Source organism: Emydura macquarii, unplaced genomic scaffold, assembly GCF_026122565.2.
Source record: "Emydura macquarii macquarii isolate MOO-44397 ecotype Brisbane River unplaced genomic scaffold, CSIRO-AGI_Emac_v2 contig_561, whole genome shotgun sequence".
Classification (NCBI taxonomy): Eukaryota; Metazoa; Chordata; order Testudines; family Chelidae; genus Emydura; species Emydura macquarii.
Window position 1 is genome coordinate 56,653 of NW_027130698.1, and position 144,179 is coordinate 200,831.

The window sequence follows — 144,179 nt, forward strand, 5'->3', positions numbered from 1 at the left end:
TTAATCTTACAAGTGTAATCAAGACAATACTTTCATTATCTGAAGAAATATTAGTGGGAAATTTATTGTATATGTAGTAGTCTGTAGATAAGCAGCTGTAAAACACATTGCTCACAGAGTTTTTGAAGTGGTTGAGCAATTAGTAAATGAACATAAGCAAGGTATGACATTTCAATATTTATGCCTTCTCATAATAGACAGTCCTAGTAAACAAATACTAAATTAAAACTGAGCAATTATTTGTGAACTGCCTGTGAGCTGGATTTAAATAATACCTGGCCAAGGCTGAGATATGTTAGCAAGCTGGGATGAGAACCAGAAGAAATGGCAGGAAGGCTGTCTGCTCTTGAGCGGAAATAGTTTTGTCACAGATGCACCACCTGGAGGATCTTACTAGACAGATGTTCAGACAGCAGCAGTGACCAAGAGTGGGTTTTTACCCCTCACCGAAGATTGGCTTGAAGGTTGTAACTTTTTTTTGTCTTTAAAGGCAGATGTTGCCACAGGTCGTGAGTCTGGAGGACTGCAGTGTGCTCTTCTAGTGAAGGTTGCTACCAAAGGCCATTGGGAAATATCAGCCGGTGCAGGACACAATAACCTGCTTGTTCAGTGATGGGTCTCACAGGGAGTACATTACCTATGCTTCATGATCTACATTCTGTATCTCCCCACTAGTGTTCAGGTGCCGTGCAAGGGCTTTAATTTTGATCTGACAACCCCATGGTTTAAATTAGAGTGGTAGGTGGTTGGACATTTTTAGATGTTTATCTAATAGAATGATGGAAGTGACTCCTGGATGGTGGTGATGGCAGCAGCTCCTGGAATGTAATTAAAGGAATGGGTCTTGTATTCTCAAACTTTTTAAAAAGCAATATTTAACTAGCTGAAGTAAATGGGCTCCCAAGCCTTTTTATGGCTTTTGCTTTCTTGTGTTTTGTATGGGAGCTATTACAAATGCATGACCTTCTGCCTAATACTTCAATTTTTCCTACTGTAATATGCCACTCTGCAGTCTGCATTGAGTGGAAGATACCAAAAGATACAGCTCCCTGCAAAGTTTCTATACCTAATGCATTTTTAAACCAGAACTACTTTAAATCCCCATCCCCATTGCAGTGGATTTTGTTGCTTTAGTCTCAATTCAGGCTTGGCACCACTTTTCCTATAAAAAACACACTATTAATACTGCAAATAGTGTTGTGCACCTATGATCCAGCTGATCATGAAGATTCTGCTCATTCCCCATACAGATTAATTCTACATGTGGAATAATCTAGATGGCAAATGCTGAGGCAGGAAATGAATATGGTAAAACATTCTCCCCGTGCCTTTGGACAGCAGTCTCCAATCTGTAATGTCTTCTCCATTGTACTCATTGCATGGGACCTGCAAAATGAATGAACCCGGAAATCCTGAGTAATGTTACTTTATTCAATGTCCTGCTGGGGCTCTGAGACAAAATCCAGCCACCCCTCCCCCCCCTCCACCTCCCCAGAGGTATGGCATAAAGCCTTTCCTTTGCTGTACATTGAATTGTAGGTTGGGATAGAAGCTGCTTTTCCTTTCTCACAAGTTCTGTGCAAGAGAATATCATCCATTGAACACTATTCCCACCCCACCCTCACCCCCTGTATGGAGTCAGTGCAGAGGATGGGCATTCTGCAATGGGTTCTCAGATAGGCTGTGGCTTCTGTAATGCTGTGTTAAGGGCCTACTCTAGTCCCACTGCAAAGGGGTGAATTTTGACCCACTGAACTCTGTGGATTTTGGAGAGCAGAACACAGCACTTTATCCCTGCTGCTGTCCTCCTGGATGTCTCTCTTCTATATATACACTCATATTCAGAGAAGAGGCAGCCTGGGTTTCCTCCCTTTGCTTTTAATGCTGTCTGTCCCTCAGGAACCATTAGCTTTTCTAGTGAAGATCTCAGGCGTGTTGTATGTTATCTTCCCTCACTAGTTAAATATATGCTATTTTTACTTACAGTGCAGATGTTTCAGGAGCAAAGGGCCACATTTTCTAAAGTCTTTCATGATCAAACTGCTTTCTTCAACATATGCCTACATTTCTTACTCTAATAATAAGGGCTTTTCAGCGGTACATCTCTGGAATGACACTCCTATCCAGTTGCTAATTAGATAAGTGACAGATGTTTGTTCTCTTTCCATCTTCTATAAAATCTACATCTCGCTACTTTTTTCTCTGCATAGAAACATCATTGGAATTTATATGGAGAGAGAATTATATAAAAACTTCAAGCATTTTCACTGACCTATATGCTGCTTGCTCTATACCAACGTGTCTCTTTCATCTTGTGAGGAAGGCAGAGTTATCTTCTTTTTAAATAGGCTCTGTAGGATGAGCTACAAGGATAGTGCTAAATACTATCCCCTGCTGATGACCTAGATCAAGGCTAGGTCTCAATAGTGTAGCTAAGCATTTAGGGCTGGATCGTTCTTAGCTCTAACATAGACATGAATGGGGATAAGGGAGACAGATGGTCACATTAGAACTCCCTGGATCTTGGCTCTGGGCAAAATGTAAGGGCTGCACACCCTCTGCTGGTCCACTTAGCAGGGTGGCAAGTAGGTGGAGGTATCATGCCACTCTATGTGCCAATTAGCAGAGCTGGCTGGATGCAGGAGAGGGAGAAGAAGTAAGCTGCACTAAGACCACTGATTTCCCTCATGTTATCTGCTCAACATTTTAGATGTCTGTATGCAAATGCAAGGAACAGTGGGAATAAACAGGAAAAACAGGAATAAACAGGAATTCTTAATATACAAGCTAAATTATGATTTAATTAGCATTCCGAGACTAGTTGGGATAAATCTCATGACTGGATTATTGGGTGTGGGGGGAGGGGTATAGTTTCTTCAGGAAGCCCAGGCAGGGAAAAAAGAGATGTTAAGCTATATAATAAGAATATATAACTTGTTATGAGGTCCAGAGGGAGGTGAGAGGCAAACCAATCAAAAGTTTCTGGGTAAAAATAAAAGGGGGGAAAATAGGGCTAACCAAATGGAAGGAGTCTACTGTAGACAACCAACTCAGGAGCAAGAGGTTGCTGAGGCATTCCTAGAACAGAAACAGAAATACTTAAAACACAAGACCTGGTAGTGATGGGAGACTTTAACTATCATGACATTGGTTGGAACAATAGTAAGGGAAAACAAATTTCCAGTAAATTTCTGGGAATGCATTGGGGACAACTTTTTATTTCAAAAAGTGGAGGAAGAAATCAGAGGCACAACCATTTTAGACTTGTTTCTGACCAAGAGGGAGGACTTGGTCGTCAATGTGAAAGTGGAAGGCAATTTGGGTGAAAGTGATCATGAATGACAGATTTAATGATTGTAAGGAAAGGAAAGAGTGAGAGCACCAGAATAAGGACAACTGACTTGAAAAAAGCAGACTTTCTCAAACTCAGAGAATGAGAAACTAAGGTCCTATGGATAAAGGAGTTTATCTCAAGGAAACATTAAAGGCATATCTGCAAACTAACGTGATGCGAAGGGAAGACAGGAAGAATAGTAAAAGGCCAATAACTCTTTAATTACCTGAAAATCAAAAAGTGGAAACGTGGATAAATTGCTGAGTAGTATAAAAGAATAGCACACGCATGTAGGGACAAAACTAGAAAGGCTAAGGCACAAAATGAGTCTCATCTATCAAGGGATATAAAAGGCAATAAGAAGAGGTTCTTTAAATATATTAGGACCAAGAGAAAGATGAAGGAAAGTGTAGGTCCTCTTCTTAGCAGGGAAGGAGAGTTAATAACTGACCTCAAGAAAGCTCAGGTGTTTAATGCCTCTTTTGCTTCAGCCTTCACTAACAAGGTGAATGATGACCAGATCTCAACACAACTTATACTAATAACAAGGGAGAAAGGGAAAGAAAATATTAAAGAATCCTTTCATAAGTTAGAGATATTCATACCAGTAGGACCATATAAAATTCAACTTAGGATACTTAAGGAACTAGCTGAAGCAATCTTGGACTGTTTGCAGTTATGTTTGAGATATCCTGGTGGATGTGAGGTTCCAGAAGATTGGAGAAGGGCAAACATAGTACCTATTTTCAAAATAAGGAACAAAGAGGACCCAGGGAGTACATAAGTTCAATATCTGGAAAGACACTAGAACAAATTATTAAATCAGTTTGTAAGCACCTAGATAATAGGGTTAAAAGGAGGAGCCAGCATGAATGTATTCAGAAAAAATTATGCCACACCAACCTAAGTTTCTTTTTTGATAGAATTACTGGCCTAGTGGATAGAGGGAAAGCTATAGATGTACCTTGATTTTTAGTAAGGCTTTTGACAAAGCCCCACATGACATTCTCCTAGACAAACTAAGAAAATGTGGTTGGTCTAGAATAAATTACTATAAGGAGAGTGCACAGTTGGTTGAAAGACCATACTCAAAGTGTAGTTATCAATGATTTGCTGTCAAACTGGGGGGGGGGGGCGGGTGTAGTGAGGTCTCAGTCCTGAGGTCAGACCTGTCTGGTACTAGTCAATATTTTCATTAAGACTTGGATAATGGAGTGGACAGTGCACTTACAAAATTTGTGGATGACACGAAGATGGGAGGGGTTGAAAGGATGTAGGACAGCATTAGAATTCAGAACAACCTTGACAAATTGGAGAATTGGTCTGAAATCTACAAGATGGAAATTCAAAAAAGACAAGTTTCAAAGTACTACACTTAAGAAGGAAAAATCAAATGTACAGCTACAAAATGGGGAATAACTGGCTAAGTGATAGTACTGCTGAAAAAGGTTGGGGGGGGAGTTAGTGGATCACAAATTGAATGAGTTAATGTGATGCAGTTGTGACAAAACTAATATTCTGAGGTGTATTAATAGGAGTGACATTTGTAAGACATGGGAGGTAATTGTTCCACTCTATCCGGCACTGGTGAGAGTACTGTGTCCAATTCTTGATGCCACACTTTAGGAAAGATGTGGACAAATTGGAGAAAGTCCAGAGGAGAGCAACAAAAATGATAAGTTTAGAAAATCTGACCTATGAGAAAAGGTTAGAAAAAAATGGACATGTTTAATCTTGAGAAAAGAAGACTCTGGGGAACCCAATAAGTCTTCAAGTATGTTAAGGGCTGTTATAAAGAGGATCGTGATAAATTGTTCTCCATGTCTACGCAAGGTAGGACAACAAGTATGAACTTAATCTGCAGCGGTGAGATATTAGGAAAAGCTTTCTAACTATGAGGGTCGTTAACTTCTGGAATAGGCTTCAGAAGGAGATTGTGGAATCCGCATCACTGGAGGATTTTAAAAACCAGTTGGGCTAACATTTGTCAGGGATGTTCTAGATTTACTTGGTCCTGTCTCAGTCTGTGGGGCTGGAATTGATAACATCTCAAGGTCCCTTCCAACTCTGCATTTCTATAATTCTGAGAGTCTGTTCCCTTATATCTGAGCACGTGAAACTCCCTGAATCATTCTGACAGTTACAGCTATCTGATCTCATTGATTTGTTTCTTTGAGAAACTAGTTTAGTTGGGCGGGAAGTCACTTCTACAGCCTGTTCGCAATACTGAAAATGAAGACACACAGGGCCCTATGATCCTGTGATTTGTGCACCAAGAAGTTTTGTAACTGCTGCAAAAGTGGCCTCATGGTTGACATTCATGTCAAAGCCATCTAACTGATATGCTACTATATTAGCATGTCACACTAAAATAGTCCCCTGTTGAAGATCCAAGAAAGATCTGCAAACTTGAAGAGTTATAGGCTATGTCTACACTGAAGGTGGAAAAGTCGCCGCCGTCAGATCAACTTATCAGTGAAGACCCGCTCAGTCGATTCAGAAGTCGATGCTATTAATCCACCCCCACAAATGGCGTAGCGCTGCGTCGATGGGAACGCGGTTCCTGTCAGCGAAGTGCAGTGAAAATGGCGTGCAGAAGAGAAGCACAGCAGTCGACGGGAGTTATGCAAGTTTTCTGTGTAGTTTGCATAACTCCCATCGACTGCCACCAAATTGCCGAGGTAAGTGTAGACCAAGCCATAGTCTGACATGTAAGGCTGGATTCTTTACTCAAATCTGGACCTTTTGCACAAATTGGGAGGTGCCAAAGAGCCAAACACTGGCCACAAATGGCCTACAAAGAATTGCTCCATGACAGGAGAATCTTCCCACTGGACAGATGTACCAGCTTCAGGTGCTGTGCCTGCCCCAGCCAACCCATCTATTAGCATAGGAGACGGTGAGTGGACATAGCGGAGCTCTGCCATGCCATCCTTATACTCCGCTGCCGGAGAGTCCATGAAGAACCTTGCATCAGAGGCACAAATTAGAGCTGACTAAAAGCAGCACTGATTCTTATCAGAGCCAGGGTTTATCCGCATCTTTCCCAAAACGTAGTGCCCAAAACTGGACACAATACTTCTGTTAAGGCCTTCTCAGTGCTGAGTAGAATGGAAGAATTACAGTCCTGCTAATTGATCCCAGAATGTTTTGCTTTTTTTGCAACTGTTACATTGTTGACTCATACTTAGTTTGTGATCTACTATAACCCCAGATCCTTTTCCAAAGTACTCCTTCCTAGGCAGTTATTTCTCATTTTGTATTTGTGCAGCTGATCATTTCTTCCTTAGTGTAGTGCTTTGCATTTGTCCTTAATGAGTTTCATCCCATTTATTTCAGACCACTTCTCCAATTTGTCAGTCATTTTTAATTTAATCTCGTTCTCCAAATCGCTTGCCCCCCTTCCCAGCTTGGTATCATCCACAAACTTTATAAGTGTACTCTCTTTCATTATCCAAATCATTTATGAAGATATTGAATAGAATCAGACCCAGGACAGATCCCTGCAGGACCCACTTGACATGGCCTTCCAGCTTGACTGTGAACCATAGATAACTACTCTCTGAGTATGGTTTTCCAACCAGTTGTGCACCTACCTTTAGTAGCTTTGTCTATGCTATATTTCCCTAGTTTGCTTATGAGAATGTCATCTGAGATAGTATCAAGTTTTTAAATCGAGATGTATTACATCTACTGCTTTCCCTCCATCCACTTGTTATGCTGGCAAAGAATACTAGATTGGTTTAACATGATTTGTTCTTTACAAATCCGTATTGATGGTTATTTATCACCTTATTATCTTCTAAGTGCTTAAAAATTGATTTTGCTCCATTATTTTTCTGGGTACTGACGTTAAGATGACTGGTATATAATTCCCTAGGATATCCTTTCCCCTTTTTATAAATAGGTATTGTATTTGCCCTTTTCCAGCCCTCTGGGATCTCTCCCATCCTCCACATGTTCTCAAAGATAAATGCTAATGGCTCAGAGGTTGCTTCAGTCAGTTCCTTATGTATTTTTAGGATGCATTTTGTCAGGACTTGCCAAATTGAAGACCTCTAACCTGGCTAAGTATTTCTTAACTTAGAGAGAGAACTATTTTAGCCTCAGATCCTACCCCCATTGCACTGATGTTCACTATTTTCATCATCTTATCACAGCTAACCTTTTTTGGTGAAAACTGAAACAAAAAAGTCATTTAACACTACAGCCATTGTGTTTTCTTTCTTTTGTCTTTCCCTTCTCATTAAGTAATGGGCCTACTGTGTCCTTGGTCTTCCTCTTCCTTCTAATGTATTTGTAAAATGTTTTCTTGCTACCCATTATGTTCCTAGCTAATTTACTCATTTTGTACCTTGTCCTTTCTAATTTTGTCCCTATATTCTTGTATTGCTCTTTTATATTCATCCTTTGTAACTTGACTACTTTTTATATGACCTTTTTTGGAGTTTCAGGCCATTGTAGATGTCCTCATTAAGCCAGAGTGTGGTCATTTGCCATACTTCCTATCTTTCCTACACAGGGGGATAGTTTGTTCTTGTGCCCTTAATAATGTCTCTTTAAAAAACTCAACTCTCCTCGTTTTTTCCCCTTAGACTTGCTTCCCATGAGATCTTGCCTACCAATTCTCTGAGGTCGCTAAAGTTGGCTTTCTTGAAGTCCTTTGTCCTTATTCTGCTGTTTTCCCTCCTATCCATCCTTAGAATCATGAATTCTGTCATTTCATGATCACTTTCATCCAAGCTGCCTGCCATCTTCAAATTATCCACCTCATTCTCAGTTTTCATGGGGTGTAATGTAGTGATGAAACAGGCAGCTGAAAGCTCCAGTCTGCAGCCAGGGACCTCTGGGAAAGGAAGACTAGATCACATACTCTTAACTCCTCTTGAAGTTTAGTTTTACTGTATAGACTGTGAATTCTTTGAGGGTTGGAAAGTGCCTAATGCCAAGTGCATATTACCCTTATCTTATTAGAAATAAAAATAATCATTACAGTTATTCTCACAATGATCATTTGAGTTCAGTTACTCAGTTTCCATTTGTGCTGTGTGGGTGTCTTCTTTCACTTGTGTTGTGTGGGAGGGCGCTTTTCTATTGTAACTTGAAAATGTACTTTCTATGTTTTCACATGGAGGGGAAAAAATGTCATTTATTTAGAGGTTGACTTGGATGCAGGAAAATAATTTAGCAGTATTCTGGTACTGATTAGAGCCCGTTAAACTTGATTGACTTACTTTGGCAATCAAAGGGACCTGGGTAATTTTAAAATGCCTAGCAAAACTTGTGTCCTCACAAGGTGGAGATTTTGCTTATAGGTGCACATTTGATTTGGGGTTTACTCCTTTATGGATCTGGTCATGAATTGTATGCAACAATCACCAGGAGCTTGCCCAAATTAATCCTTTTACTGAATTATACTCTGTCGGACACTCACTTGTGTTAAAGGGAATATTTAACTCCTCCATGCAGTAGACCAAGGGAATTTGTAGTAGGAATACATACATACATATCCCATGCCTGTTGTGTTGTCCTTAAGTGGTTCAGTTAACCAATGACACACATGCATAGTCTGCATATTTATCCAGGGGAGAAGAACTTGTGCACATCGAGGGGGAGGGAGATCGACCCCCTAATGCATGACTTAAGGAAAGCTCTGCTCTTATTGAGCATATAGTATTAGATGCCTGAGCTTATTTCACTCAAGAGAAGTACTTGGATATGTCTTGCTTGTCATAGTCTAGGTGCTCATTTAATGTGCAAATTGTTGAAAGGAAATGTGGAAACATATATGGGTGGGGGGGGGGGAGAGGAGGAAGGCTACCATATCTACATAAATTTGCACTGCCCTCACCAGCAACTTATAGGGCATTACAGACAATGAACAGCTCTCAGAGCTATTGTCCCTACTCTATTAGAGAGAGTAAGGTCAACTGAATTGCTCCAGGTCATATGGCTGCTGCAGCAGCAGAAATAGAACCCAGTTCTCTTGCTTCACCATCTTGTGCTTGAACCATATGCCCACTGTATGAGTCAATAGATTACTAAACATGATACGAAAAAAATCATTGTGCACAGAGGTGGCAATATTCCCTTACTCTGCTTCAGAACATGTGCTCATACAGTATTACAATATTTCACATTTCTGTAATGCCTGATTATGCCTCACCATTGCCTATGGGAGGGATAAGCAGGAATCATTCCTCCTACTGCTGAAATGCAGTGAATTCTGGGGTGAAATGCAGAGTTGCTCATCGACACATCCACTCCCCTAACAAAACACTTTAGTAGAGAAAGTGAAGAATACAGTATCCAATTGAAATGGTAGAGGGGAATTAAGATAGGCCGGATGTAATTATCCATGATAGAATTTGGTCAGGGTACAGTAACTCTCTATAAAATGTGCTATGGGATCTTGAATGAGACGTGCCTAGAGTTCAGTTTACACCCAAAAGATGTCCAGCAACAGAATACATCAGGCTGAAATATTTGATTCAGACAGAACTCTTCTGAAGAAAAGGGTCTGTAAATGGCAATCTTGTAGGATGAATGCACTCCAGTAAATAAAAAAGGACATGGTCATAGTGCTCACCCTTAACTCTGACATTTAAAAAAAAAAAATTACTTTTAGGGTTCAAAATTTAGATCTTAACAATTCATATAACTTGAACTTAACAACACTCCCAACACCATCCATATTCAGATACTGAACTGACCTCATCCTATTTAGCTTGTCAGGCCTGAACTGATCAGAGCACAGGGTAAAATGTCTTCAGGCCAGAGCCAGGCTTTAGTTCTTGCACTATATTACATTTAAGTTCAAAATCTTGTTCTGACCCCAAACGCAATGGTTAAAAAGGTCAGAGTTAAGGCAGAATATCATGAATGTGTCCTACAATATCACTCTGTGGGAGACTCTTCTATTATACCGAGTTGGCATAATGTCTTAGACTAAAGGTTGAGTATATGCAATCTCAAGGCTGACTAAAGCATTGAACAATATTGATGATTAAGAAAATATATCATTCCACTTCACACTCAGCTGAAGCAACACTTTCAGAATTTGCTTTCAGCAGCAGAAGAGTATAACTACAGTTGTGTATACCAACTGTCTGGCATAGCCTTCTATGCATATGAACAATTCCCCTCTTTACAGGAAAAACGATGATGGGGAAAAATAACAGCAAGTCAATAAGCTATGTTGAAATGTGATGAGTAGTAATTTTCATTTACTACATCTAAAAAATACTGGTGGATGAATGGATTTAGGCTTTCTAAACATTAACCAATCTCTCCTCCTCCTGCAGATGCTGATTATATTGTGCATCAGTAGCACACTCAAAGCCTTTCCCTACTGGTTTAGTCTCTCTGGAAGTCCCTTGTTTTAAGGCTTGTTTTTAAAGGGTCAGTATTTTGGCATATAGGCAGAAAATAACATGAACTCCTGCAAAATCAGAGACCAATAGTTTTCTGCCTTTGTGCATACATTCACTACCCAAAAGTATACTTCAGTTAGGAAATCCATTTTCAGTTCTCCTTTTACATAACAGTTATAATGCCCTTTAAAAGCCCTCAATTTTTGCCATATTTGCTACACCAGTTGAACTCTAGCTGCAATAAAAAGCATGTTTACTGAGAACAAATGCTGTTCTGTGAAGTACTTCTAGGCAAACATTACAGGTCAAGAGTGTGTGTTTCAACAGCCTTGGCAGTATTCTCAAATAATAATATGATGGTTCCTGAATGTTTCATTACAATAGTTCTTTACCTAAAGTGCAGATACCTTTTTAATATCAAGCTCGCTGTGCAGATATCTAAAGAATGAGGAGGAAGGGTGGGTTGTTCTTCCCATTAACCCTGATTCTCCACTTCCCTGCCCCTTGTATAGTCGGGTAGACAAGTGCAGATGCCCTCACTGCTGAGCTAGTGAAGAATTCTGACTTAGTAGATCTTTACATACACTACTTCAGCTGTGAGAGACTGTCAGGCCCTTTTATGCCATCTGGCTTATCTTGTAATATCAGTGAACTCACCTGTCAGGAATGATATGCTCGTCCCTTCACTCTCTCCTCTCCTTTTGACTCCTTTTTCTCCAACCCTGGCTTATAGCTAACTTTCAGTTTCTTCTGTTTCAAATCCCATGATCATCTGGGCTCTCCTCACAGTTTCCTCTCTCAGCTGTGTCATTTACCTTATCAAACACCACCACCCTTTCTCTCTCACTGGATCCATGCACACTATCCCTATTGAAGAGTTCCAGAGGGGTAGCCGTGTTAGTCTGTATACAGCAAAAACAACGAGAGTTCTGTAGCACTTTAAAGACTAACCAATTTAATTTCAGCAGGCATAAGCTTTCGTGGGCTTCAGCCCACTTCCTCAGATGCAGTTGGTAGAACTAATACAGCAAATATTGGCAACATATATAGGAGGCCTCGAGGTTAATGGTAATTGGGACAAAATACAACATGACTTTACAAAAGGTTGGCCTCCTATATATATTGCCAATATTTGCTATATTATTTCTACCAACTGCATCTGAGGAAGTGGGCTGAAGCCCACGAAAGCTTATGCCTACTGAAATTAAATTGGTTAGTCTTTAAAGTGCTACAGAACTCTCGTTGTTTTTACTATCCCTATTGTTCAGCTGCAACAATTGACTCCCTGAGCTCCTCCATTTACAATTCTTTCTCCACTTCAAATACAAGCTCCGATAAGGCCCTGTATATTTTAGCCTGCTCTTATATCTTATCATATCACCCTGACTCACCTCTCCTTTTCTCCCACAGCACTGTAACACTTTCTTCTATGCAGTGCCTTATTAATGGAACACTCATAGACTATAAGGTCAGAAGGGACCATTATGATCATGTAGTCTGATCTCTTGCACGACGCAGGCCGCAGAACTTCACCTACCTACTCCTGTAATAGACCCCTAATCCAAGACTGAGTTATTGAAGACCTCAAATAATGATTTAAAGACTTCAAGGTGCAGAAAAACCACCAGCAAGTAAGCCATGCCCCATGCCACAGAGGAAGGTGAAAAAATCCCCAAGCCTTTGCCAATCTGCCCTGGGGGAAAATTCCTCCTGAACCCAAATATAGCGATCAGTTAAACTCTCAGCATGTGGGCAAGACTCACCAGCCAGACACCCAGAAAGAAGTCCCTGTAATACCTCAGAACCCACCCCATGTAACATCCCTTCACAAGCCATTGGGCATATTTATTGCTAGCAATCTAAGATCATCAGTCAATTGCCAAATTAGGCTGTCCCATCATACCATCCCTTCCATAAACTTATCAAACTCAGTCCTGAAGCCAGGTAGGTTTCTTGCCCCCACTTCTCACTTGGAAGGCTGCTCTAGAACTTCACTCCCCTGCTGGTTAGAAACCTTCGTCTAATTTCAAGTCTAAACTTCCTGATGCCCAGTTTATATCCATTTGTTCTGGTGTCCACCTGGGTGCTCAACTTAAATTACTCCTCTCCCTCCCTGATATTTATCCCTCTGATGTATTTATATAGAGGAATCATATCTCCCCTCAACCTTCTTTTGGTTAGGCTAAACAAGCCAAGCTCTTTGAGTCTCCTCTCATAAGGCAGGTTTTCCATTCCTCATATCATCCTAGTAGCCCTTCTCTGCACCTGTTCCAGTTTGAATTCATCTTTCTTAAATATAGGAGACCAGAACTGCACACAGTATTCCAGATGTGGTCTGACCAACGCCTTGTATAATGGTACTAACACCTCCCTATCTCTACCGAAAATACTTTGCCTGATGCATCCTAGGATCACATTAGCTTTTTTTCACGGCCACATCACATTGGCAGCTCATAGTCGTCCTGTGATCCACCAATATGCCCAGGTCCTTCACTTCCTCTGTCACTTCCAACTGATGCGTTCCCAGCTTATAGCAAAAGTTCTTGTTGTTAGTCCCCAAGGGAATGACTTTGCACTTTCCACTATTAAATTTCATCCTATTTCTATTACTCCAGTTTACAAGGTCATTGAGATCTTGTTGTATGATATCCCAATCCTTCTCTGTATTAGCAATACATCCCAACTTTGTATCATCCACAAACTTTATTAGCACACTCCCACTTTTTGTGCCAAGGTCAATAATAAAAAGGTTAAATAAGATTGGTCCCAAGGCTGATCCCTGAGGAACTCCACTAGTAACCTCCATCCAGCCTGACAGTTCACTTTTCAGTAGGACTCATTGTGGTCTCCCCTTTAACCAGTTTCTTATCTGCCTTCCAATTTTCATATTAATCCCCATCTTTTCCAATTTAACTAAATAATTCCCCGTGTGGAACCGTGTCAAATGCCTTACTGAAATCTAGGTAAATTAGATCTACTGCATTCCCTTTGTCTGAAAAATCTGTTAGCTTCTCCAAAAAGGAGATCAGTTTGGTCTGGCACGATCTACCTTTTGTAAAGCCATGTTGTATTTTGTCCCAATTACCGTTAACCTCAATGTCCTTATCTATTGTCTCTTTCAAAAGTTTTTCCAACACTGTGCATACTACTGAGGTCAAACTAACAGGCCTGTAATTACCCGGATCACTTCTTTTCCCTTTCTTAAAAAGAGGAACTATGTTAGCAATTCTCCAGTCATACAGTACAACCCCTGAGTTTACAGATTCATTAAAAATCCTTGTAAATGGGCTTGCAATTACATGTGCCAGTTCCTTTAATGTCCTTGGATGGAGGTTATCCGGGCCCCCCCAGTTTAGTCCCATTAAGCAGTTGGAATTTGGCTTCTACCTCCATATCCTCAAACCCATTAGCCCCCTGCCATTTCCTAAGCTCTTCGTTAGCCTCATTGAAAACAGAGGCAAAGTATTTGTTTAGATATTAGGCCATGCCTAGATTATCCTTAACCTCCATCCCATCCTCAGTGCTTAGTGGTCCCACTTCTTTCTTTGTTTTCTTCCTGTTTATATGGCTATAGAACCTTTTTTACTATTGGTTTTAAATCCCTTTGCAAGTTCCAACTCTACTTGGTTTTGGCCTTTCTCACTTTGTCTCTATACATTCTGACTTCCCATCTTCCACTCCTTGCAGGCTTTCTGCTTTCTCTTAATCACCTGTCTGAAATGCTTGCTCATCCAGCATGGTTACAGCCCTTGCCTATGAACACCTTGTGCTGTTCTCTTTAAGATTCATTTCCATTTCTGTAAACTGACAACTAACACTGACTAGGCAAGTGGCCAATAGAGATTACTGATCATTAATAGATCTTTTTGTTTATAGCCTTTAGAAAAATGTTCAACCTGCAAATTGTGCCTATAATTAATCTGTGTAACCACATGTTCCTGTCATTGTTACCCTCATGCTCCCTCGCCCATTCCCAAGAGAGCGCTGATCTGCTTGAGGGCTCTAGGCACTACTGAAATATAAATAAATAATTCTTTCCCTCCACCTTCATCCAGTCCTCCATGCACAAGTGAAACTATGTATATCAAAATCCTGATCTGACTCGGTCCTGCTGTTCAATAATACATACAAATTCATAAGTAGATTAGTGCACTCTTGAGAGTAAATAAAACATCATTACGTATTGTTTTTTGATATAGCAGCTTTTCAAATAGATAAACTTGTGCATCAGATCTGGATATTTTAATGTTTATTATTTCCAAGTCAGTAAACAAGAATGGGTAGATATTACATTTCAAGTAACAGGTGCCACAGTTGTGCAGAGGTCAGCAGAATAATGGAGTGCCTTGTAAATTAGCATTGTCAGCTGATTTTTTGTGAATTTTTTAGATTGTTTGAAAAAATGCTAACTTAAATTGACGATACACATTTTTTGGTAAAGTGATTTCTTAATTTAAATCCACCCCAATTTGTCTATATCCAATAATTATACAAAAAAAAAACCTTCAAAATTCCAAAACATAATTTTCTTTTCTTATAGATTGCTTTTAAATTGATATTAGAACCCATGATAACTTAAGTGTCTTAAATTAACTGAAATTACTTTATTAACTGCCAAAGAAACAAATGGTCATCTGATGGAAAGCTCACCTATATTTGTAATATATATTTCCATAGAGTAGATACATTTAAAAAGCTTATTCCAGTTCTAAGATGTTACTGATTCTAGTAGTATTCCCCATTTTAAGTATAGTGGGGAATATTTCTGCAATCTTTTGTCTCTGAAACCAGAATGAATTTACAAAGCACCCGCTCTACTTCCCCATATGTGACAGTAGCAGAAGAGCCTGCCTTCTTTGTAATTCTACCAATAATTTACCTACCATATGAGGACTATGGTGATGAAAAATGACTTGTGATGCAACAGGATCTATTAAAAGACAATTTTTACATTGACTTCTCTTTCTTTAATATAATTTTTTAAGAAACTGATTTTTAAAATAAATTCCAGTTGCATATGTTATCAGGAAGCATTATATGCAGTGCCGTTAGTCATCATGGTATAATCTACACAGTTACCTAGTGGAAAAAAATTCACAATCTCCATTGTGAATCAAGTCATCTTTAAAGTTGGGAATACTAGGCTAAAGCTCTAATATTCCCCATCACCTGTGAATGGAATATGGAGCCCAGACTCCATGGTGAGAAACATTCAATAGCCTCACAGCTCCATCATTATCTAAGTATATTTCACCTATATCTATATGGCTGCTAATTAGAATAACAAATGAAGTTCAATAATCAGATGCCTATTAAAATAGCTAAGTGGCTGGATCTCTCTTTTACAGATCAAATTACTCCTGTTGTTCAAAACTTGTTTAGCCAATGTCCCAGTTGTGTCCAGACATAATATCTTCCAAAGCCAGCTGGCAAGGAGTACATATATTAATCAAACTGAAGGAGAGTAATGCTGACGGAATCTGTGCTTTTTGTGTATATTATTTGTCATTTTTTCCCTTTCTGTGTGGACTGTTTTCTTGTACAGAATAATTCTTTACCTGTATTTTGTATTAAGGAATGGATGGCTCAGGAATTGGTAATGGGACCCTGGACCTTTTCCCCAAAACTGTCATCAGCACTGGTGTGACCTTAGTCAATAGTCACCAAACATCATTTGTAATCAGAAGGCTGGTTGGTGGCCTTTGTGAAATGAGATGGGAATCTGTCAAGTGGAGAGAATAATAGACAGCCTTGTTGGCAGTCTCCATACAAAGGCATAAGAATGAATAGACACGGAGACTGCTACCCTCTCACCAGGACAGATGTCTCCTTCCAGAGCATCCCTGCTGTAGATGAATAGCATTCGTCCTGAAGTACTGTCAAACTGGCACTTTAAACAGCTGAACTTCACTTTGACATACTACATTTACAAAGGCCTTATTCTATTTTATAGTGAAACCAATGGAACCACACTGGTGTAAACTAGGGGTGAGAGGCAAATTGACCCTCTTTAAGGCATGGGTTTTTGTTGTTGTTTAAAAATTCACATTGTGCAATAAGCCTAGGTTTGGGATAGGTACGTGCAGTAGGCCAATTTTTGCCTCGGTACATGTAACTCCCATTGCAGTCAATACACTAAAGTCAAACTCGGTTTTGTAGCATGAGTTTTGCTTAGTGACAACCAATTTGGTGAGAAAAAAATATTCCAGTAGCTAGTAAACTTGCAAAATCAATACATCTTCCCTTGGGATCAATTTAATTTGCATATACTTTGTGTGTGGAGTATTGGGAGTGAACAAGCAGATTAAGTTTGTAGGGCCAGATCCACAAATACACGTAAGGGTTGTGATACTGAGTGAAATAGCACCTAACCTGTAGGTGCCTAAAAAAATTACAGAAACAACCCTGCAATCCATAAAGCCTGCGTTAGACTCCTAGGCCCCCTATACAATGGAGTTGGGGAAGAGAGGCACCTAAGAATGCAATCCACAAAAGCCATTGCCTTGGGGGTGTGAGGGAGCTGCATAAACTAGCTAATGGGAGATGCTACATAATGATGGGTGTGCCAGAAGCCCCACCCCTCTCTCGGAGATAGGCACCTATCTCTATTAGCAATTCGCAAACAGGACCCCACTGCCTGGAGGCTGGCAGGTCACTAAGGTATTGCTTAGTGGGAATGAGTTAGACACCTGCCTTGCTCTACACAAAATGCCAGAGGAGGAGGAGGTGCTGCTGCTGTCCCCCTTATAACTTTTATCCCAGTGGTCAGAGCCCTAGCGTGGGATGTAGAGGAGACAGGTTCAATTCACCCCTCTGCTGGAGTGGGGGAGAGAGGATTTGAACAAAGGTCTCCCACCTCTTGAGAGCTATAACCACAGACTTTTGGAGAAGAGGGATTGGACCCAGGGTCTCTCCCCTCCCAGCCCTAACTCCTGGACTTCTAGTTAGACAGCAGAGGCAGACATTTTTAGCCTGAAAGCCTTGGTGACAACAGAGTTTATGTACCTACAGGGCTTGATGACAGTTTTGTGGACCACAGTAGAGCCTAAAACTGAGACTTGGGCACCTATACCCGAGACTTTGTTTTGTGGATCAGACCAAGTGCTTAGTAGTTTTGGATGAAGCAGGAAGCTCCATTCAATGGAGTTATGACAACTTACACCAGCTGCCCCCATTAGCCACTACTGAAAAGAGCAATTGCTGGAAAGAAAGCTCTTCCTGGAGAAGCTGCCTTGATTGAATCAGAGGATTTGTCTCTTTAAGCAAAAGAGAGAAAGAGTTAAGGCATTTTTTCAGAAGGGAAAAGGAGAAGTATAAACAAGTTTCAATACTATTTGTATATTAATCAGAATATTTTAGAGCTTATCTCAGCCTTTCAGAACCTTTTGAATGTACTGTGGTTTTGTGTGCCACAGCAGACTGCAGTTTCATCCCCTACTATATTTGATTATTATATAATTTTGAAATACTTCAACATATGCTTATAACTAAAACTAAAAAGCTGTAGGATACGTGAAAAAGTGTAACAAAAAATTCATAGATTTTGAGCCTAGAGGGACCGTTAGACTAGTCTGATCTTGACTTACGAGCAGCACCATTAGTGTTAGGGGCTAAACCATTGTGTAATGATGACATTGGCAGTCATTTTCAAGAGCAGGCATGTGATCAATTTGAAACAAATGTGTGTAGATATAGAAAATCCACTATGGCTTAAATGGAAGCCATTTTAGCACATATTGGCCATACATATACAATGGTGGGCCTTCTATCTGATGGAAGATACAGTAGGTCTTTCTAGAAGACATAATTTTCCTGCTTCCTAAGTAGACTTTACCAGTGATGATTGTTTCCCAAGGTGTTTGTGTATAGTTTGGGGAAGGCTGGTTTTTTGTTTGTTTTTTTTTAAAAAAGAGTTGAATCTTGTAGTGTTGTCTAAATGTGATTGAAATTCACTTCAGAAATATCTGGATGAATTTGTGAGCAAAATTGTCCCACAATTTGTTCAGTGCCACTCTACTTTAATTTTGAACTTCCTGAACCATTTTTAAAAATATTTTTTATTTTTTTTAAAAATATGGATTTGCCTTCCTTTATGTATTCCTAAAAATTTATTTCAGAAAATATTGATGGGCTTTTCTGAGCATAGAGCTCCTGTATGTGGTTAATTTCAAACATCTGTTTTACCTGCAGATAAATGATATTTTTAGCTCCGTTGATAACGTATTTAAGATGAGTCAGATGATTGGCTTGCTTTAGAGAACCCTTGAGCAAACGAGTGAAATAGTTGCTCCTGATTGCTACATAACAGGAAAGCAATTTGTCAAATACCGTAAAGCAAATATACAATATTAATTTTTTTAAATTATTTAAAGGATTTCTAAGATGGGAAAATTGTGTATGGCCTTGATTTAGCAATGCACTTATTCACATGCTTAAGTTAAGAATGTGCGTAAGGTCATTTTGATTGACTAAAGCACTTAATTGCGTCGTAAGACCCCTTTAAGCATGTACTTACATGCTATTGAAGCCAATGGGACTTAAAAACACATTTGAGTGGTTTGCTGAATCTGGGCCTATATGTAAGTCAAAAGGTTCTCCCTGCACATGATCCAGCTTGCTATCAAGAATACAGCAAGTATTGCTAGCTAAGTCCCTAGTTCTGTGTGGGTGCAGAAGTCTGTTTTTGTGGAATTCATTGCAGAATCAGGGCCTAAAGCACGGAGATGTTTCATTGTAAAGTGACTTATCATCATCAGTCTTTGTCAGGTCTTTACAATTCATAGTTCACTTTTCAAAGTTTTAAAAATAGTTCATGGCAATATAGGAAATAAGCGAGACAGCATACATGAGGCAGCTCCTTTGCAGGAATTCTGCTGGTACTCTATCCTTTAGCATAGGTATGATTTTTAAGATCAGTGGCTTTAAGCAGAGAGTGTAATGTTTGGAACAGAGAGTTTTTAAGGAGGCTTGCCATAAAGGGTTATAAAAACAGGACTTGACTGAAAAGGTACACAAAATGTAAATGCACATAATACAGTGTGACCCATAATTCATTGCTATGAAGAGAACTGAATTTGTAAAGCCCAAAAGAAAAATGATTCATTGATTGCACAATGATGGTCTATGTATATCTGAGAGAAATTAGCCTCCCAAAATTATTTTCAGTAGTCAGTGTATGTATGACAAGCAATAATGGCTAAAATTTGAGGGAAAGAAAAATTTAGGTTGAATAGGAGGAAGTACTTTATAACAGTGAGGCCAATTAGATCATGTGACCATCTTCCAAAAGAGGTGGTTGCTTTATCACTGGTTTTATGCAGGGAAAGATGAAATAACCAAATAACAAGATGAAATAATAGAGATTCTGGAAAGATCAGTGTATGCTCTCCTGAAGCTTATGCCAGTGGATGTACTAGATGACTAAAGAAGTCTTTCCCAGTGCTAATATCTGCGAGACCAGCCAAACTCAGGACTGTTCAACAGTCATGCCTGATCACCTACTGAATTTAAAACATGCTGTTTATATGCATGCTTTCAGCCAATGCTCAGGGCAATACTGCATAGTAAAGTTCGCTGTTTGAGCCCAAAACACATCATGGGTTTGCATCAGCCCATGCAAATCATTGTTTTATTACATTACATTACATTTATTACATTGTATTTATTGGATGTGGGGGATGGAAAAGAGGCAGTTTGCACCACCTAGAGAGAAAATATATTAGTATTTCATAAAGAGAGAGGCTAGATAAATTGCTATTGCACAGGCTGTCTGCCACATTAATTACTGGGGTACACTTTAAATCTCTTTCCCAATATTCCTCTGATAGTTAGCTAAATGATTCTTAGTAGGGCATTATGCAATTCTAAAGTATTAATGAAAGTATCAGACAATGCTCATGGGCAATTGCAATGAAAATAGTACATAATGCTACATTTAGCAGAAATGATACAGAACACTGTGTGCCTCATTAACATTAACATGTGTGCTTTATTAAATATCTGAGACTGGAACTGAAGAAGACCTTTGTGTAAGCTTGTCTCTCTCTCACCAACAGAAGTTGGTCCAATAAAAGATATTACCTTACGCACCTTGTTTCTAATATCCTGGTACCAACACGGCTACAATAACACTACATACATTATTAGACAGCTGTCACACAGCTAAACTTAATTCTGAGGCAGTAGCTCAGTTATGTTATATGTTATATAGATTCACTTACCTAAAAGCAAAAAATGCCATAAAGTATCAGCAAGAGAAACCCCCTGGAAATAATTAAAAACAAGGCCTGTGCACGATAGGGAAGCAGCCTAGAGGGGGTGGGGTAGATTAAATTGTTCTAAAGGCTCTAATAAGGATGGGTCCCCAGTTGCTGGGCTCGGCACAGACCGATAAACACAGTCCCTATTCCAATGAGCTTCTGTTCTTAAATGACCAAATGGGCCTCTTCCATCTCACTTTACTATGACTGTTGTGCACTTTCAGGACCTGCTCCTGTAGCAAGGTCTACACCCTTGCAGAGCTCGGTCATGGACTCAGGTTTTCCATGATGCAGGAAGCCTTTCAATGAAGACTGTAACTGCTTACATGTGGTGCTCATTAGCACTACATTAAGCACACCTGTGCTATTAAGGGTCCTGAACCTGGGGGTGGTTGCTGCCTAAGAGACGCTTTCTCAATGTTCCTGTTACAGGAGGTAAATGAGAGAAGAGAGGAGTAATGTTTAATTACTATGTGAAGGAATGAACAGGGTTTAATGATCCTGTTTTGGAAGTGGAGAGAAGCTGCAACAACTTGCTGTCCTGTAGAGAAGTGAAAAAAGAACATGTTTCCCCACAAGTAAGTGACCACACTCTGAATTGTTTGATCCCGTGTGTTCTGTGTATACAGAACAATTGGAATTCCACATGTCAAGGGGGATTGATCTTTCCAGACATAAATCTAATGTATTCTCTACTAGTGAAGCTCCATTGGTGTTGGCTGTAGTCTAGACAGGGTTCAAGTGACTTTACTAGCAGGGCTAGAAAATATGGTAAAAACACCTGTACTCTCCCTGCTTCTACCACTAGTGTAGAGCTACATGTCCAATTTTTCATTGTCGACACAGTCATGGTGTCTGGAAAACCTCTTGTGATGGCTGACCATTCCTTATTTTAAAGTTTATGGGTTTGAGTCTGTTCCCACAGAAGTGAACAAGAATGTTGCCATTGTTTCTAATGAGAACAAGAGGGGGACCTATATTTACTTTGTTCATTCTCATTCTACAAGTATGTTGGTACCTCGTTCCTATAAAACTTTACTCTATCCTGCAGTCTAGTAGGAGCTCTGCATTTCCCTGAAAGATCTTGCTTTTGTTTGCTTGTGCAGTTCTCCATGTTTCTATCTTATTTGTGGAGCAGTTCTGTTTCTGTAACATAGTTCAGCAGAATAAGTCATTTAGCAATTTGCTGGATTTTTTGTTATTTTACCTAACTGAGTAATTCTATTGCTCACTTGTATCCATAAGCCAAGCATGTCAGACTAAAGTTTGCTAGCTGATTGTTTGTGATGTTGGATAAAACCATTATTCAGAGATCCAACTTAAATATAGCATTGGAGTGAGTGTGAGAAAAATGATTCTGTTAGAAATTGTACAAGTGCTTATTTCATTCACTCCTTTGGGGTTGTTTCAAAGTTCTGAAATGTCTTTTCCCTTAGCCCACCAAATATTTCTTTTGGGTTTTGATCTCTGTTTAAAGTGGATCTCTACATTTTAACAAACCATAAGGGTAATGTGAACTCACTGATTGTTTTGGCAATTACTTTAAATTACTAAAAGGAAACAGCCCTTCATAATTTCCTATTCACGGGTCATTCTGTTGCTATACATGCAGTGAGTTGTTGCATATAAAGATGCTATAGTGTGATGACTTACTACAGGTACTAATACCATAGAACTGAACTGCATGATATAGAATCATTGCTAGGACTTAACATCTTTTTCATAAAACTTATTCCGCCCTCTGTTAGGTTTTTGCTGTCCGATTGTTAACATAGAAACAGTCAGCAAATTGTGGATTGCTACCTTTTCTCTTGTTCTCCAGTGCTTTTTGCCTTGGTAGCATACAGTGCATTTTTTTTAAATTAGAATTTTGTTACAGGTTGTAAATGTAATATCACTCCCATTTTTTCTCATTGTTGGCCTTTAGCAATATGGATCCTAATTATACTGGGATAAAATTATTTAGAAGTCATTAGCCTAAATCAGAGAGAAAGCTGATTCATTTATTTTAGACTCAGTAAACATGATTTAAGGTAATGATTATTCACAGTTTATTTCTTCACTTAGCACTACTGAAGTATTCTGTCCTTCCAGTCAAAGCCTTTCAAGATGGAGAGGAAGAGTAGAAATACAATTTATATGTTGTCCTGAGGTAAAAATCAGATATTTCTGTCAATTCTTGCTTCCCAGATTTTACAAACACTGTAAATTAAGTGCAATAGATGCTGTTGCTGCCTGCCTGCTTTTGACAAGGAAGTTGGAATTGATGGATATCAGTGTGCCACTGAGAATTCAAAACATTAATTGAAGCTCTGGTGACTAATACATTACTTTGCCCTGCTTCATGGATCCTGATTTAATGGGCATCCTTACAATCAGAAATTCTTTCGTGCAGATATGGCCAAAGCTCCCATTAAGATCAAAGTAATCAAATTTATTTTCTTGACCTGTTGGGTACACTGCAGGCTCAGAATTACCAATATAAGTTGACTACTGTCTGAGAAATAAAATCAAGAGCGTACACTATTATTAAAGCTGCCAGGTCTTATCCTGGTATGAGACAAGACACTGCTTTATTTATCTTACAAATAAACATGTAAGGGTTTTTTCTTACATGTATTTAGTTTATAAACACTTTAAATTGAGCATACAAGAAAACCTACAGCCCAGGCTTTTCACTGACAGTAGGCTCTGGAAACTATTTGCATTTTCTCCATCTGCCTTTTTGCATTGAAGTGGGGGTATGAGGTATTTACTTGGAAAAGCTAGGAGACACACACATAATCAAACTAATTTGCTGAGATAATCTGAATCCAGCTATGTGCAAAATGTGCTGAGATAATGTGATAGTGGGAGCCACATAGAAGTACATGCTCATGCTAGAGTACCAAAGCTAGTTCAGGTATGTCTGCATAAGCTGCAATCACTCACCCTGATTTCAGTACATACATGCCCTGTACAGACATAACTCGGGTGTGTCTTTGCAGCATGGCTGCTATCTTCCCTCTCCCCCCAGATCAGCTAACTCAGGAACCAAGCACGCATGTTAGTTCTACAGTGAAGACATATCCTTAGGCTGGGATTTTCAAAGGTGCCACAGAGCATGTTACTAAGACTTTTGGGGGCATATCCTATGGTTCTTGATGCTGCAGTAAGCAGAGTCACTCTGTGAATTCTTCCTCAGCCAGCGGTGGAAGGCTTTGTCCTTCTGGCCATATGTTGGAAATTGTAGGAAGGCATTGGAGGATTATCAGTGCCAGAGTGATTTAGCCACCTCACTACGAAGTGGGCAGGTTACCAGTGTGAGTGAAAGCCTCTCTAGCGTACAGCTCTAGATGAGCCAGCTAGCCTAGTTTAAAACACCACTAAACTCCGGCTGAGAGGGTTTTGAGTGTGGACAGAAGAAGGGTTCAATTTAAGGCAACACCCATATAAGAGTCTGCATTAACACTGAAGTGAAGATGTACCCTAAGAATCTGTTAATGAATTAAACTTAATATCTTTGTGCCTGAGAGAGGACTGGAGTCTGAGAATCTCTCAAACTATATCCTGTGTTTGGTATTGGGGATAGAAAAATGCCATCCAAAAGCAGGTGTGTATAAGCATCCTACATATGTAGGATACTCTGCACTACATGGGGGGAATCACTGGCAAAAGTCCCATTGACTCTAATAGGGCAAGGATATTATCTACAGGGGGTGGAAAAGGGTACATCTGTAATATGTCATTAAATGGTTCATCAAATGTTGGCATAAACTCGTCATCATCAAAGATACACATTAATTGTATTGAAACAAGGCAAATGGTAATAAGTACATGGTAAGTATCCAAATGGATATAAACCAGTAAATCTGCTAAATTTTCTTCATTTATGTAATCTTCATAATTACAACATTACTCATTTTCTGAATGATTTGGACACCCTCTGGATTTCGTTAAATGATGATATGCCTGCCATGTCTCAAATAAACAAGATTTGTATCTTTTTTCTGATTCTATTTTCAACAATTTTGAAAGTGGAGCATGCATCAAATAGTGTTTTGTGTGAGGGAAAATTTCAAGCTGATGTTTAAACTGGTTCAAAATGAGTTCAAATGTCCTTGATTATGACTGTCTGGCATCCATCCTAAATGCCTTGATGATATGATGTATCATACTCTCAGACTTTGCTTAATAAGCCTCAATTCTTTTAACCAAACTTGTCATTTTTTAAAGGCTATCGCTTGGGTGAACTAAAACCACAATTATCCTTTCATAGATTGATACATTCAAAGGCCAGGAGGGACCACTGTGATCATCTAGTCTGACCTGTATAACACCAGTCAAAGGATTTCTCTGAATTGATTCCTGTTTTGAAGGGTTAATAGTCTTAACTAAAGCCTCAGAGGCTTTAACTATACCTTATTGCTCATGTGTGTAATTAGGGTAGCACCACCTATAGGAAAGCAAAATATATTGTACATGCGTAGGTCACTAAGCTATGGTAGAGCTGCTGTGGGGAATTACTTTCACTTTCCTGACATTTTGTGCATGCAGCTCTCATCCATAAAGCTGTGTTAAAATAGATTTGTCCACCTAATATACCAGAACTGCAAGTTGGATAAGGTCACCTACAAAGTACTTGTGCCTCCTTTGCTACTTTAAGATGGTCTGGTATTTTTTTCATTATTATTATTAAAGTTGTGGGTTTTTTCTCCCATAACTTAGAAATATCAGGAAATGTCAAATCTGGTTTTCTTAGTATAGTGTGCTATCTTACACTATAACAAAGGATTCCTGTATTCCAAACATTGCAAAGTCCTGGGAAAAACCCTCTTCTCCATTCAGTTATTCAGCTTTTCCCTCTGACTTTTATATCACCATTTTACTAGTTCTTCCAGAGCAGACAAAACTTGTGTTTCTAATATGTGCGTGCATATAGATAGATATGAGAGAGAGCGTGTGCACGAACACTTGAGGCCTTCTTTTGTACATTGTGGAGAAGCGAAGAGGGACACCGCTGTTTGTTTCTAAGCAGTAATTTCATCCACCTTGCCAGTTCTGAAATAGAAGACTGTTAATGCAGTAGTTATTCACTTTTAGGTCATGTAGAGGAAGCCCTGAACAACCTGTTGTCTCTGAATATCATTGATAAACTTCTCATCCATTTTCCTGTTAAATATTTATATACATCTAAGGGCCTACATTGTAGTCTCAGCCCTGCACAGGGGAAGGAGCAGATGTCTGCCACCCCCAATAATCTGCCAGGCAGATTTAAAAAGGGGTCTTATTAAAGAGTTAAGGTAATTCATCAGTTAGAAAAAGGTCATTGCTACTACACTTAAAGGTGACCACCAGATGTGTGCCTAAGGTGGATATAGATGCTGGAGGTGGTGCCGTTTTCTATGTCCTGTAATGTTTAAATATCATTGGGCATCCAATCTAAAAAAAATCATAAAATCACAAAAAGGACCATAACGCATAAAATAGTCTAATTTTGACCAAAATTGACAGACTGCTTCTAAATAATGCAAGTATGAACTGAAAATTTTGGAAATATTTAGCCCCATGTGATGTATTTTATGCATTTTCCTGTACTTTTTTTCAGTTAAAGAACAGTCTGTAGTCCATTTGCACCTTGAGGTCTCTGACGGTATCGCCTTAAGGTACTGACGTTAATTTCTAAAAGTACTTATTGTTTTCATAGAAAGTAACTACCTGGACTGTGGCATAAGTAATCTTAATTTGCCTTTATGGCAAAATGCTCCCACATTCAGAAACTGGTCTCTTCAGGTGAGATATCAGGGCATCATAATATCACCTTGAGGAAAACTGCAACATAGACATATCTACAAATATAGCAGTTACCCCAATTGTTTTCATCCAGCATGTACCCTAGTTTAGACCAAATGTGCAGGTCAGATGTAAATGGGATAAGAGAGCACCATGGTCATTGTCAGAAGGTAACTCCGTTGACTAATATCCCCAGTACAAAGGGTCATAATCATAACACTTACTAACCCAAATGTTGCGTATGTGCATGCATGCATTCATTATGATATGGTAATAATACGACAGTTCATCATTCTTACCCTAAACTGATAGCACCCTGAACAGCCTTCTAATAAGGACTGGTTGGATTTTTGGGTTTTTTTTGCCTACAGTGACTTGATTTTAAACTTAATTGAAACTCAAACCGGAGTGTGGGTTCAGTTTATTTTTTTGTTCACCGTCAAGACTGCCCTTATAATGATTATATCAGGTGTAGGAAGACAAGTTTAAGTGTCTTGTCATGGAGCTGGATCCCACACTAGTACTAATAAATGTGGACTATATTTTCTCAATGGAGAGCCTGAGGCTGGGAAGTCAAAATGTGTGGGGAAAAGTTTGCAGTACAGTAGGTGGGTCATGAGTACTGTGCTCATCATAGATTATAGATATTCTGAATTTTAATGCTTTAGTGGTTGTACAGCAGATGTTGAAAACATTTATCACTTGAGGTCCCTTCCAGTCCTATGTTTCTATGATTTTCTATATGGTAACACATTATGTATTTTGAGAATTTCATATGAACTCAGGGGCCATCATTATGACCACTATGGTTGACTTACATGGCCAAATCTTAGCATGAAAAGAACAATACTAGTTCACTAAACTGTATAAAAGTAGATTGCTAATATATCCTTAGTTCATAAATAGTTTTGGTTATAAACACTTGAATATGAGGACCTATGTGGTTTGTTTTGGTGTTTCTTCATTACAATACCAAACTGCTGAAATAAGCTACTTTGCTACATTGATTTATGCACTGTTGAATGGAAATTTTAAATCCTTATTTCAAGCCTTCTCTGTGTAAAAAAGTTGACTACATCATTGCCTTATTTCAGATTAAGTAATTGATGGGTGGGTGGTGTTTTTTGTTTTAATATTATGTATGTATTCTAATATAAGACTTGTATGAGTGCCTCCCCCAGGATCTCCCTAAAATGAAATAGGGCTGTTTCATCTTAGGGCTATCTTTGGGCTTGTCTGCAAAGAGACATCCAGGAAGATTAATCCAAATTAACTAAAGGTGTGAGTTTGAAGTGGATTGGTTAAACCATATTAAACCCCTGTGTAAACACCCTCATTCAGAATTATTGGGCTTTAGCTTAATTCACAAAGTGTGACAGGCCACTGACCTCTACAAATGAGTCCTGAGCCCAGAAAGATTGAGAAACCACTCTTCCATATGGAGTCAGTGGAGGTCTAGGGCACCTTGCTGGAGGTTCTCAGGACCTCTTGGTGACCCTTTCAGTATAAAGACTCTCTTCATAAAAAAGCTAAAAATATTTTCTCTTGCCCCCTGAGTAACTTTTGATAAGATTTTCCTTCTCCCCATTCAAAGTTTTCCTTAGTCACCTACAGCGTAAACAAACAATCCTGCATGGTAGATGTCAGTGGTTATATTAGCAGTGTTATGAGCTGTTATTAACCCCTGATATGTGTTAAAATTTCATTCAAACTGATCTGTGACTGAGCCCTTCATTTAGCAAAGTTGCAAGAGATGGTTAAGGGGCCACAGCTAAAATGAAGCCTAATAGTTTGCACAGAAACCAGCACCATGTGAGTGGAGGGTGCCACTGGATATTGTGACCATGTGGGCAAGGGACTTGAAGGGGAAGCAGAACATATGGAACTGAGAACATAATTTGTCTGTGACCTATATGCTCTCCCTCCTTAATATGACATTAGCATTTTATTATATACATGGAGGAGATACTGCTTAGACACTGAAATTCTTGGGGGAGAAAAAAGGACTTATTTCCAACCTGTCTTTCTGACCGTGTTATTCTTCTCTAATGCCTGTGGAGATTTGTCTGCCTGGCATAATCCTAAATTGGCTTGGATCATGTTTATTCAACATGCAGCACTATATTTAATGGGATGGCCTTTGTTCTCCTACTAGAATAATCCGTTAGTATTTCACAGTAGTCTCTTTTTGAGCCTGGTGATTTCAAGCCTGACCACTCATTGGTATGATATTGATTTTCATTTCTTTGCCACTATCAGACAGATCTTTGTGTCAGCAAAGTCAGCATTTGGACTGTGCTATTATTGTATTGAAAAATTGTCTGGTGGATAGAAAGGCATGGTAGATTCCATTTTCTTCAATAAACCTCAACAAAACAGAGGCTGTATGATTAGATCTTCCCATCAGTGCAAGGTCACTTCAATGTTCTGATCTAGTTTTAGATGGATGTAATTTTTTTGTATAGTACATTTAAAATTTTTTTTCTTCCCAATGAACTGTCTTTTAAACATGACTGTATTATGGCCACTTATCACATCTAAAATAAAATTCACAAACTGACGGTATTCTTTCTGTGCCTCAAGCTCATTCATGCTTTCCATATCTTTTTATGCTTGTTAGCTTGTCAAACAGACTGACAGCCTGGCAGTCAATGACTGGAAAAACCTATGGTGTCCTAATGTATGCGTACACTATTATTTCACAAATTCTAATCTCACTATATTGCTGACTGGCAAGCCCCCTCTATGCTCATGAATTAGATTTCATTTTAAAACCCTTCACCTTTAGCACTTATCAGAGAGAGAGATTTTCAAGTTCCAATTACAAAACTGCATAAACTGAATGGCAGAATAAATACTTATTTGGAGACTCTGACATTAAATATTGTCACATTTTGTTGGTAGAGCAAAGTGAAGAAAACGAAAATAAATAGTGTTTGTTTGTAACATAAATATGCATCCAATCAATTCCAAAATGTAAAGGATTGTTCATGGCATCAATGGCCATTACCCTATAGAAAATGAAAAGAGGGGAATAGGGAATACATGGAGCAACTGGTTAGCAGAAACAGCAGCTTCAGCCATATCTGTAGTTGTCTATAGATCAAAGAACCACATGATAGCAGTCAACAACATCTTCCAGCATAACATTCCCCCATTTTAGCTCTGTTCATTCTCCCAATACAGTTAAGTATTGTTACCCTGAAAGACTTCTCACCTAGACAGACAGAGTAAATGAGAATGGTGGGCAGATGTGGGTACACATAGAGCCCAGGCATGTGGTGCAGGAGGGAATGGGGGGCAGCGGCACACACAGAGGCCTTAGAATGGGGGAAGGTGTCGGTAGGGGGAGGGGTTTGCAGGGAATCCCTGAAATAGAGGGGAATGGGAGGGTGGCACACAAGGAGTTTGGGGGGCAGAGGTGGATAGAAGCATTCAAGGAGCCCCTGGTGGGTGTGATGGGGTTTGGCTTACAGAAGCAATAAAGTTTGTGACCCTCTAGTTTTACCTGTTAGCCCATGTTTATACAGATACACATGAAAATATAAACATATTTGCATGCCTAACTTCTGTCAAAATTTCCATGGGGGCCTCCATGTTAATGTTAGCTGTCTGCATAATTTGTGCAGATAACTGACCAGTTCTGAGTTCCTTACTCTAGCAACTCATTGAGTTCAGTGTGCATCTGAGTAAGGTCTGGTATTTATTGGTGAGAATCTGACTTTTTGGCCTTAGTTTGATTTGTATGGTAACTTTGGAATTACAGATGTATAGGCTCGGCCATGATTAGTTATCTAACCCTATTAATACACATGTAGAATCCTACATTTATTTTTTCCAATATATATAAAGATATTAATCTGTTCCATGTACCACATCTGCTCAAGCTTTCTGTCTGTAGAACTGGCAGGGCTCCATGGATTGGTTTGTAGCCTCTTTCTACATCTCCAATCATTACAATACTCTGAATTGTTTAGGTGCTTCCCCCATCATTTCTGATGTGCCCTTCCCTGAGCCTTTCTCAGATCTACCTGGCTTTTAGGGCTGTCCGCTCACGTCTCATGCCACTGACAGTCCCATGCTTTGTTGAGCACTATCTATAGGTATTGAATTAGTGTGCTATTATATGCTTATTTGTGTGTTTTACCACAAGCATTTGGGCATCCTGCATAAGAATCTTACCTCAAAGCTACTCTGGTCCTCTTTCAGCTACCGCAGGCCTTTGTCTTCTCCCTCCATGTCACTCTTATCACTTCTCCATTCTCCTGGCTTCTCCAGGCCATTTTCTCAGATGCTTTGCTCCCTTTGTTTCTTTTCTGAATGGGCCAGCTTTGTTATAGTAAAGAGCAATTCCCTGAATGTTCCTACTCAGCCCTGTAAGTTCTCTTCTTTGCCCCTTCAATGTGGCTTTGGTTACTTAAACTCTGTGACTAGGTAGTACAATGATTGGCACCATAATAATAATAAAAATCAGCGATACACAGACTGAGGCTAGTGAGCCACAAGTGGCTCTTTAATGTGCCTCCTCCAGCTCTTTGCAGCATATATTAAAACTGTGTGATTGGTTAATAATTAAATCAGGATGCTTTTACTGTGGTGTTAACCAATTACGTTATCAACTTGCATTGATGAATTCATACTACTGTGGCTCTTTTGGGTAATGTTGATCACTAATTTGACTCCTGAACCACTGAGGTCTGAGTATCACTGCCAAAGATCAATCTCCGATCTCTTCTGCTTTTTGCTTCTTTAATGGTCCCTCAATGCTCTTGTGTTGCCTTATCTGTTAGTGCCAATGGAACAGAGAGAGAGAGAGAGAGAGACAATCATCTGCCTTCTTCTGACCCCAGTGGGCCTCTCTCTAACCCTCCCATCTTATCTCACAATGGACATTTGCTTCCTACAGATGCGTTTTCTTAAAAACATTCACCCTTCAATGCACTGAGAACTGTTCATTCTCAATAACTAGCTATGAGACTTGAATCAAAATTTGAACCTAGTCTGCATTCTAGATAGCAAAATTGTTTACTCTAATGCATTTTTCTCAATATAGCCCAGCAATGAAAACCTATGAGCAGTTTGAACACTTTTAGTTTTCAGACTAATATAGAAACACGGAGGTTTGTCCCAAGGCAGCATGGTTTTTATGCATTCACAGCTCTTCTCCTTCCTCTTGGAATCAACTGAAAATGAGGACTAAATTGTCCATTTGTATGCTATCACAAAAAGTAGCCCTTAGAGTCTGTATAAGCTAAGCCATTGATTAGTTACAGGGAATTTGGACCATATACTTAACTTTTTATACAAAGAAGTGGTTAAACCAATTTAATTTTTTTTTTGGTGGGGAGGGGTGCAAAATTGCTTCTGAGCAGAAAGCTTAAATGTCAAATTTTCAGAATACAGATTATAAAATGGTCAGGTCATCAATCTCACAAATGGGGCTTTATAATGGAAACTCTGAGTGACAGATCCTTAATTACAGTATTTAAGTATACATATATACTGGAGTTAAGACTTCTAGCAGAAAACTATTTTCCAACTCATTGAAAAAATGAACTGCAAAGAAATCCTTAAACTTCAAGGGACAATAGCTCAGAAAGAAATGGTAAATAAAATTCTACTATGTAAAATGTATGTTAAGCATAGGCTCTCAGAACAAAAAAGGCCTGTGAAAGAAGAATAAAGACGATTAATATATATGCATCTTATAAGTGATGTGCATTTGATGTATTTTAGCATAGGATTGAAAGAGAGAAGAAAAATAGGAATTTATTCTACACTCAAGGGTATAAGACATCCAGGCTGATTAGTAAATGTTTATTCAGATAAGGGAGGTCTACAACAAGACTAGAACATTGATCACTTTCACAGATTTCACTTACGTTGACATTGACTGGAAAAACAAATATAGTCTTAGTCATTCTACATGTGATGAAAATATAACATGATTTTTTTCAGCAGCTTACAAAGCAACTGGCAAGCCTACTGACTGAAGGCTTCTAAAGCATTAGGAAGCATTTTTGGTCATTGTCACTGCAGTCTTCAAATTTTTCAAGATTTAGATCTATGATTTAGTTCATAAAAGATCATTTAGAAATATTGAATATCTGCAACGAGCAGCCATTTGCAATGGGCAAAATATGGAAAGAATTGAGAGGCATTAATTGACCATACCAACTGCTTGAGGAGTAGGATCTGCTGTTGGAAAGTGAGACTTTTTAAATATGGTGTACAGATGTATTAGATCTTCTCATATAAATAATATGTATATAGTTATCTACAAGAGATTCATGTGTGCAATAAATGATGGAAAAGTACTATACAAGTCCACCGCAGGAAAACCAAGAAGGGAAATGATTGGAATCAAAACCAAGCATTAATAAGCAAATCATGTGGCATCCTAATACCAAAGTTAAGCCATTCCTATAGTCTGTTTAAATTCAAGGTGCCCAGTGCATAAGTATTTTGTGCCTGATATAACCTAAGATGACAGTTACCCTGGATGCTTTTGTAGGTGTTATCTTTACAGAACAGTAAATTGGTTTTGAAATGTCCCCCCTATGTGAGGATAGCTCATCATCTTATTCCAACAGTCTTGGAAGGAAACAACCTATGTAATGTGTCCAGTGCACAATTTTTATTTGAATTTCCTGTATCTCACACATGCTTTAACAGGACAGTAATTTTGCACATACTTATGGATTTGGGTGAGTAGTATGGAGAAAAAGACAATCTCTTCCTGAAATTAGTGCCCCAGACCAATAGTTTACAGAAATTTTGTTTGATCTGCCACAGAATTCTGGAAAAATGAACCCTTGACTGCTGTGAGCTTTTTATTGTTCATGCTAGCCTTGCGCAAAAGCATTCCCACCATAATCTTCTCCAGCTGCTTTTTTTCCTATCATATTTCTCTCTCTCTCTTTCAGCATATAACACTCTAAGCTCTCTAGTCTCCATTCACAAAGGTCAAGGGGCACTCTGATTTCCTCCCTCTCTCAGCCTATTTCTTCAGACCCAGTTCCATAGCTAGATGCTGGGGCAGGCCTTTGAGCCTGCATAGAGTCCAACAGAAGTCAGTGAGATTTTCCACCCGTGTAAACTGCCTACCTGCAAAACTGGGGCTTTAGGTCTCCAATGCTTTGTTTCTTTGTGTTCACTCACTTAGCTCATATGGGTCCCCTTAAATGCACTCATTCTAGATCTCTTTAGCCTCCCCTCTGCATCTCTTCTGCCCCCATATGCACACAGACATTCTGGCCTTCAATCTTTCATGGCCCTTTTAATAAAACTCACTCAGATTAATGAGCTATCAAAGCTTTTTTTAAGAAGTGAAATATTATCATTGTCTTCTAAGATCTAGAGTTTGTGCCATGCTCAAGTATGTGCTGAAGCAAGAGTAGAAATTGTAGCACTTCTGTGTTTATTATGCACCAAACTGGTAGTGCTGCCTATTAAGTTTGCTCAACAGTTCCCATAAGACCCTGTTTTTGGTTGCTTACAGCTGTTTTCCCTGACATTTTCCATGGTGGATGTCTGCTTCAGGCTAGCTTCCTTGGAAAGTTTCAGCAAAATCTGTTTCGCTATTTCTAAGAGTGAGACTAGTGGAAAATGTTGTTTTGCCAATAATTAAAAAAATTCTTTCTTTGCTGAGAAACTAGCAGCTCCATGCTTTTGAGGAGGGTATTGAAATTTGGCAAAAGGGCTTGCATTGGTGCTATTTGCTGAAAAATCACCCAAATGTGGGCAAATTATAAAACTTTTTGAAAAACCTGTTTTACATGTGCCCCAGTAGAGACTTGCTAGAGTTTGTCAGCTCAGTTCTGAAGGATTCCATTTGTACAAATCCGATTCCAGTTCAGGGCTGAAGAGGCTGAGCAGGAATTTCTTTGTGATTGTTGCTCCCAGCTTCCAGGGGCCACTCTGGTGCTAGGTACATTACATTTGCTCCTGCACTGGCAACCTTAATTCTGGAATTTCCTAACTTTGAGTGCTTGACTTTCCCAGCTTAATGTTCTTTTGACCTTTTTTCAGGGCATGTGTGCGCACATGCGGACTTTTTCAAAGTGTGCAACCAAATGCTCAGTCTTTGTAAGACATGCTGTACTCTAGGTTTTTCACTGTTGGGAAGCAGTTCCTGGGATAGAGTATCTTTCTAGGAACTGGATATTAGCGTCTGTACTGAAAATTTTGGAAGAGGGGATTTGCCTTTGTGCGTGTTGACTGCTTCTGTTCCAGGACTGGCGCATATGTGTAAAAACTGGCAAGTTATATCCAGACTACAGGTCAGGAACTTCTGGCAAGGCCCCAGATATCTTTTGTTCAGCAGAGGGGCAACACTTGCATCAGAAGAGGGGCATCTATATATCAATTCATAGTAGTCTTCTGAAAATATTTTGTATTTTTAACTTATCAGCTCCATATTTTGCAACATTAGATTAAACCATATAAAATTGATTCTGTGCAAGAATACTATTTGATTATTCATGTTGTAATTGCATCCAGAATGTTTAGGCACTGTCTACACATGCTGTAAGATGCAGTACATTCTCCAGGGAACTATAAGATACAGTCATGCCCCTATCTTGTGATCTTTGCTTGTGCAAAGCTCCGCTGACTTTCATAGGGCTGCATGCAAGCAAGATTGCAGGGTCAGAATTTTATGTAACAATAAATGTTTAGTCTCTTTAATGTTACTGTGTATTTCTAGCTTTACTTTCTGATTCATGGAGCAAATGAGAAAATCTTCAGAAAACATAATCTAATTAATCTAAGTGCATTTGGATGCCCATTAAAATTCACCTGTCCTGGATTTTCCATTTATCATGATTATGACTGAACAACCAAACTGAGAAAGGTGCTGCTTTTTCATTTAATACAAAATGGTGATTTATTACTCTGAAGGTTTCTAGTAATGGTTTAGATCTAATGGACATTTCTGCATGACAAATCATTCATCCTTAGAGTAAAATTAGACATGTTGTTCTTTCATGTAGAACACTTCACAGTAATTCATGATACAGAAATCTTGTGTCATTAAGTAATTGCCCACAGCACTTGCTGTATATAGCAATTTAAAGTACATATGCAAATATGAATATGTAAATGTAATGTAGTTAGGAAAATCACTTTCCTGTTTACAAAGTTATATAAATATACGGTTTGACCTAGTCAGTTTGTAAACTACATTTTCCTTCACACTTACAAATTCATGGTCACAGACTTTAAATAAAAAATTGTGTGTATGCATGTGTGCACACTATAATACGTATTCATACTGGGGTTCCTCTCCCATTTACTATATATACATAGAGAATTATCACAAATGTTTATAGGATGGAGGTATATCAAAGGGAGAATAACACTAGGAAACATATTCCAGGGAATTTGTACTGCATTGTCAGGGAAATGGATAACATGACCGTATGCATTTTTTTTCCAATTCTAATGTGGATGATTCTACAATTAGCCTTAAGCACTCTTAAATGGAAGAAACTCCTGCAGAGAAGCTTGTTCCAATAATCCAGTCTGAAACATACTGGAATGAAGAATCATAAGGCATGAATTTAGACATATGTAACAAACTGCTGAACTTCTGAAATTTTTTTTATTGAATAGAATAATATATCCAATCCTTCGCTTCCAAATGACTTTTTACAAGAGCTCTTCTTAGTTAACTCTCAAAACAGTTAATCACCAGATATAGGCCTTGATCCTACTCCTGTTTAGGAGAAGGACAAAGGTTCCATGACCTACAAGGAAAAGATTTATTTATTTTTTTTATTTTTTTTTTTTTAAATTGGGCAAGTTTAATGTTGAGAGAAGGCTGAGATTTGATAAGTCTTCAAATACATTAAAGGCTGATATAAAGCCTGATAATAAAGGCTGATATAAAGAAGATGGTGATTAGTTGTTCTCTACTCCCACTGAAGGTAGAACAAGAAGTTACCCCCTTAATCTGCAACTTAGGTTAGATATTAGGAAAAGCTTTCTTACTAAAAGGATAGCACTGGAATAAGTTACCAAGGAGGATGTGGAATCCCAATCATTGGAGGATATTAAGAACAGATTAAACAAATCTCTGTCAAGGATTGTCTGGGTATAACTGATATTGCCTCACCGTGGGAGGGTGAAGGAGAGGGCTGAACTAGATGACTCTTGAGGTCCCTTCCAGCTCTATTTTTCTGTGATTTAGTGAGGTAGGGCCAGGTCCTTAGGGCTCTCCTGAAGTCAGTGGAAGTGTTTCTTTTGATTGCAATGGAAGTTGGCTTGGCCCTTTATTAAATACAGGTGCATCCTACAATTGTTGCAATAATATATCAGTTTTTGCCTCTTTCCAGGGTCTTCTAGTCAACAGGAAAATACAAGGCACGTAATAGTCTAATAAATCCATATGTAATAGACTGAGATAATTAATCCTTTAACTGCAAAATTTAAACATTCTGCAAACCGAAGCTCTAACACTAGCTAACTGATTTTCTTTATTTCTTTGCACCCTGTGCTGTCATTTACACATGCAAAATAAAATAGTAATGAATCTGGTGAAGAATTTGCCCCGCTATGTTAGATACAAGGATTTTTTTCAAGTTGGAGGATAGAGCTGTGGACAAAGGGAGCAGGAAAAGGAAAGAAGCAGAATAGTCACAACTATCCCACCCTTTTGTAGGCATTATGGCAAAGCTGGAGCTAATGGGAGTAATAGAGGGAAGCAATCAGGTGACATAGGAAGGGGTGAGGGATAAGAAGATATTGTGAGAGGGAGGGCAAAAGGAGGAGAAAAGAGACAGGGCAAAGAGGAGCTATGGAAGCAGCCAAGAGGGAGTTATCTCAGAACATGGTTAGGTGAGCACACTCAGAAAATTGAATTATGTTAAGTGTGTGTGAAATGTTACCAAATCAGAATGGCAGGGTGTTACTCCCACTTCACGTAGGCCTGGTCTACGCTCACGGCGGCAGTCAACAGGAGGTACGCTATTTGGAGTAGCTTGCGTATCTCCAGTCGACTTCCTAAATTCTAATTAGTGCAGCCTCCCCACTATGCTGTGCCGACGGGAAATGCCCTCCCATCAATGCAGTGTTAATCTTATTGCGGGGGTGGATTTATTGAGTCGATGTCAGGATCAATTTGAGCAAGTCTCTGCTGCTGCTCAATCGATCCCGAAGGCACTGACAGTGCTGCCATGAGTGAAGACATACCCATAGTGACCCGCTACTTGAGTTATCAGTGGAGTCTGAAGCTTAAGACCTTTGGAACGAAAAGCATGAACCTCAACTGCTTCAGCTCAAGCAGTAATCTGACACCTATAATACTCTTATCCTCTTATATGGACTAGCTACTAGAAGGGATAAAGACCACACTCTTGTAGAGTGGGTTGCACTTGTATAGATGTAAATAACTGATTTGAATGTACAATCTATGAACTTTGATGTGAGAAAATATCTTTTCAATTCTTGATATGTTTATCTAGATCAGGTGATTTAAGTGACTGGATTAATTCTATGGCATTAGAACGTGGGACTCTATTCAGATATAGGTAAAGGAAATCAAGCATCATCTAAAATTTTTACTTCCAAAGACCTGGGTAGCAAAAATTGACCAAGACACTTTAATAATAGTGATCTGTTTCAATGGTCCCCTCCTTCATTCAACCACAAAACCATTTGGGTAACTGTCTTAGATAAATTCTTAATATCATTGTGAAATGTCTCCAGGTATGATGAATAATGTTAATAGGTACTTGCAGTGGCTTCCTTAGTACATTGGGCTGTATTGCAACTATTTTGTCAGGCTTTTAGCTGACAAATATGTCAGTCTAAGGTGTTCAAATCTACAGGCACTTTGTAGTTTTATGGCTAATGATAATGAGTGACACTGTTGTACTGGGGTGCATTTTTGCTTCAGTTTCTGTATTTAATTATTTTGTGGTTCTTAGGTTGTAACACAGCCAGAAGTTAGGGCAATGAACCTTTCTACCTGAGCATTTATGGACTGCCCGTTGCTACAGTGTTGTGAGCACCTAACACACTGTACAATAACATATTTAATAAAAGTATTTGGGAGAGGGGGTGGGAATCAATTTTAAAAGGTTTGCTTGTAAGTGTGTTGGTTCTTCTGCAGTACGTAAAACAGCTTAGCATGCTGAAAGGTCAACATTCTTTTGCGTGTGAAATCCAGGGTTTTTGCTATCGACACCAACATGAATGTCGTCAGGTCCAACCTAAACCCCCAAGATCTGACTGCTGCTATATTTTTGCCAATTTTTCCTGTGGATTGCAGGCCATCCTTCGTCACAGCCCCTCAGTAAGTAATCAGGCAATGTGGTCAAAGAGCAGGTCATCTTCTAACCCTGATCTGCATGGGGCAAGGGTGATGAAATTTAGATCTGCTGTCAGAAGACACCTGTGCTTTTCATGTTAGTACTCTGTGTACATTGGGCCTGCATTCTCAGCATGTTACTACTCGCATGCAATGATATGCTTAACTTCTCTTAAAAATTAGGCTTATTGTATCAAAATATTATTCTGATTTGCTGTAATCAGTACTGGCTCCTATGAATGGTTTCAGTACTGACAACCCCAAATGCTTAAATCATGAATCAGGCTGTCAAAAATGATGAGTGGCTTAAAATTGACATTTTTATTTCTCTTTTGGTTTTGGAGCCTTTAGGGTGCAATTGGTTCACCTTTTGGGAGCTTTTCTCTAGAAGTATGAGGGCTAGAAACCTACCTTTTTAAAACATAAATAAATACAAATGAAAGCTGTGATTCTCATCTCACTGCTTGTTTCCTGGGGCTCTAAGAAAACACCAAATACTGCAAGATTCATAATAAAATTGTGAAAGTTGGCAACACAGCAGTTCTGACTCTAAATCTCAAGTAATGTAACGCTGCTCTATGGAAGTGGGTGAAGGTCCTAGCTATAGCCATGCTGATAAAGGAAGAGTTTCAGAAGCTGATACAGTAAAAATCCATTTCAAAACTGTTTTTTTTTTCACTAGCATAACACTACTGTGTATGCTAGGAAGGGGAATGATAGTCTTGTGCAATAGTGTGAATATTAGTAGTACTTGGTTATACAGATCATGCAAGGATATTTAGCCACACAAACCTGGTTTGGAATGCGCTGCCCTCAGGATAAAGCTAGTGGTTTAGATGAAAATCTTCAGGAAGACAACTGATCAGCCTTCTTGCCACTCCCTTCCTTAGCAGGACTGGGAAACATACTCCTCTCATTCCCACTGTTTTTGGCCCTTTCACACTCTGGAGTTGGAGAAGTGTCCCAGGATGCATTGGGGTAGACTTTTAGTGCACTCTTCGTCATTTAGGAAACTTCAGGTGTGTCTTTGCCCCTCTATAGAAGAAAAGCAGTGATGGGGAAGGAGCCTGCTTTTCTGAAGGTTATCTGAATCTGGGAGGGGCAGGGGAAGAGAACAAGTTAGGGAGGCTACCAGCCCAGAAGATTGCTTTATGTAAATAGAGTTTTATAGGGATGGAAGTCCGAGACGGATTCAACACCTGGATATTTGACAAACTGAACCTCAGCATACCAAATATCAACCTGTTTTGTCCATTACCATGCATGTAGTGTGATATTTTTTTTTTTCTTGTCTTACAATGTGCTGCCAAGAAACTTGCTGAAGAGGAAAATACATGTCTGTCTTGAACATAATCTGAAGCTTAAACCTCATTATGAGAGCCTTCTCAACACTTTCAAACACTTGATTTAATCCTTTCTGGAGAATGTTCGTTTGGTATCCCCTCATGTCATGATTACAACGTTCTGTGATCAACTATTGTATTTCAAAGTGGTTTCTTTAAATTCTCCCTATTGATATTGTTTAAAAGGTGGTACTTGTTTGCTGTCTAGTCAAATGATACTTAAGCAGAAGTTCTGTAACCTGTGCCATATTATTGAATTTACAGGCCAGATGTGAAAGGTAAAGTATTTAACAAAAGAGACCATCTATATTGTGGCAGATCACAGAACAAACATTTTGCTGAAAATAAATTTGGAAGCTTCTTCTGCTATCTCCATGGCAATGATCAAATGTATTTACTCATACTCTGTGCTTTGGATGAGTAGTTAAAGATTCATTTTGATTTCCATGTTAGCCTTCACAGGCACTTTAATATCCTATTTGGAGATTTTTAACATTTTTTTAAAAAAGTATTGATTGGAATGTATAGTAATACAGATCTATGGCTGCTTTAAAAACTTATATTTTTCTTTTGTCAGTTGAACAATTTCTGTTTGTGCATATATATATGGCCGGGTGTGGGTGTGTGTGGCTCTGTGTATACACACGCACTTTAGAACTAGTTGTTCTCTGCCACACGCCCGTAGGAGCCCTGACTCACTGATGTAAATCAGGTATACACCAGTTAATTTTAATGGAATTCTAGTTTATGCAATAGTAAGCAAAAACAGAATTGGACCACATTTTTCTGTCTGCTGAAATCTGCCTGCTTTGTAGGAGACATATCTTTATTTTGTTTCCAGAAGCTCATTAGTGTTCCCCTGTAGATTATTCATTCTTTTTAAGCATAGCTGGGAAAATAATGTACAATAGCAGTACTTCTGCACTTCTGTGTTTTCCAAGTACATTCGCACAGTGAATGATACTGGCGTGAACGTTCATAGGAAGAGCATTTCAAAGTTGCATGTACAAGTTCTACAGAAATCAAATGTTACACATCTATCTATGTAGGAAATGACCGCATAATCATCAAATTGGAGCAAACCTCAGACCATGAAGGTTCTGGTTTTTAGCTGCCATTGCTTCAGCCAGAAATATAATGAAACTTGATTCCAAAGGTTTTCAGTTACATCCATTACATTACTACCTGCTATCAACACCTGTGTTTTCAGCTTAACAATTCATGTAGGCTTATAAACTTTTCAGGGCAAGGAAATTGTCTGACTTGTCTGTAAAACTTGTGCTATATTAATAGTAATGGGGAGGAACACCAACTTGGCAATTCTTCTTTGTCTACCTGGAGTGATGAGGACTTACAGAGTTACAGAAGGATTTGAGAGTGTTCTCTCTTTATATACAAGGAGAATACTAGCAGCAAAGTACAAGATGGTTCTTGTATCTCAGCCTTTACCTTTTCCACTGGAAAGGAAGTTGTAGCCTCCTGGCTTTCATGGTGTCTATGCAGTTTCATGTAAAGCCCTTCAAATTTGAAATTGATCATTCTTACTTGAAATACATGAGATTCAGTACAAAAAGAATATACCAACATCATTAGCTATGGGGGCGTTTCATACATTTATAGTAACAGTAAATCCTTTGAACACAGAGTAGAAATGTCATCAGAACTTCCACTTAAACAATGTAATTTGTCAGAAACCTTATTTTTTGGAGCCCATCATATCAAGTTCACAAAATACATCCTCTCTTAAGCAGAGATTTTTTTTCTCTATAAAAAGTTCCCCTTGATTTAAAAAAAAAAAAAAAAAAAAAGTTTGCTAATGTTGAATTGTAGGGGACAGTGTGGTGGTTTTTTGTGGGTTTTTTTTAAAGGAACTTGACAAGTTGTCTTACTGGTCAGTTGGTAGAGAGATGCCCTAAAATCTTGTCTCTACGTGCTAAATTTTCACATGCTTTTCCTATGAAATCTATTGAAGGAAACACCACTAAAATTAGTAGATGTGATTCTGCTTTCGTAAGTCAGAAGGAATGGAGTCAATGGAATGGCACACATGTAACGTGGTTATACGTAAAAGGAAAATCAAGCACATTTTCTATAGAAGAAAAATAAAGTTTAGTCATGATAAAAATCTGAGAAATATACATTACGGCACCTGCCAGATATATGGTGTAACTAGTTCTGACCTTTATGTGACGCTAAATTAAAATGGCATGAGGCCAGTGCTCATATAATACTATAGCACTTTCTAATTAATTAGAAAAGTTTATCTGAAAGGACTTGAGTGATTATTCATGTCTAAAACAATGATTGCCCATCATAGACCAATAGAATGTGTGTGTGTGTCTGTAGTTATGTTTCTGCAGATAATTAGTCAGGCTCTTGCAGATTCCAGCTTTTGGACTGTTCTTATTAGTCTTAAAAGTGGTAAAGTATTGTAGCAGAACTTGAGAACTGGTGTAGTAATGTTTTGATATCTGGATGATACATTTGAAATTAAAATGATTAAATCTACAGTGTATTGATGAACTTGTTATATCATTTTCTTGCTGAATACTCAAATTAAACCCAAATGTCTTAATCATTTAAAGTTTCTAGTTGAGACACTTATGGCCTGATATTTTTTCCAGAGGTTGCCTAATATCAGCAGAAATTCTAAGTCTAGTTCTAATTTAAAAAGCAAGTTTATTGCTCTCTGATCTGATGCACTCTTAAAGATTCCATAAACACTTTTTATAAAGCATGTTTTCTCAGTAAGAAAACTGTTTTTTCTTGATGAGCATAGCTGCTTGTTACATGCACCTTGTATCCACAGGGATTTTTTTTTTTAAGTCTTAATATGTGGACAAGCGTCCATTCAAATTGCCAAGAAGGGGAGGTGGGGGCGCGGAGGGATGAAGTTGACTGAAGGAAGGTGTGAAAGACAGCCAGATGACATTTTCCTCTGGTCCAAAATTGTTGTTCACTTTATGGAGATATTGCCATATTCTGTCACTTTCAATTTACATCAACGGGTGTGGGCAGGATCAGAGAGCATTTCTTCAGAATCTGATCTTTTCTTACAGTATTAGAATGTAAAGGAGTATGGGGCTTCCTGAAAATTGTACACCATTGTGGTACATACTCAATTCACCTGGTATCATAGCTTCCTCTATCCATCATTTAAAATAAACACACGTGTAATTTGGATAGATGTCACATTGGTGTAAGGTGCTGATTGATCATATATTCGCTGTACATTCTCTCTGAATCTGGCAGCTTGAGTTTTGAACACCTAATCTGAACAAGCAGTCTGGAACCTTGGCAACATTTAAAATTCACCTCTTTGAACAAGTGCAGACAGATTAATGAAGCAATATTTATTACACTGTTATCATTTGGGAGGTGCTGTGCCTTTCTCCATATTCTGGAGGGGGAGAGGGAGGTTTAATATTTGATCTCACAATCCAATTCTTAAAGGAATATTTCAAATTTGATTACTCTTCTATTTGACTGCCCATCTAATTCATGCATGAAACATGTCTGGGGAAATTATGCACAGTAGCCTAGTAGCTTTATTATGCCACTGTCTGAAAACACTATCTTGTTGAGAGCACAATAATCCATATATAAAGCTATAGGCATTTAGACTAATCTATGCCATCTTCCCTTGTTAATTATATTGCTTTTATTTTTCCCCTTAATTCATTCTTCATATTCTTAGCTATTTTTTGTTAATCAAAACAGGATAAAAAAAAACCTGCAGCAGGTCATCGCACACAATTTCCTCACAAAAGCAGAGGCTCACAGATATTGGAGAGAATATTATAAATTAGAAGAGTTTATTGTGCACTCCATTATTTCTTCCACCTTTGAGTTGAATTTGACTTTAGTTGTTTTTTATGATAACGGTGACTTAGAAAAGTAAAGACAACTACGCTGTACAACTATGGGCTTCACAGTGTGGTGCAGAAATTTAATCCATGTCAATTGAGCTCTGCTTTGTTAAAGTCCATTTCAAATGTAAGTACTTCACATGATTGAGTCCTTTTTGCTTCAGCACATTACTATAATTTTAGAGTTGATGTTATATTTTCAGCCCCTCAAGCTGTGGAAGACATTGCTGGGCAGAATGCCCCAAGCATTCTTTCAGACCATTGATAAATCAAGTATTTGCCCTGGGCAAGTGAGCTTTAATACCCAATCAATTTGTAAAGGGGAGAGAATGCCATGGGTGCTTTAGGCAGAATGTTTCTCCTCTCCGCACCTCACCGGCTCCTTGCTCCTGGCCTACACCACATCCCAACTTTCATCCACCCCCCTTCACCATCTGCTGGAAATAAGGAATTAACAGGCTTAAACTCACCTACCATGTATGGTTATAATACCTGCTGTAGAGGTGAAGAAACTCAAGGCACAAAAGCAATCAAGTGATTCAGCCCATATCATGTGGCAGAGACAGGAATTACAACCAACTACCAATCTCCTACTCTACCCATTTGACCAAACTGCATGAGGTTTATTCAGTCTCCCACTAATTCATCCATTTTGAACACCATTGTCACTCCACTCAGCTACATTCTTACAAGCGCAAGCGTTATACCGTAATATTAAACTTGGTCAATTTATCATTTTAACTTGTTTATTATTTGTATAGCCCCAACAGGGAGGAAGCCACAGCCCTTGCCCTAAAAAGACTGCCTTACATGTGACTCTTTTAAGTTGGAGCAATAAACTATAAGGTTTTGAACTTACTATAGTGTCTTCTACCAGAGGATCTGGAAATACTCTTGCATCTAAGTTTCACAACTCCACTGTGATGTAGGGAAGAAGGCTCCATTTTATACATAGGGTAGGCAAGACATAGAGGGTAAAATCTGGCCCCATTGATGTCAATGGGAGTTCTGTCACTGATTTCAAAAGGTCCAGGAATTTTACTGGAGATGTTAAATCATGTGCAATAACATTTGCTTTAGATTTGGGAATAGACGTTACATCTCTCTCTGATCCCAGTCCTGTGATAGTCATCAGTCCATGTTTTACCTCAAATACAGTAACTAGACATATGAGAATTGTGGCTTATCTCAAAAAGCCATTGAAAAAACTATATCCACATTTTAATTTTACACTGATTTGTAAATAGTTTGTTTCTGAATATAGTTGCAAGAGAAACTGTACCGTTTCTTTCCCATCGTGTACTCCACATGGGTAAACAGAGTATTCCATTTTTGCAAATACACTGGTGTTTTTTTCTTTCACTTATCAGTTCGCTCAATTAAAGTGCATGATCAAATATCTCAGGCAAATTAGTATTTATTTCATATTATGCCAAAATATTAGAGCAGTGAATGGAGTCTGATGGTAACAAAAACCTCTTAGTATGGGGGAGAAACCCTGTGTTTAAGAGCATGCTGTGAACTCCTTCCTCTGACCAATAGGGATGCAGGGTGTTATTGATGTGATATTGGCAATCTACTGGAATGGGCTGGAGTATTATGTATACTTCTACTGCATGGGTAAAGGGGTCTTGCAGACTTGCAGGAAGTTGCCTGTAATACCCACTGAAGGGATAATGATGCATTTGAACAGACAGGTGCCATTAGAGTTGATGTGGAATAGAAAACTTAATGTGTGAAAACCCCTGTTAGACTGGCTCTTATTTCTGAGCCCTGGCTCAGAAAGAAGAGGCTGCTTGATATTGATTTTGGGATCATGAAGAGCTGGTGAGATCCCAGTTGCTTTTGACTCTGTCTCTATAAAATGAAGATGAAAATTATATCCATGTAGTAATTAACTCTCTGGTTCTTTCCTCGCTAGTCTTCTTAGTGGAGAAGTTGCTTTACAATTAATAAGTTCAGAATAAAGCTGCTGAATAAATAAATAAATAAAAATCACATGTCAAGTAGCATATTTGCAATGCCTGGATGATTCATTATCAATCTTGTTGCAGCTAGGTCAAATGAAACACTCATAAATTAACTGGTTTGGAAGAAGTCATTTTTAACTCAGACTCTGCTCATGCTGTAGTTTTTGCAAATCTGCAAAGCCACAGATCTTTCAGGTCTCTTGCTGCTTTCATTATACCAAAATTAAATTTTAAGGGGACATCCCACAGAATCAGATGTTCTTGAGAAGCAGATAAATCTGAATCATGTGGAAAAGCTTCAGGAACCAAACTACTCCAGTATATTTCTAACATAAATGGCATCATAAGTGTTCGATTTCCATTTCTCTCCTGAATAGATCAGAATTTTATTCTATGTATCAGTCTTTGTGACTAAAAAGTAAGCGGCAGCTATTTCCTTTAGCAACATATTAATGGTTCTTTTTCTGGTAGAAAGTATCTGATTTTAACAAAAGTGTTATCCGGTCCCCAGTTTATAGTAGGAAAGTGCTTATTATCAACTACACATTCTTGGGCCAAACTTCAAAGGACCTCATCCCGGCCTATTACTTTGCATCAAAGATTTGGAAGCATGCTCAGTAATGGACACAGGTGTTGATAATGCAGTCCTCCAGCTACCTCATTGGTAGACTCGGGCCTTTGTACACTCACGATATTTGTGTCCACAGTGGATAGTGCCTGAAACTTTGCAGGTCCAAAACTAGAAGTCACTTTCAAAATTTGACCCAGTAGCTGAAAACAAATTTTGCAATTTCTGAGGCACCACTGGTAAACGAGCTCAGGTGACCAAATGTCCCGATTTTATAGGGATAGTCCCAATATTTGGGGCTTTTTCTTATATAGGTGCCTATTACCCCCCACCCTCTGTCCTGATTTGTTTCACATTTGCTGTCTGATCATCCTAGAACAAGCCTGCTGAGTGAAATACAATTATAAAAATACTTATGGGTACTTAACCTGTGACTTTTACCCCCTAACGACCTGGTATAAAATTGTGTGAGTGAGAAAATCAGTTTCTGACATACTGAACAGCAGCTATTGTTTTTGCATGCTACTAAAAGCCCTGATTCAGCAACATACTAAAGCACATGCCTACCATTTTACTCAATAGGATTACTCATGTAATTAAATACTTTGCTGAATTAGGGCTACAGTTAATTAACCAACTCACCTGGAAAACACATTTTAAATTTCACATTTCAGCCACTGTCAACGTGGAAAGAAGAGATCATTCGTTCAAGTAGTACATGTATCCTCACTCAATTGTTTGGCTTAACAGAAATCCTTGATAGGCTCATCCTGAGCTGGAGAGAATAAAGCAATTAATGTGCAGTTGAAGTCAGTCAATACCAAATTCATACAACCTTATGACCTGTTTGGTGGTGGTGGTTGCCTGTGATATAGGAGACATCAGACCAGATGATCTGGTGGTCTTTTCTGGCCTTAAATTTTATGATTCTAGACCAATGGTTTTCAACCTGCCTGCAGGCTGCTTGCGGCTCAGTCAGCATACAGCTGCAGCCTTTGACACCCGTAGGGCTATACCGGGCGGCGGGGAGGAGAGGGGTGAGAGAGCTATATATGTGACCCACACTGGTAAATAAGTTGAGAACCACTACTCTAGACTCTATTCATTTAAATTGCAGAGCCTTTACATTTTAAAGAGCTATTCCATTGACTCTTAGTCAAATGACACATGCATTTTATCCGATTTAAATTTTCCCAAGTATCTCAAGAAACTTGTCAGGTTCAAAATGGTGAGCAGCGGTTCAAGAGCTGGTGGACAGAACTGAAAAAAGGGGGACATCAACTGACTGAAACAAGCAAGTTGAAATGTATTCTTAATCTTTGAGAAACTTGAGGGCATACAAGTTTAGAGAAGTTCTCAGGTTTCCTTAACTTGCAATCTATCACTTAGCAGGTCAGGCCTAGGTCTCACTGATGTTAGCTTGATTACAAGTCATGCTTTTCACGTACATGGAGTGGTGTTGAATGATTTCTCATCAGGCCCAAACAAGTTTCCCATTATCATCAGCCAGGCATGTCTTCCTTTCCCTCATATTTTTTATTTTCCTCCAGAGCAAACTTATTTTGATACAGCTTTTACAAGGAAAATCTCACTCTTAAAATTAGTTTCCTTATACATCTTTTATAATATGTCAGAGCAGTGATTCAGTACAGGGAACTGAAACATCCTCATGACATTTCAAATAATTTGCAAATACCATAGCTAAGGTTCTTGTTTTCATTCTAATAGCCCTCTTAATAGGATGGTAATTTTTTTTCAAACCAGTCAGTCTCTTTCAGATTTTTTTTTTTTTTGGGGGTGGAACAGATTTTTCCTCTTACATGAATTATTTATCATTAGTATCAGTAACATTGTCAATAGTAAAATGGGTGAAAGTAATGTATCAGATGCTTTACTGCTGTTAATGTCATTTGGATTCATTGCATTTCTTAACTGTCTTAACTGTTTCTTTGATTAACCAAAGAAACAGTTAAGATTTTTGTCATCATCTGTCAGGATCTACCTTTGGCAAACCCATTTTGGAGGTAAACGGAATGTGAGATAAAATCCATATTTCAATTGCTCTTTCCTTCAAAACTTGTTCTTAAATTTTGTGTACTACTGAGATCAGACTAACGAATCTGTAGCTGCCTTTTTTCTCTCTTAAATATATATGTAGTATGTTTGCTGTTCTCCAGTCCTACAGTTCTACCCCCATTTGATTTGATTGATTAAAAATCCTTGATACCAGATTTGCAATTTAATGCGCAAGTTCTTTCATTATTCTGGGATGGAAATTATCTAGGTTTTTCCATCCCTTCCCACCTCCCATTTGAGCACATTATGCTCTTTCAGTTTTGTTTCCATCTCAGATGTGGTAATTTCCATCTTCTCTAGGTTTTGCATCTTTGTGTAGTGGCCCCACTTGTTCGTTCTTGTTTTATATGGCTAAAGAACCTTCTAGTTTTTTAAGTTTCTTTGCAGGATCTAGCTTAGCTTGTCTTTTGGAAGTTATCACTTTATCCTTTCATTTTTTGACCTCCAAGACAGTGTTCTTTGCTGGTTAGTCCTGTCTTCCATTCTGTCCAGGAACTTCGCTTACTCTTAACATCCTTTTTGAAATGGTTATTCATCAAGTTAGATCTGGAGCCCTTTCCTACAAGTTTTTTTTCCCCCTTGCATGGAATGTAACTTCCATAATTCTTGCTCCTTTGACTTAAATTCTAAGACTCCTCCACAATGAAGGACCTTGACTCTTCAGTCAAGTTGACATGCAGCACCACTCCTCTGTCTCCTTAGTGCAAGGAGTATGAGGCAAGAATATCGTAAGGATAAGAATCATAATGTCTTAAGCATACAAAGAATTCATAATCACAAGCAGAATTAATAAATCATGCCTAGATAGAATCCCCAATCATCACAAGTATTAGATACTAGACTATAGATTAATTTAGAATATTAATCTCCAATTTCTATCAAAATTTGTTTCCTATTTTAATATGGAAGTCTCAATTGGAATGCAATAATTTTGATCCATTAAATTTGACACACATATTCAAAGCCTTTTAAGTCAGTCTGGAATTTTTTTCACAAAGCTAAGAGTTTTTTGGTTTGTCTTTGTCTTTGGTTTTTTTTTTTTTTGTTCTTTTTCTTTATATGCAAACCAATTGCCACAGCCAGCCACTGAACCTGCTTGGATTGAACCTGAATTGACCATTACTCTCCTAGGCTTCAAATATATTTTGATAAATGATCCTTGCCAGCAGGAGAGAGGCATAATTTGGTTTGTTTGAACAAAGTAAAGAGTGCATAAGTAAATATAAGTGTCTAATCTTTGGAGTAGCAAACTGAAAAACGTAGTTATTATACACCCTGATGATGATATAATCTATGTTTATATTGCATTTTTACTTGAAGATGTCAGAACTTCACAAATGCAGGTAAATAGTGGGCATAATCTATATCTATACCCATAGATATATGTACAAACCAAACACACAAGCACAGAATTATATATAATATATAAATACAAACCAAACACACAAGCACAGAATTATGTATAATATATATACACGTGTGTGCGCATACACAGAAATTAAGATGTGGTGGATACTATTTAAACATCTGTCTACTTATAGACAGATATGAAAAAAATTAGACCTGTCATTTCAATGGGAGATGATGGGTGTTCAGCACTTTTTAAAAATCAAGCCCTTTGTTTAGGTGCTAAATTACAAATCTAGGGGCTCAGCATTAGTCATCCGTTCATCTTGGCCAAATCATTGAGGACTTTTAGTTCTTAGTCACTATATTTCTTTTGTGTTTAAGCTTTTTCATTTTCAGAGCTTTCTAAGAATTTCTTCTTTTCCACACATTAATGTAAAATAAAATCTCCATCAAAAAGCTGGGGGGGAGGGCGGAAAGTGAGGACAATTTTCTTTATTAAAGCACATTTCAATGACTAGAGTCTTCCGACGGCTGCTGTAAGTGTCAGCACATACACTTTTACCTTCTCAAGTATCCATTGGCTGTGACAGGAAGTGATCCTGATTGTGAGGTAAAAGTACAACATGAATATGGTCCTAATTGTGTATTTTCTAGCAGTCAGAAGGGGGCTGGGAGCCCAGTTTCCTACATTAAAACACTTTGCTTTGCCAAGAAAGCACTATGTGACCATGAGCAAACTATTGACTGTCTGTGCCCCAGTAACCTCACCTGTAAAATGGGCAAACTAATGCCTCACAGGGGAGGTTGGAAAATAAATACATCTTTGTTCAAACAAACAAACAGCTTTGAAATGCTTGGATGAAAAGCTCTGCAGTATATGGATTTTTATTATACTTTTAAAATTTTTGCTAAATGCATAAGTATGAGTTCCCATATCATCATTTTAAAGCTTTTGCATTAAAATTGGTGCATGACCAACTTAAACATTTTTATTCTGAATAATATATATTCATGCTTGCTTTTTGTTGTGAAATCATAATTTTTATTGATATAGTTACATTTTCTGGGTAGGCTGCCCCTTTTAAGATTTTTTTCCAGTCCCCTGAGTGGGCTCCTTTTTATGTGGTGGGCCTGTCTCCCCACTTCTATTTGGTTAGACTGCAGGATCCCATCCCATTCTCCAACTGGGTCGCCTGGTTATACCCCTTGGTTGAGAACCATGTTGCTCTGCAGGCCTGATGGGCTTGGCACTTGCAAGAGTTTCCCTCTGGGAGCCTCTGCACAGTAATAGTATTCAGTGATACAGAAGCAGCTTCTCCAGAATAAAGTATGACTGACTTTGCCCAAAAAGGTACACAGTGCTTAGAGAAGTGGATTTAAAACAAGAGACCTACAAGCATGTTGTGTCACCTATGTTTGCCATTCCCTTCAAGCCCCTAGATAGATCTAACATAGCCCCATTTTCTTGGGGACCAAGTTATAGCCTTTTGCTGCTGACTCTGGCTTTCAGTCTGTGTGTGAACCTCGCAGTATGCTGACCACTTTCCCCACTATCTTTCAGTCGGGGCACCTTTAACTGATCTTCATATTCTCAGCCTTGAGTCAGGGCTGAGGAGTCCCCTATTCATGACTATACACCTGGCTATTGTTTGAAGGAATGCTTCTTAATTAGGCAATTGTTTCACCTTTCCTGCCTAGTTTCTTTTATCAATCCCTTTTGACGTAACTTTGCATCCAGGCAGGCCAACATCACTCAGACTCACTGAGAGGCATATGATATTTATAAAACATTAATACAAGTATTTCCCAGTTCTCCACAGTTGTAACCACAGAAAGGAATAAATGGTGCAATTAAAAAAAAAATCAACAGTGCAAGACTTTCCAGGTGAGAACTAGACACTGATGTTTACTTGTAAAAATTAGTTTAGTGAAAATATTAAGTTTTAAAAGTAGATATACATGTCAGTATTACAGAACAAATGCATATAGTTAATTTGAAATACATTTGAGGAAAGCTAAGATGATGTGATCATAACCATAAGGTTGATTTGATTTACTAACTTGCATGTTGTGTCCCTAATTTTTTGTGGATCCTGAGTTTCTCATGGATGCATTTATTGATTCCCACTTAGATTGCCTTGGTCTCTGTTGATTGTTCCTGACCAGCAGAAAGGAAGACAAGATGCAAGGGATGTGGTTTAATTAGGCCACAACTTTATTAACTTAACTCATTTGGGAGCTATCCTAATATAACTGAGACAGTGCAGGTCATTATTCCTTCCTAAATCGATTGCACCTGGTGCAAGGTGGCCATTAGCTCTCCATATCTGATTGCCAGCCCATTGCTGGCACCCTACAGCTGTCCCCTTACATGAGGGCTAAGGGGCTGGGAATGGGAGTTGGCTTATTGTGATGCCAGACATTAGGAGCTCTAAACTTGTTCCCAGCATCTTTAGGGGATGCCTGCCCCAAAGTCCTTTACAATTCCTGTCCAGGGAACCAGACCTCCTATGGAATGAGTACTGGCACTGTACACCTGTCACAATTAGCTTAGCTGTCTCTCATCCATTGCCAGCCAGGTTCAAGATGGTTAACAGTTTCCTCCCCAGCATTGACCAAAAATATATATGCTCCCTGGTGGTAGAGGTGTACCCCACTGTCCCTGAATAACTTGGATTCTAAATATATTTTAGTGGGTAATAACTGATCTTCGTCATTTCCAGTTCACATCTTCTGGCCTTGTCAATTCATGGAGGCCCAGCAGCTCCCCACCATCCCCTCTGCTGCAGTATTTCAGACCGGTTTACTGTCACCCCCACTAAAAAGTCCTGAAACTGCCCTAAATCTTTCTCAAATCTTTTCTCAATCTGCTCTCCCCTTTAGAAACCAAATAGGTTTTACCCAGATTTTACAAAATAATCTTTTCAGGTGCCTGCTTCCTGGCTGCCAATAAGTGTAATGGGTGGGCGGCATCAGTTGAAGAACATGCCCCAACTTCCATACCAACTCAGAATTGCCTTGCTCCCAAGGCCCAGCTGTGAACCTCCAAGGGAACTGGGTGCCTGCCTGCAAGCCCAATACCACAAATCCAAACACTGGGTCTCATGATCTTTCCCTTGCTCCCCACAGCACGCCCCTCCATCCAGGCCAACTCATAGTTGCCTCACCTCTGAGGGTCAAATGCACAATATTATGACTGCACATTCTTCACCAATGGCGGTCATATAATCATGAAAGAAGGGATAAACAAGAAGAGTTTAGCACGGAGATCGCTGAATTAAACTGTCCCGCGGGAGTCTCCATATTTTTGTATGCAGTTGGATGCCACCACTGATAAGCATACCCCTCTGGGTTCCTATTCCAAGCTGTGCTGTGAATGTAACAAATTCACTTCCAAACTATTGGGATCCTGGTTCACTATGGAAACATCAACAATGTGTACTCTTTGATGTTGCTGTGGACTGAAGTTTTCTTTTTCTCCCTTCCATGTGAAGAAAGAGTGACCTGGTGCTAGGCCAACCTCTACTGTTTTGACTGGGCAAATCCCAGCCTCTCTGTGCTCTTGTAGTACGCTGACTCGCTTTGGCAGCTCTTTGTTGTTTTTTTGACACTGAGTCAGTGTGTCAGATCTTTCTCCCCCCTCTCCACCCCTGTTGCAGTTTCTTAAATTCCAAAGTTCTGTTTAATCCCTGCTTGTTGAACCCCTCATTTGACCTGATAGAGACTTATCTTCCAATAGCCTGGCGCAATGTGTTGCCTCTAGCCGCTGGTCCAGCATATACTGTAACCTGAATGTGAGAGAGGGCTCAGACAGACGGTACAGGGCTTAGATACCCTCCCCAGGTGCTGGGGAGGCTTACATGACCCCCACCAACCTGCCTACCCCTTCTGTCAACCTCTAAGGGAGGAGATGCCGTTTAAAGGGTTCATTACCATTTTTCTCCTGCCAGTCAAGACAAAAGCCTTTTAGAACACATTTTAGGCTATACATACAGACATGCTGTAGGCTTCCATTTTCTTTGATGCAAGATAGGTAGACAGACTACATATCCTAAAATTACTTCTGATTTCAATAGGGCATGATATTCTTCACTTCCTGTTCTAAAACACTATGTGTTATTGCTAATTGCAATGAAACTTTTTCTCATTTCACTCTAGAGGAACTGTCATTGGCTTCCTTTGACAGTTATTTGCAAATACAGCATAGAATTGTACAATCTAAATTTGTAGGGCCAGATATTAAAGAAAAAAAATCTGTGTTCAATTCATGTACATGCATATTTCAAAGTGCATCTGTTATAGATACATGAGTATATGACAGAAATTGCACATACATGCGTGTGCAATTTTGAAAATCTCTAAAGAATTTTGGGATTTGGTTGGATGAAGGGCATTATAGGAATGTAAGTTCATTATTATCTCTGCTACTGTGCATCCACGTAAAGTTAAGGACGTCATTTATTGTGTATTTATACAGCACCTAGCAAAATTGGGCTCAACCTGGTTGTGACCTTTAGGTCCTATAGTAATATAAATGTTTAATAATACAAATTGGACTATCTGATTATGAAGCAGGTTTAAATATGCAGCCCTGTTTTTTGACATTCATCTAAATTCTCTTCCATTCATCCTATACTGCCTGCTGTGAGAATACTTTAGTCTGTGGTCAGCTTCTTTGATACAGTAGTGCATTGCTTGTTGTCCAGAGCATAGATTATTAGGAATCTGGAAGCTGGTGCAGCTCACACCATGTTCTAGGACTGTTCCTATGTAAGTTGTTACCAAATAGTAACAGAAGCACAATTTCTTGGGAATGAAGTTGAGTAAATTGAATGAAACGTCTAGTGTTTTTATCCATCAAATATCTGCAAGAGTGAGCTGACTGGCAAACAAGTCTGAGGTGGAAGGAAGAAAGCTTTCCTCTAAGTATGAATAATTTATTTTATGGATAAAATAGTGCTGGGAATAAAAAGTCATGGAAAATTCCATGTTACTATTTGAGGTGTCTGACCTTTTCCACCTCTCTTTTCATTCTTTAACCAATGTCTTCCTTAAAAGATTTGCCCAGTAATTCTTTGACTCTGTCAACTTTCTTGTTGTCTTGAAGACCCATTGAAACACTGTTAAAAAAAGAAAGTGGTGTATGACGCTATGAAATTGATTCCTTTTGTTTTCTATGTGCTGTGCCTTTGAATATCTGAGATCCCTGTCCATTTGCGGACACAACACCAGTCATGTTTTCAGAGTGGCTATGACCCATAATGGATAAAGATATACACTATGCTCTCTCTCTAGTTTTGTCTTTGTTGCTGTTTTCCTTCATCTAAAAGTGTAAGTTTAGAATCTTTAACGGAAACATAGAATGAGGATGAACAGCATCTGTTCCTTTTAGGTTGTTTTGCTGCTCTGTGACCTCTTTTCCTCAGGGCTCTTCCTAATGGCTCCTCTTGAAAACAAACACTCCAGTCATCCTTACTTACAACCTGTATCAAGATTATTGTTCATACCCATTTTACATGTCTCTGCCTATAGGTATTTCCTTCAGACATGTTAGACAGAATCTTTCCCCAAAATAATTGTTGCAGTTACTTTGGAGATTTTCTTAAATTAGCCATCTAATAATTAGCTATAAAAGAGACAGTCTATAGAAAACATACCACTGTAATATCGTGATTCGAGAAGCTATTCTGTATAACTACAGTAGAACCTCAGAGTTACGAACTACTAAGGAATGGAGGTTGTTCATAACTCTGAAATGTTCATAACGCCTGTTGGGAAAAAAAAGATTCCAAATGAGGTTCGTTTACCCTGCACCAGATAGAAAAGAGATCCACGCAGGTAGTTGGGCAGTCTCCAAGCTTTATTTCTGCAGAGGTCAAACACTTCCCAGCAAGTGGTCAGTGTGAGACCCCGAAGGCATGCTCTTTTGCATATTTATACAAACAAGACAAAGAAATTACATATGCATAGATTCTTAATGCTTATAGGTATATTCAAATTACTACTACTATTGCTATTGGCTTATACTTTTCTACTTTTACTAATTATAAAGGTTTGCGTAACAGATAACATGTTAACAGAAGATTTCAGCTTATCTATCAAAGTTGTCTGATCTATCTCTCAAGGCTGTGTAACCAATTAAAACCAGTTGGGGGTGTCTCCTTGCCTCTTCTAGGAAACCTTTCTCTGACCCTGGCACAAGATAAGCACTGTAAGGATAAAAGGAAAAAGGGGGAGGGGGGTGATTTCAGCAGAGAGCAGAACACTTAAAGAAACTAAAATGGAGTAACTGTGGTCAAGCAAACAATTATTTTCCTTCACTCCGAACAAAACATTATGGCTGTTCTTTCAAAAGTTTACAACTGAACAGTGACTTAAGACAGCTTTGAAAGTTTAATATGCAGAAGAAAAATGTTGCTTTTAACTATCTTAATTTAAATGAAATAAGCACAATTTCCTTGCCTTGTCAATTTTTTTAAACTTTCCCTTAATTTTTTTAATAGTTTAACACAGTACTGTACTGTATTTGCTTTTTATGCCTTTTCTTTTTTTGTCTCTGCTGCTGTCTGATTGCATACTTCTGGTTCCAAGTGAAGTGTGTGGTTGACTGGTGTGTTCATAACTCTGAGGTTCTACATTAGTTACAGAAAAGAGAATAAAAATTTCACATCCTGTAATCTTCCCTGTGGATTACTCTGGTGTGATTCATGACCTAAGTGGCCCACCACATGAACATCAAATAATACTGTTCTCAAAGTGGAGTATTTCCCCTCTCCAATACTCCCCTTGGAATTGTTCACTCACAGATTCCTTCAGTTAACTGACCGCTTGTGCTTTTTACTTGTGAATGCGTATTTCCAGTATTGCAGAAGGCCAATGTTTATTTTCAGGAAGGACATTTAAATCAAGATGTTAACCCAACTGTTCTGAGGTTTCCCCTGCACAGCATTCTGAGAGCAATTATGGCTTTTTTCCCCCCTCTTAAGGGCTAACTATACATGGGCTGTAGTTTCCTTTGTGGTATCTGTTGTTGTGCTCCAGGTGACACAGACTTCACTCAATGCTGCCACATTTGGGGATTATGATTCCTTTAACATATGCACAGTCATTGAAATAAACTTCTTAAGATAAGACACATCCATTTTGCATGGCACTGGCCTCTTGACTTGAGGTTGCCAAGCTAGCACTGAGCAAATGCATGTCCTAACACGTAACACTCCAATGGCTTTATAAGAACAGTTTTTACCATGGTCCAGGTTGCCCCATCTTCAGGTCTGAGGGAATCTATGGAAGTTCTTGATTCACAAGTGACTAATTCACCATTCTAGTATTACAAAAGTAGGTAACATGTATAGACAGTCAGCTCTGTTTGTACCCTTTTTAAAAAGTTATGGCCCCTTTGACTGAGAGAGATGTGAGGGAATAAAATAAGCTTTATTTGCATCTGAGAAGATGCACTGGGAAGCTTACTTAGGCTGGGAGTTGATAGAAATAGTTTAGCCATATAGAGCTGCTCTATGGTAAGAATATGGGAGAGAGGACTCAGGCAGGGTGCTTTCAAGGGCTAAGCCACTACACAAATAGCCCATTTCTTTAGACTGATGTTGCTAGAGTCCTTGCTTTGTTTGCTATGTGTTTAGAATTATCCAACAAAACCCATTAACTGATCTCTTACTGGAATGAGGTGTAGTATAGGAAACAGTTTGAATGGTGAGCAAAGATGAAGAATACTGTAAGCATGGAGTTAACTCCCAATATTTGAGCTAAATTTATGTAAAAAGAGAGCTTAAGAACAATGGGGAAGGGAGGGGATATAAAAAGAGTATCCACTCAGGACATTCTCCTATATGCATATGTTTTTCTGAAGAAGCATCCCATGAGAAAGGGATTTGATGACTGTTTGTTTTTTATTTTGGAATATATAGCTCAGAACTAATTTTTACCAGATGTACAGTACCACTCTTAAATCAAAGACTGTGACCTGCCTCTTCTTCAGACAATGCCTCAAAACTATTAATAGATTTTCCTATTAATCTAACATTCAATAAAATTCAAGCTATTACAAGAGGAACATTAGATGCCAGTAATACAATTCTCATGACTAACCTGTTCTATCCCTTGTGTTATACATCTAATTGCTGTAAAAATTTGCTCATTTCAGTTGTAGCAAAGAACAAGTTACAACTTGTCAATGAATTTTAACCTGTAAGCACTAGCATTGCATCTAGAGCCCTCACATTAGAAAAAATTGGGGTTTTTTTGGTAGGTTTGGAATTCTTAATGTACATGGAAATTGCATCATCATGCAAGTCTCAAGCATCTTAACTCTCAGACCTTACTTCTAATAGAAATACTATTTACATAGAGATTGATATCTTCAAAGGGTTGGATTTTTCAACAGCGCGTAAGAGTTACACAACCAGCTCCCATGGAAAGCTGATGGGAGCTGGAAGCTTCAGTGCTTTATAAAGATTAGCTAATCTCTTTTGCACTCAAGCTATTCCACACACACCTGCAAGGTAGTAGTATTATCTCTGTTTAAATAAGCCACTAATGAATAAGGAATGTGTTCACTAAATTTTACCTCTCTGCTCACAGAATGTCTATGAACATTGCAATACTTTTAAACACACTTATTATTTCAGATTGTGTTGCTTAAATGTGATTCGCCATGTAAGACACATGGTACACTTTGACTACATTTCTGGTCAGAATGCTCATGAAGGATGAATTTAAAATTTGCTTCGCACAAGAATTCAAATGTGCAAGGCTGACATCTGTGTTTGTGCAAGCATTTGCGCTAGTAAAACTTATTTTGCAGGAATATTTGCAGAAGTTAAAGAAAAAGTATAAACAGAAGCAATGGGAGTTTGTTTAAAAATTCCAAGTGTTACTGGAGCTGTGAGTGCTTAGCACCTTTGAAAATGAGGTGACCAGTCATTTTTTATTTTTATTTTTTTTAGTGCTCTCTTGAAATACATGTCTGCATTTACCCAGTAAACCCAATGTTGAATTTAACAGTGGATTTCACACTGTCTCCTCAATCAGCAGACTACGAGGGCCAGCACAAGGGTTAAACACTGCTTGAGTGTGACTTCAGTGCTCAGTGGTGCATAGGATTTGCCTGGGGTCTTTACAGTGGTGAATTTCACCTCCAGTTAGGGCCATGACCATTACGGTGGTTTAGTGTAGTGGGAATATACCTCTGTATATTGATCATTTTACTTAAATTCTTGGCTTACTTATAAATGTGCATTTTAAGGTTGCATAAAACATATAATTTAAGGTTTTTATTCTTGGTGCCCTCTGACTGTCCATGTTTTCTCTCACTCATACATACATGTATAATCCTTATTCTAAAATCACTACAGAATGTAATAGTCTTGAGGCTGGCAAATGTAATTCATGAAAAGAATGACTCCACCCAATATCCCATGAACATGCTGAAGCATTTCCAGTGTGTAAGTGGAAAACTCCCAATGAGACACAACACTCTTATTTCACAGGTTATCCTGGTGCTTAAAGAGGCAATGGTACATGATAAATATTAAAATATATATTAAAAATATTCATACTAACAAAACATGGGCATTGATTTTTTGCAATCATATTCATGTGGATGGACCCATGCCACTGAGCAGACCCCTGATGGATTCCATGGGGGTCTACACAAGCACAAGTATTTACTGCAATATGGTCCATGCAGACCTTTGGGCCCTACTTTTCAGTACAAGGGCTAAATTTCTTTTGTACTCATGTACTTTTCTAGATTCTGCACAGACTAATGTCTGTGCAATCCCATTGACGTTATAGCAAAATGTAGGATAAATTTGGTTGAAAGGGGAGGAAAATGGTTGGATAAATTGGAAAACATGACCCAAAAAAAGCAAAGACATACTTAAAGCAAGCTTGGGAGACTGGAACAGACGTTGTCAGCTCTCCAGCTGTACACACAATGACATGACTGAACAATTAACTATTCCCCAGTGGCTTTTAAAATACTGGGAATAAACAGAATATATTGTAACCTAGCAAGCTGTAAAACAGTTGACAGTAGCAGAAGATTGAGGATTTGGATTAAAATATAAAATGTGTGTGGGGAAGCATGTTTTTAGAGGCAATCTATATTCAATATTTTTCAGGAAATGGGAGCAGTCGTTCATCTCTTACAGTGCTTTTAGAGTATTTGGCATTTTCTTTTACGTGCTCTGAAATGCATCTAACCCTGAGTTTAAGATTGTTTAAATAGAACAAAACTAGTGTAGCAGCAATATTTTGGTCACACTGTACTAGCACTATCTACACCCCAGTCTTGACTTAACCATACTGAAAATTAGGATTGAGCTACAACTGTAAAATTTGTTCCTATTTCAGATTTTCAGCCACTCCAAAGCTTCACATGTTTTGATCCACGGCTTCTATTTTGGCCCAAAATTCACATCTGGACCCAAAGTCTGATCCTGACCTTCCAAGATGGGCTGGTAAGATTTGAGATTTAAGATTCAAGCCCATCTCTACTGAGAACTTTGTTAAACTTTCACTACATTGCATGGCTCTGTTGCAGGCAATTGTGACATTAGGGTTGGGTAATGAATGAATGTCACGGAAATGTGAGTAAAAGAATAAACCCAAGATATCATGAAGTTACAATGTTTTATGGTAGTAAATAAAAATGTCTACATGTTCTAGCTCTCCAAAAGCCCCACAGCGGTATTTAACTGAGTTTTCCACTTTAGAAGGATTTGTAAGGAAGGAAGTACTTTTTAAAATCAGCTAAGAGAAATTATTCTGAGATTTATATAATTTTATTTATTTATTTTAATTTAATGTGGCACAGGAGAGATGAGGTACCCCACAATAAGAAGAGCTTGCAGATTTGTCGTTTGAGTTGTCATTTTACCCTCGAGTCAACTATTCAACACCCAAGAGTCTTCATACTTTGGGTTGTTGCTGCTTACAGTACTTCCTCTGGTAGATGGATGCCTTGGGAACTGAGTTAGCAGATATGCCAATAACTACTGGTGACAGTTACAATTCATTGACTCAGATCGTATTCTGGGTTAATAAAATATTAACTTTCCTCTTCAAAAGACTGCTTTGCAGCATCAACTTAAAAACACACCAAAAAAAAAAAAAAAACCCACCTCAAAACACCCTGCTTTTACAAAATTCCATAGGTTTTTTTTTTTATATAAAGCTCTTGTTACCATCATTTATACTGTGATTATTAGCAGAATGCCTAGAAAACCTTGCATTAAATCACACTATCCAACATTGTTGCTACACTGATGACTAAAAACCCTTGTGGACAAGGTTTTAGACCCAAAATGTAACACAGCATTGAGGCATGGAAGCCCCAGCATGCACCCTTTTAAAAACGGTGCATTAGGCTTGAGCTATCCTGAAGAAAGTCAGTACAATTTGTGGGGAGGAGGTAAGGAGTTGCACCTACTCTCTAGATAGGACTTGCAGAATAAGTGTAGTTAATCATGTAAAGGAGCCCCTTCTCCTTCCCTCCCTGCTTCCTTCCCTCCATTCAAGAGATGAAAATCTAGCCCCCATCTGTTGTAAAATCCCAGCACTAATCAAGAAGGAAGTGAGTGGAGAGGTGGAGGTAAGGGAAATAAGGTGGGGAATGGATCTCTGTCCCTATGTAAATCAGTGGGGTGGGTAAGAACTATAGATAGTTCTGCTTCTTTCTTGCTCTCATTTGGCCTTGAGTGGAGCCATTGTCTCACCCTGGCTGAGCACTGCTTTGCTTTGCAGCACTCATTCAAGGGGAGAGTTGTCTGTCTTAATCTGCCATCAGTTGAATATCAGCCTGCTGGCAAGGAACCTGCCCCCACTGGAATGTCAGGGAAGTCTCCATACCCGCTCAATGCTTCCCAGTTCTCACTGGTGCATGGAAGTCTTCCCGGGTTGGGTTCTAGGACTCTGCCCTAGAAAGGGGAAAGATCTGGGCAGCTGTTAGGCAGTCACTTCAAGACATGGCTTTTCATGTCAGCATCCACTGTGGCCTCAGAGCTGCAGAACTGAGTTGGGCATTGCTGCTTCTGCAGGCTTTGTGCTGCAGAAAAAGTGGCAAATGATATAAGAGAAAAATATTTGCCAAGGTATTTCATTCTGATGCTTTTATTCTTTGCCAATTTAAAAAAGTACCTGTAGTGACGGATGCTTAGATTACTCTGTGCTGACTAATGGGCAAGGTTATCCCGTGCATAGCAAAATTGTGGCTCTCCCTTCATTCTCATTACACAGTTATCGAATTTGTGCATGGGACAGGGAGTGGGAGCCAGGTACTTGTAACTAGAGCTGTGGACCGGAAGTCAAGGCTTCTGAGTTCTTTCCAGTTCTGCTGCTGACTCAGTGTATAAACTTAGGCAAGATGTATCACTTTTCTATGCCTCCATTTCCCCATCTGTAAAATGGAGGTAAAACCTACCTGATAGGGATGCTTGACTTTAATTGATTGATATATTTTAGAAGCTCTGAAATTCCTGAGTGAAAGATGCTATGGAAGTGCAATGAAATATTTTATTGTGGGGAATTAAACACAACAACTCTAAGCAAATAAATGATCATTTTTGTTGTTAATTCAATCTTACTCATTTAACATAAGTTTTTAATGCTTACAATAATTTAAAAGGTGTACAAAGTGACTTGGGAGCTAGAGAGTTGTCTTTTTTTTAAAACATTTTATTCTTCTGTCAGCAGGTTTTATTATACTGATAACTTGTGTCTCCAAAGCAAGAGACTAAAAAATTCTCACTTCCAGTGAGCTATGAAGGATCATGAACTGGATGTGTACACTCTAAAATATTTGCTTTAGCAGTGCATTTACATCATTAGCTTAAACTCTGGTAATGCTTTGCAAGTGCTGTTTTAAGAACTTAACATATTCTGGTTTATCTATTCTTGATTAAAAGGCAATCAGGTATTGATTTGCTTAAGGCTTAATAAGTGCTAGAAGCAGACATGTATGTAATTTAGCGACAGATTAAATATCATCTTTCATTTGAGCTACCATCTCAAGGCATGTCTATAATGAATGTAGAGAAGACAAATTATGCCATTTAACACTCGTAATTTGCTTTGAAACTTTTTTGGTTACGCAGCTACCAAAGGGTCAGGAGACGTGTTTCAGGAAAATGGAAACACTGGGATATTAACCCAGACTGTAATGAGATTAAAAACAATGATTGATCAGATCTGTGCAGTTGTGGCTGGCTGGGAGGGAAGCACTGCCATTCTGTGGAATGGTTTTCTTAGCATCAGGAAACAGTAACATTGATGGCTGCCCTCTCCTGAGTATTCAAATTGCTTCAGTGCTTTTGTTTATCCCAGCTCAAAATATTTTCTCTCAGATTCTCCTGCCATCATGCAGTGTGACAAGGCTTTGTTTCTGAAAATGCTGGCTTTCTATAATGAAGCGAAGGATGGCATAAGTAAATTGAATTAAATATAGAAGATATTAATCGGCATCAAAGAGAGCATGGATTCAGTACCATTGTGTTTCTACATACCATATTACTATGTCTCTTCAATGATTCTGCTGGACAGGAAAGAAAATATAGGGTGGAGCTTTCTTAAATGAGGTATATTTTCTGATGCTGAAACTAACACTGTGGGGAACAATTCTGTTATCGATCTTGAGGGTTTCTACAGAACTTATTGCTATAATATCCAAGTGCTTTGGGCAAGAAGATGAACTTGAATGGCCCAATAAATTTCTTCCATCTCTATTTTAAATTACAGTAATTAATCAGCTACTGTATGAGAGGTGAAAATGCTTGATGTAATATAGGAATGTAAAACACATAGTTTATGGTATTGAGACTGATTTTCTCCTCGTGCCAGTTCTATACTGTTTTAATTCCACTGACTTCATTAGCATTAAATCTGGGTTTATCAGTGTCCAGGTGTAGGGAATCAGGCCCATATAAATTAGAGCTGAAAAACATCAGGCATGAAATCCTGCCCCATTGAAGTTGATGGTAGAACACCTGTTGACTTCACTGGGGTCAGAATTTCACACCATACCCTTCTATGTAAGCAGTTAGTATATTTGCCACAGGAACTCCATCATATGTGACTGCAGGTGAAGGAGTTGCCTATGCAACAATCTCTGTTAAGATTAAAAGTTTTGAAAATGGTTGAGAACTCCTGTTTTTAAAGTATGCTTTGCTGTGTACATGACAGCTTTCTCATGCAAACGAGCTAACTGGCCACTTCCCAAAACGAAGCTGACAATACCTTTGAAGAAAATTGCCAGTCTCCAATCCTGACAGACAGGGGGTAGGATGGTAAGCTAGGTAATGAGACAATGAGGGGAAACTGCTGAAAGACTGACCATAAATTACAGCAGACCACGCAAAATGAATGAGCACAGGAAAGACTCTTTATCTAATGACTGGAGCTTTGTGGCACTAATGAAAAATCCGGCGGATATACAAGAATTTAAAAAATTGTCTGTTTCCCATTCAACATTGCTCTTCAGTCTGACTTCTGAATGTCTGCAGTAACACTATCATGTTTTTGACGGCAATGACACACTTGATTCCTCAATTCTTGAGCTGCTGCGTTAAATTATGGCAAAATGTGAAAGACCAAAATAAAAATGCTAATTTGTATGTTGACTGCATACTAAACCAGCAAGTGATAAAAAATAAGTTTCTTCAATGTGTCATTAACTAGTGGCTGTTTTTAAAGCGATGTCTGCTCTTCCTGACTTTGCACAATGCAATTCGCTTGATAGAATATTTAGGGCGCCTGTTCCTTTTATGAATGTTCTGTTTTGCTTCGTGCATACTTATTTACTGTGAATAGTAAATTGTTGATAGTGTCTTGTTCACTGAAATGCATGAAAATATGTATGGAATACTGCTGATTAGTTAAAATCTGTGAAAATGTAGTACATTGAGAGGAAGGACCACAGCAATAAACTCTGATATTTGCATAAACAATGGTAACACAAATGTAGTATATTGAAAATAGATGGTATATACTACTTTCAATGTCTGTGTTGAAAATTGATGTACCAACTCCATCTCCATTGTCTTGCTTTCTGTCAGCTTGATTTGTTACTTTTGACCCGAACTGTGTGGCTAGAATTTTAGCGCTCAAATTTTAGCATCAGAGACTAGAGTCTCAGTAATGGAGTTATTTCCTAAAGTACTTTAGAGAAGTAGTGTGTATTGTTCATGTTACTTAATTGTTTTAAACTTGTATAACTTGAAGCTATTTAGTTGTCTGGTGAAAGTTCAGAATATGCGTTGCATACTTGATTTGTTTATCACCTAAAAGGAATAACATCCTAATTGCTCTGTTGAACTTAGTGTCTGTAAAACTGCCTTGTGTGTTCTATGTGCGTGCATGCGTGTGTAACTAGTCAACCTATGGGCAGAGAATTTGTCCAACTCTGCAGAGTTATTTCTATCATATACTAAACATATTGCGGCAGTTCAAATGCCAAAGCTGTATTTAATATGGATTGCAATAGTCAAAGTCCAAAATTGTGAGCAGAGATTATTAAACGTTCTGGGGTTTTTTTGAGAATCCTAATGTTGACATAGACATAATATAAATATTGTGCCCAAACATTACTCCAGGCTGGTAAAATGTGATCACTGATTATATGTGCTGTTACAGAGAGAAATAGCAAACTGCATGGTAGCTGCCTTACATGTATTGATCAATATGGAGACGTTAATATGTATTGAACAGTAACTTTGTTTACGCCTCTTGTTGTCATGTGAATGTGATTTTCCTGTTCAATAACTCACTAAAGTAATGATGCAAGCTAATGGGAAATGTACAAGGTTCTATTAGACCATTTATCATCAGAAAAGAAAGGAGTGTGCAGCCAGTGAATAAATAGCAGTGAATTCATTATGACATCCAGACAGCTGCTGCTGTGCTTCTGGTCTTCTCCACAGTGAGAGAGTACTGTATGCCAGCTTTCTCCTGATTCATAATTATTCATGTTAAGTAAGAATTAGTCACAATATCTATTTGTTGTAAAATCTTATATACTCATTGCCAAAAAAGGACAAACAAATGTTTAAGAAAAAAAGGCTCTCAACTGGAGCCAAACCCAGCATAAATCTGAGGGTCAGATACTTATCTCGCTTACACCAGTGAAGCATGAATGATTCCAAGGAAGTCAGGGGAGTTTACAGCAGGGTGAGTAGGATCAGAATCAGATCCCTAAGATACAGCCAATTGATTGCTAATGTTTTAATCCTGATGTAACCCCATCTTCCTGGAACAGAAGTGGGGAAGGTTATGTTGCAGATACAGGAAAAGATTTTTCCATCTGCAAGGAAGACTATAAACTATATAATAAATCGGATTCATTCCTTCGGCTCATCTACTTCCTTCTTCCCCAGCAGTGCTTTCCTCGGTGGCTTCCTTGTTCAGATGCACAAAACGTAGTGTCTAGTCAGTGAAGAACAGCAAGACAGTTGGGATGTGGGCTCGGAGACTTTTCTAATCCCTTTTGTGGAAGGTGAATTCTCTCCCTTGTCCCCAAGTCACCATCCCATCTCCCAGTGGACAGAATGCCCGTTGTCAGGGTGTTCTTCCATATTTGGGGCTCCATCTGGAACTATGGCAGTGTCACTGTTTAATCCATCTGTGGGGTCACTCTCAGTTTAACATGTGAGACTTGTGGCTTCTCAAGCAGTTGGTTTTCTCCTGCTAGTTGGGAAATAGGAAGCACAGCTGTGTGGTGCATGGCATTTCCTTATGATGACCAAACAATTGCAAGTCCTGGAATTTAGGCAACTTAGTGGAAATCCTGACCCCACTGAAGTTTGACAAAACTCCCATTGACTTCAATGGGGCCAGGATGTCACCCCCTGGTTAAATTATTACAGACATCTCAGATCTTTTTATGCACTTAATAAACAGGAACTAAAGTGTTAAATGTATCCCTTACACTGCTGTAATACAGAGTCATAGCCTGTGTAACAAAGATTTCAAGTGCAAAGGTAATAAATTACTCTGAGTATATCATTCTTTATGGGGACTGCACAGAAAATTGTAGGAACAGGCTATTTTAATTGTTAGTTGTGGGGGGGGCTTGTCTGGTGTTCTTTTTTTTCCCCCCCAACACTCTTCTTCTCATAACATCTGAATGTTTTCCCATAAGCTACATACTACCAAATCACTTTGGGAGATTTTTTTACCTCCCCATATGACTTCTCTGAATAGACACGACTCCCCATTATTGTGGGTATTATTCTTGTTTTATATCAAAACATCAACAAAATGGAAAACTGCTGGGGAGCAGTGGAAGTTAACTCTCTACCATCTATTTTGGCGTACCATTATCATGCATTTTAAGAGAACTAAAGAACAAAATTTATTCTCCTGTGCAACAGAGAAGCAGTTACTTTCACAAAATGCTCTGTAAGTGCTGACACTCCTAAGTGATTTAGCCAAGTCCTAAATGTCTTCTCACATGCTTGATAGAACTTGCTTTATGCAGGGTGCAAACCGTACACTGTTTGGTGGGGAAGGCTTCGCTGGGAATATCTTATAAACAAACCGCTGTTGAGCCAAAACCAAGAACATACAGTGAATCCCATAAGGATGTCCCTTCCTTTCTGAAGATTTGGGGGCTGTGCTTTTAAATTTGCAAATAGTTCTATTTCTTTCAAATTTATATGTAGGGTTTGTTCTGCATCTTTTGAGCCCGACTTTGTTACCTCATCGTTGCTATTGGAGGCCCAGTACAATTTGAGTTGCTTGACCTCTGTCCTACAGGCTTAGCATAGCATTCAGTTGCTTGCTTGGCTATTCTGACCTCTGTAGCATGACATCTTTCAGTTGGCAGAAACTGAATAACCTTATAGATGTCTCAGTTTCTGCATAGCACGGCACATAACAAGACAAAATACAGATACTGTATGCTTGCAGCTGCACAGAGATAATGGTGATGGGAACAACGTTATCCTTGAACGTCTGGGGTACATTGTTTTATTGCCAAGGGGCATACTTTTACTCCGCCTCTCCTATCACCAGATGTTTTGACAACCCCAATTATTATGGTGAGAATGGAATATAGTTAAGGGTGGAAACCCAATGTAGGTAATTAGCATATATGATAATGAGAGAGATAATTAGGTGAAGGTTGTTTTTATGGAAGGGTATAAGTAGTTACCACTTAGACAAAGAGGGGCGCTCCATCAACACCTGACTCCGCGGGAGGTGCTGCCGGTTGGACCAGCGGCCACTGACTCCCTGGCAGGACCCCTGAAGAAAGTCATTCCTATATAGAGCCTTCTGAGTGACTGCTTAGCTCTCCAGGCTCAGTGAGTATGACATATTGTAGTTAGTTTTAGGCTTTGTATCTAACTAGTATATTTATAGAAAATCTTGCACATTAAACCTTATTGATCTGCAAATCGGGCGTACCCTGTCTCACTGGTATCCACACTGATCACAAAGTGTCCAGACCAACAGTTGCTACCTTCTCTAAAAACCTCTGTTGGACACACCTATGGACAAAAGGAGCGGAACCTTTCAGGTGCATGTGCTTGAGTGCCCAAAGTGCAGCATTGTGTGGGTTCTGAAAATCAGCCTTCTTCACTGTAAATGGTAGAAGATAGTGAGGATTCAAACAGTAGTCTATCCATGCATAGCCTTTCGTTGTTAACCATGTACAGGAAGCTCTCTGCATGGATTAAGAGCAATATATAGATCAGGAGTACCTCTTCTTGTGCAAGGTAAAGAATAATCTAAAACAATTTCAGTCCATGTAATGAACCCCTTGTTTTAAGATTCCTGCAATGCCTAGGCGCAAAGAGCTGGGATAAGGGTCAGAATTTCTCCCCTGACTATTTATACATTCGTTCCTTCCCCAAATGTAGTTTTGTGAGGAGACACATGCACATTTTATTGGTTTTTAGTTATGTGTTTAGCTGCAACAACTATAGGAATAAACACCCTTTTTATATTCTAAAAAGCCTGATACATAGACCACAAAAGTCAATGGGAAGATTTTTAGCCCCCAAATGTCTAATGATGATGGATAAAAGTAGCTAGAGAAATGTCTGGCGAATTTCCTTTGTTCAATATAAGAAGGGATAATTACTGGAAAGGATGCCCACTAAATTGTGTGGTTATGGTTCCGAGCTTCAATTGCAATACAAAGCCTTTCTCAATCTTGACAAGTGTAAATGTTAATGTATGAAGGTTGAAATTATGTGTAGTTGAAAGGCATGGGATTTCTATCTGGTTTGCAAAGTGTCTGGGGAGATAGGGACACTCATATTGTAAAGGACTTGGCTGTGGCCCATTTCTGCATGATATGAACAGTAGGAGTGCAGCGCTTTGCACTGTTTGTCTGACTTTTCTTGTTTGTAATTTATCTACTACACTTCTCTGAATTCCTACTTACAGATGTAGGTGGTGGGCTATTTTACTCCCTCGTGGAGAGTCAAACTTAAATAAGCAATCCAGGATTTATGCTTCAGATTCCCTTTTTATATGATTTGATTTCTATGTCCTCTCTCTTCAACCTTCCACTCCCCACCGTTCACCTCCTATGTACTGTAGCTTCTCCAATCCTCCCAGTCATTCTGTTGATTAACATGATTCTGGTGATGCTTAGGCAAGTGGTGATTGATGGTTATAGAATGGAATAACATAAGGCCTGTACAGTATATCATCCTTCTCAGGCATCTTTGTTTTAAAATGGTGATAGTGGCCTCTATCCTTAAGCCTAGAGCAGTATTAATTTAACTTGCTCTGCAGGTCCATATAGGGTCTGGTCCAATCCTCGGGTCTAGTGGAACTGCACTCTGCACAAGACCCAAGTGGTGTTGAGGCAATGGTAGCATAAAACACCTATGCAAAACTCCCAATCTTGAATTCAGCTGGAGACAGAGCTCTTGGATTCAGCTAGGGACTAGGGCAAGTTACAGCAACCCAAGAGATCATTTCTGCAGCCAGAGACTGAGGGATCAAAGCACTTATTTGGCTGTGACCTCATTCCTTCGTCACAGCCTGTATGCTGGAGTGTGGGGAGGGATATTGGCAACTCTGCCATCCAGGGATTTGTCTTCTGCTGGAAGAATTCCCTCGTGTCTGGATGAAATTGTTCTATTGCCATTGTACCACTGAAGCTGATGTAATGGGACCACAGAACAATGATGCATCACACTTGGGGTAACTTATCCAATTAATTTTGTTACCAATTTAGAGCTGATAATTAATTGGAAAGCTTTATATTTTAAATATGAACATAGAAGTTTAGTGCTTTAATTAAAAATAACATTTGGCATTGCATATGCTGGAGCTAAGTCAGATTGCACAGTGAAACTGAAGACAATTCACATTTGTATTTCATTACAGTATCAAAAAATGCCCTATTTGCAACAAAAATTAGTAAATTTTCATTTGAAAATGAATCATCTTAACTATAAATCATCTTTTGGGCAAAAAGGTCAAATGTTTGCTTAAAATATAATTAGATTACATTTTTAGCAGAGTTGCTATTTAAAACTTGTTTGTGATGCAGAACTCCTATTTTTGTGAAATTTCACACAAAAAAATCTTAGACAAAATTAAATTGTGATCAACATCAGAATTTCACTGCCTCGCACAGCAGTGTTTGAGGAGCCAAAGCCTGTTCCTGTTGTAGGCTGAGAGGATTAAATTTATGGTCTCATTACTGCAGAAGTAAGACAATGATAGCGGAATAGCAAATAATGTCCTGACCTTAACAGCACTGCATTTATTTAATGTAATTAATTGATGTATTTATTTTTGAATAATGTGGAATAGAGCTGTGGTCACCTTTTGTTTATTGCTTGAGATAAATAGTGTATAGGAAAACTAACCCAAATATTGTTGGGAAAGAGAGAAATATCTTGAGCACTGACTTTCATGCACACCAACAATGTGCACAAATACTGTTTTGGAGACTAAAGGTGCACAAATGTTCCTTGAAATGGCACAAAGCTAAGTTCTGATTTTTTGGCAGCCTTACAAGACATTATCAAAGGGAATTATTGTACTTTAGATGTGGGGAATTTATGGTATCCCTTTGTACAGGCAATCTAAATGTTAATTGGTAACTATACCAGTCTCCATTCTGAATAACTCAAAGCACAACATTAACTATTTTCTACTTGCTTTGCAATTTTAGTCACTTTGGTTTATGATGAAATACTTTAAATGCAAAGTTCCAAACTATCGTATTATAGGAAAGATTTTTAAAACATGAGAGTCATAAACAGGTCAAACTATTCACCTGAACCCTGTGCAAACATGCTTCGCATAACATTATATTTTATCTATAATGCCCGCAGATAATCTGTTAGGCTAAAGTTCGTGGTTGTGCTTGCTAATTTTGGGTGCCCTCTCAAAAACTTTGGGCCCAATTTTGAGGTAAAGGAAAAGGAACAATGGGGAAACAGGCAAGGGAGTTGAGGATGTCAGATCAGTAACCAGCTACTCCTACAGAAATCACTGAATGCTTTCTCCCTCAAAAGTCCACAACAAAATAAAATTAGAGGATGAGCCCTAACATTTCTGCACAGGGCTAAGTTGGTTGGTGGAGTTGGAGCTCAGAGAAAGGTAGTGGTACCCTTGACTGTCTCACTTTGTTTTAGTCAAAGCTTAGTTTCTGCTTTCAGTGGAAATGGTTGATCTCTTGTCAAAAGAACAAAAGTTGAAAAACAGAGAAGATATTTGATTTTTGGACAAAATTTTTCATTTTTCAATGAAAAGTTGAATTTTTTCCCTTTGGAAAATAGATTCTCATGATCCCCCATCAGCTCTAACCACCTCGCATTATAAGTAAGATGATATCTGCATTGTGATGTATTGCATTGGTTGCTAACCATCCATACACTTGGAATTCCAATTTTTCAAATCCTAAAAATTGGGCTCTTAGTATATTAAAAAAAATTGGCCCTGGGAGTGAGGGGATGACCTGATTTTTTTTAAATGCTTTCTCTGTGAGAAGATGGGATTTTCAAAGGAGTTCGGACCCAGCCTCCATCTGAGCCTAGATTTCCTCTTCTATCATGGGGCTTGTAGTGCAGGGTTCAGGTGACTGAGCACAGGCAAGGCCTGCTAGGAAAAGAAAGCAGAATAATATAAGAGCTTCATGTTCCCATTAGGGGACATAGTCCTGAGGAAGGCCTATTTGGTCCCCATAACAGTCCTTCAGGGACCCATCTAGAAAACCAAAAGGGCTTCCCCATCTTCAGAAGGGAAGGACCAGAAAAAAACACAAGGATCAGCTAATTCTGGGGACAACAAATAAAAAAAAGGAACAGAAGTCAGGGTCATAGATTTAAAATCAGGGTTCCAGAAGGGAAAACTGAGCAGAGAACTGTGGACAGAGTCCACTGCTCCTCAAGAGTCCAGGGAGCTAGTGGAAGTGCTCTGCCTGGAGATATGAACAGACAAGTGTGCTAAAACTGGTCCCACAGTCACAAGGAACTCCCCTTCCCAACAACCAGCTCCTCCTTGATTTATATATGGCCATATTGGCCAATGCCAGGGGGAGGCTGACAAGGGTTCTCGCAACTTCATGGTGCTATGGATGGGGAGTGAATAAATGAAAAAGTGCAGGGAAAAGCGCAGACCGAACCTCAACAAGAAGCAAAGCGTTACCTACACTAAAGGAAAAGGGCATGCATCATTTTACGTTTCCTGCCTGAATAACTTTTGACTATTTCATTTGTCCCATTGTCTCCCTCACTTAAGTTTTTGCCAGTTTAGATCCCTTAACTACATACAAGTTGGACAGCGTTCTTTGAGCCGCTAGCCAATGTAGTCCCTCTGTCTACTTTCCCAGTGTAGGTACAATGTTGTGCCTCTGGGTTGTTGGTCAGCACTGGGTGTTGAACCTGAGACCTCTGGATGTTAAAACTTGAGCAACTGCTGCCTGAAGTTAAAGACAAGCAAAGGGGCTATTAGCCAAGACTGTCACAAGCTCATCAACCTCTGTGAGTGGTTCAGCCACCACTAGAAGGGGACAGATTGCTATACTGAGTGGATGTGGATTACAGAGACAGGACCAACAGCAAGATGTTGGCTTTCTCTACCGTGACTTCTTTCTTTTCTGTTTTTATAACATCAATCAGCTGAATCTATGTGCCTACCACTCAATTTTTCTCCTCCTTCTTCTCCTTCTCCTTCTCCTTCCCCCCTGCCCACTTTGGGTGGCCCTTCAGACCCTGGATGGAGATGGTCAGTTGAAGGGTAAAAGTATGAAGGGAAATTGTTTTGAAAAAGCAGAATCTTGAAATTTACTAAATTTATGGCCATCTTATTAAAATAGTGGCTTCAGTGAAAATGTTCATATGACTGCAAAAGGGTGATGTATGGATCATACAATGATTTATAATCTTACTGCAATGTGCTAGCAGTAGTTTTAAGTGTAATGTGAATTTACTGAATAGTTTGATTGATGAAAAACTCAGGAGGAAAATATTAGTGTCAGTAAGAAATTTACATTTTGCTGGTGATTTTGTTTTTAATTTTGAGTTGACAGTCCTGCTGTTTCCTTTCACTGAGTACAGTGAGGACACTGGATCTTAGTAACTCTAGTTTCAATTTTTCCATAGAATGTAGATGAGTCCATATTACTAACATTCTCCTCTGTCAAACCTACGTCTATCAATCTAATCTAGTAATGGTTTTGTTTTTATAACTATTATTTTAGTATCCAGGTGCCATATAGTAAGTTAGATCAGTATGGTAGCATGCATAGTAGATTTCACTGATGACACTGCAGTGCCATGTCCTCTGATGATATTGCAGGAAAGGTTTCACTTTTGTCTCCAAATCAAGCGTCAATACCAGTCTTGTTTAATTGCAGGTCAGAAAAAGTAAAGGAAGTTAAACCAAAGGAAGTAAGGTCCAATGGTTATAGGACTATGGAATTGGGTACTGGAGTTTTGGATTCTCTTCCTGATTCTGGACTTAGGCAAGTCACTTATACCATCTATCCCACCTGCCTCAGAGGAATATTACAAAACTTGTTAGATTTGTCAAATACTTCCAATCATTGGATGGAAATGGCTATACAAGTACAAAGTAGAATTATATAGAACTATATATTTCTGTTATAAAATGAATCCAGCTTCCATTTTATCTCATTATTATTAACCAAATTTGCATGAAAACACCATCTTTGTTTCTTGAGAGATTAGTTAATCCTCTCCACACAGTTCTTCTCCTGTCTGTGACATTGCAACTGGTTGCTGTGGAAATTAAAATATCACATAAAATGATAAATTCAGATGGAGCTCGTGAACAACAACAAAAATCCTATTCTCATGCAAATTTTCTTATTAATTAGAATGGAGGTAGAGCAATAGGAAAAAGGTATGACCTTTTCTTTCCAAATATGGTGGTGCTTTTCTGTGTTTGGTTTGCGTTTATTCAGGTTCTCAAGGACTATTGCAGAACTGAGTGTAGCTAATCCACTCATTATCTAGGTAGATGTAAAAAGTTTTAGTTTCCTTTACATTTGGTTGAAGCCAATTGTAATTTTTTAATTTACACAGTAACAGAGAAGTATCTAACATTCAGTACATAGCAAGTTAACATGACCACTTCTGTCCTACAATGTTCTTTACATATATGGTGTCTGAAATCAGGAGAAAAAAATATTCCATGTTAAATTGCATAATACAAAGATTCAGTCAATAAGTCTTAAATTGATTTAAATTACTGAGAGATTACAGGCTTTTTTTTAAAGGGCTGTTTTGGTTTTTATAGCTGTAGTAGTTTTCAATACCTCAGTCACTGCTGTGCATGTGGCACTTCGTATATAAAACTGTTATTAGATTGTAATCTAATTACACAACAAGGTCCAGATGAGATTAGAAATTGTCAGTGTTCACAAGTAAGCATGTTCTAGTGTATTCATTAGCCTCACCCTGAAATGCATCAAATGTTTGGTAATGGGGAATTCTGCTAAAGGTAGAATATTCTCACCTGCCCCTCTAATTTTGAGTTGTCAGTTCAGATAAATAAGGACATGTCAACCTCCAGTATTTAGCTACTATTTTGATGGGGGACCATATAATTGCCTACCACCAGATATATAAATGTAATGACAAGGGAATATTGGTAGCAAAAAAAGCAATTGCCCAGTTTACTCAATATTAAAATATATCTTTAGCTCTTCCTAGCTGAATGCCTGAGGCAAGGTGGTGAATGGCAAAGAAGGAAGAGATTTCTCCCAAGAGTAGAAAAAGATCTGTGCAAATCACCTATGATCCTATTACAAACCCAGTTTACCCAGCATACCAAATCCTGAGCAAACTTTTATTTTGCAACACCATTAGTTAGCTTAAACCTTTAGGAGTAGACACCTCTTCCTCTCCCCCCCCCCCCCCTTTGCCTTACTAAAATTGTGTGTGCAGTAACTTTTGCCTGTGCTGTGTGTGTATTTTTCAGGAGCATACTTCCATCCACACAAACCAGTGGGGCAGATGTTAGACTAATTAAAGGACACACAGAAAGGTGCAAGTTTGCACAAATTCAATTTTGCATGAACATAAATGGATGTAGGTGGGAGCCCACCTAAATGTGTACCCACTACATGTATGTTTTTTTTAAAAAATCTATCCTTCTGAATAGGGCCTTATATGAGGCATTATGTAACTAAATATTACGGGTGGCTTTGGCAGATGCCTGCCAAACATTGCTTCAGTCACTCATATTTAAGTTCCCATGTTTGCTGTATTTTACTCCCAGTTCCTAGGGTGTATGGCTGTTTCTCATTGTTTGCTTATCACTTAATGTACTTTACTATTATTTTCATACCATTTTTATGTCTCAACAGTTTTCTGAGGGGTTTCTTCCCTTTTACCCTTTATGGCATTTTTTTCTGGGTTATTTTATTGTCTTCAGTTTTTCCACTTTGAGTTTATGAAGTTGTCCAAGAACTAAAGTTTCTTGGTTCCCCACACAGATGAGGTGCATGCTATTCAGGTGATCATATAAACTTGTTAAGTAACTTTGCATCCAAAAGGCTAGTTAAGCAGTTGAAAAATGAAAGAGCATTTACCTGATTTGTGTATAAAAATGTGAGTGTTCTCTTGCCCATGCTTAATGAGCACACACCCACTTCTGAAAAATCTTTTAACTTTTAATATTGTAAATTCAATTTTTTTTGTTCATCTTCCACTTAGACTTGAGTATCCTGTCTGTATCCATTTTGCACATTGTATATGCTCGTGTTTAAAGATTATTTGTTAACATCAAGGGCTTGAAGATTAATCCTTTGAGAGAGTGGGAATATTGAGAGATGGTTCATGGAAAATACTCTAATGCTGCATGATCTAGAATCCCTAAACATCTAACACATTTGTGTAATAGTCTGAATTGGATGCAGATTTAAGATAAGATTGACCATCACAATATGTAATTTAGGTGCATGTGCAGTGTTCGACTGTGTACAATGGTGAATTCAAACAATGTCTTCGCATTGAAATATTCTATATTTTCACTATTTATTTTGCTGCTTTACTTTGGACAATCCTCTTGTAATATGACCTTTAGAAATATTTTTGTGGCAGATGTCAACGTTTGAAACGCTTGTGTGTTGAGATACTGTTTTTATTGGCTCTGTTGGTGTGATGCTATGGCAGAGCCTATGCAGTCTATTCCATGTTACCCAGCTATATATACCTGTCAGAACAGTAACACTCTGTTCCTCCAAACTGTTTCTTAGACTAGTCTATCATCCATTTATAAAATAGTACCAATGTTTTCTATAAGTTCAGAGTCTGTTTTTTTGGGGGTTTTTTCCAAATAGCTTGCGTTACACACTGAGTGTGTGTTGCATTCCCCTGTAGGGCTAGGTGTATGAAAGGTCAACAGCCTTCTACTTCTACAAGCTAATGGAGTTACTTTATTATCTCAAGTAGTAGAGCTCTGTGCTGCAGTGCTTGTGGTGCAGGATTTAAACCCTGTGGATTGCCCATATAGGGGTCATTACACTTCTGTCATGTACTCCTCATAGCTGGAAAAATGGAGATATTGAGAAAATTGGAATTGTTTGAAGGAACATTTATAAAAATTGTTCTTGCGAAAAAATATTTTTAGGTGTGGGATTTTGCTGATGTAGCCTGAGTAATTATGATGTGTGTAACAGGGTGGGGGATGTTCAGGCAATGTTCTGTATAATTATTGCACTCCATTCTTCATCTTAACCCCCTGCAGAAGCTCAGGCCAGAGTTGAGTTTCTTCAGGAATTTTCAGAAAGCATTGCACAGAGTTAAAACCCTGATAAATGGATGGTAAGAGTCCTCAGTCAATTTCAAAGAGAGAGCACCATGCCCTTTTACTAAAACAAACATTTAATGCATACAATATACATCGCAAATAGTACACGATATAGAAAATAGTGTTTGGAATACTATGAATAGCTTTTTAACAAAAGTTGTTAGGCAGTAAAGCTACAGGTATTCCTTTATACAGACTTCTCCCCTCTTGTTTCTGTTACAAACATTCACATAGGTTTCAACGTAACATTTTCTAAACTTTTTAATATACATATTAAAACATATTCCCCTCTGGTCTTAGAGGTTATGTCAATCATTATAGGATGACCATAGAGTGTGAGTGAGTCAGTCAGTTCATCACTTGCACTCTTCAGAGCATGAGAAATGGCAGTGGGCTCAGTTATTCAGACACGTCAGCACCCTCTCCAGCTCCGCAGCCATTGCCTTCCTTGGGTTAAGGCTATAGGAACTGGAACTCAGGATGCTAGGGGTGCTAGCTTGAAGTGGTTTCCATTATACAGGGTTGACAGTTTGGTTTAATGGCTCTCAGCACCCTCACTATACAAACTGTTCCAGCACCCCGATGAAGTCCATGGGTCTCTCCCTCCTGACAGGAGTATTTCCAGGCTGTACTGTTCCCTGCCTTCACTGTGTTGTTCCCATCAGAAACAGGATGCCCAAGCACACTGCTTGCTTTTTCTCTTCAGAGACAGTTAACAGGTATAACTGCTACAGTTATAAGCTACCACACAGCACTTCCTATGCAAGCCTGCTTTATTCTTAACATAAAAGCAATACAGAGAAAACATTAAAACGTGCATGCCGATAAGGTTACCAGCAATTATCCCAGCCTTCACATGGGCTCTGTCAGGAACACTCCTTCAGCCCCCCAACCCACCATCTACCTCCCAGGGGATTCCTTGTGGTTAAAAGTTCATCACAGCTTCAGCTTAGAACAAGCACTCAGTCTTGTGGGTCCTCAGGAGGATCAGTCCTGTCAAGCCTTCCCTAAGGATTGGGGCCTGTCTGTTCACTGGATCAGGAAAAAGATCCTGATTCAGTTTAAAACCAGACTATTCATCCAAAAAATCCTTTGTCTCTTGGTCCATGAGGTATCCAATTTGAACCCAGGGATGTGACTTCAAAGGACTCATAACGGAAGAAGTATGTAGCATCCCCCATCATACTAGAGAAAGTATATACGGTAACGCACACCATTGCATTTTAGTACAATGTACCCCAAAAGGTATAAATCCTAATTCATTAAGGCTTAATTTAATTCAGTAAAGTCATCTTAATTCCATAAGGTTTGTTCAGGATATTGTCAGTGTATCACAATTAGCAGCATCCATTGGGACATCCAATCCCAAATTTGAAGGGAAACCAAGTCCCAGGCACCCAGCAGAGCTCATAATGTATCCAAATCCCAAATATTTACTCAATCTACTGTGAGTGGCATCTCATTTGGACATCATAAGTGGATAGAACTACAAAGAGTAAATGATTTTCCCCCAATTCAATCCTACATTACACCACACTATGGGTTTTCTTTTATCAATATACCTCTATAAATTATTGTACAGTATATCTTTAAAAAAAAAAAGGGCTTAGTATAGCAGTGTTTTTTATGATAAGCAATGGATAGGCTAATGTATGTAAGGGTCATGTTTGAATTTGTAGTAACCATTTAAGAGTTAAACAAAAAAAAAAGTGCAAAAATAATCTTGTCCTTCCATTTATAATTACAGTCTCATTCTAGTGAGACTTCTTTAATCTCACTCTCTGTGACATCATGCTTTATGGAAAAAGTTAGAAATATAATCAAACAATTATTTTGTTTGCTTGTTGGTAATGTGGTGATCTTTATAGGTTGATTTTTTCCCCTCACCACTGCACTTAAACAGTCTGAAAAGGCAAAGAGAAATCAATGTAACTGCAGAATAGCAGCATCTCCACTTTGTTAAAGACATTTATGCTAGTCATTTATGCTATCATTTGTGCTAGTGCTTCTGTAAGTGAACAGAATTTTTAACCTCTGTGTGTGCAGCCCATTCAACAAATTGACCAAAATGCTCCACACCTCACTCTCATGGTCCTGTTTTAATTGTTGTAAGGTGAACCTACATTTCAGTCACCAACATGGGATAATAAGGGTCATTCTCATGTCTTTAACTGGAGGGCCTCAGCACTTTATATAGAACTGCCCCTATGCAGTGAGCTACTGTTTCTCAAATGCTAGTGGAGGATTCAGTAACAATCCACAGCTCAAAATCTAGGAAATAAAAATGTGGACAAATATCCTCAATTGAGGGTGCCAATACAACCTTCACTAGTGGCTTCCGGCAACCCCATATAATAATTTCAGCCTTATTTGGGTTAGGGCTGAACCACTTCACTCTCATCCAGTCCCCAATCCCAGGAGGTACTGGGAGGAGGGAGTGAACAATTGTATCAGTACAAAGTCAGAACTGGCATTCTGGAAGCACTATCATACATACTGTGTTGCTTTCCCCAGATCATATCCTCACACACACGTGGAACAGGAGAGACAGACTAGAACCAGGAGGTAACCCACGAGAGATCCCTTGGAACCAAATGGGCTGTCACCAGATACACCCTTTGAACTTCCCCAGAGAGAAAACAACACAGCCACTCAACCTATATCTGTGTCTAGAGTCCACGACCAAGTCAGCAGCTCTACAATTCATGACCAGTCAGACATATATCATCTAGTTCATGCACCACTCATGGAATGAGAACATTCCAGACGATTCTACAACCAGCCATCCTGACCATATAAGTAGTCACAAGCTGGTCTAGTTTGAGCCTCACACAAAATATAATGTACACTAAATTTTTTCATAAGTTGCAGTATTGCCCTAAAATAAATCTGCTAGAGAATATGTTTGTGATAAAGACAACACTGTATTTATTTAGCTCAATAAATGATAGCAAGGGAGTGTTGTGAGATATATTTTCTGACATTTGGGGGGATACAATTCACAAGTAGTGGAGACACATGACATTTTAAAACACACATCATTCTTAATCGGCACATGAGCAGGAAGGAGAGGGGGGAAATCACATTGAAAATATCTGTGACCACATGAGTACTGCCAAACTGGGGCAAATGGCTCATTTCCACCTCCCTTTTTCAAAAATAAAAATTCATGGCTGGACTGTCTGTTTTGAGTTTCAGCCTCAAATGGTGGAGCTGTAAACCCCTTGAAAAACAGTGTTTATAATGGTAACACCAACAGACCTTAAACTATAATGGCACTGCTGGGCTTTGCAATAATAACATTAGTGTTTAGGGCTGTCAAAGTTGATGTCACTAATCTATGTCTAGAAGGTAAAAGGCAATGATGAATGAATGTCATCTTCTGCCATAATAGGTTTCCTGAGTCCAAAAGACACTGAGCCTCTAAAATAGCCATAGACAGATTAATGGGAGTGGTCAGTGAGCTGCAGCACAGGATTCTGCTCTTGGTGGTGTCCTACTATTTGTCACAAGCAAAAACTGCTACAGAAAATATATTAAAATATCAAATATCTGTAGGGTTTTGCTGCTTGTATTGGTTGAAGCAAGCAATCTGCTGCAGGATTGAGGGATTAGAACAGTTTTTCAGCCTTGGGTTACCTGCCCTTATAGAAAGCATAGGCAGCTCTGCCCTAAGTTGTCTGGAAAATATTAATGTCTCATTAGTTAAAGATTGGTGATGAGTAGGTGACCAGCTAACAAGTGTTGAGGGGGCAATAGACGCATATGTAAGAAAAAGCCCCAAATATCAAGACTGTTCCTTTAAAATCAGGATGTCTGGTCACCCTAGTTGATGAGTAGTTGTCTGTGTGATATGGATAGTAGAGTGTGTTTGTTATATACAGGATTTTGCTCCTGGATCTGGCAGGATCGGATCTTGTTTGTTTTCACTATTTTCTGCAATATTCCTCTGAATGTGTTTTAGAAATGCTTGACCTGTATCTTGCTAGATTCTCAGTTTGTCCAATCACACTTTTTCTTCAGTGGTTGTATTTAATCTGTAAAAAGGAATATGAATATTTAACTCTTATACAGTAGATTCCCAAGCACTTTACAAATTGGCATAGCCTGACAGGGAGAGGTTAGATGTCTTTTTCAAGATCACCCACATCTCCTGACTCCGGGCCCCTTATTTAACCACTGCCCCATTCTGCCTACTACAGCTGTACTCAGTATATCGTATACAGTGGGTACAAAATGCTGTTGACTGCATTTGCAGGCTGCCGCAATCTCCGGTATATGATCGGAATTAGATTTCTGGATTGTCCTAACATGTGGACCCTGAGGGAGCAGTATTAAATCGAGAACCTTCAACTATTAAAGACCTTTTGATTCAAATGCAGTTACCAAAGAGTACTAGTGATAAAGCAATGGTTTGGTTAGTGACAAGGGAGAAGACTAGAATTGTCTACTGATGCTTCTGCTATATGTAGAGTTCTACTCTGTTGGTTATGTTATGGTTTAATTTCATGACACACTGATTTAAATGAAGAGATGCAGCAAACTTTTCAAGCCCAGCCTCACTCTGGCATGGTTATGGTCTTGTGGCTTAAACCACAAGACGAGAAATTGGTTCATTTCTGGTTCTTCCACTAACTTCACAGGTGACCTTGAACAAAGGATTGAGGCCCAGATTTTTAGAAGTATTTTGGTGCTGCTGTGCTCTGCATTGCAAAGCCTTAAGTGACTTAGTCATGTATGTCACATGTTCAAAAAAGGCTTAGACGCTTAGTTCTCAGCAAGGGGGAGATGGCAATCTACCCAGCACTCCCCTGCTGTGGACTAACTGTATATGGGGACCCAGCTGAAGCACCCTAACAGCTTATTAATGTGAGACGAGCTCAAAACGCATTAATATACTGTTAACGCACATCATCAGGGTCCCCACAGTCACATTAGTCCATGGCAGGCTAGTGCCGGGGAGATTCACACCCCAGCTGGCTGCAAACGAATTGTGCATGTAGACAAGCTCTATGTGTAATTGGAAAACAGTGCGACTTAGGAGCTGTAGGGTATTTACATTGGAGGACAAAAAAAAACCCACGGCAGCAAGGCTCAGAGCCTGGATCAACTGACTCAGTCTCATTCTGTGGGTCTAAAAATAGTTGCGCAGACATTTCCACTTGGACTGGAGCCCGTGCTCTGGGACCTAGTGAAGAGGATGGGTCTCAGAACCTAGACTCCAGCCAGTGCAGGAACGTTCCCGTGGCTGTTTTTAGCCTCGTAGCATGAACCCAAGTCAGTTGACCCAACTGTTGAGACTCATTGCGATGGGGGGGGTTTGTTTGTTGCAGTGTAAATGGACCATAACTGCCCTAAGTCACTCTTAAAAATGGGACTTTATCCTTATCCTTATTCTTTTCCTTTGTCTCCTCTATCTCTCCTTACCTTCTCCAGATAGATTCCTCCAGACTGATAAAAGAGAGATTTTATTGAGGGATGAAATAGCCAAAAATGGAGTCTTGCAAAACTGGACTTTCCTGGAACATGTACTTTGAGCCAATAAAATATGACTAGTTTGTTTTTCTACACTAACAAGTTAAAAAAGAGTCATGTAAAGGAAGGCTCATTGAGTAAGTTTTGGGCTGGGGCTAGTACATTTAATGATGATTTTGCATGACTGCTCTAACTGAAAGATGTGTGCCTGACTTATATTCTTTTCCATTATGAATTTAAATGCTAATATTTTTTTAAAAAATCCTTAACTTGAAAAGATGGCCTAGATGACCATATTCATAAGTGTTGGAGCAGTCTCAGTGACATTAATATAAAAAGGTGAAATTATAACCATCATACGTTGGCTACAAGTTTGCTTATCATCTCTGTTTTGACTTGCACTCAAATCTGAAGCTATCTGTAATATCCTTTGGAAATCCCATTGAAAGCCTTCTGCCATTGGTCTAGTCTTCAGCCAGCTGTGTGTATTAGAAATTCTTGCATTCTCTGAAAGTAGTTGCATTGTCATAGTTCGATCATAGAGATCCTTGCTAGTGACCATCTACGTACCCGAGCATGAGCCTATGAACCCAAATCCTGCTCAACGTACTCATGTGGGACTGCTCAAGGAATAAGGCATCTAAGATTTGTCCCCAATATTAGGAATCTAATGCACAAGCACATTTAGTAAATGACAGTATGTAAGCACCATCCATCTCCCAAAGTGAGTTAAAGATTACATGTATGTGTCATCTGACGTTTTTTCCTGCCAATACATTTGCAAGTACAGTGACTAAAATGATGGTCTGAGAGCACTTTTTTTTTTTTTTTTTTTTTTTTTTTTTAAATCACATAAGTGGCTACTGGTTGTCAAAGTGAGATTTCCATATTCCACACTAAGCATAATGATGCCAGTAAAATCCATCCCAGCCTTACTCACATTCAATACTCATTGTATATTCAAAACCCTTGCTAAATTGCTGTTCATGGTGTTGGTTGTGTATCTCTTTTAGAGAGATTCTATCTATATTCTGTTCCAGTTCAGTGTTGTGATTTGAACTGCCTTAAGGGATTATCTTTCTTTGGAATGCAGGAGATATGATGCATCATAAAATGGGGCCTGACTCTAATCTCCGTTAACTATCACACATGCTTTGATTCACAAACTAAACAGTAATAAAAAAACCACATCATGTCATGTGACCTACATTCCAATCCAAATCACCCAACATTGCTTGGATACTATTTTGAATAAATTGCTCATGAACAGTCTGCAGACTTCAAATTAATCACAGAGGTGATTTGGTGAATGATTTCCAATAAATAAATTCAAGAAAATGGAAATCTGTTCATGGACAATTAGTGAACAGAAAGTTGCTTTGTTACAAATTATTCATTCACCTCTGATGCTTTCCAAGTGATTTAACTAACTGGAACTTGGGCTTTCCTAAATGTATGACTGTCGCTATTTCATCAGACCTTTTTTATTTAAAAAGCAGGCACTTTAATCCTTTTTCTGGTTTCAACATCTTTTCAGGTTATACTCAGATATAGAAAACTTGTGTTAAAAACCCAGCAAAAGAAGAGACCGGATGAAAAGGCAATACTTTAACCTGTGGAATTGCCTGTGGGAATTGTCCAAATACCCAAGAGGAGGAACGAGCATTGTGTAGCATTGTGGTTATGGTCCTGGGAATATCACTACAGGATTGCCTCTTCCAGGAGCAATGACAACCTTGACCAGTGATTCCAGTGGATTAAAGGTGGGTTTCATTATTTAAAAATACTTAGTTACAGCAGTGTCTTTACTTTCAAAATATTCCAATGCTGCTTCTCTCTACATCTCTTCTCTTAAAGTTGTCTTGACCTACAAGCTTCCATGTCTACCTTTCCCACTCCTGACTTCATGTTTCTTCTGTTATCCCTTATCTTGGGAGAGTCTATGGAATAACATAAAGAAGTACTCTGCCTCTCATCCTGAAAATCACTTCTAAAAACCCATCTGTATTATGAAACTTATGCAACAAAACATCCTCTGAACTTCAATTATTTGTGTTTCAGATTTCACAGAGCTCGAACAGGTGTAAAATTATACTATTCAGTATTAATTAATATTTACCATCTATAGTAATTGCTCCAATCACTGTTACAATTATCAAATAAGATCTGCACTTGTGCTCAGTGCTGTACAAGACTCAGAAATATAGTCTAAGCATCAGATACAGAGAAGACAGGATGCACTTGGAAACCAAGACAAAGGAATAATTTGGAGGCTATTAATTTCATTAACTCATTTCTTATGTGCATCATAATTTGAGTAAGTTGTTTTTTTTTACAAGGGATTTGAACTAGGAAGGTGGAGAGTGACTTGAAAAACTGCTAGTGAAGTTGGGACACTACTGTAGTATCATGGGATTATTTTTATATATATATATAATAGCCAGTTAAGTAAAATACCTGAGCTCTACTCTAATGGGCCTAGTCTTCTATTATAGAAAATAAGGGTTATTTAGAGCCGTATGCGTTCTGCAATCCCTTCACATTTGAGTTTTCTCACTATTCAAGGGGGGGGCAAATCCTTCCTCTCACACCTGCAGTGGAACTTCTATGGCTTCACAATGCAGTGTGATGGGAAAAATTCAGGTGTAGAGTAGAGCAAAGTAGAGATTTTGGAATGGTATAGGGCATTGCCTGGGATGAGACCAATGGATCTGCTGCTCTGTGAGTGGACCAGCCATCCAACGCTATTGAAATATTCAGGGAGGATTCCTTGATCAGTGCTTGGCCTCCTGGTATAGTACTGTTTCTTGTAAAGGAGGGAGTTCTGATCATCTGAGCAGGCACTCAGGGGGAGATGTAGGCTTACCAGTTCATATGCTCACTGGTGTGGGGACAAGGAAAGACAAGATGGGAGAGGTAAAGTTGGCATTGGAATAAACATGCTATTTGCATAATTACTGAATTTTTTGGATAACCCCTGAGTAGCCTCTGCCTGCGTAGCTTTCTGCATTGTATAAGCTTTCACCATAAAGGCTGTTTGTGTGTGTATGGCATCCTGTTGATTCATCGGGTCTCATGGCTGAGCCACATTACTCTAAACTAGGCCAGTTCAATTCACTGCACATTTTTTACTGGTATTATGTACTCCTGTATAATTATAGGGGTCCAAGCACTATTCTTTGTGGACGTGGTCCTCTTCTGTATCACCCAGTGGCAAAAGGAATTCAAATGCATTGTCACCATTTCCTGTATTTAGATGCACAAGACTCACCTGAAAACCTCAGAATTAAAGTGCAGCCAAAGAAAGTCAAGACCAGTTGCGGGCTATGCGCAGTACATGACTCTCTCAAAGCCAGCTTCCCCTTTTAATAAACAATCTGCATCAATAAGGACCTTGAAACAAGTGTTCAGAGGTGCATGACTCTGCTAATGCTTTCAGAAAATGAAGTGGAATGTTCTAAATAGAATACAGGTGTTTATCCAGAGAGGTGTCAAACTCAGTTAATGCAAAATAACCGAATTCCCAGTGAAAATGACGGTGGCACAGGGAACACATTTTTTCATTTTAAGTATAGACAGCATGAAAAACCAGGTGCCTGCAAATAAATTGAGTTGGGCATTGTAGTTTGAAGATTTTCTAGGGCCAGAGTCTCCCAAGGCAGTGTCAGTCATGTCCTTGATAATACATATTGGACATTTTGTAGATAACTCTGGAAGATGGTTCAATTCACAAATGGAAAATTGTAGTGCCATTCAGTGCAACGTGAGCAAATGATTAATCCACAGAAAATATGAGCTTGATCTTGCAACCTTTCCATGTGTGAGCACTCCCATGGAAAACAATGGCATTGCTCACATGAGTAAGGACTATGTATATATGTGAGCATTGTAAGACCAGTCCTTTTAGGTAAGGAAGCAGAACAAATACAATGCATAAACATGTATTAAAAAAACAATGCAGCTGACAACAGTAAAACAAGATCAATTATTCATGATTCAGGCACAAGGAATAGGGTAAGCACATTTTCAACACACTCAGAGAAAAAGCCTGAAAATAAACCTAAGATACCTATAAAGATCCACGTTCAGCACCAGGGATGAGATCTGCTGTTTAATTCTTAAGAAGAATGAAGAATTAATAAGAATTAAGGTAATTTCCCAATATGTTACTTTATTTCTTCCCTAGAAGCAGCATTATGGGCAAACCTCTTGTGAGCTGCGTAATAAAGATCTTTCTTTATGTCACAGCTACTTCACCTTGATGAATAATATGTTACTCCACCTCCATCTCTCTTCCAATAGCTACATTCAGGATTTGAAGTATATAAAATGCTTCTGAGACTCAATGTACTTTTTTAATGTTCCTTTGCTCAAACTATACCAATGTATTCCGCTCCTTTTAAGTTGGTTACATAATAATTTCATAAATAATGTGCTTCCAAGTTTTATAGAATTTCAAATATTATTGTAGAAATTTGAATGACAGAATAGTGGTAAATTTTATGGAACTTTGCATCGACCACTTTATTTATTTTCCAGTTTGTTTGTGACCCATTTGGCACAGTACAGACTAGTATAGTATACAACCCCAATTGCTATTTGTAAATACAATCACATTGATTAAAAATCATGGACTCTAAGAAACTATAATGCCTTGATAGGTCCATGGTTCACAACATCTAGATTTGTTCCAGAGGGGTAGCCGTGTTAGTCTGTATACAGCAAACACAACGAGAGTTCTGTGGCTCTTTAAAGACTAACAAATTTAATATTTGCATCTAAGTTTGAGCAATACTACTGCCACCTCCTCGGAAAGGAAATGTAAGTCCTCATGTATTATAAAATCCTTTAAAGATTATCTGTTAAGTTAAGGTATTTTACAGTCAGATTTTTTTCCCCTTCCATTTTATGATGAGCATGATATCAAAACATAAGAAGCAAATGGTCAGCATAAGAGAGCTGCTTGAGAGAGGGCCAAGACTACTTTGATCACTAAATGCTTTCCAAAATAAAAACCACTAACTCTCATGCTGATCAAGTACATTTTCTCTTTCTACTTTCCCTTGAGCTGTACTTTTGCACCACTTATTTCAGGTTCTGATGAAGCTGTGGTGTGATGCAGACCACTTTGAAGTGAAATGCGCAGATGGTGCACAAAGACATACTGTTGTCATTGCAAACAATGCAAATGCTAAGTGGATCTCGCATGTACTCTGTGTCAGTGTTTTGTGGTGCTGTATCAATTGAAGGGACATTCCCTCTCACTCTCCTTTCCCCCCTACCCCACATCCTTTTTGTTTAAGTTACTTTACCACATTGTTAAAATGCTGCTAAAATAACTTTTATCTATGATCTGTTCCGGGAGGGGGGGGAGGAATAGAGGAACAATTCAAATGTAAATTTTGCAAGATGCATCTTGTTTTCAGCTTTCAGAAGCTAAATTGTATTCTTCATATGAATCATTCAGCTCATATTCTACAAGAATGAAGTTAGAAACTGGTTTATTCCAACAGACAATACGGTGTCCAGAAATACCAAAAAAAAAGTAATCCCAAAATATCACAAATAAGCCATTATGAACCTTGCATTGTTAAACACAAAAACATGTAGGGCATAAATAAAATTTCAAATACCAGCTTTTTAGATTTAAAAAAAAATAAAAAATAAGATATACAAATTATACTTTGCGTCCATGTAGCTTTGACTTTTTCTATAAGCAAAAAACATTTTCCCTGAAATATTATGAAAATAACCACAGAATATGCTAGAGGATATATCCACAAAGTACAACCAAACTGAATAAAATTTGACATTGTAAAAATCTTTTACTACAAAAATTTTGCTGATTGGGGAGGTGGAGGGAGGAAGATTTCACAGAGCTCTCTAGAAAGTGAAAATATTTAAAAATGTCTCTGACATGTATTCTGTAGGTTTCAATAGATAAAATTAATTTATTAAAGCATTTCTTCTTGAGACCTGGAATTGTTCAGTGATGCCCAATATTTGATAGCCACAAACCTACAAATACTGTAATTCCATTCCATGTTCTATAGAGCTTTATTTATAAAGCTCTTTGCAGACTTACTGGATTTCCTATGCACTGTATATTATTTTAACGGATTAGACTTCTCCAGGGTAGTATTCATGACTCTCTCTATTTCACTTCTAGATATTTGATGATAGCAAATTGTAAAATTAATATAGTGATTGTGAAACAGATGCACCAAAATTTCTCAGGGCAATGGATGCTGATACCTTTGCTCATATTGAATAGTCCCTGGCACCATCAGTGTCCCATTGAAGTCACATGAAATAACATGAGCAAGGGTGTCAGACTCTGGCTCAGAAGTACAAAGCATTCCTTCCTCCTTTTCTTTGGGGACTTAACCAACTTGGATACTTGGATTTCATACTTCAGCAGTAGCCATTTGCTAATCCATTTTCCATTACTGCCCAATGGTTGTTAATGGCTGTAAAATATAGAAGTGGAGAGGCAAACTACAGGAAATGTTTTAAGTTAAAAGTCCAGAATTATTCTGTACAGTTGAAATATAACTGTATTGGGCAGTTCAGCAGGCATTTAGGACAAGTAAGCTTCATTTTTCTGTCAACTATTAGGTGCTAAAATTGGAGGCGTAATTGCTATGAAAAATAACACTTTTTTGCAGTCATATTATTTCACTAGAATAGTTTTCATGCCTTAGCCCATATGCTGTTGCCAACATACTTCTGTCAACTACTTTAATATGGCTTTCATAGTTTGTTACAATACATTTTTTAAAAGTTTGTGCAGTTGTCCATTGCAGAGCCAGTATCTATTTCACAGGCCCTTGTTTAGAAATATTAAATGTGATGTCCAGAAAATACATTCTCAGGCAGGGGTCACCCTGCTGGTAGCATAATTGGTACAGTACTATGAAAGTAGATTGCTACTCTTGGTAGAAGATGATGGAACCATGATGTGTGTGATATTTATACTTATCTGCAGAGGATGTGGTGGGTCTGAATTTGTAACAAAAATTTAGTAGCATGTCACCTATAAGATCCAAGCAGAAAGGTCAAGGATCTGAATGGGCACAGAGACTGAACTGTTGCCAGTCCCAAAGGTAGGGGCTGGATTGGGGAATACTTCAGCACAGACAATATTGTTCGCACCTCTTTCTGTGAGTAGATGGAAAACGTCAGTGTACAGGTCTTCCAATCAACAGTCTTCATTAAATTCACTCATCTCTTACTTTGTTCTGTAATTAAGCATTTTCTTTTACAGTTATAGAATCAGTATTATAAAGAGCCAAACTTCCAGAGTCCAAGTTTTGCCTTCATTTGTACACCAATTATAGTACCATGATGTGTGCATGCAGGCACAGGATTTTATAAACAAGGGAAGTGCACAATTCACTCTGAAAATTAAAAGGAAAAGTTAAATGTACATGTAGAAAACATAGAATAATATAATATATCCAGAAGTCTGTCTCATCCGATGCAGTAAAACAGGCACTGGTACATTACTGTGGTGGAGCTGTTAGAAAATGGACTAGAAATAAAAGGACTTTGATCAAAGATAAAATTGCTGATGGACTTCAGTATTAGCATTTCTGGAGTATTTAGGCATTGTGCTTAATTTCTGTATTGCTTTTTCCAAAAATCAAACAATCCAGATGCTCCACACAGACACAGCTGAAGATATTTTTTGGCAAAAATAATACCTGATGTCACATTTCATTAGTAGCTTATGTGCACATACGTTAGGCACATTATGGAGAATATACCTCTAGCCTTCTCTACAGTAAGGAAGTGTCTAAATTTGGATTTGATACCAGACTTTCTGGGTAAAAGGTGATATGTATGCAAGCCAGGCATAGTTTTGCAATTTTGTCACTTGGTTACCTGTCAAGGCACTGCTGCTGAAAATCCAAAAGAAAGCATGTTTTCTTCTAGGACTCAGCAAATATGCTGCCTCAAAGAATGCTGGGAGCTGTTGTGGGACGTGAAAGGCAATTAGATTATGCAGGAAGTGTGAAGACGATCTGGTGGATTATGCTTGTTTGGAAACAGCAGCAGTTTTAGGACTTTAAGACTTTTAGGGCCTTATCCTCAGCTGGTGAAAATCAACATAGCTCTGTTGAAGATAATAACTCTAACTTACACTGGCTGAGGCGCTAGTGCAAAGAAATGAATGCTTCTTTCTACACACCATTTTATGTTGATGGTCAACAAATCAGTCAGACGAGTTACAAGTTTTCTGCAGTTTTCTGTCCCTCTCCTGATCTCATTGCCGTCACTCATGTTACTGGATCACTGTCCCATACAAATTGACGCGGGTCTGGATGATTAAACTTATGGCTACAAAGCTCAAGTTTGTTTCTTACGAATTTTAGAGCTGACTGTATAGAAATGGATTATGACACTGTCTCTAATCTGTTTTCACAGATGAATCTTTTTGGTGATAGCAGTTATTACTTATTTGAATAACTGTAAAGTTTATATGTCCCAGTGAGAATTTAGGCCTCATTGTGCTAGTCACAGTACAAATATAAGTGAGAAACAAACCTTACCCTAAAAGTTCCCAATCTCTAAGACCAGATGCATCATATAGGTATAAAAATAGGAGGAAATGAAGCATGGAGGATGAGGGTAATAGTGATAGGAACATAAGATCACATCGACTAGTTACGTGCACAGTTGGATAGTCTCTGGTTTTTAAGGTTTTTGAGAGCTGCTTTTTCACCTATTATAATAGAAAAGTGCCTGGGAAGTCTTAGCAATTACAGAAATGGAAATCTGATCAATGGACTTGAGAAAAGCAGTCCTTGTTAGTTCTCCATTAAATTCAGAGTCTGTTATAATAGATCAGATTGTTAGAGTGGTTTGCCTCAAGCATTTGTGAAATGGGTTTGCTCCGATTTACTCATCTTGTATATCAGAAACAAGGTCTAAAAACTGCATCCATACTGAAGAACATTTTCTCAGTGCACGTGGTTCTAAATCTTATCATTCTGACAGATCTTGACAACACACTAGATGGAGGTAGAGGTTAGAGCTGACTGAAAAAAATAATTTCACTCTGGGGAAAAATTTAGAAGTTTTAGGAGGAAAAATTGTCCCAAATTGCAATGAAAAGTCAAAATTTTTAAATTTTTCTTGGGAGCGAGATTACATTTCAGAAGAATCAAGCCAGAATGTTTGGGTTTGCTCCTTGGCCTGTCTGGGTGACCTGCCAGTGGAGCTGCTGGGGATGTGTGCAGGCTGGGGTTCATGGGAGTTGTGCTGGGTAGCCTGCAAGCAGGGGAGTCCAGGGTGGACTAGCAGGAAATCAGGCAGGCAGGCTTGACCAAAACTTTTGATGGAGTTGACACGTTCCACAGGAATACGTCAATTTGGTCAAATCAGCGTTTTCGGATAGAAAACTTCCATTGGAAAACTTTTGACCAGCTTCAGTAGAGGCAGAGGCAAAAGGAAACTAAGAAGGATGCTGGTATGGCAAACCTGGTGTTGGTGATTTGCACCTCCAACAATGCTACAGCTATTTTCTCTGCTCTTAGCTGCATGTGACATGAAACACTGATAGTAGCTCTTGGTGGGAGAGATCTGACATTGTTTCCCATGATACCAGTGTTTGACTATTACAGGCAGTCGACTGAAATATAAGATACTTGAAACCATGCAGAAGGCTGATCTTTCAGAACCTAAATAAACTTCCTGAGCTGACTATTTTGTTGCAAGTGGGACAAGAAAGGGATCATTTGACCAGTACTTGCTCAATCTGCAATTAAATGTGCTGGCTCCAGTCCAGTGAGCATTCCATCAGCAAGAATATTCTGCAGCACTGAAGATGATACTATTGCTATATGCTGACCCAGATTGTTGCCAAATGGAGTAGAAGAATTTTAGTGAAAGTAAGTCTGTCCAGCGAAGGCCGGTTCTGGAAGTGGTGAGGATGCAGTGTAATGAAAGAAGAGGTAAGAGTGACTTATTTTCCTTTGTCTTGTTTAGTTTTGTCACCACATTAGAAACAGGCTGCAAAGACTCCTTTGAAGTGGGTGATTTTTCATTTTGTGCCAAGCTAGGTTGTGATACACAGCAGAACCACACTCATCCACACAAACAGCTGAGAGGCCCATTCTGAAATCTGTGAGTTGGTGAGCAAAGGGGAAGAAATCCAGCTCTCCACATCCATAGTTGCAAACTTCCCTCTGGATAAAGGTGAGCTGCTCAGAGGGTATGCAGCCTCCACTCCCTCCCTTTGCACACACTCAGCTTTGTGGGGATCGCTCTGTATGATGGTGCAGAGAGGCTTGGAGGAGGCAGTGAATAGGAGGGTCACAGGTGGGGCCAAACAATCCAATACCGCATTGATTCCCATAACCATATTATTCTATCCATATATATGATTCCCATATCCACATTACCTCATGGCAAAACCTTAAGAGCAAAGGCCAGGGTGAGGAAAGAAAAGGTAGCAGTACTTTCTTCAAAGCTCCACCCACAGAATCAGTTGTATCGGCAAGAGATGTTGCACACAGTATGTGTCACTCCCCTCAGTGAGGTTTGAATATACCATGGGCTTCACTGGGCCATGAGGCTTTGTTTCCCCTAGTGAGGCTCGCTGAGCATGGCTCCCCCTTGAAGATGCTTAGCTGAGTTCTTCTAGGTTCCTGGGGCCTGGCTCCTTCTTGATCGAGGGGAAGGAAAAAATGGCTGTATCTCCTAAGCCCATGCATTGGTGGTACCAAAATGAGCTGTCATTCACAATAGAGTAAGCAGATCTTCAGAATAGGATCCTTTTTCCTTACACTCATGCTTTGAGCTGTGAGTTAGCAATGTTGACATTTAAAGTATTGCCCCTGGGTCTGAGTTGAGAAATGAATGGGGCAGTTCACACCTCCAAGTCATTCTATGGGGCATTCAATTTACACAGGCAGACCTCACTGCGTCACTTTGCCCCCAAAATGTGATCCAGGTGTATCTCAGCAACCACAATAGTTAGAGACTTCAGTTTTTTAAAATGAAGCTTAGATTTTGGAAGACAGAATGAAGAAAGTGCTGGTACACTATGCTGATGTATACTGGCTGTATCTGAGCCCTAACTATTTGGACTGAAGTAGGCTGCATGGAACAACTCATCAGCTCCTCTGCAGGAATAAAAGGGAAAGCAAAGATAAGAGGTTCAGTCCTCTGCCCCAGATCTGACTACTTTGTGCTGCCTCCGTTCCATGCTACCCATTTCCTCAGGGTATAGAAGGGAGGGTATGTGTCAGCCTGTCTAGCACTCAGCCTGATCTCCAGCCAGTAAAACTGTCCCTGTGATACCACTGCAGCTGGCATAACTTAGGGGCAGCCCTTAGGCTTCTCTATAGTATAGTATGGCCCAGAGTCAGGAGAGTGGAAGGTGGTTTATAAATAAACTTTCCTTTCCGGCTTTCCTTACTTGAGCCTACTGTGTTGCTCATTTATGTTGACAGCTGATGTTTAGCTTTGATTATTTATATTTCACAATATGCTACCAAACACAGACTTCAGAATAGTTTAAAAATCATGTAGACTTAGAAATATGAGACCTCCGTACTTAGCTACTAAACTTTTGCAGAGATATGGGGGAGACCACAATTTTGTGTGTCAGATTGTAATGTGTGGATCAGTGATAAGCTGCATACCGGCTTCACTCTGAAATCACTTTTTATAATCCTAAAATTAGTCTTAGCTTCAAACTACAATAAATTTAGTAATCTCTCTTCTGCAGAGAGTTTAATATATTACTGTTTGTAGTAATTATTTCTTTAACTCCATTACAGCAGTATTTATTCGAGCATTTCTCTAAGATGCCTAATGGTTTTCCATTTTTCTCAGCTTGTGTTGGAAGAATACTGTCGTAGAGAGACCATGTAGTCATTCTTTTCTACTCGTAACCCAGAGCACATAACATGCATTCTCCTTTCCATGAATTTCATCTGTGCCTTTAGATTTCTGTAAGATCAACATCGTTTAATTCACTTTCCATAAACGCTTTTTCCTTTGCAATAATGAACGTCCTGCTCTAAGAGGATTTCAGCTGGACAGATGTACTTTAATGTCTTGCAGCAGGATTTAGCATTTTGTAAGACTGATTTTGGATGATTGCATTCTTGGTTGTCATGTGACCAAATATAACAGATTAAGGAATGAGTTAATGGTACTGTATGTGCACGGGACTGGGAGCTCAGGCCTCCTACATTCTACTCTTGACTCTTGCAATTACTCCCTCTGTGACCTTAACACGTCACTTAGAAAATAGTAAGTTTGTCCCTAATTATGGGTGTCTTAAATTTTCAGTGCCCAATTTGAGACACTTAAGGTGGACTTCACTTCACAAGCAGGAGTTGCACTGTAATGTTCTGTTGCAGGGCCTAGCTTTTAGGTTCTGTATCACTTAGTGGAATTCTCAACCCCGAGCTAGGGACCTAGACTAACCTATTCAATGCATGGGGAGAGTTAAGTGCCTAAGAATGGGATGCGCAAAGCCAGCATGTGGAGCAGGGAGCAGCCTAAGCTAGCCAGAAAGAAAGGCCAAGGAGAGGTAGTGGCCTTAAGGTCCACCCCTCAAAGGGACTTAAACACCTAAATCCAGGCTTGAGGGAGATGCCTTTCTCCACTCAGGATTCAGAGATGTGCATCCATTTTTGGAGTTGGGCACCTTAGCCATTCTCATTCCCCTTCAAGAAAAGTGGTGGTGCTGGTACCATCCCCTTTATAATGCTTGAGCATTCACCTGGGATATGGGAAACCTGGATTCAAATCCCCCCCTTTGCCTGATGTAGAGCAGGGATTTGAACATGGATCTCCCACCTTTCAGGAGCGTGCCCTAACCACTGGCTCTGTGGTATTCTGTGATGGGGGCACTCTGTCTCTCCTGTTGAAGATATTCTTCTGTAGAGTAAAGCTAACAGTTCTATAACTGAGGTGCTGTGAGAATGTTTTGTTAAGCACCAAGTGCGGCAAGACAACCAAAGGAGTGTCCAACCCAAGAAACATAAGAAGAAATGTTATAAAATGGCACAACTATTTAATATTTACATTTTTTAAATATATATATATATATATATATATATATATATATATATATATATATATATATATATATATATATATATATATATATATATATATATATATATATATATATATATATATATATATATATATATATATATATATATATATAAAAATGTAAATATTAAGTAGTGATTTGAATGAATATATATATTCATTCAAATCACTACTCTATAACTAAGCTAGGTAACTTTTAAACTGATGTGGGCGATCATTAAACTTTGGCATCAAGCTAGAAATTAGTTAAACATAGTACACGTTTGTTTGGGATTCTTTAAATTATAGTAGTGCTTAGCACATGCTAGGAGCTGCCCAAATATAGAGGTTCCTGCCCTGGAGACCATACAGTTTAAGCATACTTAATTACATAGTTAAGCTTAATTATACTCAATTGTGCAATATTTCTACTGCCATACTGTATTTCTTAAATAAAAAATCCCCTACAACTGACCTCAAAACTGTGGCAGTGTCCCATTATGTGAGAAGTATAATTTCTATAACATTCCTCACAGCATAGTCCCTGTATTTGGAAAGATTAAGGGGGAATAATTAATCCATTATAATTATCATTAGATGTTATTTTGACATCTTGGTACATGTAGACTGGGACGGTATTTCCCCTCCCTCTTCTCCATCCCACCCTGGCTTATCAGGTGGTTATTTCAGGTCTGAACAAAACTCCAGTCTTTGATTCTCATAGGTTTTGTTTCATAAAGCCACTTATTTATTTATCCTGGTCTAACATGTCAGACTTCTACTGCAAATAAATATTCCTAAGTGATTTATTTAGGCACATGAGACAATGCACAGATTGCAGGAGAGATTTTTATTTCAATTCAAGTAGATATTGCAGCCTAATGCATGTCAATGTGTGTGTGTACACAACGATGACTAACTTCGAAGGAAATCATGCTGATCAATTGAAAGCTGGGAGATATCTGACAAAAGGCATTCCGTTGTTTTTGTTTTAGAATAGCCATCACTGATGGACCCATTTTATGTTTATCGCTTGGAAAGACCTTTTGTGTGATGACAGCCAGCAAGCCATGTTTAAACCACTGGTCCCTGATACACTGTTGATCTTGGTGAAAAGTTCCAGAGGGGTAGCCGTGTTAGTCTGTATACAGCAAAAACTAAGACTCTCGTTGTTTTTATTGTTGATCTTGAATTTTCTTTCTTGCAAGGCAGATGCATCACTGATACTGGCATCACTGATACTGCCTGATCTGTGTTGTGGGAGATGTGATTTTTACAAACTAGTATGGCAAGAGCATAGGTCCTGTGCTTTAAGGGGCCAATTTTTCATCTAGTTCCACAGTCTTGAATACAGCAGATGGACAGCATTTGGAACACACATGTAAGGGTTCAAACACAGCCCTACATGTCTTCAGAGCTCCCCAATAGATAGGGGGTTTTATGGGTAAGACAGAGTGAGGACACAACAGCAGCTGAGGGTCCTGTGACCCAGTTTTTATGGGAAAAGTCCTACAGTATTTAATAAGAAAAAGGACTCTATCTATACACTGTTGTAGAGAATTATGATCCTATTATAGAATTTCTTTCACAATATTCACAAGCCTATAGTAAGGCTCTCATTCACTATTCAAATTCTATAGGTTTTTTCATATAATGTCTAAAGTACGATATTTCACATCTAGAGAGTCCTACTGTATTAATTCCTATTCTGTTTTATAGGACTTTTTTCCATAAGGGCTAAGGCTGCAGTAGCTATTGTAGAGCAGTTCTTCTGAAACACAGAGGGGCGTATCTCTTCCCCACACTGCTGCACAGATTTCCCCAGTTCACAATACATGTCCTGGAATGAGACTTTGACCTTCAGACCAGAAATGTTTGGGGAATTCAGCCCTCTATAAAAGTAATAATTAGCATATAATGGCATGCAAAAATATAGACTTTGGACTTTTACTTACATTGGTTGGGGACTATGAACATAGTAAATGTATCTGAAAGGTTTTCACTCAATTACTGTTCTTTAGACTATGGGAAATTGTTAGTAGAACTACTTTTTTTTTAAATCAGTTCTTACCACAAAAAGACTTCCTTCTAATTCCCCTGACGTTATTTTTCTATATGTCTGGCTGAAATAACACTGCATTTTCCCTTACTCAGCTAGGCTTTTTTTTTTTTTTTTTTTTTTTTAAAGAACACTTTGAAACAAAATCTCATATCTGCAGTATGCTTCAAATACGACCAGTTTTCCCTTTTAAGGTCTGTTGCTGCATAAAATTTCTTATGCAGAAGAGCAATATTAACAGCTGCTCAATCTAGTAAAAAACGAATCTACAATTGCCATTTGTTTAAAAATTACTTCTGTTCATATATTGATATTTTGTTTGTAGGACGTCTAAATCTGTAGGATGCCATTTATAAAACCAAAAGTGTTTGCATGACATTTTGCAAAAATAACACGATTGATTCTTTAATGTTTTTTTTTTTTTTTTTTTTTTTTTTTAAGACACACAGCCAGATTTTCAAAAGCATTTTAGGCACATAAAGATGCAGGGAAGTGCTTGGTAGGATTTTCAAAAATGCCAGCAAAGGTTAGGCATCTAACTCCCATTGATGTAGGCACCTAACATGCCTTGGCATTTTTGAAAATCCCACTAGGCACACCTCTACATTTTTAGGCACCTAAATACCTTTGTAAATCTGACTCAAAAGTCTGAATGTGAAGGAAGATCATTTCAATAGGATTTCATTCATTAACTTTCTATTCTTATTTCAATGTTACTCAATATTGCAAGAAATATTTAATGCTCCTATCAAGGATTCACCATATATAAATTAATACAATATAGCATAGTAATTAAGATCCGTAATCTCATTTAAGGCTTTTAATGAAATTGATTATTTTTAAAAGGACTTGGCTGGTTATCAGGATTTCTTAACATAGGGGTCAGTGTTGGATTATTTCTGATGTTCTTTTTCAGCTGCAGAAGGCTACTGATCTGTTAGGTCCCTGAATTCTGGTTCTTCACTGCATGGGGACATAAGACGAAATGCACAAGAGAGGCTTGATTTAATATTTTCCTCTAGAAAATATTGGCGATTGTTTCCATCACTGATTTATATGTATGTTCAAAAATTATATAGCAAAGCTTTGGAGTTCTTCATATTTAAATAACCTTAGGAATGTTTCCACTTGTAAGCATTCTTGCACATACCCTACTGAGCACATCTGTTTAGGCCCCGGTGTGCGCAAATTCCTAATTTGTACATACACTAGATATTGATACACATAAATCAGGCACCTGCAACTGTGTGCATGCAATTGCAACCACCTCACTTCAGAAAACATACCCTTGTATCTCATCTCAGTTCCAACATGCAACAAGTGACCGAATGGACTGGGTTCATATAACCTCCTGGGTAAGAGTTAGATGATCCAAGTCAAGAAGCAGTTTGTCTGACTTGAATTTCATGCTTTGAGTGTGATACAAATTTCATCCTGATTTACTGGGCCAGTGCAAGGCTTTCCATGCCACTCACTGTGCAACGGAGGCTGCCAATGGCACACCATGGAAATTTCCTATAAGCCTTGCCTAGACCAGTGTAGAAGATAGTGGTGTGGGTGATCCAGGATTGGGGCCATTGTGCTGCAGTCAGGCTGAAAGAACTTGAAGGGAGACTGGGAGTCATCTCCTCCACAGGAATAAACACACTCTCCTGCTTCTCACCCTTTTTCTCCCCTCTCTGCCCCCCCCCCCCCGGCATCATCTCACCTGCCAGTTTCCTTTTGTGACAGCCTGCAAAAAAGCAGATACCTTGTCAGACTAGCCATGGGCCAGTGACCTAGTAGCTGCTTCACACTTCACCACAGGAAATTGCTCCATAGCAGAGACATCTGGTGGCAGTGGACTCTGGTTGACAGGAAAACCCAATGCATCTCAACAGAAAAGTAGCAGCAGCTGAGCTAGTAGCTGAAGGAGCAGAGAAGTATTTGTCTCCCTGTTTCGATGAGGATCTATCAGGAGTTCATGGAAAGTAAGGGCCTTGGAAAGAAGAGGGAAAGGTGAGCCGTTGACTGGCACAGAGAAGAGAGGTGCCACCCAAAACTGACCAGCTCTCCCCCCCCCCATGTAATTGTACATAATAATAGGGTGATATAGAAGTGGTTTTTGTTACTGTAATGGGAAAATATAATTCTTTCCGTAGATATTGTTTGTCTGTTATTGGCTGGCTAGGTAGATGGATGTAGTGATTTGTTGTTTTGCCTGATGCAGAACTTCATTGGATGTTTGAAATTTAAAAATGCAAGAAGCATGCCTTACTTTCAGAACTGAAAACACATAGCTTGTTCTAGATGTCAGTTCACTATATTCCTTTATAGTTTTTCCTTAATTTTATCTATTTACGTGTTGCAAGATGGATTGAATCAAATATCACAGTAAGTGTAGCACTCTGAGTAAACCATTTAGTTTGTAACCTGACACAGTGAACAAGTCTGATTCAGCAATCTAAAAAGTTGGAAAACACTTAGCACATTTGTCATACATCATTCCACCAAATGTTTCATCTGAGCTGCTTCATGAACAGATAGTTGCTTACCTAACTAAAAAAAAAAATCATCAGTTATATCACTGCAACTTGCCAGCAGGCATCTAGTGTAATATTGACATGTCAAGCTGCTACATTATTATGTTGCTTTATGCAATGTAACTTGCTAGGTGATGAAATGCCAGCACTGTGACAAGTGAAATGTTTTATTCCTTTGTTCCTCTGGGAATTATGCTTTTTATTCTTACAGTATCTTCCCAGTTTATAAAAACACAGCTCAACAATGCCAACAGAGCCCAAATTTAAAAATACATACTCACCTGTTTTATAAGTGCACCGATCACAAGTATATCCACAGACCAAGTATGTGTGCATGTAAGTGGGTCTAAAGCAAAAAATATCCCAAGTGTGTGTGTGGCTCTTTTGCCTTTTTTGTAAAACTAGGGCTTGATTTTTATTTATTTGGAAACAGTCACTTAGGAACTGATGAAACCTGTGTAGTTAAAACGTCTTCTCTGTATTAAAACGGATAGTAAACTTCAAGGACGTGAGAATACGGTGTGAACTCTTACTGTGCCAGTCAGAAATACAACATGTGGACATTTGGTACAACAGCAAAGCAGGCCATATGTTACTTACATATGCTACAGGTTAAATCCATCATTAGATGATCTGACTTCAATTTATAAATGAATGACCCACAGACTTGTCTGTATATTACATTAGTTCCTGCCGTATGTCTCTTTATATTATATGCTTGTCTGATTGACATATTTATTAGATGGCCAAGAAGACTAGGTTTGGTCCCACCCTCATTTACACTGAACTGTTAATAGATTTAAAGCATTGCTATGGGTAGGTGAGTTCTCATGGCTTTCTATCATACTTGCTGATTTTGATGAGAATTAAGGAATCCTTTGCATGCTTGTGCTAGATGAGTCAAACAGCAACCAGAATCTGAATACCTTTGGGATCTGAACATCAATTGCTCAATGATAGTTCATACCACACTTCTGTTATCTCATGTTCCATTTTACACTGTCTTATTCCTGCCTTTATTTGGAGTAATTTTTAATCTCTGTAATTAGAACTAGTTGAAAATTTCTCATCTTTTTAATTAAAAACATTTTTTTTCCTGCAGAAACAGTTTTTTGATAGAGATTTTCTGCCTTTTTTCAATTAATTTGGTCACTTTTTTAAATAAAAAACATAATAGGGTTTTCACTTACCAAATCCTCAGTTTTGGTAAACTAAAAATTTTGTTAACAATTTCATTAACATTTTCAATGTTTTAATTGGAAAACAAACTCACTTAAACAGCCCTTTTCAGACACCATGAAAAGTGAACAACTTTATTTTGAATTTTTTTGAACTAGCTTTTAATTTTTCAACCCACTCTAAAGGTAAAGCTGCATATACTGGCTTTTCTCCTGCTTTATGCTATCACCAGCATGCCCAGAATGAAGTAGGTGGGCCAAATCTACTGATCCTATTGCTTACGTACACCTGCAGTCACTGCATTAACTCTGTTTGTCAGCAAGATGAGTTGGCTTTAGGTTGTGTACTTTTAAGGGCTGGAATCATACTGTCTTTCACCTCACATACACAACACATTTTGTTTGGGTGTTTGAAGGCTTCTGAGATAGACTATTTTTGTAGTTAATCCAATTCAAAATGTTTTCCCAGGCTTGAGGGGAAAAGCACCTGCTTTAGACTTGCTTTGTGTTATAGACATTCACTTATTTCTTCTTTTCCCAATCACTTCTCTTCTCTGTGCCCTTATCGCAGCTCTTTACAACTAGGTCTTTCTTTTTCCACCAGTACTGCCTTGCTTGGCTGGTGATAATCACTTCACTTACACACTACCTCTCCTCCAATGTCCTATTCACATGTCATTGACAGCAACCACGTTTTCTTCCCTCTCCATTATTACACCCTTCACGTTCCTCTCCTTGTGCTGTAATTAGAATACAAGAATCCTTGGGCTAATGGGGTGGTATAAGTCACTGTGGTATCTGTCCCTTTTATTTAATGTTTTAAGTTCTGCTGCTTTCTTTTACTTTGCTGTGTCTTGCTTTGCTGCTTTCTCTCTCTGACTGTATAAAAAGTACTCTCTGCCCTTCCTTTCCCCTGCCTCACTCTCCATTCCGCTCTCATTCAGTATTGCATGTGTAACCCTAATATATGTGGTTCAGTTAGGAATGAAGCCCCATCGTGCTGGGGCTGTACAAACATAGAAAAGAGACAATCCCTGCTCTGCCAATCTCTTCCAGTCTAAAGACATGGATGAAGGCTAGGGGGCATGATACTTCACTAGACACATTTACTTGTGTATTTGGCATAGCTTTCAATTACATGGATTGTGTATCTTTTAAATGGGGGTATGGATGGGGAGAAGTGGAGTAGGAAAAGGAAAGAAGGGCAATAGTCAGGCCCACCAACAGCAATTCCGGCCCCAGAACAGAAAAGTCAATTGCCCCTCCCCACCCCTAGAAAGGGATGGCTGAGGTCTGAGTGGGCTTCTGCTTGAAGTTTTTGATAATTTATTGTGTCATGCAGGTTCCTGGGTGGCTGAGCAGGCGGTGTCTGCTACTCAGCTTCCTGGGTCCTTTGGACTCCCCAGGGAGATTACCGATGAACCCAGGAAGCTGAGTAGTAGATACTACCCCTTTCAGCCCCCTGGTACTCTGCATGGCACATAATAAATAAGCTCGATTCAGGGGAGGGGCAGAGAGCACGAGCAGTGGGGTCTCGGGGATAGAGTGAATGTGGAGGACAGGTGGATATGTATCTGTCCTCCCATCCTCCTGGGCCCTTTTAAATCACCAGGTCCCTGGGCAATTGCCCCTCCTTGCACTTCCCTCCCATCGGCGGGCCTGGGAATAGTCTGCTTGTCACCTGCTTAGCCATGATCAGCAGGCTGCGTTTTGTAGACCTCAAGGAAGAGGTAAGAGAAAGATGCGGTAGTGACTGTTTGTGGTTGGAGAAAACTCCCTCATAAAATTCAAGGGCATCATGCAAGGAAGTTAGTGTATTGTATATAATCAGACTTTTGTTGTCAGACTCTTTATCAAAGGATACTCCAGATTCAGGCTCTTTTGGTGTTTTTGTGAGGGTAGTTGAGAGATGAAAAAGGCCAAGTGTAGAAAAGGATTGGTCTCTCATTGACAAACAGGTCCCTGACAGTGGGCATCTGATACCACACTTCATGGTAGTTTTTGTTTTTACCTCATGGCTTAGCCATGTTCATTTTTTTCTTTGAGTTTATTCAGTTGTTGCTGAAGGTAAATAGAACTCATACATTGTATTGCTGCCATTCGTCATATTCATCGTGGACCTATTTTTCAGAAAATCAAAGTGTCAACATGAGGAGTTTTTAAAAAATAGTTTGTGAAATGGAGACTCTAGTATAGGTTTATATAATCAGCTTATTTACAGATGGATCTTGAAAAGTGACAGAAATTATATTGATCATTGATCTGTAAAATGGAACTGAAACATACACTTAGCATCGTATCTTTAAAACAAAGGACCTGTCTTCAGGTGAGGCAGCACTGCAGGTCTAACTGGCATGTGCATGTAAATTTTTCAACTCCTCTATCAAGACTGTCACTGAACCTGTTACTATAGCTGAAGCTACTCAGATACTATTGTATCTGAGGACCAGATATATTTTAAGGTATTTAGTTGCCTAAAGATGCAGAGAGGGGAACTTTCAAAAGCACCTTTCTGCCAATGGGAATTAAAAATCTGGCCCCAAGTGCTTAGATGATGAGGTCTAAATTAGTTGTTACACTCAAAAAAGAGGTCTTGGAGTCGTCATGGATAGTTCTCTGAAAACATCTGCTCAGTGTATGGTGCTGATGGTTGAGGATTCACTTCTGAGAGGAACATAGGCATCCATCTGCTGACCTGACATGATGTCCCAGGAGGTGTGCTGCCTGCCTAGCAGTCACATCCGAGATATTGCAGAAAGGGTGTGATGCTCATCTGTCCCTCTGATTGCTCCCTATGCTGGTCATCCATGTGGGTACTCATGACGCTGAGCAAATCAGCAGTGACTACAGGGCTCTGGGAACTAGGGTGAAGGAGTCGAGCACAGGTTGTCCATCCTCCCGGTTAAGGGTAAGGACCCAGGCAGGGACACATGCATCCTGGAGATGAATGCATGACTGCACAGATAGTGTCGACAGGAGGACTTCAGCTTTTTTGATCATGGAAGGCTGTTCTGAGAAGGTCTTCTGGAAAGAGATGGGATCCACCCAACCAAGAAGGGGGAGAGCATCTTCACACACTGACTTGCCAACCTGGTTAAGCAGGGATTTGAACCAGGTTCAATGGAGGCGGGTGACAAAAGCTTACCGTATATTTTGCTTCAGTCTTCACTAAAAAGGTGAATGGTGATCAGATGCTCAACAAAACTAATATTAATAACGAGGGGAAAGGAATACAAGCCAAAATAGGGAAAGAACAGGTTAAAGAATATTTAGATAAATTAGATGTATTCAAGTCAGTGGGGCCTGATAAAATTGATCCTAGGGTACTAAAGGAGCTAGCTGAAGCAATCTCAGAGCTGTTGGCAATTATCTTTGAGAACCCCTAGAGGATGGGACAGGTCCCAGAAGATTAGAGAAGGGCAAACATAATATCTATCTTTAAAAAGGGGAATAAGGAAGACCTGAGCATTTATACACCAGTCAGCCTAACTTCAGTACCTGGAAAGATACTGGAGCAAATTATTAAACAACTAATTTGTAACCACCTGGAGGATAATATGGTTATAAGGAATAGTCAGCATGGATTTCTCAAGAACAAATCATGCCAAATCAACTTACTTTCCTCCTTTGATAGGATTACTGACCTAGTGGATGGGGAGGAAGCAGCAGACATGATATACCCTGATTTTTAGTAAGGCTTTTGACACAGTTCTACATGACAATCTCATAAGTAAACTAGGGAAATGTGGTCTAGATGAAATTACTATAAAATGGGTGGACAACTGACTGAAAAACCATACTCAATGAGCAGTTATCAATTGTTTGCTGTCTATTGGGATCCTTCAAGGGTCAGTTGGGGTCTGGTACCATTCAATATTTGTATTAATGACTTGGATAATGGAGTAGAGGGTATGCTTATAAAATTTGCAGATGACACCAAGCTGGGAGATGTCACAAGCACTTCGGAGCCCCTTCCACTCCTACATTTCTATGACGTGTCGTGGCAGACAAAAAAAAGCTAAAAGGATGTTAGGAACCAGTAGGAAAGGGATAGATAATAAGACAGAAAATATCATAATGCCAATTTATAAATACCTGGTATGCCCGCACCTTGAGTACTGCATGCGGTTGTGGTTGCCTCATGTCAAAAAAGATATATTAGATTTGGAAAAAGTACAGAGAGAGGCAACAAAAATTATTAGGGTTATGGAACTGCTTTCAGGAACTGTTCAGCTTAGAAAAGAGACAACTAAGGGGGGGAGGGAGTGGAGTAAGATAAAGACCTATGAAATCATGAATAGTTTGGGGAAAGTGAATAAGTGTTGTTTACCCCTTCACATAACACAAGAAACAGGGGTCACCCAATGAAATTAATAGGCAGCATGTTTAAAACAAACATAAGGAAGTGCTACTACAAAAAAAAAAGAACTAGGAAAGTTCATGGAGAATAGGTCCATCAATAGTTATTAGCCAGGATAGGCAGGGATTGCTGTTTGCCAGAGGCTCGGAATGGCCAATGCGATGGATCACTTGATGATTACCTATTCTATTCGTTCCCTCTGAAGCACCTGGCATTGACGACTGTCAGAAGACAGGCTACTTGGTTAGATGGACCATTGGTCTAACCCACTATGGCCATTCTTATGGTCTTGTTCTTATGTACTTCATACAATGCACAGTCAATCTGTGGAACTCATTGCCGGGGATATTCTGAAGGCCAAAAGTATAATGGGATTCAAAAAAGAATGAGATGTTCCTGGAGATAGATCAATCAATGGAGACTAGCTAAGATGGTTAGAGATGCAACCTCATGGTCTGGGTGCTCCTAGACCTCTGACTGTCAGAAGTTGGTCTGGATGATGCTGGGTCACTTGATGATCACCTTGTTTTGTTCATTCCCTCTGAAACATTTAGCAACAGACATTGTTGGAAGACAGGATACGAGGCAAGCTGGACCATTTGTCTGACCCATTGTGGCCTTTCTTATGTTAGTTGCTTGTAAACACAGGTGGCCAGTTGGATACATCTTTATTCACACTCATGGTAATTGCACAGATAAAGCTTCTTTTTGAAGACCTATTCCCCTCTCTGTTACTGGTTTATTACAAGTGAAAGCATTTTTATCTAATTTAGTATTCACCCATTCTGTTTGTTTCCTTTCTGCATTTTTCCGCATCTAGATAATGATTGGTCAGCTTCAGTTTTACTCCTCATCATTTTCACTTTCTGGGCCTTGTGCCGTAGCATGATATTGCAGTGTCTGGGTGCAAACACTGGAAAAGTGTTTGAAATACAAGCAAGAAATTTAAAAATAAAACATGGAAATATGTAAAAGTTATATAAAGCTGCTTTCCAGATCTTATGGATATTTCTCTTACACTACATTTCTATGCATTAAAGAATTCGAATTATTTTTACCCACATCTTACATATAATAAATGCAAAAAAGAGTCCATGTTCAGTATATAAAGCTATGAATGAAAGGGATTTGCTGCAATCCATTAAACCACCTGCATTTTTAGCATACTTTGTATAAGCAAAATACCTAAATGGAGACTCAATTTTTTAATCCAAAAAGCTTTTTCTCAAAAGGATGAGGTTCCTGTACTGCTGAAGGCAATACACTGCTCTCAGTTATACCAATGTAAGTCCTGAGTAACTCTGCTGAAGTCAATAGAATGACAGAAACATAGGGCTGGAAGGTCCCTCAAGAGGTCATCAAGTCCAGCCTGCTGTGCAGAAGAAGGACCAATTAAACCTAACAGATGGTAGTCTGACCAGTTCTTAAAATCCTCCAATGACAGGGATTCTACAGCCTCCTTTGGAAGCCTATTCCAGAGTATAACAACCATTGTAGTTAAGAAGTGTTTCCTGATATCTAACCTAAATCTTCCTTGCTGCAGATTAAGACTATTAAATCTTGTATACAGAGCAGTGACCTGAGAGGAGATCTTGTCCCAAAACATAACTTTTGTTTTATGTCTTAAAAATTCTAAGGCAGAAAAAAATTACACAATGCAATGTAAAGAGTCTTAATATTAACATTGTAGATTATCTCTTTATATGTTCATTATATGTATTTATATATTTACTTACTGGGGAAACTCATTTAAATATATATAATTAATCTCCCGAGTAGTCAAAGGCTCTGGTTCTAAATATTTACATTATCGCCCTATTCTAGTTTTTAAACATATATTCTTTCACATAGTCTAATTGGCAAACTGAATGAATCTGGCTTACCCCATGAAGTTTAAACTCTATCCAAAATTTCACCTTTAAGTAAAAAGAGCAAAAATGTCAACTGAGAAACTTTCATCTCTATAAAGATGTGGGACTATTAAATCTTGCTTGAATGAAATTGAGTTACACAGCAGTGCAAAACCAGAGTAATGCAATGATGAATGAGGTTCAGTGTCTGAGAGAGAACCATTGTTTTCATGCTCAGCACAACTTTGTGCCACAAGATATTTTCAAGCAGTAGTTCATATTTAATCTATCTGTTTTCCCCGTGGGTAAACATCCACAATACTTGCCTTCCTCTCTGTCTCTGTCCCAGAGAGTCAAGTGGAATCAAGGCCCTGTAAACATGAATTCTAGAGGGTAACCAAAAGCTTCAGTGGATTGTCAGGTCTTAATTTTATTTTCAGTCTCTCTCAGGAAAGTTGATGTAATTATACATTCAAATCTCATAATTGCAGCACTTTGCAACAATGTTTAGTTTTTTAATATGAAAAGATGCAATCTAAAGAACTTTTATTGACCTAAAATAGTAATTAGTCAGATTTAATTTTTTCATTTGTTCTTTATATTTAAAATGTCTTCTCTAATACATCTGTAGTGAGATTACTCTAAACCCTGTGAATATTTGCTGTTACACACACCATTTATTTTATTTTTGCTACTAGAAAATTTAGTTCAAGACACGACATAAAGATTGATAGACTTCATTTGGGAGATGCTTGCTGAAGATTCAGGCAACTGATTTGTAGAGAAGCCTGCAAGTTGGCACCTGCAAGATAATGTTTGAAGAAATGTTAAACCTGATATGAAAGAGGATTTCTGGCATTTTTTTGTAGCATGGTTATTCTTGTACATAATCTCAAATTTGTTGCTGGAGAAAATCTGGACAGCTATATAAATCCTGAGTAATTAGCTTTTATGCGATTGTTCCTGCACTGGATTGGGGACAGAGCAAGGTGCCACTGCTGTTCACTCTAGCCTATGGGCTGGAATAGCAGCTGCTGCCCATCTGTGGCCTTGATATTAGGGTTTCCAGTTACTAAACACGTGTAACCAGAGGATGCTTCCCCAGCCCACCCACCCCACCACCCAACGTTGCCCTCAGTGCTAATATAAGCAGAGTGGGTGTGGGACCCTGGCACGGTTTCTCTGCCTGTGATTCTCTGTACCTGATGATATAATGTTAGGGCAAAAATGTAGATGCTCTGTTTTTAATCAATTAATTTTTAATGCAGAGCTCACTTCAAGATTGCACACATGAATCCACAATATTTGATCTGAGTTACGTTGCTATATTTGTACAGAAAAGGTCTATTTTAACTTCATCTGCTTAATCACTTCCCACTTATCTCAGAAATTCTCAGTAAACTAGTCTCAATATCACTACCATATTAAAATTGTAATAAGGGACTCTGAGTTACTAAACTGACATTAAAACACAAGTGTTAGATTTGCTAATCAGCACCCTTATTCCTCTGAATGAAAACCACTTTAGAGTTTGTGTTTATCTTTGCTTGTATCTAGCAATTCAAAACACCAATGATAGCAAAATCATGACACTTTCACCTGAATTCAAATGTTGAAAAAAACCAAAGCTTGCTTATGAGAATTTTTCTTGAGTCCACACAGTCATATAAAAACAAATGTTCAGGAGGGGAGGGGTGCAAGGAAGGACAGTTCTGCTGGTCACAGCGCTAGCCTGATCCATTGAGTATCCAGGGTCAATTCTTCCTATGCTATAGATAGCCAGTATTGCTCTGGTCAAGCCACTTAGTCTCTGTGCCTCAGTTCCCTAAATGAGGATAATGGTATTTAACTACCTCATGAAAGGATCATTATTATAGGCTGGCCAAAAATTGAAATTTCCTGTGAACCAGAAACTTGGTATTTTTTCTTGAAAACATAACATGCAGTCTCTCAGTCTTTCTTGTTGTAGCTGTTCCACTTTGTATAAAAAGCTATTCAGCAGCCAGAGAGAAAAAAAAGACTGACTTTGTAGACTAGTGGATAGTGCCAGCAACGTGAGATCAGGATTCAAAAGTCCCTACTCCAAATCAGGCAGCGCTGGGACTCGAACCTGAATCTCTAACATCCAACATGAGTGCCCTACCCATTGGGCTATGTATTTCTCTCCTGTCCTGTCCCCTTTTTTTCGTTAATAGTATTTTGCAACATCTTTGCTTTGTTCTGCATTGGAATGAAAAATTCCAAAACCCCCAAAATACCTTCACAAGTTGGAAACATCGTTTCCTCCCCAGCCCTATATAGAAACTTCAGTAGATGTAAACTTTGTATTAACTCTACAATGCTGTGCATGACTCTATCAGTATTTGCATACATAGTTAATTCACATTCTGTTTCTTTCAATATGACTGTAATACAATACATGTATTTACAGAAATTACAAGATTTTTTGTTAGTGTTCATTCTTTCTTTCTCTTTTAAAAAACAAAATTCTAATTTTTCAGTGTAAATGTAATGTTGGTATTACCCTGTTCTTCTTTGAGTGATGGTTCCTATCTGGATTCCAGATGTGGGTATGCCATGTGCCGGAGCCGCAACTGTTAGTAGTAGAGTCTGTGGACCCGCATGTGTGTCAGCCGCATGGTGCATCCGAGGTTTTAAGAGGCTGTGTGGGTTGATGCCAGTGTAATTCCCTCTTATCGCCGCATGGCCAGAGTCAGAACCCCCTGTTCGTTAGTGCTCTTAGCATCCTAAGAGATCTTTGTCTTTTCCTGCATGACTGAGCTGATGCTGCCATAGGCTGGCTCCCCTCAGCTCCCTTGAGGCTCCCATCTCCGGTAGTTGAACCTCTCCTGCTCAAGCAGTAGCCTGTTGCACTCCACCTTGCACCGACAGCCCCGCCTCTGCCAGACCTGTCCTCAGAGTCTGAGTGAGCTTCTGAGCCAGGTCCCTCATTCTCCTCTGTGCGATCTTACAGCCTGCATCCTCATGTATCATGACTTGCTTCGGTGCATGGCAGCTGCTCTCAATCTCCTGGTGGAAGACGTTCAGGATCCACAAGACCAGTTCCTGGATATCGTACAACCTCCTGGACCCTCCTGCACTCCCTTCCTTATTCATGAGGCTGTCCTCCAAGTGGTTCAATTGGTCTGGTATGCCCCGGCTTCCTGTGCTCCTACCCCAAAGCATGCCAAACACCACTACTTTGTTCCCTCTAAGAGTACAGACTTCCTCTTTACCTATCTGCCCTCCCCCCCAACTCACTCATGGTCCACACGGTGAACAAACGTGCCTGACAGCAACACTTCAAAGCCACCCCTCCGGACCAGGCAGCCAAGAAACTGGACCTTCTGGGGCGCAAAGTTTACTCCTTTGTGGGCCTCCAGTTCTGCATTGCCAACAACCAGGCTTTCCTGCCAAACTATCACTTCCTCTCATACTAAAGTTGGAGTTTCAGGCCCTCCTCCCAGCGGAGAAGCAGCAGGATTTCCAGGCACTACTGGATGAGGACAACGTGGTCACCAAGGTGGCCCTCCAAGCTGCGCTCGATACTGTGGAAAACACATCTCACTCCCTGGCATCCAGTGTGATGCTCCACTGGGATTCCTGTTACCAATCCTCTGGCTTCCTAAGGAGGTCTAGACCACCCTAGAGGACCTCCCCTTTGACAATCACAAAATTTTCAGTAATAAAACAGGCAAATCCTTCCAATCTTTTAAGGATTCCCATGCCACTCTCCGGTCACTTGGTGTCTATACCCCACCGCCGACGCACAGGCAGCAGCAGTTGTCTTTCCACTCCCATGCCCATTCCACCTACCAGCCCTACCATGAATGCCCCCAGGAGCCATCTCATCATCGGCCACGCACCCAAAGACCCTGTTACTCTGCCGCTTCTGCCTCCACCTCCTCAACCTTCCTGCAATGTCCAGCCAAACAGAGGTTTGACTCTTCTCCTGAGACCCACAAACCTCCCCCCACCTCTCTCATAGTGCCCAGGTCATCTTTGAGGTCCGTCTTGCCCTGTTTGCCCACAACTGGGGCAAGATCACCATTGATTGCTGGGTACTGGACGTTGTTCACCAAGAGAACCTGATAGAGTTCCTCTCCTTCCCCCTAGTTGTCTGCCCGATCGTGGCCATGGGGATCCTTCCCACAATGATCTCCTCCAGAAGGGCTTCATGGAATGCATCCCACACTACTACTGTGGCCATGGATTCTACTCCCCTTATTTTTTTGTGCTGAAAAAAGGGGGTGACCGATGTCGCATTCTGGACTTCTGGTCACTGAACAAATTCATACGCAAATTCTGGTTCCAAATGGTCACGCTCCCTCTTGTTATCTTGTTCCTCCCCCACAGGGCTCGGTTTTCAGCTCTCGATATGAAGAATGCATACTTCCACATAGACATCCACCCACCCTATTGGAAGCTCCTCCATTTCACAGTGGCCACTCTCCTATCAATTCCAGGTCCTCCCCTTTGGTATCGTCACTGCCTCTTGTATGTTCACGAAGGTCATCGCTATCGTCGCAGCCCACGTGCGTCTTCTCAGCCACTCCATGATTCTTTACCTGGACAACTGGCTCCTCATTGCACCATCTCATGACCATCTTCTCTCTACTATCCAGACCCTTCATGACCTCCTTGCCAGCCTGGCTATCTGTATCAAAAAGAACAAGACAGTTCTCGACCCTGATTGTATGCTCACCTTCATCGCGGCACACCTGGATTCTCTTGTGGGCCGAGCTTTTCTCCTGATGGACTGTTTTGCCACTCTCACCTCTTTCATCACACAGCTACATCGTACCGAGCATATTTGTATCTGCCAGTGCCTCCGCTCCTTGGCCACATAGTGGCCTGCACCTCTGTAACACCATACATCTGCCTGCATATGCGCTGCCTCCAACCGTGGCTCTTGTCAGTCTACAAACCACAGTTGGATCATGTAGGCAAATCAGTCCTCTCTCTCTTCCATCCTGGCTTCCCTCACATGGTGGACCAACTCATACAAAGTCCTGACCAGCACTCTGTTCACTCCTCCCAATCTCCACACCACCCTCACCACAGACACCTCTCTCATTGGGTGGGGTGCCCATTTGGTGGGCCATACAGCTCAGAGCATCTGGATGCCCGAGGAGGTGCGGCTGCATATCAACATCCTCGAATTGTGGGCTGTCCGCCTTGCCTGGCAGGTGTTCCTGGCCCTCATCAGCTCTTGGCACATTCAACTACTCTCTGACAACATGACAGCTGTTGTGTACATCAACAAGCAGGGTGGAGCCTGGTCCCCCACCTTCTGTGCAGAGGCCATTCACCTCTGGAACTGGTGCCTCAAGCATGGAGTTATCCTCCATGCCATGCATCTCCCAGGCACCAGAAATACCCTGGCAGACATGTTCAGCAGGTCCTTCTACACCAGTCATGAATGGAAGTTGCATGACTCCACACTCAGTCTTTTGCCATGGGGCCACACTGAGCTGGGACCTCTTTGTGACCATTGAAAACCACAAACTTCCCTTCTTCTGCTCCAGAGGAGCCCTCCGGTCAGGCTCCCAGGGTGACGTACTTTTCCTGTGCTGGACCACTGAACTCCACTACACCCCGCTACACCTTGCCGCCCATCCCCCTGTTTCCACAAGTCCAGCACAAGGTGCAACAAGATCAAGTAACAATCATCCTAGTGGCTCCCTTTTGACCCTGCCAGTACTGGTTCACCGATCTCCTCCACCTCTCTACTTGCCCCCCCCAATTCACCTCCCCAACCTTCTGGATCTCCTCAGCCAAATGCCTGTATATCTTCAATATCCTAGTCCAAGCCTGCTCCATCTGACAGCTAGGTATTTGGATGGGGCTCGCAAGGAGACAGGACATGCTCCTTACTGGGGCGCAATGTCCTCACACACGGCAGGCGACCATCTACCAGCGCCTGCTACCAAGCAAAATGGCAGTGCTTCACTGCTTGTGCACACTGCCACTGCTACTCTCTGGACTCCATCTCTATTCCTGTCCTCCTTGATTACCTTCTCCTCCTTAGGCTGTCAGGCCTTGCCCACTCCTCTGTCCAAATCCATCAGGCAGTACTCAGCGCTTTTCTCTCTCCAATGGACAGTTTTTTCTGCCGTCACTCATCCAACCACTGCCCACTTCCTTCACGACCTACTCAATGCATTTCCGTCAGTGTAGAAGCCTACCCCATCTTGGGACCTCAATCTCGTCCTTTCTGCCCTCCCACAGCCACCTTCTTGAACTCCTTGCAACCTGCTCTCATCCACCTCTCTATGAAGGTGATCTTCTTGGTGGCCATCACCTCAGCGAGGCAGATTAGTGAGCTGGGAGCTGTGATGGCTGACTCACCCTTTATTGTCTCCCTGTGAATGCACCCCAAATTTCTCCCCAAGATGGCCTCTCCATTTCATCTCAACCAATCTATTCACCTTCCAATTTTCTACTCCAAACCGCACACCTCTTTAAGGGCGCACATGTTGCATTATCTCGATGTTCACTGTGTGCTGGCCTTTTATTTCCAACACGCCTGTGGCTTCCAGGCCTCACCCAGACACTTCGTCACCATTTCAAAGTGCTGCTGGGGCCATGCTCTCTCCTCACAATGCCTCTCCAAATTGATCTCCCATTGCATCGAGCTTCTTGCTTTCTCACATTCACCCCCTGGAGTCACGGCCCACTCCACACAGGTTCATGCCCCCACGTTGGCCTTTCTTGCAGATGTACCATGGCAGGACACTTGTAAATCAGCCACGTGGTCCTCCTGCCACATCTTTACTGCTCAGTACACCATTGCCTCAGCAGCAGCGGCAGATGTGACAGTTGGCCGCACTGTCCTCCAGACTGACTTCCTGTAAATCCTCACACCGATCTCCATGCTGAGCACTGCTCACTATGCATGCATGTCTGGAATCATATAGGGGCCATCAATGGAAGAAAAGGAGGTTAGGGTTCCAATGCTCTCCCCCCCACCCATCCCCTTTGCTGCTTGCTCTGCAGGCAGTAAGAGGGACCTTGAGTGGTGTCGACCCACACAGCCTCTTAAAGCCTTGGGCGCACCACGACCACACGTGGGTCAGTGGGCACTACTGCATACAGTTCCGACTCCAGGACATGGCGTGCATGTGCACCCATGTCTGAAATCCAAATAGAGACCACACATCTCGAAGAACCTCCAGTTACCGTATATAGCTGCCTTTTGTACATAGTGATCCATACGTACGTATATAAGATGGCATAACAAATTATATAAGCAAATATGTAGGCAAATAGGCATATGCAAATGTCGGCATAGGCAAACAAAGGGTATATTTTATTGCATACAAACAAAGGACTAGAATTAAAGTTGATGGTTTAACCTCAGTTGCACCTCTGGAACTATATGCCTGAGTTCTCCACTTAAATATTTTATTGGCAAACCTTATTGCATGGAATATCTCATTGTGCAGTTACACTAGTAAGATTTGTCGGCATTATCATAGCCTCTTGTTTTCAATTTATAAATCCTGAAAATAAATTATTTTGGACAGAAATTTGTCACAGAAGCAGTCAAATTCAGTGGTGATACAACTGGTGGAAGTTTCATATGAGATGGTTAGAAAATGAGTGTATCATGCACTTATTTATCTTACACCTATTTGATATACTTTGGTGATTGAATTCAGCCTCTATCATAAACAATATAACTTCTGCTCAGATTAATGGGAGTTCACCAATTTGTACGTGGGTGGGAGTTTGGCCCAGGAATGTTTCATAGATTTTAAGGTCAAAAGGGACCATTAAAAAACTCCAGCAGGGCAACAGAATCAGGCCCACTAATGACAAATCAATGCAAATTATACTTAACTGCTTACCCAAGAGTCTGATTCAACTTCCATTGACTCTAGTGTGAGTTGGGACAAGCCCTTGTATCTGTTTTCAGATTAGCTGTCATCTGATGTGCAACTTTTACACCACTGTTTGTCAGCACAAAATTTAATTCAGAGATCTGTTCTGCAGGAGTTACATTTGTCTACTGAAGGCAGAATATGGCCCATAGTCTCAGCCCAAGTGAGTGGAAGATGGCAGGGAAGGTACATATGAAAAAAATCAAATGTCTCACTTTCCAAAGGATTTGATAAATAGTCCTGGGTTTTAAGACTGCATCTCTTCAGTGCTATAATTCAGAAACCAGTTTAGTTTATAAAAACATTTTGCAAGCAATTAGACTTTAATGAGGACTAATGACTTGGCCTCTTTGGATTTCTAATACAGGCTGTATGTTTAATGGTATCTCTTGGCAGCATATTTTCAAAGGGGACCATCAGCATTTTCATTATAAACTGCTGTAAAATTTGCTGTAGGCTAAATCGTGGTTTAAGAGTTCCACACATCTATTTCAAGATCAGATTCAATTAAAAATATATATTTTACAAACTATTAGCCCACAATATGGTCTAATCTCTTGGCAAAAATAAATTGACTTCGGATGTTTTGTGAAAAACAGCTCTTATCTCTGCAGTGTATATTTCCCACCCAACCTCAATTTATATAAAGCAAAAATCCTAAATGTGCAGTTGATTTAACCAGACTCACTCTGTAGAATAGCTATTCTGGTCTCTTGAATAAATCTACTTCTAAAATTATGTATATAAGGATTTAATAGATATTTATTGCCTACCTTTTCTATTAGCTTCATAATAAACTGTTTAAAATATTCACCAGTTCAAAGTTGAAGAGATTAATGACAGAAATACTGAGAATTTGCAAGTTTGGATATGTTTATTTACTAGGCTGTTGGAACTTCTGACATCTACTTGCAACTCTGTAGAATAGAACTCCAGTTTACCATATTGTGCAACATATTATCTAAGAGTGATACACATTTCCATGCAATGGCTTTTCATTTTTGCTGGCGCCTCCTAGTGATGGATAGTCAGTGGAGGCACTTGGTATGGAAGGAATACAGGTATTGGATAAAATAAATTGGGAAAGGATTTAAAGGAAAACCTCCCTTATGGGACCTGAGGGAAGGGGTTGGGGTTCCTACATCTGGAACAGCATGGAGCCAATCCTCCTCCTCCTCCTATAGTCTCTGCTGACTTCATACAAGGGAAGGGCGACAGGATCTCAGTAATAGGATGGCTGGCACCTGGTTGGGAATTACTTGGAAATGATTAAGGAAATGGTGATGACCTGCACTGTACAATTTGTTGCCGGGTGCTCCCAGATATTTTAAGTGAATAGAGTTGTGGCTTAATAAATAATTCCCACCTGTTTTTCTTCCTCTGTGGTATGATCCCCCAAAGTAGATCATATCTGAGACTTATGTTTCTCATAAACTTTGTATTGGCCCTGTACACTGGGCTGAATTTCAACAAAATGGAGATGATTCTCTCCATATCTTTAGAGTTGTATTTCCCTAAGCACTCCTTGTTGACTTAGATCTGGTCCCACTAAATTTAATGTTAAAACTTTCTCTGTGTAGTGAAAGCACAGTTAGATGCAATGTGTTACAAATAGAGCTGGGTGAAATGTTTTCTCTGAGCTTTTTTTAATGGAAAAAAGCAGATTCACAACATCAAAACATTTCACAAATTCATGTCTGTCTGGCCTAATTGCTCGTGTTGGAAGAAACCCACTCAAAAAATTCTGCAAATGTTCAAATGCTTCATTTTGACATTTCCAAAATGAAACATTTCCATATTTTGATTTGAAACTTCTCATTTTGAAATTTCCTTTACATTTATCCTTTAAAAAATGTAAATGCTCAAAATTGAAGCAAAACTTTTTGTTTCAGGTTGAACTAAATGTTTTGTTTGACCCAAAATGAAATTTCTTTTACTTTTTGATTTGTTCAAAATTTGGAAAAATTCAGTTTTTGGTTTGACCTCAATTTTTTTCGTTTTTTAAATTGCCATAGAACCAAAAAATGCATACAGCTCTAATTACAATACAGAAAGGACATTTTCCCCCATCAAAGAAATTCTAGACCCTTATATTTGGTGGCGGGAGCGGGAAGGGTGTCTGTATTATGGGCCTCATTCTGTTACCTCTACTTGGCAAAAGGTCTGTTTTTTTGACCACCCAGACTAAAGACTATAGGATTGGACCTTTATAATAGGTGTATACACTTATTAAATTAGTGGTTTGGTTTGTTGCAATCTGTAACTTGTGTCTGTGTGTTTGATATGCAGATTGTTCGTTTGTTTGTTACTTTATATAAACAAGTAGTTTCAATTCCACGCATGGTGTTTAAAGATGAGTTAGTAGCTTTTCATTATTACTCTGACAGTGCTACACTGAATGTGCTTAGTATATTAGCACAAGTAACTACTCACCATTTACTGTCTATGGGGAAAATTAGTTTGCACTTGAATATGTTTGTGTGATGGCAAACTGAGAACCTTAACATGTACCCACTCATGCTTGCAAACTGTTTATTTTCAGGTGTAGAGCAAACATGATTACATGAGCTACCTATGATCAAAATGTCATTCCAATCTTATAATAATTATTAGAGAGACAAGAGCAGGAGTTGACTTAGGGCTTGTCTTCACTTACCTCAGAGATTCTGCGGCAATCGACCGGAGTTACGCAAGCTATGCAAAAAACTTGTGTAACTCCCATTGACTTCTCTGCTTCTGTTCTGCGCGCCGTCTTCACTGAACTGCACCAATGGGAACTGCCTTCCCATCAACACAGCGCTACACCACTTGAGAAGGTGGTCTTAATACGTCAATTTCTGGATCGACTGAGCAGATCTTCACTGACCACTCAGTCGATCCAGAGAAGTTGATCTGACGGCGACGAATTTGCGGTGAAGACATAGCCTTAGCCAAATAGTTTGTGGGTATTTTGAAAACACCACTTGAAGTAAAGTGATGCTGACTATTGAAGGATAGACCCAGAAACATAAGTTCAAATTTAAAAAATGTGAGTGCCCCAGGAACATGAATAAAATATCCACAAGTTTGGGATTCCCATATGCACATATGAAACATTTGGGCTACAGTGTCTCTAACCTCCTGGGAGCGAAGAATGGCGAGACAATCTGTCCAGTACACAGTACGAGAGAGAGAGAGAGTGTGTCTGTGTTTGTGTGTGTAAGTAAAAACCAATGGTTTTATAATATCTGTTATTTATAGCAGCTTTCAATAAAACAAAGGACTTGCCTAACTAGAAAGTTTTTCTGCATTAACTCTGCCAGTATTGTTAATGCAGTATGGGCATAGTTATACCCATATGAAAGTACTTACATATGAAAGTATAGCTTAGGCCACGTCTGCACTACAGAGTTAAGTCGACATAAGTTATGTCAATGATCATAAGTCGCTTTAATAACATTGGTTGAGCATGTCCACACACTGCTGCTTTTGTCTGCTCATCGCATCCATAGTAGTTGCTCTTGCATCGACAGACAGCGTTACATCATGGGTAGCTATCCCACTGTGCAACTCACCACCATGTCACCCTCTGCCACTGGGAGCTCTGGGAATGATGGCTGTGCACTATAGGGACATGCTCGCCGTCCTGTGATGCAGTTCTTTCCGTTCTATCATTCCATGGGCTTCCTACTTCATTTTGTGCCATTTTTCAACAGCTCTTGTAAACCATGCCCACCATCTGTGTCTGACAGCATGGATCCCGAGCTACTGACCATTTTAGTGATGAGCGTTATGAACACAATGTGGCTGGTCCTGCAGTATTTCAGGAGATTCAAGACCAAGACTGAATCAGTGATCTGCTGTCTGCCATGGAAACAAATAAATCAAGATTGCTGCTGGCATTCACACAACAGCTTGCCACGGTGGACCATTGGTAGTAGGCGCGGGGTACAAGCATTGAACGGTGGAATCACATTGTGATGCATGTGTGCGATGATTAGCAGTGGCTGCAGAACTTTTGGATGCACAATCCACCTTCCTGGAACTGTGTGCAGAGCATGCCCCCAGCACAAAGACACCAGAATGAGAGCTGCCCTCGCTGTGGAAAAGGGAGCAGCGATTGCTGTGTGAAAGTTGGCAACTCCAGACTTCTACCAGTCAGCTGCAAATCAATTTGGAGTTGGAAAGTCCACTGGGGGGAAAGGGGGGTAGGTTGCAACAATGCAAATGTGCAAGGTCATTAATTGCCTCCTGCTACAAAGGACTGTGACTCTCACTAACGTGCAGGAAATAATTGATGGCTTTGAGGCAATGGGAGTCCCTAACTGCAGTGGGGCAATAGATAGAACACATACCCCAATTTTGGCCCCCAACCATCTTGCAATGGAGTACATCAACCAAAAGTGTTACTTCTTCATGGTCTTTCAGGCACAGGTGGACCACTGGGGCCGTTTCACTGACATCAGTGCGGGGTGGTCAGGAAAGGTGGGTGATGCACGTATCTTTCGGAACACTGGACTGTATACAAGGCCCCGTGCTGGGACTTTCTTTCTAGACCAAAAGATTCCAATGGGGGTTGTGGAAATGTCCGTAGTGATCCTTGGAGACCCCACCTACCCCTTGCTCCCATGTCTCATTAAGCCTTACAATGGGAACTTGGACATCAGCAAGGAGCGCTTCAACAATAGACTCGGGGTGCCGAATGATTGTTGAATGTGCCTTTGGCCGATTAAAAGAGCTCTGGCACTGTCTTTTTGGCCAGTTAGACCTCAGTGAAGAAAATATTCCGAAGGTCATTGTGGCCTGCTGCACTCTCTATAATATTTACAAATCGAAGGGGGAGAAGTTTCCCTAGGGGTCGACCGCTGAGACTGATCAAGGGCAATTAGAGTGGCACAGCAGGAGGCTATTTGAATCAGGGATGCTTTGAAGGAGCATTTTGACTGATTCCTAGTAATATGTCTCTATGCGATACATTGGACGAGGCAATGTGTACTTGCCAGCTTGAATTACCCCTGTAGGGCTTCCTTCCTGGGCATTAATTGCAAGGAGCAAATATTCCTACCTATAGCCACTGTTTTAATGTTAGCACTGAGTTATGTGTGTATGTATTTTACCAATAAAGACTCATTTAATTTCAAAGACAAGTTTAATAACAGAATCAAACACAAAATTTTGATCAAACAGGGGGCATGACAAAGAACAGACGTGTGGTTCGGGCTCTCACAGCTAGGTGTAACTCCAGCTTTCATTGGTAAACCAGTCCCTAGGCATGGAGTGCATGAGGTACTGTGAGGAACTGGGAATACACGGGGAATGTGGTGGGGAAGTTTGGGGAGGGCATGGCCCAGAGTTCTGTAGTGGTTGCCTGGGGAGTCTGGCACAGATGTGCTCAGATTGAAGGTTAATGAGGGAATGCAAGATCTCTGTCCGGCCCTCAAGGAGCTTTATTGTCAACTCTTGCCCCTGTGTCCATTCCTGGCTATCCAGTCTGAATCTCTCATTGATTGTCTCCCTCCATGTTCTTGTTTCCCTATGTGCTGCATCTGTTAACTTCAGCACTTCACGAAACATATCCTCCTTGGTCTGCTGATGGAGGCACTTCACTTGTGTGGAGGAGTGATTCCTCAAGGGCACATCTGCAGAAGGCAAAGTAAAACAATGAACAAAGACAGTATTGTGAGTGAGCTCATGGTCGTGAATCACAAAATTTACACACACCTATTTCTCACTGTCCCTTGGCTAGCGCACAGGACTGTGCAAGTCCCAAATATGGTGAGTTCAAGGAGAATGGGCAAGAAGGGGCAAAGGATGGTTTGCAAAGGAGGTTACTATAAGCGGGTAGGAAGCCTGTTTTGAATATTGGTACCATTTTCCAGAGGCTAGAGTAATCAAATCCAATATCTCATGCCTAAGGATAACCCAGGATGCAAAGATGCATCTCCTGCATGCATGTGGCTTCAGACTGGCTCCATATGCCACTTGCCTGTGTGCTGTTCTAGACCCTGTACAAATAATTGCCAGGTGGTGCAGCAAAGTTGACTACGGTGGGGGGAGAAACGAGGCAGCTCTCCCAAGTAACCTTCAGCAGAGGATTGCAGAACACCTACAGGAAACTTTCCTAGAGATCTCTATGGAGGATTCCAGGGACGTTCCTATGTACATTAACAAACTTTTCTGCTATGGTCTTACTAAGTAGATGGACAAACTCTGTTCTTAATTTATGTCCCTTATCCCTTCTGTACCATATAACAAAGTACATGAGAGCTCAGTCACCTCTCACCGTGCAATACCAAAGCAAAATGAGCACTTACTGGAGCTCCCCTCTCCTGCATCCTGCACGCCAGAGCCAGAGTGCTGGGACTGACTAGACTCCTTCTGAATGGAAAAGAGATCCAGACTCACTGCGCCACCAGATAACCCTGCTGTGTGCTCCATATCATCCTCCAGCTCCACTTCCTCATCCAGATTGAATCCTCTGGCCACGGCCTCCATTCCCCCCGAAGTATCCATAGGACTCTTCGTGGTGGAGGTGAGGTCACCACTGAGGATGGCGTTCAGCTCCTTATAGAAGTGGCATGTCTTTGGCACTGCACCACAGCGACTGTTGGTCTCCCTCATCTTCTGGTAAGCTTGACTCCATTCCTTGATTTTAGCATGACACTGCTGAGTGTCCCTTCTCATGCATGCCACTTGCAATGAGCCCATAGGTATTGAAATTCCTGTGGCTGGTGCGAAGGTCCGAGTGCACAGCCTCCTCTCCCCATATGCTGAACAGATCCAACAGCTCCGGTGTGCTCCACATGGGAAAGCATCTGGTGCATAAAGCTGCCATGGTCAGCTAGGAAGATACTGTGTGAATTGTGCACACCATGCAAACAGGAAGAAGAATTTCAAATATTTCCAGACCTTTAAATGGAGGAGGAGACCAATTTTCTGTTGGTGAAAGACACTAGCTTTCAGAGCTCTTCCTTGGTCCAAGAAAAAGACTGTTTCACAGCTAAATACAAGGTGGAACAGATTGTTAAGCATGAGGAGATAACCCATGTTTCAAGAAAGCATTCAGAATGAACTGAGCAATTAACACCTCTGCAGTCATAAGGCCTAACTCTCCTTTGTCCTATCTACACTACACTTATGTACGCAAAACACATGCTTGAGCAACATAAGTTTCACTGGTATAAGTGGCAGGGTGACAGCACTATGTCTGTGGGAGAGCTTCTCCCGCCGACATAGCTACTGCCGCTCATTGAGGTGGTTTTATTATGTCAATAAAAGAGCTCTTTCCCATTGGCATAGAGTGGCTACACAAGCACTCTTAGAGGCGCAGCTGCATCGGTACATCTGTGCCGCTGCAAACTCGCTAGTGTAGATGTTGCCTTAAAGGGTTACAAATTATTGTAATGAGGCATAAAATCAGTGTGTCTTATTGAGTCCATGATTTTTGGTGTCTAACAGAGTTATGAATTTAAGCTCCTGGGCTTGTGTTTTGAGGATGGTGATGTGCATGTTTCCTTTGAAGAAAGCTTATCTCTTTCACAAGCAGGTCTTGGTCCAATAAAATATATTACCTCACCTCCTTGTCTCCCTCATATTGTGATACCATACAGCAAACGCTCCAATTGACACCGTTATACTGGTATAATTTTTCTTGTGTAGACCTGACCTTATAGAAAATCAGTTTGCCTGCTGTTTTTCTTTCTTCATACCTCTTCCTCTGAAGGCAACCCAAGGGAAGAGTTAGTCAGAACTTCATGGCCTTTCCCTGGGAAGGCTGACTTTAGCTTTTTGTCTGTTTTTTGAGGTGTTGTTTTTTTTTTTAAACAAATAAAATGCAGGTAATTGGTTTAATTCAAAATATTCCTTATTGCTTTTTAGTAGAGGAATGCATCTTGCTTGGCACAAGTAGTGAAGTATAAACCAGTTTTTACATTGATTGATGAACCTCAAGTTTATTTGAGCTATGCATCCCTACATTCAAATGTTGTACATATTCAGAAGCTTAGATGAATTTACCTAAATCTCTTTGGTTTAAAAAACCAGGCTGGAAACTTTAACAGAATTTCTCAAGAGACTTCTAATAATTCTCCAGTACAGAGGGGTTGAAGATACTGACTAGAATAATAACAAGGAATGGAATTTCGCATGGAATTTCAGTACTTCCATGCATGGTTCCTGCCAAACCCCCAATATTCACATATGCTTGTAAATGAAAATCAGAAATGTTAACTGAGTACTTTCATACCATATATATCTTCAGAGCACTCTACAAACCATTAAATAATTAATTCTAACAGTATATTAATGAGGATGATAATACCTATCTTATAGATAGCACAAATTGGGACACAGGGAGATTGTGACTTGTCAAAGGTCACCCAGAAAGTCAATGGCAGGAACTAGATTTAGAACACAGGAACGTGTGGTTACTAGTCCATTCATCAATCCACTATGTCCTGCTGCCTTTCTGTATGAAAGAATTTCATTGACTTCATTGTGCTATGGATCTGAACCAGTTCCCTGATCCCTTGTGAACATGGTGGGGGAAGAACAACTGGTTGTTTGGTTTTAACTTTAAGCCACTAACACCAAATGTAGTTGTTCTGGATGCAGCATGATTCTAAGGACACACACAGATTGCATTGAATTGCTTCTCTTCACCACTGGTGGGCAATTATTTGCCATGTCATATTGGCAGCCTATTGTCTGACAAAGAGTGTAACCTGCCAAGGTATTATAACACTGCAGTCATTAAAATACAAACGAAAATGCAGTTAATTTCATCTGGCATCACTATCCATCACATCAGAAAGCAAATATAAAGCTCTAAAATAGAGCATTGTATGGAAATCTATTCAAATAGCCTTCAGAACTTATCCAGATCTAATAATATTTTAGTAAGCCTGAATCTGTAGTTAGCAGAACGAAACAAAAGATAGGGTCCTAGAAAACTGGCAATAAAACATTTACTGCTCTCCATGTAGCATCACATCTTCCTGCATATTGCATTTGGGGATGGGAAGAATGTTGAAATGGAGTTTGTCACAGATGGTGCCTGAACATGCATAAATTCACTTGTCTCAAGAACAGATGGAAATTAAAATAACAAAACAGTATTTGCGATGGTTGCTCCAAGAAAATAGGTAACTTGTCTATCAATTTGCTGCAATGTCTTCTTGCAACCAGACTATTACCCTTGCCAAATAATCCATCTCTTGGAGCAAGTCTTGATGGAGGGGCTGTGTTAAACCCCTTTTCAGTTTTGAATGGCAAACGGGTGAGGCTGTTTAAATTAGCTGTGGCTTTATACCTTGATATAGTGGTTATCTGTTTGTAGTATTTAATGTAGCTACTTTTACTGTGCTACAGTTCAGATTATATTATCAAAGTATTGGCTCCAAATTCCTCCAGTTAAATTTGCAATAAGACTTCCAGTCAAGAAGTAGCTTCAAATGAGGCAGTGTGTCCTAGTGGATAGAGTATTGGATTGGGACTCAGGGGGCTTGGGTTCTCTTCCACTGTCTGGTGGTGTGACCATGGGCACCCCATATACATTGGCTGAGGATCTCTCTCTTAGTTTGCGAAGGGGAAGTTGTGAGCTCTGTTACATCACCACTTACCTGAGCACACTGCTAACAAATGTTTGTGAAGCCTGTGGTGCCACCTGATCTGTTCAATGCTCTTTTGTGAGAACTGAGGGAAGATCAGCAATTGCAGAGGCCAAAAACACTTTATGGACTCTGTGTGACCCAGAAATAATGGAGCTCAGGTCTCGGAGCTACTGTTTTTCGTCTGGAGCTAAAGGAGGGGAATAAATCAGAAGGAAACTGTTTAAGATTCATTTTTAGAAAGGTCTGTTCCTCAACGTTTTCTAGATTTTAGAAATACTGGTTCATTCAATTGCAATGCCACCTTCCGTATAAAATATGTGGTTAGGCTAGGGGGTTTCTGTTAATTGGCTCTTCATCAGCTGCAGCTGCTTATCTTCTCTTTTATGCAATTCTCTATGGGACTGGACATCAGCATTGTCTACATACTGCATGCCATTCATCAACAAGAATGAATGAAGTATACAGCAATATATCATCAGCTTGGCTTGGTTCCATAAAGCCAAGGAGAAGTAGAAGATTACTGCAATAATCTTAAATCTTTAATGATGATGGAGATAATGGAGTATTCCATTTCCATTTCTCATTACTACAGAGAGAGAGAGAGAGAGAGAGAGAGAGAGTACTGTACATGCAAGTATCTCTGATGTGGCACAAAGTGTACCACATTGTTCTGTAACTGAAGATCCTATTTACTCCTTCCTTTGAAACCACTAAAGTAAATGAATACATGCTGTAGAGTGAACTTAGTATTGTCTACACGATATATAAATCTGGGAAAATGCCTGCAAATTCCTGCAAACACTTGCTTGAATTTTTCAATTTTCTTCACCTGTGTTCATGCCCCTTTTCTGTGCACTTTCCAAGCAATCAGATTTTACTGGCATGGAAAAAGTGTATTTCAAATTCACATGCATGAAAATTCATTTGTATACTCATTCAATTAAAGGCAATAACAGGAATGCCATTTGACTTTTCTGGCCAGTTATAACTTACCCACCATAGGTTTAACACTGAATAATTAATGAGAATTTTTGTTGATCAACCAAAAAAGTGTGATGGTTACTTATGAATACATTTGAGGAAACTGTGATCTGTTTGCAAATATTGCATAGCAGAAAAAGGTTAAATTCATTTGATTCATTGCTCATCATGAATTATATACTTAAGTTTAGCATCATTTACTGTGTGGTATGGATGTAGTCCTGCTGGTGTGTGAGACTGTAAGTTCAGTTGTAGTATTGTGCCAAATGGCTCTCCACTTCTCTCACATACTGCATCCTATTGCTTATTGGCAAAAATCCGTGCAAGTCAGAGATGTCTTAAAAATCTAGGAAATTTCAATATTAACATTCTTTTAACATAGTTTGTATAAAAGGAAGTACTCAGAAACTAGAAATGCCACAGTTAAGGTTACCCACACAGAAGCGGGTGGGGCTAAGCAGAACTGAGGAGGCAAGGTGGCTTCAGTAGATTTCCCAAGACCTGCAAGAGGACAAACTCTGCCCTTGTTCCCTTGCAACTGGAAGAATTACTGGGAAACCGTGCACAGAAAACTTCCCGTACATGAGAATAACCCATTGAGGGGAGAAATTGGACTTACATTAGAACAGACAAAGGAGCAGGGACATGGATGTAACAAAAATGTACATGAGTGAGGTTTGGCACAACCCTCATGGCTCCAGGGCTTGCATAACAAACTGTTTTATGAATATAGACAGGTAGATATATTCTCATGGATGTTTATGGAAAACTAAAGCATGGAAGAGTTGGTGTAGCAATGAATAGATTTAAAGATGTAAGCTTTTACAAAGGGCTTGAATGAGGAGACTGAGCTAAGCTCCCTGGAGGAGGGGAGGATATGTCTATATTGCAATCACAGGGTGTGACTGCAACTCAGGTAGACACCCCTGAGCTAGCTTTAAACTAGGTAGCTCAGATTACAGAACGGTGAAGCTGCAGCAGCGTTGGCTGTACAAAACCACCCAGAACCCTGCGTGATTACTCATGGGGCTACCCACACTGAAAGGTGTGCTGCCACAGCTTCTCTGTTCAGGGACCCAAGCTAGCTAGATTAAAGCTACTTCATGTGTGTCTGCTTGAGCTGCAGTCACACCCTGTGATTGGAGTATAGGCATATCCTAAGTGTAAGAGAGAGCCTGTAGGAGTAACCAGAAATGGCAGCGGTAGTTTTATTGGCTTAGTGAAGTAGAGTCAGCTGGACTTCCTTTCAATCAAACCATGGTTCATTCCCCCAGAGTTAGTGTTCAGTTGTTCCCCACATCCTGTTTACCCCCCTGTTTGGGATAAATGGTGTTATATAATATAGCGTGTTGATTAACAGAACATTTGTGAACTATCACAGGCTCATGCCAGCCAACTTCGGCTCGCGGGGCTCAAGCTGTGCGTCTGTTTCATTGCTGTGAAGAATTCTGGGCTCTAGGACTCTGTGAGGTGGGAGGGTCCCAGGGCTTGGGCTCTAGCCTGAGCCCGGAAGTCTACACAGCAATGAAATAGCCCCGTGAGCCCAAGTTGGATGGTACAGGCCAGCCATGTGTTTTTCTTTGCTGTGTAGACATACCCAAAGAGTAAATGGATGATCTTCTTTCATAGAAGAGTTCAGTGGCAACAGACATGGAGGTTGAATGATGTTTCCTGTTAAGTTTTCACTGGTAGAATCCTTAGCTAACTGTAGGTCTGAATACTGTACTTTGCCTAGCAGAGCTAGCCTACAAACAAACTTTAATTGAAACTTCTCAGATTGGCTTCTTTGAGCTACCTTTTTCTTTTCGTACCTTTTTTAATTCACAGGTCCGTTCAAGATGATGTGTGCTTTCACTATGAACAAAGAGGACTTATGGTAGGGCATTCTTTGTGAGGCATCGTAAACTCGGGAACTTTCTCTCCCCCGGGCCACTAGAATCATTGACTTTCCAATGATGCTGTACAGCCCACCTCTTCCCCCAGGCTTTTGAAGATGGAAGTGGGCTGAGGACTGGTGGAGGGCTCTGGATATTTAATTATGTGAGAACAATTTTTAATATTGTATTGTTTACTGAAATTTAGGGTTTGGCACCCAAAATGTTGCAAGGGCACCTTTAAAGAGTTTGTACATCTAAATTAATAAAGTCTAGACCTTCAAATCTGCTTCTCTTATAGGCATTTAGTAGTAAGCAAAATGTTCCGTTCCTTGCTTCAGTCTCACAATGGAGGCACAATGAAAAAAATAATTTTAAGCATCATTCTAAACATAATTGTAGCAGTATATGTTATTACTGCAATTACAATGTAGAGGTTTTGTACAGTCTGTGTGTAGATAACTTTTACATTCTCCAGGAAAACCTCCCAACAAATTTGAAAGGAGACACAGTAATCTAGTGGCCTGGACCACATGTCTGCACAGGTACATAGAAGATGGATGGTAGGATGGCAGAAGCAATGAATTATAGATCTCAGATGCAATATCATCCATCTATGCTCCAGAAGATGCCTTAAGAAAAATTGGAAGATGTTCTTTTATGTCTTTAAGATGTACTTCAATGTCTACTAATGACAGCTATCATTCCAGAAAAGGATAAACTATAGAACACAAACTATATTTATCTATAATTTATTACAGTTATAAAACACAATTCCTTAAAGTGCACAAACTACTCTGCAACATCGTGTATTTAGAACATCCATGGTATATCAAAAGTATGAGATCACAATGATGGCTTTAGACAAGAAACCCTGAATATATATAACCAACACTTCATATTTTCATGACATCATTTTGAATATTAAATAGTTTGCTTAGTCAAAGTGGTATAATTTCAACAAAGCAGTTTTTAATGTTCATTTCACTGAATGGGTAAGAATGTATCCTTCCTAAATCACCTTTTGTCCTGTAGGATTCCAGAGTACTTGGAATAGTTTGAATAAATTTGGGCTGGAAATTAGAAGGACATTTCTAACCACCAGAGGAGTGAGGTTCTGGGCCATCCTCCCAATAGGAGCAGAGAGAGGCAAGCAACCAAACTAGTTTTAAAATGGAGCTTTGTAAATTTACAGGTGGGATTATTTGATGGGGTTGCTCGCAATAGAAGGGTACTGGACTCAGTGACCCAGAAGGGCCCCTTCATTTCTATGTCCACTGTGCCTATGTTTGCCTGGTATACAACCATATTGAGAACCAATTCAGCCACCTTTGACCTGAAATGGCATAACTTTGTAGAGCACATAGGAAAGAGTATTTTATCCAATTGGAACTAAGCGATGACGTCTGGGAGTGGGGTAGTACTTTCTCTATCTAATCTATCTTATGATCTCTGAGGTTCTTATATGTGCCCAATTACCATGGTATCAGATTCTCACAATTTTAATGTGTTTATCATCATAACATCTTGTGAGGTGGAGAATGGAGGCACAGAGAGTAAATAACCTGCCCAAAATCAGACAGCAAGTCTGGAGCGGAGCATTGAACCCAGATTTTCTGAGTCCCAGGCTAGCGTCCTAACTACTGGATGTAATACCCAGATGAGACTGTGTCCAGGACAGTAAAGTTAACACTCCATCTTTCCACAGGAGTTCTGTTTTGAGTCTTCTCTGAAGCATGGCACCTCCTACAACAAGGTAATTTAATTTAGCTGTGACTCAGAAGGAGAGAGTACCACCTCCTGAATTGCCAGCTCCACCTCCTGCAGCACCTAGCAGAAATGTCCCATGGAGTTCTCCCACCAAAATACTCTAGTTTCTGCCTAGTTTGACTGACTCAGAGCAGCAGGTAACATAGCTGGCACTGGTGAATTCTTTTTCTCCTGTTAGCTTTTCCATCTTGTTTTAAAGATAGATGATTAGTTTACATGAGATATTATCTTTTACACTAGTAGAGGGTGGCACTTCTCTTATCTATTATTCTGTATTTTTGCCTTGTTCTATCTTCTGATTCTATTGCATTATCTCTTAAGTCAATTAATTAATCTTACAACAGTGTGTCTATGTCCAATCCAATCCCTTCTGGCTCTTTTACGAGAGCTTCTTTTATTTCTGATATTGCCAATAATTTTTTATGAGGCAGACTGTCGTGAGAACTGGTGAACAAGCTATGTCACTAGACTCACAGTTTGTTAGTTACACTCCCCCTGTTCTGTTACTTCCTTCTGTAACTCAATTATGTTGTTGTCCTTCCCCAAATTTTACCTTTGTTTCATTATGATCATAAAATACGTTTGATTCATATCAGTCTGTTTTCAGATCAACAGAAACAAGTGTGTTAAAGGTTTATCTACCCTACTTCTGCTAAATCTCATGATCTATAATTAGTTTTCCCTGATTTATTAGCACTCTTTGACCTTATGGATCATAAAATCCTTATGCATCATTTATCATCTGCTTTTAGCTTTGAGCCTGTTGCTCAAATGATTTAATAGCTCATTTTATGTTACGGTATTTGTGGCTAGGTTGTATTGTGAGTTCTGACTGAAATGTAGGCGATACCTCAAGATACTTCTCTTGGCCAATTAACGTTTTCCTTGTCATTACAATCTCTGGGGTGTTTATTATTAAAGAATCATCCCTCCGCGGAATATCTCCATGACAACGGCGACATCTACACCACGAGTTAGGGGTATGATTCCCAGCCCATACCAACAGACATGTGCTAGCTCTTCTTGAGCTAGTGGGCTAAAAATAGTAGCGTAACCACAGTAGCATGGATGGTGGCAGCAGGTCCAAAGTACAGACCTGCCTATAACTATGTACTCAGGGAGGCTAGCCAATGCTGCCTCTTGCCCATGCTACCACAGCTCTGAGCTAGCACGAGTATGTCTAAGTGAGCAGGGAATCACACCTCCAACCCCAACTGTAGACGTAGCCTATAGTTTCACAGTGCTTTGAATCTATTAGCCACCTTTTAGGCATGAGGGTTGTAAGTCAGTATCCACACAAATTTCATAAACTCTATTGCCCAGTCCACTTCAAATATCCTTGGGAAACAGCTCCTGAATGATTCCTGAAATACCTGTAACTGTTTGCCGTATCTGTGCTCTGTGCATAAACATATAAATCTATGAAAAGCCAGAAGATACAAGGGACAGATTTTCAGTGGTAGCTGGGCATCTAGCTTCCTTTTGTGACTTTGAAAATTTCCTCTATGGTTCCCTCCCCCCCAAAAATTTTACCTTTGCAAACTGTATCCACCCTGTATGCTTTTTGAAACTGTCAGGGGTCCTAAGAAAGCACATACTCTTATATAAGTCTTCTATAGTATGATACGTATACACAATGGGGTACCAAAAATGTGAAAAGTTTACTCCAGTAGAGTCCATTTGGGGATTTGGACTTTTTTTTATAGCAAAACCTGGTGATTATACAAGTGTTTCCCCAAAATAAGTCACTACATAATATATTGTCACTTTGCAGCATCATCCTTTGAGTTTACCAACAAATTTATGGGCCTGGTTTTGTTGTAGACTATTGTGCTAAGCTGCAACTCCACCGCTATAAGGCTGTTTGGTTTAGCTATAATCCAACAGCAACACAGAGGAATTATTCCAGTTGTTGGTAGGAAATGTTGCACATGTAGACACAAGTCATATAAGTATTTTAGAAGTGTTTGCCGATGTTGGGGGAGAGAAGGTTGGGTGATGTTCCCACCCTTGATGACTTTCTGCTTTTATGAGCCCTAAACATTCATTACTGAGGACGATATGCTCCCCTCAATCCCATAATGACTGCTGCAGCCTATTCATTGTAATCAAAACTGAATGCAGCTAAATAATTATCAGAATCAGGTTAAGGCAAGCCATGATATTGAGCTTCCCAGTCCCGCCCCTGCATTGTGTCCCCACCTGCCACCTAGAGTGTCAGTGTGCAAAGCATGGAAATCCCTGATCCCCTCTCCCCCATGGAGAGGTTGAATTGACAACAGGGGTTCCCCCAGTACTTCTGATAAATATTTTCCTAGATGAGTTGGATTCTTCTCTTGCCACATATACAGTCTTCTGCTGAGATGGTGTTGGTAGGAGTGCCTCAGAGCAGTGGGTCTTGCAGTTAACATCCCATGGAGATACAGTAGCTCTAAGAGCTGTCTTAGGCTGTCTGCAGACCGGGCAGATGTCACTGCGTTGGTTTGCACTCTGGTTGTGTTTTCAAGTTGTTTTTTTCACAGCCATGTGAGCTAGACACTTACTTACAAAAGTATGTTAAGATTTTGACCTCAGTACATGACTCTAGGACTTGGGCCCCTAGCTGTGTATCTATAGTGCCTATGCTTCATTCCCACCCAGAATTACTTGTTAGGTACCTAAATACAGATATAAATGGCCTGATTTTTCAGAGATACTGAGCCTCCGCCATTTCCATTAACTTCAATGCCATTTTTTTATGCGCCTAAATGTGAATTTAGGAGGTCAGAAAATTTGAAAACATTGGTTTCTTGCTCTTGACTTGCACATCCAGCAATAGCATAGCTGATCGTCTCTGTTTTTCTGATCTGCTTTGCCAGCTGGAGTAAATTAATGTGGCTCAGTTGAAGGCAATAGAGCTATACTGAGTTACATTAGCTGAGAATCTGGCCCTATGTGCTCTGGGATGGCACAGCATTTACTGAACAGTCTTGCATAATGTTATGAAGCTGATTTGTTATTTATGCACCTACAGAGGAATGTATGGTGGTTTACTGATAAATATAGTGATAGGTCCCAGCTCCAAAGAACTTACAATCAATTTTGACATAAAACATCAAGGCATAAGCATAAACAGGTGGATGGGGATGGGAATGAGTTACAACACTTATATATCATCAGACCCTATTTATCAACACTTTCATACTTGTCTCGTGAAAACAGCCTTTGTCATTAAAAGTACATGTACCTTTTTAAGGAGAAAATTTTTTCACTCATCTCTCAGAAAATATGCAATAATTGAGAAAATAAATAGAGCTCAAGAAAACTCCAGGCATCATTAGCAATAGGCGATGATGGAAATGTATGCCTGGTGCAAATGCATTAATATAACATCTGTTAACTTAAGCAAAAACAACTAATGGTACTATCAGTTATAATCCAAAGAACAAGACAGCGTTGGTGGGCTAGAAAATAGTTTGGGGGTTTTTCTCACACCTTTGAATTGTTATGTTATCTATAGATAAATAGTAATGGTTTCTTTTACAGGGAATGAAATTACACACACATGCACACAAGACAATGCACTCCTACTTGGTAAGACAGTCTGTTTATTTTTATAAAAGAAAAACTTAAAATGTGGCTTGACTATATAATGCCATATATTCCCTCTTATACTGTACTGTAATTTTTTTATTTTATGCATGTCTTTTCAAGTCTCAGTAGCTGTCAAATCTCTGTAGCTATCCATCCTGTTCTGACTGTTTGACATATATTAAAATGCATACATTCAATTCTATAAAGGACTTCCTGTTTCTAAATAAACATCTGCAAAAGTCTCCCCATTCAGCCTACCTCTTCCTCCAAGAAGAAAGTTGTCTAAAAAAGCCTGTGCTCCTAGAAGTTGCTGTATCCCCATAGCAGTGATTCCCAGCTGGTTTTCTGATCTCACATTCAGGCCTTTAGAATTACCGTATTTCCCCATGTATAAGATGCTCCCATGTATAAGACGCACCTTAATTTTGGGGCCCGAAATTTAAAAATAAATGTATTATGGTACATCACCGGTAAGTACCACTGTATAAGACGCACCCAGTTTTTAGACCCCACATTTTTCGAAAAAAGATGCGTCTTATACATGGGGAAATACGGTATATTTTTGTTAATCATGTTGATAGTATCTTCAGGATGCTATGCAGCCTGGCCGCATTTCTGAGCAATGCACAGAAGAAAGCAACATTTCTAGCAACACAAATATTGTGCTGTAATGTGTCATCAAAATATTGATAATAAATCATAGGTCTTATTCAGTGCTACATATCCTGTTATTCAAAATGTCAAAAAGGAACCATTATGCTTCCAATTGGTATAAAATAATCACAATAAAATAGGTGGACCTGTCAAGTTGTTAAAAGATAATGCTGAAATACACAGTGCTCTGCACAGCAGTAGGGCTGTCAGAGATAGTAAATATTGGAATGTAGAAAACAGGCAGCCAGACAAATTGTTTATATTGATAGTGTTGTGAAAATAACTTGCATTTTAATGTTTCCCTCTTGATTCTACATTGGGAAGCGTGGAAAATATTATGCAGAAGTAGATAATATGTTGAAAATGGTTGCATGACCTTGTAGTACAGAAGTACAAAGAAATGGTGTGTATTTAAAAAAAAAAAAAAAAAAGTCACTCAGGCAAATCCAGTTTTATTTTAAACTAATCTGAAGGGTTCATTTCCCATACAAAGTCCTAATGGGTCTGAAGACATGACAAGAAGGAAAAAAAAGTTTCAGCTTCTTTCTACAAAATTCCAAAGTCACCCTTATATTATCAATTGCCATAAATCTCCACAGTGCACTTAGCAGCCGAAAATATCATTAAAATGTTCTGACTTGCAATGGCAAAAAGATCACTGAGCCAATATCAAACTATTTACAAAGAAAACAAGGCATCCATTTTTGTTTTCTAATATTATCATTAGAAGATGGGATAACTGTACCAGCTGAGAGAAAATTCAGTTGCTCTTTTACATGGTTGCTGGTTGGTTGACCTCACAAATGTTTATCCATGCAGAGAATGCAGTGATATTTGTAATACAGTAGACGTAGTTAGTTTGTCCTATGTGAGTGTGTGGAGAATTCTGCAAATGCTACTGCATGAAACGACCTATCAAGGATAATATACTTTTCTTTCTTACCTGTCACTTCATGTGCATGCATCACACCTGATGAGTTCTGTGCACAGAAATTAGAAAGCTGGTGTAATTTCCCTCAGGCACTACTGCAATTATTCACTGCAGTAGAATCTCAGCCTGTGATAAGTATAATGGCAGAGCAGTAGCCCTGCATGTAGTTTAAGGTTGCCTGATTCTCACCATTATAAGACCTTGTATTCAGTTGCTTTGAACTTTACCAAACTCTAACCATTCAGGCTGCAATTTTCCAGGCTGGGCATAGACTTTGTCAGAAGGGACCATCATGATCATCTAACTGACCTCCTGCATATTGCAGGTCCACCTACTCCGGTATTAGACCCATAAGCTCTGGCTGAGTTACTGAAGTCCTCAAATCATGATTTAAAGACTTCAAGATACAGAGAATCCACCATTTACACTAGTTTAAACCTGCAAGTGATCTGTGCCCCATGCTGCAGAGGAAGGTAGAAAACCCCTCAGGATCTCTGTCAATCTGACCTGGGGGGGAACTCCTTCTTCACCCCAAATATGGCAATCGGTTAGTCCCTGAGCATGTGGGTGAATCACCTGAGAGAGAATTCTCTGTAGTAACTCAGAGCTTTCCCCATCACTGGCTGTTAGAGATATTTACAGCTAGCAGTTGCAGTCACAGATTGGCTTCATGTCATTATAGGCAGTCTCATCCTACCATATCCTCTATAAACTTATCAAGCTTAGTCTTGAAGCCAGTTAGGTTTTTTGCCAACACTGCTCCCCTTGGAAGGCTGTTCCAGAACTTCAGTCCTCTGATAGTTAGAAGCCTTTGTCTAATTTCAAGCCTAAATTTGTTGATGGCCAGTTTGTATAAAATATATTTGTAATTGTGCCCACATTGGTACTTAACTTAACTCCTCTCCCGCCCTGGTATTTATCCCTCTGATGTATTTACAGAGAGCAATCATTTCCCCTCAGCCTTCTTTTGGTTAGGCTAAACAAGCCAAGCTGTTTGAGTCTCGTAAGGTAGGTTTACCATTCCTCTGATCATCCTAGTAGCCCTTCTCTGCACCTGTTCCAGTTTGAATTCATCTTTTTTAAAGATGGGAGACCAGACTTGCACTCATTCCAGTTGAGTTCTCACCAGTGCCTTGTATAATGGTACTAACACTTCCCTGTCTCTACTGGAAATACCTCCTATGATGCATCCTAGGACTGCATTACCCTTTTTTCACAACTGCATCACATTGGTGGCTCATAGTCATTCTGTCATCAACCAATACACCCAGGTCCTTCTCTTCCTCTGTCACTTCCAACTAAGTCCCAAGCTTATAGTAAAAATTCTTGTTGTTAGTCCCTAAATGCGTGATCTTGCTCCATTTCTATTACTCCAGTTTTCAAGGTCATCAGGATCTTCTTGTATGATATTCCGATCCTCCTCTGTATGGGCAATACCTCCCAACTTTGTGTCATCCGCAAACTTTACTGGAACACTCCCACTTTTTGTGCCAAAATCATTAGTAAAAATGTTAAATAAGATTGGTCCCAAGACCGATCTCTGAGGGACTCCCTTAGTAACTTCCCTCCAGCCTGATAGTTCACCTTTCAGTATGACCCGTTATTGCCCCTTTAGCCAGTTCCTTATCCATATTTCAATTCTCATATTAATCCCCATCTTCTCCAATCTAACTAATAATTTCCCATGTAGAACTGTGTCATATGCCTTACTGAAAACCAGGTAGATGAGATCTGCGCATTTCCTTTGTCTAAAAAGTTAGTTTCCTTCTCAAAGAAAGAGATCATGTTGCATTTTATCCCAATTACCGTTCACTTCTATGTCTTTAACTATTTTCTCTTTCAAAATTTGTTCCAAGACTTTGCATACAATTAAGGTCAAATTAACAGCCCTGTAGTTTTCTGGATAATTTTTTTTCCCTTTCTTAAAAATAGGTATTATATTAGCAATTCTCCAGTCATAGGGTATGAACCCCGAGTTTACAGATTCATTGCTATTGGGCTTGTAATTTCATATGCCAGTTCCTTTAATATTCTTGGATGGAGAATTTGGGGGGAAATTTACAGCAAAAAATAAAAAAGGGTTCAACTGTTTCTTAGAATGAGATTGTGGCAAAAGATGTTTTTTGTCCATGTTAAAAAACAACAAAATCTTAATCATTTTGTTGAGTACTCTAGCATCCATACTTTGAACCAGGGACGTGAAATTTGGCAAGGCAATAGCCCTGCTGGCAGGGATGTGCCTTTTGCAGTTCCTGTGATTATCCACCCAAATTTTGCCAAGTTATAAAATTTTGGAAAATTTCCATTTACACATGCTCAGTAGAGATTTATTTGGCAGCTAAATTCTCAGCTCAGGTTCTCGGCTACTGTGGGCCTCTGTGGCACTGGGCACCAGAATTGAGATCAGGCATATGATTGCCTCGGTTCTCACTGCCCCCCAGTTGGCCCCCAACCAGACAGGAGGAGGAGAAGAGGCAAATATTCTGGACTGAAATGCAGAGGGGACAAGATCTGGACTGTGCACTGAATGAGGCAGAGTTCCTGTGGAAAAACAGTATGTGATCGTAAATTAAAACTGTATCATAATGTATATGCACAAGGGAGTTGAATTAAGGTTGCATGGCAGCCTTAATTCTGGCATTTCTTAACCTCTGAATGCTTGACTGTGCAACTTTTGTGTTCTTTTAACATAGTTGTTTGTTGTGAGATACACATATACCTAGTCTCACTATAGGAGCGTGTTTTAATTAGATTTCTGGTTTGTTTCGTACTAAAGGTTTTAATATTGGCTCTTCTTAGTCATTTGTCTCCCTTAAGGTAGCTCTCACTCCACTCTTTCTGCAGCACATCCAGTGAGCTACCAGCCAGTCCAGTTTGTTTTCCTATCTCCCGCACATACGATCAGTAGTGGCTTGATCCAAGGCAGGTGCACACCTTGTAGCACTGTTTTATGTATGAAGCCCTTAGAGGAAATACCAACTCCTGAATCTTTTGCTGTTTGTGGCTTGCTGGTGTATGCCATTCTTAGGTGGGCATCTGCTCTATACTCCTCTACACATGCTGCTAACAGCTTAACAACTGACATAGCCCAAAGGTAATTAAATGTTGAGTCTTGCATTTGCTCTAGCATCTTAGCACTAATTGAATCACCATAATATGTATGTTTGTGATTGATAAAATGTGGTAAACCAGCTGCATTTCTTCATTTTGATCTTTTTAGTTTAGCACTTCCTTCATATAATGCTGCCTCATAATATGGATGTGATGTATGTCTTTTCATTTGTCTATGCCGTAAAGCTAGGCTGTACATTCTTTAAATGCAGCCTCATTTTTAACCCTTTCAGAGCAGGCATTTTGTAATAAAATATTGAAAGGGGCATAGCCAGGGTATTTTTCAGAATTCCTGTAATTTTTACTTACTAATTAGTAAACTCATGGAAGGTTGAACTGCAAAATATTTCTCCCTAAACTTTCCCTCCTATCATGTATGTGCCTTGATTTGTTGTTACAGGGTTACTTAAGACTGCTGGTTTCCTGGGGCTTTGACTTTGCCAAAACAAAATTAGGCAAACTTTGCAAACAGCTCTACATTAAGGGCTCCGTTAAGCCTCTCCCAAGTTAGAGCCACAGTAGGAAAGGGGAGAAGGAACAGGGCTGGAGTTCTGGTGCCTGGAGAAGTTATGCCTTCCATACACATACATCCCTTGGTATGGGGGAGTATAGGGAGAGGTATCCCTTGTGATACACCTCTTCAACAAATATAGCAAGAACTATCTCTATGGCAACTTTGGGTGCTAGTATGGCCAACAATACAATGTCTCCACAAATATCCCCCAGTTCCTGGAAACTAATTATGGCTACTTCTGAAGGAAGGGAAAGGTTATGAGCACCCCCCATTTCTTATTGGAATACCATCCCATATTCCTTGGATGACTCATTTAAAATGAGACCCAGGATGTTAGGTGTCATGCTTCAGTTCTTATAGCAAAGCAGCAGTAGAGTAGGGAAGGTTTTATTTATTATTGGTTTTGGTACTAAGAGGCTCCCACTAGGATTGTGGTCTTATTGTATGAGGCACTGTACAAACATATAATGAAGGGCTTACAGTCTCATTCAAGACATGACACAAAATGTGTATAACAGCTGCCATTGAGTGAAGGAGAATAAGGGCAAGAGTAAGGAATAAGATCCCCACTGTTACACAGATAGCTATGTGCATAATTACGAGGCTCAAATATTTTTTTAAAAGATATAAATGATCAAGAGATCTTAATGAATCTCTTTAAAGAACAGCCCAATTCACCTGGTTCCCTGCTCCATGTTGAGGTAGTTTTGTGACCTTATCCATTCAGTAACCTCCGTTTACTTGGTTCCCAAGAACTCTGCTCCACTTTGAGTTTGTCACTGAGGTTTCTTTATTGGCATCCAGTCAAGCTATACTTAAGTGGATTAGGGTTAAGCGAAGAGGGTGGGTTCCAGGCATGCCACACATCCAAAGTTACACAGCAAACCTCTTCCTCTATATACATTGACACGGTATGTTGCATTTACTATATATTGCATCACATTTGGGGGATTGGCTTGGTCACTTTGTAGGAATCAATTCCTGTACAGCATGCTCTGTCCATGTACAATTTACTTTTTTTACTTCCATTTATGTTCCAGGTTTGACTTATCTTGTCTATTGTAAATGGTTCCCTGAGTGTTCCCCCTTATTTTAGTGACTACAGACATTCTGTTTCCAGCCTGCTGATCCATTTCCTGCCCTAATCTGATTCCTATCTCCCAAGAAATAAGGCCTCAACCAGGTCCAATTACTCATGTCAAGATAGGCCTACACTCTAACTAGTAGACAGCAGCATCTTTAGAAAGGAATTGTTGCATTTATTATTCACCATAAATTGAAAAAGATATTGTTATTAGGCAGCATAGTAATCTCCTACTGCATTGCATCAGGTGTCTCACAGTGTAAATAAAAACAAATCAGATTTCAAGAATTTGGTCAGATCAAGAGACGTGACATAATCTAATCTGATGTAATTTAATCTAAACTGATGTGTGAGGTTGTATTGCAGCACATATAAACAAGCTAATTTACCTGAAGATATAAAATAAAACTCAGCACATACAATAACACTGTGTATCTTATGATTGGGCATCTGGATACACAGTCCCGTTTACAGGTGCTTCGGTCACACAGAAGGAACCCACAGTGCATCTGAGATATGTCATTACCTGTGAATGTTGTGTGGGGAAGAGGAAGGGGAAAAGGAAGGGACAGAGAGAGCAAAAGCCTAAGTGGTCTCACCAAGTGATGTTGAATGCAACAGTATGGAACTGAATATATTAAAATGTAGTTCCTACATAAATGCTGTATTCTCCCCTTCACCTCAGTTCAGTCATCCCACTTATGTCAGTGGGAGATCTGCTGTGGATTGAGAGCAGTGCGGAATCCAGAATCATGTCACATGCTTCAGACCATAAATAAACATGACACCTGTTTGATTGGTCATGTGTGTGCCTATTTTGTAAGTCCACAGACAATTACAGAGTACAAATTTTGAAAATCAAGCACCAAATACCATTTGATTGTATGTGGTCCCCTGCACTAGGTCTGTGCACCACCCTTTGAACAATTTTCTTTTCATTTTCATAAAACTCTTTATCAAAACATTATGCCAACAATATGAATATCCATTCCCTTTTCAGATAGGACTATGGCATGCGGGGATCAAGTCTTTATATAGATACCATGTAAAGCTCTCAATGTGTATTTCCAGGAGAGGTCTGCCACAAGTCTACTTCAAAAGTAAAATTAACTGTCTGTACATGTCAAATTATCTTGAACATACTGTACAGAGAACTGAGCCCAATTTGGAAATCAGCAAACAGACAGCAAAAAACATTTAATTTTTTATAATTATTAAACTGAAAGGTGGATGGAACATGATAAGATTGCATTTAGGATTTGAGTTTGTAACCTAGAAAATCTCTTTAAAATCCTCTATTCTACCCAAACACAAGGTGGAAAAGAATAAGAGTAATATGGGACAGCAATGTCATTAAAATCTATTTGAAATCCTCCAATCCTTTTGCCAAAGACCACCTACAATCCATTCCCACTAAATCTAAAAATAAGTGGTTTCAAAATGCTGGCACATGAGGTTTAAAAGGAGAATTTTTACAAAGGTAAAATACTTCAGCACTTGCATTCCTAACATATTATATGTCCCACTCTAATAGAGATCATGAAAACTGAAGATTGAAAAAGACCTGTTAAGTCCTCCAGTTCATCCCCTGCCAATGCACAACTGATTCTTGCAGTTTTCTCATTAATACTTTGTCTGTGTGTTTTCAGTTTGTCTCCCTCTGAGGAGGTTGTTGATATCTGAAAGTTGGGAAATAAAACTTGTATATAAACCTCAACACAACACAGGTAAAAAGTAAAACCATACAATATCTAACTCAGAAATTATAGGTGGTCCCACAAAAAGCCCTATATTAAGGCCTCATTATGGGAATATGGCAACTACAGTAAGAAAAGAAAACAGCTCATATACTGATGCTTTCCCTCTTTGAAGCAATTAAAAATTTTTCCATTGACTTCAGTGACAGCAGAGTCTGGCCCTAATTTCTGGAAAATCTTGATGCTGACTCCATTATAAGGATTTTATGGACCATGCATCATACATACCAGCCTTGCAAATCCCTCTATGCCTTCCTGATACTGAAGCAGACTGACTATTTAAAAAAAAGAGAGGGAGAGAGAGTACTGTACCAGATTGCTAACCCCCTGAAGGACTGTGGGATATATGATCCAAGACTGAAACCTGGATGATTTCTGGAATATATGCTTTGTTGTTGGTTTACCTAAATGTAATGGAATCCCTTTCCAGAGCTTATCAGTGTTTCATTTCTTCTGTTTCAGCATAAAAATAAGGCTTTGTTAAACAGTTAGATATGAAATAAATACAGTTGACATCTGTTTTTCCAATGCGTTTCTTGAGGGTCTGGATTATAGAGGTCAGTGTAGCCCAGCACATCAACATGATTTATTGTGTAATATTTTAACTTTTTTGTAATGAGTTTGTGGCTTCCTGATAACCGGGAATGTACAAAGTAAGCCCATCTAAGAAAACCATAAACAGCTGCATTTTCAAAGGGCCGTCAGCATAGCTTCAGTTTCAGCATGTGCAATCATTTGCCTCCCCTCCCCCCCATATGCTGTTTAGCCTCCATATGTCCAGGAAGCTGGATTTGGCACAAATGATGGTATGCCCAAAATTGCAGGTACAAATGATTGCATGTGCAAAATCTAGTATGTATAAACAGAGGTTACAGTTTTAAAATCTATCCCTTATAAATTCTATATAAACAGTAGAGAGAGATGATGATCAAATAAATCCAAAGCAAGTACCAAAAATGTACAAAACTTTGTCATTATTATGAATATTATCATTATTTAATATCTTATTACATTTTAAGCACCAACAATGTGTTCAGTGGTATATAAGACAACCAGGCAATCCCTGCCCTGTGGTGAACTGAATGGGCTCATGCTAGTAGATCTCAGACAGAATCAGCATCTAAAAATAGAGGTAATGACCCCAACATCCCAACCAAATTCCAGCATGGGTTCCCCTAAATTCTTCCTATTTGTGGTTTTACATGTAGTTAAGGTGTTGTCACTTGCTGTGAACTGATGAATGGCTGGTCGCACTGTAGGTGTGTGAATGATGAGATTCCAGTGTTTCTGGCTATCTGTGTTACAGCAATCCCCCAAATGGGTCTTTGTGAGCAGACTGGTTCCTGCACCCCATCTATCCTGTGTGGACCCAATTGCAGGACTGGGCTACATCGCTTTAGGTAGTACAAGATCCTGTGGATGAAAGAACCTGAAAACATAACTCATTCTGATTTCCTGTATTTTCAGAGTCTCCCGCATTTTAATATGTTATGGGCTTGTATTAAATTTTATACTTTAAATTTAAAATGGCTTTGTCACGTTGTTTGTGCCTACACATATATATCCATGTATCATAGGTAGTCCTGGCAGCAATGCTTATATTAAGGTTGCCTAACACTTTCCATTATAAGACATTGTTTTCCATTAATTGTGACTGTCTCATGCTTTAAGCATTCAGGCACAAATTTTCTATGCTGGGTGTCTGCCTTGGTTTAGAAAGTTTTAACTAAAATGGTTCAGCCATTGCTGAGAAGGAACTTAAGGAAAATACATTGGCAAAACAATGTTACCACTACTTACATCCATTTCCCTGAGAGTCTTCTTCACTTCTAGGTACTGGAGCAGGGACTTGAAACTCTGCACGGGGGCTTCCCTAGAATCAGGGATGTACCTTTTGTCATTTCCAGGAAACTCCACCCAAATTTGACCAATTTATAAGCCCCTGGAGGGAAAAAAATCAGAGTTCATACATGTTTTGTAGAAGCGTGCACTGAATGAGGTAGGGATCCTCTGAAAAAATTAGTACATGAACCTGTAGTTAAATAGTGTATCATAATGTGTATACACAAGGGAGCTGAATTAAGGTTGCACAGGCATTTCCTAACTTTTGAGTGATTGATTGACTTTTCAATCTTAGTGTTCTTCTAACATAGTGTTGTGTGTGTGATATATATTTAGATCACCCCATTTCAGTAAAGATTTTTTTCTTGCATTCCTAAACTTAAAATAAACCTATTTTTTAAAAAATCAAAAAAATATCCCCCCTCCGCCCCCCTCCGCCGATTGAGAAACTTGCATGCCAGGTCTCAGCCTGGAGCAAATTTTTTATTACCAAGTCATGAACCCCTGATAAGAGCTGTATAATGGAAGTGCTGACACAAACTAACTCCAGCAAAGCAAATGCAGGACTATAACAGAGAGAACATATACCAAGGTCCAGAGTCAGGGACTGAC

General features: G+C 39.4%; 1 long non-coding RNA gene across 3 annotated transcripts; it reads left to right on the plus strand.

Moving 5' to 3' along the window:
* Window positions 1-21,382: 21,382 nt before the first annotated feature.
* LOC137147620 (uncharacterized) lies at window positions 21,383-110,176 on the plus strand. Of its 3 annotated transcripts, XR_010918261.1 has the most exons (5): window positions 21,383-21,544; window positions 26,554-26,611; window positions 60,602-60,708; window positions 84,507-84,732; window positions 108,699-110,176. It is a non-coding gene; the product is annotated as an uncharacterized lncRNA (long non-coding RNA). The 3 variants fall into 3 exon arrangements; XR_010918260.1 differs by lacking the exon at window positions 26,554-26,611; XR_010918259.1 differs by lacking the exons at window positions 26,554-26,611; window positions 60,602-60,708.
* Window positions 110,177-144,179: the final 34,003 nt, after the last annotated feature.